Source organism: Neofelis nebulosa, chromosome 2 (assembly GCF_028018385.1).
Source record: "Neofelis nebulosa isolate mNeoNeb1 chromosome 2, mNeoNeb1.pri, whole genome shotgun sequence".
NCBI lineage: Eukaryota > Metazoa > Chordata > Mammalia > Carnivora > Felidae > Neofelis > Neofelis nebulosa.
Genome location: NC_080783.1, coordinates 81087420 through 81231598, shown reverse-complemented (window position 1 = coordinate 81231598; position 144179 = coordinate 81087420). Strand labels below are relative to the sequence as shown.

Below are 144179 nucleotides of genomic sequence, written 5' to 3'. Positions count from 1 at the left end.
AGTGCTTATGAAAGTGAAACATAAGTTAAGACCGAGCAATTTTTCTCCTGGCAACGTACCCGATAGAAATGAGTGTTTAGTTTCACCAAAAGGCACATGCAAGAGTGCCTACCCCAGCTTTATTTATAACAGCCCCAAACCGTAAATAACCCAAACATCCACCCGCAGATGAATAGTTCAACAAACTGGGGTCTAGTCGTAAAATGGAATATTAAAAGTAACAAAAAGAACAGAATACTGTTACACACAACAGCATGAATGAATCTCATAGACATGATGTTAAGTGAGAAAAAACACGTCAGAGCACCATCGTATGATTACATTTATATGAAATTTAAAATTTTGAATCTATTGTGATTACAAGTCTGTTCAGGGGTCATCCCGGGGTGGGGTTACTGACTGGCGGGAAACTTGGGGAGCCTGGTGGGGGTGCTTGAAATGTTCTATGTCTTGGTCTTGATGTTGATTACACAGAAGTATACATCCATATGTGAAGATTCCTCAGGCTATACACGTGAGATTTGTGTCCTTTCCCGTAGATATATCTCAATCAGAAAGAAAAAGCCCATGGTGGTGAACTCTAATAAGACATAATCAAAATGGGAAATTATTATTGAAATTAATGATACCTTAAGCATTATTTTACTTGAAAAAAGTTTCACTCTGAGAAGAATTCTTAAATTAATTACATAAACATTTCTGAAACCCAAACACCCAAATGAATATAGTCACTTAAAGTAGTCACCTGAGAGTGTAGTGTTCACACTGCCCTGACATTGTCCTGTAATTGTTGGAGCTCCTTTCCAGAAACTCTCTTCCTAGACTTTGGGATATTATTTTGAATATGCATAAGGGGTCCAATATTTGTCCTCTGAAAGTGCCCTAAGTTTTTACTACATATAAATAACCCAAAACCACCCTGGGCTGTCCAGAGCATTTGCAATATGCCTAGTAACATTTTTGTTGTTGTTCAATAATCAGGTATGGTTGACCAAAAATATGAGAGTAATTATGCTGTCTGGCTCCAAAAATATTTCTGGGGTTGATTCCAAAAAAGGTTCCTAAAATGTGCAGACCTTTGTTAGCATCAGAGATAAAAAGGTTTGTGACTCACCAAAGCTTGACATGTTTGCAGTGAAAAAGAACTTTTGACTTTTGGGACCCAAACAAGTCCAAATCCAGAAAACTAAGTAACTTTGTATTTATTTCAACAATTCCAACAGGGATTTATCATTGTATACCCTCATTCTCAGGAGGAATCACCACCTTAATTTACGGAAGGCAAGGAAACAACCCTGGGAGCTTCATCTCAAGTCCAACGATGGTCTCATTTCTCTTTGAAGAGACAAATAGCTCCGCTTTGCCAGAGGGCTGCAGATTTTAGCAGCAACATCGAAGTCACTTTTCCCCTAGTTTTCAAGTCATCCATTTTATTTAAGCAACTAAATACATGGTCTTTACTCTCATATCTTTCACAACTATCTAGCTATTCTCACTCTTCTATTTGAAAAAGCATTCGACAGAGCCAGCAGACAAGGCTTCCCATTTTACTACCTCCCTGCAGGGTAATATTGAAGAATGTCTGATATATCTCAGTCTCAGTTTCCTTGTTTGTGAAATGATGATGATATAATGCTACCTTGCCAGATGGTGGGGAAGTATTTAAAGAGCATTCTTGGCTAAAGATCAGGGGAGAGTCCCTTCTCTTTTCCAGGCCCTGCCTTAATTAATCTGCTCATTTTAAAAGCATTGAGGGAGCACTTAAGAGCTCCAAGATGAGCCAAAAAGGATTTTCTACAAGTTCTTTTAGTTTCTACTCTAGATAATATTAGGTATTATTTACATATCCCACACACTGGATTCTCAGCCATCTTTCTGTTGGGAGGCTTCTTTCTTTGAATTATATCAAGAGTTAAATCCATAAAGAGGCCGGCAGAGACAAGACAGGTACCTTCTGATCACATTTCTCTAGGAGCTGAATCACCCACCTCTGTCTTTTATATTTGAATGATTGATAGTGGTGACATCTAATCCCATCTCATTTCTTAAATAGGGGCCTGAGATGAGAATGTCCTCTCTTTTCTAACAGAAGTATGACAAAATACTAGCATGTAACAGCTCTTGTGACAAAGCAAGATATAAATATTTTCATGAATATCTCATGATTTCATCCCCTCTCCTTTATGTAGCTTATGTAAAATAAAGCATTTCTACTGATGAGGAATAGATGGATTCAGTACTCTTAAATGTGTGTAATACATTTTTATTTGGGGCAATTTCGGCTCAGCTAATTACAACAAAACTTGAATTGCTTAGGCATAGATTTATTTAGGTCATCAAGTCAAAGCCACCATTTATGAATGTTATTCTTGTTACTAACAGATACTTGCCTTATTGTTGAGTTTATTGACTTTCCAAATCTATGATCTCTCTTTACCTTAGCTTCTTAAACAGTGTCACATGGGATTGTCCCATTTTATTTGTTCTAAATTAATAATCACCATGAACTGAAGTATGCTGTAATTCACCTCAGGTTTTTGGAACCAAAGGTGATACTCTTCAGCCACCATAGACATCAAGCCAAAATCCAATGTACACTTCTGAGGTATGCTATCTTCCTTCCCAGGAGAGCACAATAAATTTGGGCTTCCTAGCTTTATAGGCTCTAATAGGCACTGAGAGAACATTTAGTTGGTTTAATTAAAATGGCACTCATGTAATTACTAAACCTGATGCTAAAACTGCATACTCTTATATTATTGTTTAAAGAAGTGGTTTGATAGGACAGCCAGTGTCCTTCAAAGCAATGCCAGCTGTTTGTTTCTTTGTTTGATTTTTGGTTAATGCAATAAATAGAATTCTTGGCCTTCCAGATTAAACCAGTAAAACAAACCAACTGGTTCCACTGGTATACACACAGAGATGTGCTGGCCAATTAAGGAGTACATATATAACAGAATTGATTAAAAAGAAAGTGAACTGGTACTTCTAAAGGTAGCAAACTGCAATGTGGCTTTTCTAGCAGAACTCACTCCTTGGCAGAATTGGGACCTTGTATGAAAGATTAGCCCATAAATCTGAAGGCATATTTTCTCATATATTCATTCTCTAGCCATTGCTAATTCCTCTTCCTGCATGAACCTGCAAATTGAAAGCCATGACTCAAGTTGAACAACTTTTCCACTGTTTATTTTAAGACTCATTGTTGCCATGGTTATCTGTATCCAGTTCTCACCTTCACTTCCCTGAGCAAGGAGTGCTTGTTAGATGGCCCAGTTGCCTCTTAAGTGGAGGTGGAAGACGGAGGGCACTGTGGTGTCAGGCCAATAGCCTCCTTGTGAGTTCCTTCAATTCTCTCATGCTCTGGGGTGGGGCTGATTCTTTCCACAGGAAGGAGACAAGGTTGCCCAGGTTTATTCCAATTGGACGGCCTCAGGACAATTAGGGTATGCTTTAATTACCAAAGAGCCATTTAGATTTATACAGAAACTTGAGAAGAAACGTAAACTATCTTTTTACTTCACATCCTTCATATTTCTTGGTCCCTGAAGTGCTCAAAATATTGAACCGTTCTTACTCCATTCAGTAGTCTAAATGACCCAGATCTGAAGTATATAAAAGCAATTTCTCTGAGTTCTCCACCACTCAAAATTCCAGTGAAGACTACTGAATATTCTGCTAATAAAAACGTTTGGTGGGGCGCCTGGGTGGCTCAGCGAGTTAAGTGTCTGACTCTTGATTTCAGCTCAGGTCATGATCTCATGGTTCATGAGTTCGAGCCCCACATTCGGCTTTGCACTGACAGTGCTTGATCCTCTCTCACTCTGCCCCTTGCTTGTTCTCTCTTGTTCTCTTGTTCTCTGCCCCTTGATTGTTCTCTCTCTCTCTCTCTCTCTCTCTCTCTCTCTCAAAAATAAATAAATAAACATTAAGAAAAAAGTTTGGTGTAAAATTAAGTATTGCTGAATGTACTCTTTTACCCTCTTTACATACTATTTATCTAGTGCTGGTATAAGATGTATGTAGAAAAATTATAATTAGCATTTGTTCCAGTCCACTGATTGGTGGTTAATAAAACAGTTGATCTCTTCCAAAATGAACTGTATTCCAATACAATCTAGTCTCTACTGCAGATAATGCCCAAGCATGCAATTTGTTCTATAAAAACATATATTGGAAATCCATGGTTGGTCTCCATGTGCAGCCCTATCCACAGAGGACTCTAACATGGATTCAATGTCCTCCAGACTTCTGCTGGAGGTTAAGACACACTACAAGTTGACTTGCTTCCCACCAAAGAGAAATGTTTTTTTGCATTTCAGGTTCTGAATAGTGCAGAAGGGCAAAAGGCCAGGACAATTCTAGATAAGTTGTTTTATAACTTCAGCACTGGGAATTAATAGCCTTCACTAGAAGTAAGGAGATATGGGAACCAATTAGGAAAAGACTGACTGAAGTCTTTAAGACTTGCTATTTCTCTGAGTTCTAGTTCAACTAAGTCCCCAAGAGACATCTGATAACTATGCCCAATGGATGCTATTCTACCAATCCAGCTTAGCTAGACCACTAGAGACCTTTCAAAAGCCCCATACCATGCTGCCTTGTTAAGGGTAATGCCCTGGAGAAGTTCCTCTTGATTTGGGTGACACAGCCAGGAGAATACACAATGACTAGTATTGAATCCAGACATATTTAGCTGACTGGGATGAAGACAAATTCTGAACCCTTCATGGTAATCTGATAAAAGGTCCACCCAAAAATATTTGTTTCTCCCTTGGAAGGAATTTACTTCTAAAACAAGAATTCTCAGGAAGACTCCACCCTGAATTAGTGACAGGTGTCCTTTCAAACTTGTCTGCAGCAGAAGACAGAGCTTCAAACACTTCTGTCTCTGAATTGCCTTTAATCAATATACATTTAATACTCTGAGTAATAGTGATATGTTAATCAAGTCCAAGACACCTGTTAAATCCCACCACAATGAAATAATATATGCAAAGACTAGTCCAGAACTAGGAAGTATTGTTTCCTTCCTTTTCCCCCTAGCAAGCACACAGAGAAGATATAAGTATTGCTGTCAAAATGAGCTTATCTATGTAAAAGTACTTCATTGCAGAATTTTAAGATAGTATTATTCTGCTTTTTTAACACTGAACTAAGAGAATATAAGTAATTGTTTAGGGATTTACTTGGGCTCTTTCATGCAATTACTAGTCAATTTCATTAATATTATTTAAGTAAAAATTCATTAAGATTATAATCCATCCTAATAATCTCATGTATGTAAAAAACTTAGGTATATCATTTTCATTAGTATTTTATGTACTTATAACTTTTAAAATTAGGAACAGTTTAGTTGTATAACAACAGAGGACTGGTTAAAGAGAACTATGATACTATTCTATAGTTTAAAACCATGCTGGAAAAAATATTTAGTAACCTAGGAAAATAATCCTGATTTATTTTTACATAAGAGAAAGAAGTTACAAAATAGTAGTATATGTTAAACACACCCAAACACACATGCATACAGATAGATAAGGAAATTTTTTAAAGACATCTAAGAATTAAACAAAATAATAATGTAGAAATTCTGGGCTTCAAAAAAAATTCACATCTGTACTTAATGTTTTGTGTATATTTCCCCCAATGAATGCACATTATCTTACATAACAGGAAAAAACACTTATTACAAAAGAAAAGAATAGACATAGTAAAAACAATTAGTCAAACTGGCCAAAAGAGATTGTGTAAGCAAAACGTCTGGTGGATGGAATTTTCGAGTTTTCCACCAGTTGTTTGGATTATGTGGGCATAGCCTCATTTGCCAGTTCAAAAACAGAGACTTCCAGAAAGTCAGATTTTCACAAAAAGATGTAGATAGCAAGAGTAGAGGTTAATTTGTCCATTAGACTCACCATCTGATTCCCTTGTCTCATGACCCTCTTGTCCAGGGTGAATTTGTAGCTCAGTGTATCAGTTAATTCCCAGCAAGGCTACATGAGTGTTTGTGGTGGAGATGCCCTGGTGGTCTAGAGAGTGGTGAGTGGTCTCAGGCAGCTGTCCAAGAAATCCAGATGTTAAGGAATATCACTGATTGTAAAAATATGGGGGAATTCCATATCCTTCCAATAGTGGAGTTGCAACAAAGCGACAGTCAAAGGCAAATGGCTACAGAAAACTCGTCATCTGAAGAATATGATCTGAAGATCATTTTTGCATGTTCTAGAAGATCCAGACTCTGAGCCATACATCAGGCATTTAAAAAGTTTCCTCTGTCTTAATTAAAATAAAAACCAAGCTTTTCTAAGACTTTAGCCTTAATCAGAAATAAATGTTACTTGGGCTTTTGACTCATATTTACTGACCACTGCTAAATCATGGCTAATTTACTTGTTTGGGGGTGGATTGTTTTTGTACTCTATTTACTCAGAAAGAGAATGAACACAAAAGCATCCTAGTGGGTGCTGATCTCTCTTTTTTATTTTTGTCTTTTTTTTTTTTCATTTTCACTGCCTTATTTTAACTTGAAACAACCTGTGAATATACATTTTCTAGGGCAGTCACAACATTGTTCACGTCACCCCTGTGTGCTTATTAGCAGAAAAGGAAGGGGACCACCACTTCTTTGTCGTGGGCTAGATTTTGCACATATTGTCTCATTGTGGTGGGATTTAGATAGGTGTGTTGGTATTAAAAATGCATATTGATTAGAGACTATCCAGAGACAGGAGTTTTTGAAGCTCTGTCTTCTACTGAATGTAAATCTGAAAGGAAATGTGTCATTAATTCAGAGACTCTTCCTGAGAATTCTTGTTTTAGAAGCTAACTACTTCTAAAAGAAAATGATAGGCATTATTGGGTGAACCTTTTATCAGATAACTACAAAGGAATTGGATGTGTTAATCCCAATCAACTAAAATACTTTTGGATTCTACCCTGGCAGTCCATACTTTCTAGAAATGTACAAGAGAAATTCTAGAGAGACCTTTCTTGAAATGCCACACCTTAATAAAATATTGTCATATATTTGTTCATCATATTTGCTTATCACTTTTCTTGTCTTAAAAAAACACTTATGGATGGGCACTTGGGTGGCTCACGTGGTTAAGTGTCCAACTATTGATTTCAGCTCAGGTCAAGATTTCACAGTTTGTGAGTTTGAGCCCCACATCGGGCTCTGTGCTGACAGTGTGGAACGTGCTTGGGACTCTCTCTCTCCCTCTCTCTCTGCCCTCCCCTACTCAGCCTCTCTCTCTTTATCTATCTCTCTCAAAATAAGTAAATAAGCTTTAAAAAAAATCTTATATAAAGTACATGGCCAGAGAGACTGAACTGATAATCCACAAGTGTCAATAGAGTATCAGCACCTGCCTCTCCATCATTGCTTGCTTCTTCTGCAGGCATAATTGGGTAGAGAAATATGGAAAAATCATGGATAGGCAAAGATAAAATCATAGCATATGGATTTAGGTCCGGCCCCAAGTGCTCGGTATGGAACCATACTTTTAAAGCAAGGTATTATGTATGAGTGAAGGGAGTTTCTGATCAAAATTATGCTGTTCTGTTATCTAAGGAGGCAGCAAGGTATGGATAAAAAACATATAAAGGATTTTTTAAAGCTAGGCTTCAGATCTATCTCTGCTAGCTAAGTGTCAACTATCCCTCAGGAAATTGTTTTCTTCAAGATACATGGAATGGGGACAATAATGTTTTTTGTTCTGTATTATAACATGTATGACATTTAGCTACATACCTTGCCCTCCAGTGTCACCCCGCCCCCAACATTCTTGATTTCCCTTATTGAAGGCCACTTTTCCTTTAATTCATGGTACTTGCCAACTTATGATATAGTATATAAAGTACAGTAAAACCTTGGATCATGAGTAACTTGTTCTGTGAGTGTTCTGCAGTCAAACATTTCTAATAAATTTTAACTTGATAAATGAGCGGTGTCTTGCAATTCAAGTAGTACATGATGCCGAATGTCACATGATCACCACTGAGCCAATGGTTCTTGAAATTCACTTGATAGACAAGTGCTTTGGATTACAAGCATGTTTCTGGAACGAATTATACTCACAAACCAAGGTTTTACTGTACTTATTTGTTATCTTTTTTAATGTCTTGTAATACTAGAGGATAAGCCCCGTGAAGAGAGTACTGTTCTCTAGTTTGTTCATTATTCTACCACCAGCACCTGGAACACTGCTTACCTTATAGTAGATGCCCATTATATTGTTTTTAAGTGCATGAATGCCTTATGTGTGCCACGTGCTCAAATGAGATATTATATGAGCTTGTACATGTCAATCATTATTTTTTTTAATTAGAGAACTAACTACTAAAATTGACTATGTAAGTTTGTCAATACATTTTCGGGAAAGATTTGTATGATTTCCTTCCAAAAATTCTGGAGATCCTCATTCTGGTCCTGTACATTTTTTGCCCTCCCTGAGCAGGCATTGAGCATTAAGGACCAAAGCAAACTTCCTTCTTTAAATTGTATTACACTCAACACTAGTGTCTTCCTAGTATTGCATCCTTTAAAAAAATTCAGGAAAGTGTTTCCCTTTTTTTTTGTGGCAATCAGGAGACTAGTTTTTATGTGTATTGATTGGGACAGTTTGTATTAACAGATGTATTTGAGATATTCTTTTGTATTCTGCTTCTATGGTCCTCAAAGAAACAAAATAAATGGGATCTATTTATGTTTTCTTCTCTTTTTCTCCTTCTTCCAATTTTTAAAAAAAGACACCAGGCCGTTTTTCCCTTCTTTGTTCAGGTGCTGTCTCAGAAAGCAAGATCTTCTGGTAAACAACCTTTGCCCTAAGTGTTGTGAAAGAATAAGCTTATTATGTAGCATTTACCAGGTGTTGGGGGAACTGGAGGGGAGGGTTCCCACAGGGTTGAGGAAAGATGGGGGAGGGGGGAAGTGCAAATTGTCTAGGGTCTTCCTGGCTCTAACTTGAAGTTGGATGGGAAGCTAGCAGAGGGTTTTGAACATAAGAGTGACATATTGTGACTTTCATTTTAAAAGCGTTGCTCTGTTGCTTTATTGAGAGTAATCTGAAGGAGACAAACCAGGTAGCAAGCAGGGAGGGAGGTGGGAGACTACCCAGTAGTTTTGGTGAGAGATAGTAGCTCATACCAAAGTGGGGGCTGTGAGACTGATGAGAAGTGGTCAACCCTTGGGAACGCAGGCTTTGGGGTGCTATTTTTTTAATAAGAATTAGGGATGGGAATGTCCTGATCCATTTAAACCCTCTCTAGCCTGTATCCTTCAGCATGTATTCTTGGGGCTGATGGGATTTGAGTGTAGTCCTGCAGATGTGAACAAAGCAAAGCTAGCTGGCCCACACAGGCATTGAACCCATGACCCCGATCTCATTAGCTTCTGCCCTAATCAATCTAGCTAAATGTGGGCCAAGAAACTATAGAAATCCATGCCCCCCCACTTCCATTGAGTCCCACATAGTCGAAGCACTGTCTGCCAACTTCACATAAAATCCTTGACGTTTTTTGTCTTTGTAGTTGGAACAGTGTTGTTGGAACAGTGTTGTTCTGTCTTTGTTGTTGGAACAGGCATTTTAAATGCCTATAAAATGGATTTAGAAAAGAAAGCAAAGTTTACAGAGAGGTCTGCCAGTAAAACAGGAAACCCTGTCCATCCTGCAGGCATTTAGCCATTCTCAAAAAGTCAACATTTTTATAGGTCCATTTTGATAGTATTTTTATTGAAAACAATTAAAAATTTCTAAATTTGCTTACTTTTTCACAAGGGGCCAATTCATCCTTTGGGCACATAATCGTATGTTCTCACAGGCTTATACGAGGTAAAGAAATACCATATATTACAGCTCAAAGGGTAATAAGAGAGAGAGATAACCACCTCTTGAATAATAATTTGTAAACCCTTCTTCACCCAAGGCACAATGTTCTTTCACAGGAGAATAGTCACGTGGGGAACACGCCAATTATAAGGCAATTGGTTTGTTTTTCTAGCAGATTTGCTTTATTAGGAGTCCCCTAATGTGTTACACGTTCTGTTACAAAGTGTGACAATTTATGGTGCATTCTGGGGATTTCAGAAAAGGGAAAGATCTTGCAAATTATTATCTGTGACAGAATTATAATTTTACAAATGATTAATCTCAATCATCCGTCTCCTTTTCCTCTTGGGTTAAGCAGGAAAATTATATCCTGCAAAATTAGCTGTCAAAATGTGAGCCTGTGGTTTTTGGAGTATTCGTACATCAGGAAAATGAAAAGATCTTTATTAATGAGCTGGATTAAATAAATAAAAAGGTTATTGTAGGAGACATGCTGCTCTGTTGCTACAATATGTCTCACGATTTCCCAGTAGTCAGATAATATTTACCAAATTGAATCAGGACTCGATATGACTATTACTTGTTTCCAGGGTTATCCTGTCGCCTAAGTATATTTTTAACTTATGCCTTCCTTTTGGACTGGGTACAAATGATAATGTATGTTATTGTCCTTTGTTACTCAACTATAATGACAATAGGTAAATATTTTGATGACAGAAGCATATGGGAAGTATCTCAGAGTGGGAAACATTTTATATACATCACCAGACAGTGCTGAAGTCAGAGAGCAACAGTTCAGGGAAGAAGATTTAGAGAAAATTAAAAATCGAGAACCATGTTAGCAAACCAAGAAATCTTGAAATTTCACCAGATACTAGTTTGCAGCTTCAGCTCAATTAAGGTTAAGATGCCATCATTCTCACAATGTATATCATCTATTACTTTGACTTGTAATTATGTATACATACGTGTCATCCTCTCCAAAGCTAGGTTGCAAGTTTGATTACTGGAATAAAGTAGACACTCGATAAGTTAAAAAAGAAAGGAAGAAAACAGAGGGGGATACTAAGTGCGGCAGATGGTTAGAAATAACAGTGGCTCATAAGTTGAGCTGTAGTGATACCTAATCACATGATAAACACCAAAACAGTTCACATGATGACACATCTTTCAAGTTGGAGGAAAGAGTCAGGGACTATAAGTTTTTCAAGCACACAAAATAAAGCAAAAATTTGAGCTTTTGTACAGGATAATGATGCTGAAGGCTGCCTTCATACACAAAAATGTAGTTACTATGGTCTTCTCACCTCCAGCTGGGCTTAAGGGTCACCCATGATGTCATAAAAAAGTGGGTATCTGGAATTCACTTTAGATCCGCTGATTTTAAACTTATCAGAATTTCCAGACCTCGGTGTATTTTAAAGTACAGTAAAACCTTGGTTTGTGAATATAATTCGTTCCAGAAACATGCTTGTAATCCAAAGCACTTGTATATGAAAGTGAATTTCCCCGTAAGAAATGCCGGAAACTCAGATGATCCACTCCACAATCCAAAAATATTCATATAAAAATGATTACAATACTGTTATAGAATACAAAATAATAAAGAAAATACAAAACATAAAGAAAAATAAACACATTAACCTGCACTTACCTTTGAAAACCTTTGTGGCTGGTGTGAGGGAGACAAGAGAGAGGAGGGTTATTGTGTCGGACAACTTTCACTATCACAAAAGGAATCACTGCCATCTTTTGGCTCAGTGGAACCTTTCTCTTTTCGTGCAACCTTAACAAGGAATGTACCGTACCCAATGACACTTGCTTTTGCCCCCTTTTGAGGATTTTGTGGAAATGTGACATTGCATTGTCATGAAACAGATTCATCGCTCGCACTGCTACAGCCTTATTCGGGTGGTGTTTTCTACAAAATTTTGCACTGTTGCCCATATTTTACACATCTCCCTAAACTCATTTGAAGCGAGGGATTCCTCTGCCTTTTTTCCTCCTCCTCTGCAGCAAGAGAGGACAGAAGAACCATTGGCTCAGTTGTGATCATGTGACATTCGGCATCAGGTACTACTCATATTGCAAGACATCGTTTGTTTTTCAAGTTAAAATTAATTAGAAATGTTTGCTTGTCTTGCAGAACACTCACAGAACAAGTTACTTCCAGTCTAAGGTTTTACTGTATATTTTAAGATTGCCAGACCTGAGGACTCCTGGTAAGAATTATTGCAGCCATTGTTTCTGGGAAGGGAGAGGAAGCTTCTTGACTGGTTCCCTTTGCTCTTCATCACCTGCCTTTGGTTCAGGATCTGCAGTAGGAGGAACAGAAGATCCCACACAACTTACTTTAATAAAAAAAAAAAAGAGTTGATAATAAGGGCACATAGATGCTGGAACTGGAAACCTGTCACAAGATGAGGCAACCTCATATCTCCAAGTTCCTTCACTGTTCTGAGCCACATTTTCCATCTCTCTCCCTCACCAAATTGCTCTCAAAAAATGCCAGCATCTCGTGGCATGTCTGCTTTTCTTTCCCTTCTCTATAGAAATGCTTCCTCATTCTTGATGCACTCATTTTTTTTGTCTATAACAGAGCCCCTACTTCCTCTGAATTTCTGCTCTTCGTGACCTCAATTTCTACCTGATCCGGGAAAACTGCTTAGACTCTTGCTATAATGACCTATCATCCTCAGTTCCTGCTGCTGTAGCTCCACTCCTAAGAGAGAATCTGATTGGCTCAGCCCATCTTTTCACAAAGGCCACATCTTAGTTTGCTGGCTAAATCCCTTGGGGTCAGGTGCCCCCTTTCATGCAGTCATCTGGGACTGGAGGTTGGCAGTCACACTGGCCAAAGAATATGTGTCTCAGAGCAGTCTCTTAGAGAAGCCATGCACAGGGCAGAGATTTGGTATCTTGTAGAGCATGTGTCAACATCTGCTGAGTCTTAGAGTTACTTATATATATTTACACACATCTCATCTTTAATTTTTGATCTCCAGAGGAGCTGATGCATTTTAATATTACTGATGGTATGTAGCAACATACTTGTCATACTTTGGCATTGATGTGTATGCTTGTGCTTGTGCATTGATATGTATGATTATATTCCTCTCCCCTCCTATCCTTCCTTTTTTCCCCCTCCCCTCTCTCCCTTCATCCTCCCCTCCTCCATTCCTTCCTTCTTTCCTTCCTTGCACAACCTGTAAAGATCTATGGTGTCAGATACTATGCTAGACACCATAATATCAAAATAGAAAAGACCTAGTACCATCAAGATGCTCACATTCTAACAGGGAAAATCTATCCAGAGTAAGATGTTATGTTAAAAATATCATGTGTTTGTTCTCCTGATATTTTTGTTTCCCCTGCTTCATATAACTTACTAATTCCTGGGGCATCTGGGTGGCTCAGTCGGCTGAGCGTCCAACTTTAGCTCAGGTCATGATCTCAAAGTTTGTGGCTTCGAGCCCTACATCAGGCTTGCTGCTGTCCGTGCAGACCCCACTTTGGATCCTCTGTCTCCCTCTCTCTCTGCCCCTCCCCTGCTCATTCTCTCTCTCTCCCTCTCTCTCTCTCTTTCAAAAATAAATAAACATTTTTTAAAAAGTTTCTTATTACTTCATTGCCTTGGGGATTTTTCCAGGGAAGAACACAGAAGAAGCAGATGTCAGTGTTTCTTTTTGCCTTCTGTAAATGCCTAAACTCATCGAAAGGATGTTGTATGTATCCCAGAGGGGAAATTAAGAGGGGGTGTTCCTCTGAGAAAACAAGAGAAAAGAGGAAGAGTCTCCTCCAGCTGGGAGGAAGTGTGTGCACAAGGGCAGAGGCTCCAAGGAGGGGTAGTGATCTTTCCCCTTCTTTGGCAGCATGCCGGCAAGATGGCGATCCCAGAGCAAATGGTTCAATGCCGCAGTCATGTGAGGCTCCCAGCTTCCCCGCAGCATGGAAATAACAGAGCTCTTCTCCCTGTAGCAGCCAGTTGGGCTGGAACATTGACAGGGTAGGAATAACTAGTGTCCATAGAACCTGTTTTACACCTTCTGAGGGATGTCAGACAGTTGGACTTCTGCACAGTAATGGACAGGAAGGATTTTCCACTGAGGAGTGAGGTAGAACTTTATACGGGCTGAGTGAGAGAGGCTTAGGTAAATTTAAAGGAAAGAAAAAAAAATCCTGCTTCTTACAAAAATAAGTTTGTGAAACCCATTATATATGCGAACATTTGGCTGCGATACAGTAAACCAATTTCTAGTGCTAATGATTACGACATACTCTAGAACCACAGAAGGAAGAGTGATACAATCTAATTGAGGGAAACTTTTGTGTCTAATGAACATTAGCATGAACTTGTGCAATGTGTCTCTGAATTTAGGCATAAAACTAAAACCACAGACAAGAAAAAAATAAACTACAGGCCTACATATCCTGGGGTGACGCTATGATGCCTCATCATTATCAAGTCATGTCAACCAGATGCCAGCTGCCCTATGTGGACCAGCTAAGTCTTTAACCAGAAGGCAGTGCTCAGTTCCTCACTATTCTCCCAAGGATTTTGTTGTGCTGCTAATTTGTTTAACCTTTTGAAATCTCATTTAGTTTCCTCTTTTGAGAGATGAGGGAACTTTTCAGAGAAATCCAGGGGCAGATGGAATCTGCGTGTAGAAAATTACTTATAAAACACTTTATAAAAAGTACATAAGTAGTTTTATCAATGTCAACAATTTAAAGTTTATCATCATTTCCTTCAACAAAGTATCTCAGTTCTGTTTTAACATCTCAAACCAGGAAAAGATGATCTTATTGCACCGAAAAGCATTCTTTGCTTCAGTGTTATCTATCTCCTTCACACATATATTTATCAAGAAATATATGGGGCACGTTTCTGTGTTGGGTTTTTATATACAGTGATGAATAATAGACAAGATTCCTGACCCAAAGAGATTATGGTCTAGTAATAATCTAACAAAATTGTGAGAAACGCCACCAAGGTCAAGAATAGAGTGCTTTAGGAAAGAATGAGAGGGATGACCTATTTAAAAGTGAGCACAGGAAACACTCTATGAGAAAGGAGGGAACAGTGAAGGTTGAGTTGTGTCCTGAATGATGAATAGAGACCAGGTCATGAGAAAGAGAGAGAGACAGGGACAGAGAGAGAGAGAGGGAACGAGAGAGCCCTACCCAAGTAGAGGCATAACATCGTTAAAAATCTTTGAGGCAAGAATGTTCTCGGTGCCGTAAAATAACGCGGGAATAGTGTATACATTGTTCTTAAAGGCCTCTTTTGTTGAGTCATTTTTATAAGCATTAACATTTTCAGAATCTTCCCCGTGGTGTTGAAAACACTGTTTGCATTGTACAGAATATAGTCAATGGTACGATAATGTTGTTTGGTGGCTGCACTTACCATGGTGAGCATTGCATAATGTATGGAATTGTCCTATCACCGATTGTACACCTGAAAGTAATATCACATTGTATGTCAGTTGTACTTCAACGATAAATAAATAAAATCATGGCTGCATTAAGACTTTCAAAAATAGCAAGGGACACGTGAGATAAAGGGGGGAGGTACTTACTCTATATGGATTAATTCTCGAATTGTGTACATCCAGTATGTATGAAACTTACGTTACAATGTGGTTTATATGGAAATTAGGCCAATTCTGGTAACTTTCATCTCCCTCTGGCAGCATTTAATGTAATTTTTACACCAATAAACATCCAACTGTCTACATGTCTTCCCTTTTTTTGCTCATAAAAACCAAAGCATGGATGTTGTTTACAAGGCCTGTTTCCACATCTGATTAGCTTCCTATATTTAATGGTTCAAATGTAGACCTGTAAGTTATAGTTTAGTGTCTTCTTTGTCCCAAAGATCAAAATTTTATTGGTTCTCACTATGTTATAGTGAGTGATCATCAAATCACAAGTTTCATTATGTACTGTCTGTGTTAATTTTTCGGATCCGTTTAGACACGTCCTCTCCAAAGCAGAAGAGTCTAAAACACAAACTTGTAATCAGTTGACACAAAGCCTCTTCCCAAAGTGATTAGATGCAGTCAAGCAGAATCAGCTCTCCACTGCATAAAATACCACACTCTTTATTACCTTCATTAACATATCTAACCATCACCATGAAATGCCGCTCCCCCACTGATCTCTACCGATCTGGATTTGTGCAGCCTTCCGGCTGTACCCTGACTAGGAGTTTCTTTTATAGAATTTTGCTCAAAGATTCTTTCCATTCAACTTCAATTACTGGAATTATTGAAGCCAATGTACAAAAGACACCCATAGAGTTTGTCATAAGTGTCGTACGAGTTAACACTATTTTGCTGATGGCCAAACTGAAGCAATTTGAACAAAACAACGTACTATACTGATACAAATAAATTATTGAATAAAGAAATACATAAAAGGGAGGTAGAAGGGACAAATCTTTCTTAGAATTCCAAGCATTATTTCAAAAAAAACAAAAACATAAGCCCCAGGAGAGGTAGTTTAATTCCCCTTCCCTTAAGTTTGGGCTGGACTTTGGAACTAGCTTCCTAGGACTTAAAGGAGAAAATAGTAACTTTGTGGTGGAGAAACCAAGAGACACTACCTTAAGGAAGCGATCAGTGTCAACATCACCAGCTCTGAATCAGACTGATGTCACGTACCTCCTGATGGGACATGATGATAAGGGCACTTCCCCACTGTGGTTGTCTTCCCAAAACCTATGACTCTGGTCTAATCATGAGAAAAACCTTGAGATAAAGCCAGACTTAGGGACATTCTACAAAATGAATGGTCTTCAAAAGACCAGTATTATTCAAAGTGTCTAAGTCATGAAAAAGAAAGAAAAACTGAGAAACTCACACACCAGAAGAAACTAAAGAGGCACGACCACTAAGTGTGAGGTAGGACCCGGGATGGAGTCCTGGGACAGAAAAAAAGGGCATTCATGGTAAAACTGGTCAAATCTAAATAAAGCCTGGAGCTTAGTTAATAGTAATGTCTTGGCTTTGCTTTCTTAGTTTTGACTACTGTGCTACAGCAATGTAATATGGTAACCACAGGGGAAACTGGGTAAAGTATGTACGGAAACACTGTAGTAGATTGGCAAGTTCTTTGTAGATCTTAAATTACACCCAAATCAAAAGGTTTTTAAAAACAAACAAAAACGTTAATGTTATTTTACTTCTGACAACCAGATTCTTTACTAATGAAAGATTTTACAAGAATATATTAATAACCAACATATCTTGACTGCTTACATTATGCGAGACACTGTACTGGATCTTTATATAATCCTGCTTAATGCCTACAATGTACGTATGAAGTAAACACTGTGATTATCCCTATTTTACAGATGAGGCCATACCCCAGATCCCACAGCCAATAAATGTCACAAAGCTTTCACAGACCTTAGAATCACCAGAGAGAAAGCAAAATTATCTTCAGTAGAACTGTAGTAGTAGATTTTGAGGCTCTGTAGAATTTATTTAATTCACTGAGAATTGCCAAGCCTTTGTTAGATGGGATATTCAATTGTCAAGAACAATCAATTTTCTAAATTACCGTGTGTGAGTGTGTGTATGTGTGTGTGTATGCCTGAGTGCACATACTGTAAAAAGAAAAATGGATTGTGCGTGTCATTCTCCACCATCAGACACTTGATTTCTCAGGGCAAGAATACTGGCTACTGTGTATTATCTCCAGTGAGTAATTCACCCCCGGTCCCCAGTCCTGAGGCTGTTCTTTGCACAGAGGGGGCTCATTGTGCACTAGTGCCTGACTGTATGAATGGGTTGCTCCACCAAGGTTGGTCCAAATCAATCATTCCTGATGTTGAAAATTTACATTTGAAAAAGGCTGTTCCCAAGTACCATGGACACAACTATCCAAGGAGGGAAAGCCAGTGAAATGTCTGATCCTTGTGATGGTGGTAGTGGTGGTGGGTTTTCTTGTTGGTTACATGAATCTAAATTGTCAATTGGATCCTGAACTGATCCAATTAATTAGTCACGTTCTCTTTGTATAAGAATGTCTAGAGAGGAAGCAAAATAAAATCAGAAGCACAGGAAAGAGAGAGAGAAAGAACAATGGTGAGAGATGGAACAAAATAAATAAGACTGTATTCACACCTAATATGCTCCAGCCGCAGCTTCCCTCCAGCTCACATCTTTTGTAAGTAGCTTCCACAGCCTCTGAACGCGCCCAATGAGTGTTTTCCTGGATTCAACATAAAAATAACAAGACCCTTCAAATATGACCCTGCTGTTTGCCTCACCAGTCTGTAGTAGCTGTTTACATAACATATGGATAAATAGAAAACTCATCTGCTTATTCCCAGGAACTGTATTAGCAAAAAAAAAAAAAAAAAAAAAAGTTAATGAAGGACACCGCAAAGGAGTATGGTGTGTTTAATAAAACACTTTCCCCAGGAACTGAAAGAACGCCCCTGCATGTGGCATGCAGCAGCTTATCACTAATTCAGAATCTCCCTTCAGCCTCAGACTTTTGTCTTTCTTCTTCCTGGTAGCCACACTTTCAAGCATGATGGCTTGCTTTGTAGTTGCTGTGCTCTGGAAGGGAGCTCAGAGGAAACGGAGCGAGAGAGTTCATTAGGGATATTTCATAGTCACTCAGATCCCAAGGTCTCTGTCTCATCTTTGCAGATCACACTGTTCATGGAGAGACTTTCTTTATTTTGTTACTTATCCTTGTACTGCCGGAAGTCTACAAAGACCAGGGCTCCTGCATGTTTCCATTCACATCAGTGGAATGTGAGCACAATTCAAAGCATGCCCTGCACTGGTGTGCATTCACTGATTGCAAATCAGCTTATTGTATTGTAAAAATTCTACATTTTCTCAAAAAAATGCAGCATTTTAAAATGAAAATCTTATTTTAACAGAAGCATATTACAAAAAAGAAAAAAAAAGATGAGAGAGAAAGCAGGAAGCGGAAAAAGGAACAAAGAAAACAAAGATAAATGGACACAGAGAATGATCAGGTAGGATAATGATTTCAAATCCAGACAGCTGACCTATGAATATCAAGTTTCATTTTAGGTTTTAATTTACTTTTGCATATTTATATCTTTTCAGAAACCTCTCCTAAAAGCCAATCAGCATTGCTAATGTATTGGTCTCTTTCCAGCCCTGAGAAGTCAAACTGAGCCAACATTATTAGCTTTGCAAATCAAAAGAGTCAAGACCAATTCTCCACCAAATGGACCCTTTTCTCTTTCAGCTTTCTGGATGTGGACCCTTGATTACAGCACATTCTCCTAATTATAAGGTCTACTTTGAACACATTGCTTTATTCCTAGTAAGCCAACGGCCATTAATGATATCGTTGAAATCCATGGTTACAGGTGGGTATTTCCAGTTTTAACATGAGCTATCTGTTCAAAGGGAACATGCTTAATATTGTTTAATAGAAGCTATACATTTTTATGGATCCACAAAAGAATTCATATCATTTCCTGCTGTTGAAATGAAACTTCTGAAGCTCCAAAAAACGGCTGGTATGAAAAATGGGCAGAATCCTCCTACTCAGAAATCTCTGTGTTCTCTCTCTGCCCAGATGCAGTATTTATGTCACTGAATCTCTATTAAATCTAATTCTCACTAGGTCCAAGCTGATCTTTAGGTCAGGGAGGCTAGCTTCGTCATGTAGAAAGCTAGCTACATAACACTCATGAAATTTTTTCATGAAAAAAAATTTTTTTCTAAATCTAAGCAATCCTCTTAGGCTTCTGCTTCTTGGGTAGTTGGCCACTGTACCTTCACATCTCTGGTTATTTTAAGAATGCAGGTGTGGAGACTACTTCGCACCCAGAAGTGGAAACATGTATGACTCTTCTCAATATTTTAAAATCCGAAGAGCAAAATGTATTCAAAGCAGCAACACTGTGTTCAGCTAAGTTTCAGGGATTTTCCTTTTCCCCAGACCACTGAAGCAATAGGCAAGAATTTTTCTATTGCACCACCCTTCCTTGGATTGCATCAAATAGACAAGTACTCCCTGTGTGCCTACCAGGGCTGCACCACGCGACTCCAGGAGTGCCCCCAGCACAAGTGAACAGTGCTCTTGGAGTCTGCAATGTGGTAGTACTGGGGCCCGCTATATGCAAGGAATCGGGATAGGTGCTGTGGTCGTAAGTGTGGCACAGTCCTTGGCCTCAAATCATTTAGACTCTAAATGGGAAGCCAGGCCATATGTACATACAAGATAAAACAATAATTTAAGAGCTAAATGACAACATATGAGATTTTAATACGTGTCATAAGACATTGGAAGGGGGATTCACTGCCAAATGTTTGCATAAACAATGAGTGTTATGAGTTCAGATGAATAGCATGAGCTCAAATTAAATATTGTACCTTGGAGACAGTGCCAGCAGTCTTCACTTCTGAAGCAACATAACTATTTCCTACGTGAGCAAAACATACCTTGGCCACTTGGGCACGCCAGTGGCCCACACTGGTGTTACACTTGGGTTTCAATATACTGGTCCATTTTCATTTCAGCTCTGCTGTTTGTTCTGTAATATTTTTTTTTCTTTTTTACTCACTTGTACTTTGAAAGGCTGATCTTAGACTCCGAGCTTTAATATTATGCATTTCCAATTCTGTTCGTTTTCTCTGCAGCCAAATGTGCTTACATTCTTGTTCACCCAGTATTAATAAAAAGGATGTTTGCACAGCAGGGAAGCATATTCTCATTTATCTCTGACCAGAGTTGTGAAGAATAGAATGGCCTGATGGCCATTATCTTAACCCTATGTGACTGCAAACATTTTGAAGTCGTGGAGGAGACAATTGGAACACGAAACCCACATTAAAGTTTGCTTCTCTCAGCTACAAACTGCAGATTAAATCTCCAGACACATTTCTTATATAAGACTTTTTCCTTTTTTTGTTTTTTGTTGTTTTTTTTTTGTTTTTGGTAACAAATAAATGTAAGATTATTTTGTATTCAACAAAATAGAGTCACCTAACTTGAAAGACTGAAAAACTCATGAGTTCAGAGTTCTCAGTGGGAGTTATTGGGTATATCATTCTTTGAAATTCCTCCCACCCTATTAAAGAGAAACATTAAAGGTCATGACAGTGTTCCTCTGTTGTGATGTCCTAGCCATCCTGTGGAAGGAAGTGAAAGCCATGGAAAGCTCTTTCTATTATTTCAAGAGTGACAGAATTTTCATATTCAAATTGCTGCAAACAAGTTTTAAACATAAATGAAAGGGAGAAGATAGATGTATTCCTCTATCTTTCAAAGGGAGTATAAGCAATTGTAAGACTTTACTCTGTTAAGAATAGTATAAGAAGAAACACACACACACAAACACAGAGCATGGAAGACTAGTGAATATTTCCAAGCAAGCTAAATCAACAAAGCATTTTTTTAATGTTTATTTTTGAGAGAAAGAGAGAGAGATACAGAGCCTGAGTGGAGGAGGGGCAGAGAGGAAGGGAGACAGAATCTGAAGCAGGCTCCAGGCTCTGAGCTGTCAACAAGGGGCTCCAACTCACAAACCGTGAGATCATGACCTGAGCCAAAGTCAGACGCTTAACTGACTGAGCCACAAGGGCACCCCACAAAGAATTTTTGAGTAGATGCTCTTTGATGAATAGTTCCTCATTTATGGAAGAAATTTCCTGTATTTTTTAAATTATTTTTTTAATGTTTATTACTGAGAAACAGAGAGAGACAGAGAGCAAGCAGGGGAGGGGCAGAGAGAAGGGGAGGCACAGAATCTGAAGCAGGCTCCAGGCTCTGAGCTGTCAGCACAGAGCCTGACACAGGGCTTGAACTCACAAATCGCGAGATCATGACCTGAGCCCAAGTTGGACGCTTAACCAACTGAGCCACCCAGGCGCCCCAAGCTTTCCTGTATTTTTGAACTGACCTGTGAGTTTATTCAAAAGTGGCAAGGACTCGAGGAGCCTGGGTGGCTCAGTTGGTTAAGTGTCTGACTCTTGGTTTTGGCTCAGGTCATGATCTCACAGCTTTGTGGGTTCAAGCCCCGTGTTGGGCTCTGTGCTGGCAGCGTGGAGCCTGCTTGGGATTCTCTCTTTCTCTCCCTCTCTCTGTCCGTCCTCTGCTTCTCTGTTTTCTCAAAATAAATAAATAAAAACTTTTTAAAAAAAAAAGTGGCAAGGACCAGATTCTCTCTGCACCATCCCTTCTAAATTAATGGGTCAAACACAAATTAATCTAACAACACATGTTTCTTGGCTATCTTCTGTGTACCTAACACAAAAGAAAAAAAGAAGGAGGGACAGCCCCTGTTCACTGTCTCATATCATTGAGAGACAGTGAAACAGTTCCTAAAATGTCTGCAGTGAACACTGATAGTAAAATGCTGACTGAAGGAACGGCTGAAGCACTGTGAACTGAGAGGCTCTTTGGAAAGGCACAAGTGGAGTGGGAAAAGTCAGAAAGTGGCAACATTACAAAGGCTGTTTTCACTGAGGAAATACAGCTTGAGCACAGCTTTCAAGGATGGGCCAATAAAGGATGGTACTAGAGAGGTATAATTGAGAACTGGAGTCAAGTGCCAGAACAGCTGTCTCTCTGAATCATGTTCTACTAGGAACATTGTGGAAACACCCACCCTTGGCTGTTGGAGGGGTTACCATCATGGAACAGGGGAGTGGTGGGGTCTCCTGGTCTCACCAATCCCATAAGGGATCTGGCCCCCCTGCCCTCCCACTCAGGGGACCCTAGGTTGGTGGATGTCACACTTACAGGAGGGCTACGTGTCCCCCAACCCCCTTAAAGTTTAATGCCATTGTAGCTACTCCACAGTTCTCTGCTCTGAGGACAAACCTGGAGAGAACAATTGCAATCTGTGTAGGTATAAACTGTTGAATCAGGGCAAGAAGTCAAAGTCAGTCCGAGAGAAGTGACTCACAGAATGAAAGGGGTAAAAGAAAAGAAAGTAGCAAAAATAATCATGATGGAAGTGAATGGGAGGGTTCCAGAATTCTGTCTCCCTACCCAGTCCCCCAGGATCCCGTGATTCCTTTTTGTTTTGTGGAAAAACTACTAGCCCAGGCTTAACATCCGGTCTGTTGTCTTTATCCCTGTTGCTCTGAGTAGTTGAAGCTTGTGATCCAGACAGAGAGTTTGAAGGTCCGTTGTCTAACCAGTTAGTAATATACAGTAGCCACTGCACTAGCCCCAGCCTCAAACGGCTGCATGCCAGCATTCGTGGGACATGAGGTGTTTAAAAACATTTGCTAAAAGAATGAGAGAATGCTGTGGAAGAGTTGAGTGCTTTCCGTGCATAGATAACAGGAGGAAAACAAAACAAAAACATATGCAGCCTGAGTGGTTATCCCAGGCCCAAGACAAACACCTCACTCTCGTGGTTCAGAGGTTATCTTTTTATGCTCCTTTTATGTATCAGGGCTTTGAAGGAGCCACAGAGAAGCAGCAGCAGCGGCAGATGCTATTCCCATGAGATTTCTGGAATCTACTTGGCCACTGTTCACTTCAGAAGCCAGGCATTTGGACAATGTCTTGAAACAGCGGCTTGGCATTGAAACTTCTATGGTGAACATTTTGATGTGCACCCAGGCCTGAGGTCCCCGGCCAGCTAAGAGCTATTTCTCACATTTCCTGGTCATTTCTCAGTCTCCCTCCTGGGAAGGAGGACATTTGTTAACAATTACAAAGACAGAGGCTTTGAACTGTGCCTCCCACCCTCAGTGAAAGGTGGGCTCTGAGCCCTGGCGCCCTGAAGTGCCCGGAGGAATCTGAGCTTCCTCTTTTCCTCCCTGTGTGAAAAATGTGGCAGGTTCACAGATGAGACAAAGGAAACAAACAAAATTGGCCAATTTGCTACCAGAGCCTTAGATGCTACAAAGCGAAGAGTATGGCTCTCTTCCCAAAGGTGAGAGGGGCAGACTGAGATTAGTTTAGCTGGACTGAAGTTCCTCATTCCTAATAAACTAGTCTGTGTTGTCGCTTCACTGGATGTTCTGCAGAGACCATAATTGAGAGATGTGAATTTTTTTTTCTGAAAAATTTCTGATTTGATTAAAAAATGAAATTTCAAAAACCTTTAGTTTATTAAAAATATTGTATTACTTACCATTTAAATTTTTATTAAATATATTTATTAATTACGCATCTTAGTTTTTCCAATTAAAAATAGTATGTTTAGTTGATCATCTAGGCAACAGCAAAGAAAATAGATACTTGACAGTTGTTCCACTAATCCCAGGGAGATTCTAGTGCTCAACATGCAAGTCAGGTCATGGCAACTACTAGGCATTGACAAGTGCCCCTTTTTCTTGGATCATGCAACTACTCCCAGGCTTATGAGGTAGGGCAGTAAAGGGCCTCACTCTTTGCTATTGGAACACCTATGGGATATGGTAGCTACTCAGCTTCCTTTAGCTAAGGGCTCTGTGTCCCCGGCCTGTTGTGTAGGGCACCAAAGCCTCCTGTCGTGCCCTCCAGCCTGCCAGGAGAGCTCTGTCCTGCCCTGGCCTCCTATTCCAAAAGATGAGGAAGTGAGGATTTCAACTGGGCTGTGGATCAGCACAATGGCAAGACTGGTTTTGCCTGGCTTATGTGTTCTAAGGACACATGGGGAGAAAGCTGGGGCCCCGACGATGTACAGGCTGGACCAGCCCAGGAGAAGGGGCTGATGCATGTCAGTGAAGGATGTGTGTTTACCTCCTGCCAAGGAGGAGACAAACCTTGCTAAAAGGATCCAAATAATGGCTTCAGAAAAAAACTTGAAAGTAACCATCGTGCCTACACTTCTTAAATATGGAACATTTCAAAAACTGGCAGAATCCGAGTATCTTTCAGGCCAACCTCATGGAGCTGTTGTTCTCTGAAGGTTAAGATTTGATGATGGCAGCCCTGTCTTGATTTTCTTTTTCTTTTTTTTTTTTTTAATGTTTATTTATTTTTTAGAGAGAGAGAGCATGCACGAGCAGGGTGGGGGGGTGGTGTGCAGAGAGAAAGGAAGACACAGAATCTGAAGCAGACTCCAGTCTCTGAGCTGTCAGCACGGAGCCCAATGTGGGACTCAAACTCATGAATCGTGAGGTCATGACTTTAGCCGAAGTCAGAACTTAACTGACTGAGCCACCCAGGCGCCCCATCCTGTCTTGATTTCCTGATTTGATCTAGTATAAAGAGAAGCTGCCTACTTGCTTTGAATTCAGGTTAGTAATAAACAAACAAATAGGATGTTTTAAAAATTAGTATATGTCTAAATAATAAAAGAGTGCTACTAAAATGCTCATGAACCCTCGGGATGCCTGGGTGGCTCAGTTGGTTAAGCGTCCAACTCTTGATTTCACTTCAGGTGATGATCTCACAGTTCATGAGTTTGAGCCCTTCATCGGACTCCTCTGACGGTGTGGAGCCTGCTTAGGATTCTCTCTCTCTCCGTCTGTCTCTGCCTCTCTCAAAATAAATAAATAAAATTAAAACTAAACTAAACTAAACTAAAATAAAAGCTCGTGAACCCTCAAAAATTGTCTTCAGAGGGACTCCTGAACTTCGGTGAACTGTGTCATGAGCCAGTCAGATGTCGTGGAGGGAAGGACTCCCTTAGCAATGGACACCACACACAAATGTAACTGCACTCACTATACACATTGCTGTTGCCCCTGTCATGTAGGGCACAGATGTTACTGACCTTGTGCAGATTACAGCTGTCTCCGTATGTGGTCACAAAAACATGGCGGTGACAATCCTTAGGAGAACAGGAACTCCTATAATGACCTCTAATTACAGACATCAAACAAGCTGAAACCAATTCCTTCTCTCTCGTTTATTGGGATTCTTGGGGCTTAAAAGGCCCACAAAGCATTTTCTTCCACAAATTTAACCAATACACTAGTAATGCACATCACTTCTACTAATAAACACTGTTCGTAAATGTGTCAATCAAATTATAAAATAAACTACTAACAATGCTCTAGTCATTAACTGGCATTTTATCATGAAAGCTACAAAATACAGTTGCAATCTTAAGGCCACAGCTTGAAGCTGAAAGGTGTCAGGGCCACCTCAGAAGTTTCCCCCTGGTCTGCTTCCCAAGAGCCTCTACTTCTTATTCCGGAAGCCACATGCTGTTCCTCAGTACTTCCCTCTTGCTGAGGGGTGAGCCATGACAAAGCAGCACACGTACCCTGATCTTCTGAGACAAATGAACCCGCCACCTCCACCACACCCTGTCTCTCCTCCTCAGAGACTCTGAGTGAGGATGCACTAACTACTAACAGCATCTACAATTCAGAGTTTCTGGAATATCCAACTATAGGACCTTCCAGATTTTTTTTTTCCTTCTCACTGGAATGAGAACTCTATTGAAATAATTTCTACTTCCTTTCAGACTCTCTAGGTGGAGAGTGTTGACTCTCAAACATTGATTCATGATGCAGAAAAAGAGAGAGCAGTGGAATTCTGGTTTATGTCATAGCTGGCATTGTACTTACCGTGTGAGATAAATTACCTGTAAATGTATTTGACCTATGCGGAGTACCCAGTGTTTTAAATGTGAATTAGGTGTCAAAGTTAAAAAAAAAAAATCCTTTACTATTTAAAAAAAAAAAGAGAGGGGGTGTCCCATACAAATCAATTTGTGGTTTCTCCTGAAAATGTTGACTATTTGGCCACACTGGGCCTGCATTCCTTCAGGCGCCCATCAGCTAGATCAATGTGACTCTTTACATGGGGCATACCTTCTCTGGTCATCATGCCCCCACTGTCTCCCAGTATAAGTTTGATGTAATGCCTGGTGATAGGAGATATATGTAGTGCCTTCACCAGAGCTGCCTTCCTTCAGTTACATGACCTGCCTGGCCTATATCAATTTGAACTTGTGACCCCTGCTCTAAGCCGTGTAGTCTCCTCTAACACCACTTACCACTTCCCCTGCTGTGCCTGATGGCCGGCCTGAACCTTTTAAGTACAGCCTCGGTGCACCTGCTCCACAAAACACTTCCCAGTTGGACTGCCAGACAGAGCACAATCATGAGGTTGCTTTGGGAGTCTTGTATCTCTTACTTCCTAAAACATCCATGAGAAACTTTTGAGAAGTAGTGAATTACTTCGTCGTGAAGAATTTATATTCAGATATCTAGTAAATTTGGCACTAGCTTCAAATGAATGTCTACATACCCAAAGAGAATGACAAACTGTGTGCAAACTAAGACTCTTGTGTATAATAAATACAGGCTCAATAATTCCTCCAGATAAACAATGTTGCCCAGAGTTTCATAACTAATTTAAAGGATGTGTGACAGAGTTACTCTGATAAATACAGTTTCTGAAATGCAGCGGGAGAGTAAGACATGGAATGCAAGGCTGATTTCTCTAATAAGCAGAAAGTGCATGAGAGCCCAGAGAGGGGAGAGGCCCCTGGAGAGGTATGCTTCACAGAGATGCCATTCCAGTTGGGCCTTGAAGGGTGAGCAGGATCTGAACATGTAGGAAGTGAAAAAAAGGAGTCTTCAGTATAGAAGAAACAATCTGAAAAAACAAAACAAAACAAAACAAGAAAAAAAAAACATGGAAACAGAGAAATGTGGGCAGGCTACTAAGGAAACAGTTCAGTTTGCCTGGAGAGTAACTAAAGTTCTCATACTTAAGAATCCTTTACTATTTAAGGTTGGAGATCCCTCGGTCTACCTCCATAAACCTATCTTTTAATCATTACAAGTGATTCTATTGTAGAGGGACTGGAGTCCCTACTTTGAGCAAAACTTGCGTTGTGTGTACATGGATAGATATAGGAAAGGTGGCACGTTCAGGTTACAGAAAGCTTTGATTTCGGGCGATGGAATTTATAATTATTTTGTGGTCAAGAAAGGGTTACTTTTCCTGAAAGTTTAATATTCGATATGGGATAAGGGAGAGAGTTGCCTTAAAGATGGTACCCAAGTGGGTCCTAGGAGATACCATTAATTGAAGCAGGGGACCTGAGAGAGATTGGGACTTCAGTTTTTGCTTTTAGGTTTGGTTAGGATCTGCCCCTCTGAATACTTATAACACCATGAGCAGTACAGGGGTAGATACTCATGGGCAATGGTCCAGATTCCCCTGGTCTTGAGTTGGGCATACGTATCTTCCAGGACTCAGCTCCTCATCTGTTCAATGGAGATGATAATAGTATTTTCCCTGATCTGTTGAGGATCTAAGTTGGATAAAGCATCGGAAAAGCCTTTAGAGAACTACCCATATAAAAGGAATTATTATCCTAGAGAGAAGATTTGATTTCCAAATTTCCCAGCATAGCTCAGTGAATGTTAGTATACCTATGCCACAGTTTCCATAGGTTTTCACAGTACAATGGTAGTGCTCGCTATTGAACACTAGAAGGAAAAAAATAAACTGGTTACAAATTGTATATCTAGAGTAATTATACTTTTTAAGCTACTGTATTATTTGTGGGAAATATAGCTGTATTTCAACAGTGGATTTCTAGGGATGAGATTGTACATAAATTTTTTCTTGATTTTTCCACTGTATTTTCAAAAGTCTCTTTATGAGCATGCATTACTTTTGTGATCTGAAAAAAAAAAGAAATTTTTTTTTCAGTCCAAAAACTTTAAAGCCATCCTGAGATCGGTGAAATTGGAGAGTTATATGCTCTTATGGCCTTTCCTCAAGGACCCTGTTTGCTTCTATTCTGACTTTTGCTGCTTGAACACAGACCCATTTTCTTGATTGAATGTGTGTGTGTGTGCAGTTTAAAAAAAGTCCTTAAGGAAAAGAAAAAGAAAAATACCAAAACGCGTGACTTGAGTTGTGAAGACTAAGTCAATACATCCCTATTAGGACCAAGAGTCCTTTCAATATTTACATTAGATTTGCTTCCAAAGGTTTGTCTTTTTAATGGATTGTAAATAAATTGGGAGTGAAACAACAGTGGAGCATAATAAACACAGAGGATGCTAATATCTGGACAAATAAAAATAGGGAATTTGTAAGAACAAGCCAATTTCAGTTCCAGAGGGGGTATCATCTTAGTTGAAACTTATCAGAGTTTTTTGTAAAAGACGGGACAATTGTAAAGTTGGGGTACATGAGAAGAGACTTGAGGCATGAAGTGTGTTACACACCAGGTTTCCAGAGAGACAAGAACTGGTATGTCTAGGATGTTTCACATGCTGCTCACAGCCTGAGGCTAGGGCAAGATCAAACTGCATTCAAAGCCAGCACTTACTAATATCAGTATGGCTGACTTCTAAGGCCTGGAAATTAACAAGATAAGAGAGGGGCCTATGTCTTCATTATGTGAGTTACTAGAATTATTAGAATGAAAGACAAAGACCATCAGGCCATAAAATACAGGCAATGAGTGTTTCAGAAGATGTCCCTATGTTGGGAATCATGACCCTCCAAACTGAATTTGCAGTTCACTGATTATTTTTCAGAAGATTCATTCAGGCCAATGTTAAAAGAGACAAAATGATCCCTTCTTACCTCTTTTTGTTTTGAAGAACATGAGATAGAGAAGTCAGGGTTGGATTTGCAAAGAACAAATGTAGCAATACAGGACGATGATAGCAGTCCATATTCCGTTAATAGATCTTCATTGTAAATTGCCGAAGCGTATTTTCAAGCAATTACCAAGGGAAAATGTATATAAAACAATCTGAAGATGGAAGCCTAGTGTTCCATCAGCCTTTCATGTCAGTCTCACATTTTTTCACTGGACTTTATCACAGGAAAGCAAATGAACATACATATAAATATGATCTAGAAGTGACAGGAAATACTTGTATGTTGTTGAATTGTAGCTACTAGCTTTCTTCTGGTCTTAACAAGAATTCTTTTACAAGAAGTAAAGCATTTAATTTTGTTTCCAAGGCCATTTACTTTCCTATGAAGGCAAAAAGAAGAACTAAGGTCTCTAAAATGTCTGACATCCGGCTGGAATGTTTGATGATTGAGATCTAAATTTTGGTGTCTGTGTACTTATTTTTGCTTTTGTTTTTATTTTTGGAAGTAGAAGATAGGGTGGGTTGATTCAAATTGATAACTATTTCAGCTTTCCATTTCATCTTGCTGGTATAGAACTAACATAATTACTTCCCTCTTAGGTTTTTTAGTGATTATCCCTATCTATCAGAAGAATAAATCTGTGTGTAAGACAGAAATAAATTTGTACCTATAAATCTCTTGCTGGGTTGATTATCTTTTTGTTTTCAAATAATAGCATTGCCACTTAAAAATATTTAGTTTCCACTTATTTCAGTAGCTCTCATTTATCAAACATTACATTGTTCTCCTTAGGTATAACCTCAAAATTCTATTATCAAATATTGGTACTCAGTAATACGGAATGAAAATACAATGAAGACAAAGTTTAGTGCTTTAATTTTTCTTCTATTAGGTTCACACTGACTTTTTTTGGGTTTTACAAGTATATATCCATAACTGGCTTAGTCAATAAAGAATATATAGGCTTATACTTAAAAAGTTCAATACCATACGAAATTGTAAATGTTCAAATAAAAATATTTTGAAATGGCCATTGTTTCTCTAAGAATTTATGAACTATCTAACCCTTAGAAGAAGAACTGTGTTCCTATTGAGTGTTTCCAACTTCCTCTGTTAAACAAAACTAATTGGTGACAGTGAGAAAATACTGCTTCTCCATGAAGGACTGAATCCTGCAATCAGGACCCAAAAAAGACCCAAAACTTAGAATACAATGCTATTGTTTTCTTTTACTTTTCCTTAAGTGGAGTAAGTTAAAATGAAGAGGGGTTATCTTTAAAAGAAAGACAAAAATTCAGTATAAACTAAAAAATTAGATAGCAGAGAGTTATTTTTTTACTGAGATTTTAAAGACCGCATTAGACCTTTACAGCATTAATGACAGAAATAGCCCATAGGAGCACACTTATTTGGAAATCATCCATTTCCCCCACCCTTTTTTAAACTTGCCTTTCCAAAGGAAGAAAACCACAAGATACAATAACTAAAAATGAAACAATTCTAACAACAAACCACTCACTCAGTAATTGATAAGTTCTACTTGGAATGGTTCAGAGAGGCTCTCACCCCCTCCTTTAAATCACTTGTCCATTATTTTCAGTGAAGGAGAAGTAAGAGCGAGGAAGCAAAAAGGTAGGTGAATTCAATTGAAGAGACTTCAAAGGCCCAGCAGGGCCTAGCAGGGATGACCTTGGGCCTCTCAGAGCTCCCCACCTTCCCCATGGCAACCCTGTCCACTGAGTGTCCCCTCCAAGAAGTGCCCTCCCCTCTTCCTCATCAGAGGGTGGACTCAAATCCATTCCATGCACTTTAAAAACATAAAAAGGACTATGAGAGACTTCACCAGATGGAAGAACTGTTATTGTGCTCACAGTTTACATTTTAAATATCGTTGAATTTCTGCAAAACAATGGTGTAAGTGGAGATGCACTTTTAAAAAAACGAATAAACGAATCTGTTTTTAGATGAAAATGAGCTACAAATCATTGCTCTAGATAAAGCAATATAGAATCTTTTAAAAAATTTTTTAATGTTTTATTTATTTTTGAGAGAGAGATGAGACAGAGACAGAGACAGAGACAGGGACGGGGGAGGGGCAGAGAGAGAGGGAGACACAGAATCTGAAACAGGCTCCAGGCTCTGAGCTGTCAACACAGAGTCCAACTCAGGGCTTGTACCTGTGAACCGCAAGATCATGACCTGAGCCAAAGTTAGACCCTTAACGGACTGAGCCACCCAGGCACCCCTAGAATCTTTTTTAAAATGTTTATTTATTTTTGAGATACAGAGAGAGCACACAAGCAGGGAAGGGGCAGAGAGAGGGGGGGACAGAGAATCTGAGGTGGGTTCTGTGCTGACAGCAGAAGGCCCAGTGCAGGGCTCAAACTCAAGAACCGTGAGAACATGACCTAAAATCATGACCTGAGCTGAAGTCGGACACCTAACTGACTGAGCCACCCAGCTGTCCCATAGAATCTTTATGTCTAGCAGCTGTCATATGCCTTCTATTTTGCAATGACATTAAACATAGGCCTTTGAGTTTGAAACCAAAACCATTTTCTCACCAGCAAAAATGTATGGAAAATACAATGACACAACCTTGATTTCACCCTTTGAAAGGAAGTAATGGGACTCACATCTCTTTGCTTTGAGATTCGACTATTAAATGGAGGAAGGACATCAGTGCTTATTTTTATCTGTTTTTCTACCACATCCTGTTATGACATCATTGTCTTATCTACAGCATGAAGGGTAATGAAGGTTATAAGACTAGAAATGAACCGAGGCTGAGAGCAGATCCCACACAGTCCTTCCATACTTATTGTCTTTGCAATGATTGAAAGTATGAGTCAGTGTGACTCATTTGGCTTCCTGACCGAACCAATTGTTTGACTCTCCATATTTAATAGTGTTACCTGAACTCGCTTTTCTGCTCATTTGCATGACGTCATGGATTTCGTTCACCTTTCCTTTGTCAAGCATCAGGCTGAACATTTGACTGAAACATTAAGATGCATTCAAACTCCAGGTACTGGGACCACATAGACAAAATATCTCTTTGGATATAACGTCATTGCTAAGTTTTATGTTTTCATGGCAAATGTTACCTTCTTTGGAATCCAGAAAGTATTTACCTTTGAATGAGGAAACACATATAAAAATTCTTTGGGCAACTTAGTCCCACCATGGCCAAAGGACCTGGGAAAGAAGGGGTCTTGAAATGAAACCATAACTGACACCCCATTTTTTTTTATTTTCTTGATTTACTGTCTTCTTATTCTCCAGAACTGGCCCTGTTTTGGATTAGTAAATGGTTGACCGGGCAAACTCAGAGATGATCTCTTCCAACACATTTTCTAGAAGAGGTAACTGCAGCCCAGAAAGGTGAAATTCCTTGTTCAAGATGAATTCAGGCCTGAAACCTTGTCTGGCTTAATCACAGAATTCCTGAGTTCCGTGAACTCAGTGTAACATCAGCTTCTGGGTGGGAAAAAGGTAGAGAATCTGGGCCATTAGCAAATGGGGGAAAAAAAGCTTTCTGAGGCAAAGAAAAAGCATTTCTACAGCCAATTAGACAAATCACCCTTAAGGGGAAACATATTTCTCAATTAAAGCCTGCCAGCATACAATATTTCCCAATTAGTTCAAACAGCACAGTCACAGATGTGGGCCAAAATATGCTATATCCTTTAGAAGTTCTTCTATCAATGGTTAGGATCTCTTTGATTTCATGAATGACTTTCATGTTGTGTGTATGTATAGAGGGTGTTTTTTTTTCTTTGGAAAGGAGAGACTTATAACCAGAGAAATTTAAACACAAATGGACCCACTGAAAACACATTGATAGCATAGCAGGTGTTTCACACCAGAGTATTGAAATGGGTAAAGTAGTAAATACAAATCCAAATAGTTGGTGTTCCAGTTAATACTGCCTTTGACCTAAATCCCACCCAAAAAGCTAAATAAAATATTCTTCCTTCTATGAGTATGTTTGCCACATTTAGAAAACAAAAGTCCAGGACGCCAGTTAAATTTGAATTTCAGATAAAGAACAATCTATTATGTTCTAAGTATGTTCCATGGACTTTGGGGGACATTCAAATTATTACTAGTTTATTTTAAATTCAAATTTTATTTGACATCCTGCATATTATCTGGCAACCCAGCTAGGAGAGAATCAGGTCCCGTACCTTGGAATTTATAAAGGTATTTACAAACAATAAACATATACACAGACAAAATGCACTTCACACTTCTTGGCAAACTTTCCTAGCTATGGGAATTGCTGATAGAAGATTGGTCACTGGGAACATTGTGACCAGCCAGGATGCAGACTCCATCTAGACACCCTGAGGCTTGCCCCTCGAGACAATCTGTGAGAGAAAGGACATCAGAGGAAAAGGTGCTAGAGTAGAGGTAGATAATACGTTTTCTTGCCCACCTTTTTTGCAAGGTCTTTTCTGCTGCCAAGTGGCCAGCTGGCACATTTTTCTTTTCCTTTGGCCCAAGTCCATTTACAAGACCTCCATTAGTTGTGGACTACATCATGGATCAGGCTACATCAGAGTTTGCCACAGTACATGTTGCAAATTAATTCCACGTGCTAAGAGGGTCCAGTGATTCCTCTTCTCGTAAGACTTGTAGACTCTTGGAATGTTAGAGCTGGTAAAGCTGGTATTATTGATAAAATCATCTAATTTTTTTATGTCACAGATGAGGGAGACTTATGCCCAGGGATCTTAAATAATCTGTCTGAGGACTCACCGCAGGAGCCAGGGCTAGAATCAGCGTGCTGACTCGAGGCTTGGGTCACTGTTCCACATCTCGTTACAATCAGATATTAAAATTGAGATTGATCGTGTGTGGCTGCAGATGAACTACAATCCACTTAATTAATATTTCTAACACTAAAGGCCCTCTTCTTCTCTCAATGGTTTTACTATGTACCCATGGCAAATAATAATAGTGATGCGTACGACTGATTTGCAGCAGCGATAATGCCTAGTGAGTAAGCTCATGCACTTTGGACTCTTTCTGACCTATTGAATTTCTGGCCCAACCCCTCACTAGTATGAGGACTTGGGTAGGTTAGGGCAGCTTCCAATTTCTCGGGGCATCTGTCTTCATCTGTGAAATAAGGGATTGTAGTGAGAGGGAAGAAAAATGCACAGGCCCTGGCATATAGCGAGGCCACTGTCCTAACCCGTGAATATAGAGGGAAGTCCTGTTTCCACTGAGCTTGTATTCTAACCAAAAACAACGCACATAGGCGTCTCTGATTGGAAAGAAATATTCCGTGAAATAGACAGATGATTTCGGTTCATTATCCAACAAAGCCAGCAAAATACCCCATCCTTATTACTCAGAACTCAAGTCAAACCTGTAGAGCAGGCTGTACCAGTGGTGTGGGGAGTCAGGCCACAGATTATAAATCTCTCTTTTGCTCCTGACCTTCCAAACTATTCAAATGTGGTGGGGCTGGTTTTATTTGGCCTATTTTAATAACTGCATCCAATTACATCACTGACTCATTCAAAGATGATTGAATATAGGAAGAACAAAATTACAAGGTCAGCAGCATTTTCTTGGCAGTATCTGACCTCTCATTCTCTGTCTTCTTTCACCACTTCATAGCTTAAACCTTCTTTCTGTAACATTCTCTGACTCCTAAAAGCCCCAACCCTGTCACCTTCATACACTCTGACAGAGCACTGGGGCCAAAATGACCTTTCCCTGCCCTGTCCCCCTGCATGTCCACTAAATTTCCCATTTCTTTATTTCTTTTAAGTTTATTCATTTATTTATTTAGAGAGAGAGCATGCACATGAGCGGGGGAGGAGCAGACAGAAAGGGAGAGAGAGAATCCCAAGCAGGCTCCACACTGTTAGCACAGAGTCCCATGTGGGGCTCAAACCCACAAACCGTGAGATCATGACCTGAGCCAAAACCAAGAGTCGGAGGTTTTACTGACTGAGCCACCCAGGTGCCCCCAAATTTCACATTTCTTCAGTTGAAAGATCAGATTAAGCATTTTGAGGAAAGAAAATAGAGTTAATTCAGTCCAAAATGTACCTGATTGACGGTCCAGTTGATTCAGCCAGATTTTTTACCTTTTTTTTAAACAAGAAGCTTTCAGGCCAAAATACAATTGATTTTCTTTCTTTCTTTCTTTTTTTTTTCTGAGTTGTGGTCTGCTTTGAGGTAGGAAGGTCTACGTGAGAGAATTTTAAATCATGTGACCCACAGAGAGTAACCCAAATGTCCCACAATCTCTAGGCTTCAGGGCTCACTCATCTATTTAACACCAGCTAATGTGGAATGTGCCCTGTCCTGTACAGCCGTGGGATGTCAGCTCTCTCCCCCTAGTATTTCTGCATCTCCTAAGGAATGGTGACATGTTGGGAAAATTCATCCTCTAGTTAATTGTCAGCTCCGACTCTGATCTGCTGCTCCGAACATCTTTGCCAAATACCTTTTTCTACATCACAACCATGCTCTGGGTTGCTGCCCTTCTGCCTTATAGAACTAGGCACTAAACAGTGACTCAGTATCCTCCCTGAGTTTTCCAAAGCACAACAGACACCAGGTTAAGTATTCACAAAGTTGTGTTAAGGCTTGGGACTATCAGAAGAAGTGAATTTCAATGCAAAAGAAGAAAACAAAATTCAGAATCACTACTCATAGAATCCAACCGCATACTCTTTTCCAAAATGATTTTCCTACCGTCTCTCTTGTAATCTCCTTACCCCATCCTACCCCTTGTCCTTAGCCTACCACTGTGTTCCAGGATTGGATCATCTACTGATTCTATGGAAATTACAGAAATGAACCAGCGGGATGTCTGCAAAAATCTTCCCCCAGTTGGTACCAGACCTAATGGGATAAGATGGGCTGTGGGGGTCAAAGGACAGACGAGTCAATCAGGAGAGAAACTGACTTTTGCCAGTTGAATTCTTCTCCAGGGATATCCAAGGAAGCCATACTTTTCTCAGAGTGATACTCAGCTCAGGAAAAGAGGAACTGTCCAGGAACTGTTTCTGAAACTCATTCAATTGAGGAAAAAATAATCCTTTCTTAGGTTTTCCTTCTCAGAGGGACTGTCCACACCTGCCTCTGTTTCCTCTCAATTCTTCCCTTCTGCATTGTTCTCAGAGACAAGTACACATTCATTGACTTATTCATTCATTCAACGATTACTTACTAAATACTTCTCATATGCCAGGTGCATTGTTAACTGTTAGGGAAGAGGGAATAAAATAACACTCTTGGTCCTTCCGTAATGGAGTTTCAGTTAGCAGGGAAGTTAGGTAATACATACACAACCAGAAGGAACTCTTAAATACATACATTGCAAACTGTTATAAAGGAAAAAGGCACGATTCTCTGAGACCAAATGGGAGTCATCCTTTAGATTGAGGGAAGGAAAATGCTTTATGGACAGGTTGTCCACAATCTAAGAAAGAAGCATGAGGAGGAATTGGTCATGTGAAGAGAAGAGACAGGTGCGGGTGTGGGTGTGGGCGTGGGTATGAGTGGGGTAGAAAGAGAGGAAAGAAGGAAAGCATTCACACCAATTTTCTGTATGTGCACAAGGCCCTCAGGGTATTTTCCATGAGCTGTGAGGGACAAAGATGAATATAGGGAGGCACAGGCTGGGGGTTTCAAGGGGCTACTTTTTAAGGGCATTCACTTTAAGCTTCAATAATAAGTATCCACTTGATTCTAAGTGTAAAGGGAAATTAATGAAGAAGGGGAATGTGATGTTCCCGCTTATGGCTTTTTAAAGATCACTCAGTAAAGATAAGGAATTGGCAACACTGGAAGTGGGGAGACAAGATCGAGGGAGATTGATGATCATGGAGAGAACAGTGGAGATGGAGAAAAGTGAAAAGGCTCAAGATAAATGATGGAGAAAGAATAGTCAGGGCTTGATGAAGGTTTAGACTTGAAAAAGGAGGAATCAATGACTCTCAGAGGGTCACCAGGGAACCTTCTGGCAATTTGACAACGATCACAAGTGTCTCATAAGTAGAAATCTCTTGAAATGTATGCTTCAGATGTGTGTATTTTATGCACTTTACACTCTATAGACTATACTCAAAGAAAAATACTTAGGTAAGGTTTCTGGCTTGGCAGTTGTGTGGATATCAGCATCCTTTTCTCAAGTGGGAAGGCCTAGAATAGGAAAGGTTTCACTGGGGGTTGGGAGAGGAATCAAGAGACCCATTCTGGCCTAGAAGCACTGAGATTTCTGAGTCACCCAAGTGGACACATCACACAGGCAGCTGTATTTGTGCATCTGGAACTTAGAAGAGAGACCTGGGATAAATATTATGGATCCTTCTCATTTTCAGAATTTACTGCTGCATTGTGAGGAAAATCAGAGAGGAAATAATAAACACACCTTCTGAAAAAACAAACTGTAGGAAGTTGGACATGTTCATAAAATATTAAGAAGCTTTTACACAGACTGTTCCTGGTTTCTATTGAAATTCCAAAGGCCTGATGGTAACCAGAAGCCCTATAGGGCTTTCACTTCATGTAACATCTCTGAAGTTCTGGCAGCAGAGAAAATATACATGAGGATCATTTTTTTAAAAAACCATGATCGGCCTAGATTTTATTATCGTTCAAAACCTTTCAGGAACCCACAAAACAACTGCTGGAGTGTGTGATTGTGAAGTGGATAGATACCATACAGGCTAAACATCATGGCATCTATGCCTTCCACAATTTTAGAAAAAATCATCAGAGAGAAACATTCAAATTAAGCATTTTAAGACCTAAAAGATATGGTAAGTTACCATGTTGACTTTGTTAACTTAATGCATACCAGTTACTAATCACTGGCATATGTCTACACGTATACCTCCCAAATCCACACCTTTTTTCTGGACTTGGAGTTGTAACGTCAGGAATTGCAACAGATAACTCTACAGTTAATTAAACATTTTTACATTACCATAGGAATGAATCAGATAGCCAGGAATTTCCCTTGAAATTAACAAAATCATTATCTAGTATGTTGATACTTTGATTATATATGACTCTGCATCACCGAATCTTGAAGTGAATCCATCCAGTGAATCTTGAAGGATAAAATAAAAACAAAAATAAAAGTAGATTTGTACTTTGGGGTTTACTCAGTCCCACACACACATACAACTTTTACTACTGACATGCAAATGCGACCATTATGGGATGGTGTTTACTATAAAGAGTAGTTAAGAGATATAAACCCTGCTAGGAACTTGCTCCAGGAAGAAATATGTTTAGAAACAGATCTGCCACCCACCGAACAGAGTACACTTCAGATCTGCAGGTTCTTATAATTATTCCAGAATGGGTTGACAGCAAACTGCATGAGAGGTCCAACACAACATTTAAGCTGCCTCCAACTTAATCATCGTGTGAGTCACGCAGCGATTTCTGCAGGGCTGGGAGAATGATTTTCTGGCCCATCACCATCCGGTTTACACCAAGTCACTGGAGATACAAAAACATTTCAAGACTCCCACATCCCAATAAATTATACAAATTATCTGTCAAAAGAGAGCTTGATTTAGTAGGCACAAGTGCTAGTCAAGACACCAGGGAACAACCCAAAAACCACTGATAGAAAATACAGAAAGACTGGAGGGCACGAATTCAACAGGAAAAGATACAAGGGCTGTAAGGACCCATGTTGTGAATGTGGCTGCCACACTTTGTGCACACGCATATTGTGTGCACACTTTAAAAAGCCAGTCCAGGGGTGCCTGGGTGGCTCAGTCGGTTAAGCGTCTGACTTCGGCTCAGGTCACGATCTCGCGGTCTGTGAGTTCGAGCCCCGCGTCGGGCTCTGGGCTGATGGCTCAGAGCCTGGAGCCTGCTTCCGATTCTGTGTCTCCCTCTCTCTCTGCCCCTCCCCCATTCATGCTCTGTCTCTCTCTGTCTCAAAAATAAATAAAACGTTAAATTTTTTTTTTTAAATAAAAAGCCAGTCCAGATTCTTCTAGAGAACAAGGGCAAAATAATGTATATACTCAGTGCCTAAAGTAGATGAAGGCTTGCACATGCCACACTGTGATAAAGAGGTAAGTCAGAATCTACATTCTGAATAACTACTGGATTCCAAGAGATAGGGCTAAACTGAAAATAGTGAAAAGAGCCAGATTCAACCTAGTCAGGGGAGAGAGATGAACAAGTCATTTAGCAGCCACATGGAAGCCAGTACAGAGTAGGAAGAGCTGAGCAAAGGAGCCAGGCTGCTGGGGGTTGAATCCAGGCTTGATCTCTTCCTGCGTGGCTGTGGGCAAACCAAGCACCTGTCTATGCCTTAGCCTCCAGGTCTGTAAAATGAGAATAATGAGGAAATCTTTCTAATGATAATGAAGTTCTCTCAACATTAAATGAGTAGATTCTATAAATCACTTGAAGCAAAATTTGTTAAAGAGGTAGACACTTAGTAAATGTTAGTGTTATCCAAAAATGGTTAAAACAAATAACCGCTTACCAGTTTTGCCTCTAACCTTCATTCTCATGGACCTACTTCACGTTTTACAAGAAGGCAAGAAGAAGCAAATTATAAAAGCTTGTGTCATCACTTACTTCAATTTCTACTGAAAAGCAAGGGTGAATGTGCTGAGGGAGCATAAGACAAGCTGAGGGCAAAGTACAGACTAACAGCACCCCCCCACACCTCCACCCCCTGACACACACACCAGGTGGGATATGTGTGATATTCCTCAGGCACTCCTGGTTGCCTAAGAACAAAGGAAAGGACAGAAAACAAATGGTTAAACTGACAGGAATCTCCTTGCATTTATGGATAACTTCGTAAACTGCAAGAAAAAAGCAATTTTATCTATAGCCTAATCTCCAGAAACCTATAGACTCTGTTTCCTGGAGCCCTAATATCACCCTCATCAAGATGTAAAGGGGTTTAAGTGCTTGCCATTGTGATATGGGAAACAAAGGCAAATGCAAAATTAAGTTTCCTTACTGCCTACAGCCCATTGATGAGTTCTTGAAACAGGCAGAGTGGCCTTCCTCTAGGAGCTCAGCTGCCTCGATGATGACACTTTCCTAGGGCAAAAGGGAATCTTGGTTTATTATTATCCTGACCCCTCAGGATCCTATGAGTCTCCTTAAACACATAAAAATTCCTTTGCAAACCTCCTTTATCTTTAACCTCCAAGTATATGTTGGGAATTATACTCCAACCATATGGCCCCTGATATACATCTGAAGGGTCTCATGACTGAGGTTTTACTAAACAATAATAAACGATGTTTTACTAACAACAGCTAGCCCCTCAAGGTCCTGGAAACCTTGCTTCAAAAATTCCTTAGAGACTTATGCTATCCCTAACCCCTCCCAACCTGAAGGTATATAATCAGTCACTCTTCATAATCCCAGTGCAGCTCTTTCTGCCCATGGTCCTGTCCCCATGCTTTAATAAAAATCACCTTTTTGCACCAAAGACGTCTTTAAGAATTCTTTCTTGGCTATCAGCTCTGAACCCCACCATCACCCCAAACCCCATCATGGACCACCTGAGCTGGTCTTATTCCTTCTATTAATTGAACTTGAAGGAAATATGTGGCCATGTCTTCGCTATCTTGATTTAGAACTAAGATTCTAGATATGCATGGATATTTAGTACACAAGTATTTTTACAAATCATGTGCTAGGTTATGTATGGGGGCACAAAGTGCATTAAAGTCTTATCTCCACAACATTTAAAAGCTCTCTGGGGGCTTCCTGCATAGCTCAGTCGATTGAGCATCCAACTACATTTCAGCTCAGGTCATGATCCCAGGGTCATGGGATCGAGCCTTGCTTTGGGCTCTGAGCTCAGCATGAACTCTGCTTAGGATTCTCTGTCTACCTCTGTCCCTCTCCCCTGCTCCTGTTCTCTCTCTTTCTCTAAAATAAAACAACAACAACAACAATAATAATAATAATAATAAAATCTTTCTGAGATACGCCTTGAATTCTTCAGCACTTCATGGTTGGAACATAGAAAAAGTGAACTAGGATTTTCCAGTATTCATTCTAATGTTCAAACCCCATTATTTACTGTTTTCATGCATTGAAAAAAAAAAGTGCTATTTTCCATTGTATCAAAGACTTCCTTTGGTGGATCCCCACATGGGAGGAAATGAGATGCATCTATGACCTATTATATGGTTTTATGGCTCCTTTTTGCTTATATAAGACTGTTCCCCATAGAACAATTGCCGATATAACTACAACTGACTCATGCCATGATGTTTCCTCCACTAGCTTTTAAAATTTAAACTATGTCAGATAGATTTTGTGATTTAAAAAATTTACTAATATAGATAATGAACCTAATTCATCATAGAAAATGATAATTTTTAGTCCTGGAATACTCACTTCTACAAGGCAGAAAACAAAATTTAGAAATATAAGTAGAAATCAAATTGCAAAATGTATCTTTGCTGTCTCAGTCTGGAACTGACATCCCAGATTATCAGAACAGTGAAAAGCTTCTGTTCACAATCATTTGTGCATTTTAGGATATCAGAGATGTTTCCTACTATGTAGATCCAAACCAAAACCACACACTTAGAATTTTCTCAAGAAAGAACATTACAAAGCATGATTCCAAAGGAAGTGAGTGAATATTGATTACCAGAAGAAAACACTTTCTCTATCTTAACATGGTACACATTGTGTACATTTAGTACTTTAAAGTATAAAAAGCATTAGACTAAATTAATGCTCTGTTGTATAAAGTTCTCCAAAAGGGTGAATTTATTTTTGGAACAGAGTTTGTTTGTCACCTGTGGTAAAACCATTCCTGAGTTTCTATTATCTTATGTATACTGTCACAGTCCATTCATATTTTTGACCTTCTATAATTTATTTATTTATTCATTCTTTCAACAGATGTACTTATTGAGTGTTTACCCTATGCCAGACAGTGCAGCAGGATCAGTGTTGCAGAGGAGAATAAGACAGATGAAATCTCTGTCCCTCTGGACCTGGTATCACCTAGTTTCCAAAACACTGCTCTAAATTTCATGGAAAACACAATTATTCCTCTTAACTCAAGTCCGGTAACAGATAATTAAGGGAAAGTCGTTGGCAAACATTTTATGCACTGCTCTCACAATATCAGAAAAAGAAAACTGATTTATAACATAAGTATTTTCATTTACCAAATACCTGTTATGTATTAGTCCGTGAGCTAAACATTTTATATAGGTTTCCTTGTTTTTTTAATAGAGGTATCCTTATTTAGCATCCTCAAAATCTGAGGAGCTATACAGTAATTATTTCCATTTAATGTATAAGGAAAATATGTTTTACCCTTTGCCCGAAGCCACCCAGTTCGTAAATAACACTATGTGGATTTCAACATGAATTTGAGGCCCAATCTCTGTTCTTAGACGCTACACTCAATAAATTCTGATTGATACAAGAGATCATTGTAGCACAATAAATTGCCAGGAAATAAAGAAGGCCATCTAGATGAAGGGCTGATGAGGTATTGAAAAAAACAGTTAAGTGTTCAGAAGTTTTCCATGAGGAAGTCTAGCTGTAGAATTAGCACTGACACAAAGAAGTAAGGGCAGAGCAAGGCAATCTTACCAACATGTGTGACTGTCATGCTTAACACATGGAAAAGTCAGATGGCCCAAGGAGAAAGCATTGTTCAGGACAATGAGAAGAGAGGCAATGTTCCTAAACTGTTGCATCTTGGTTTTCCCCATTCTGTTACATTTTATGGCCTATTCTGAGTCACTCAAGGATCATGTGATTAGAGAATTGTTTTCTAGTCTTTTTCCAGGCACCTCCCACCATGTGTATATAGATGATCCCCTGCTCCCTGTCTAGGCAATGACGTATGAAATAATCTCATCCTTTTCAAGTCTTGTAGAAGAATGCCAAATAAGGAGGTCAATAACACAAAGGGCACGGGACAGCTGTGGAATAAGCAGCAGGTGCTTCGTGAGTCAGTAATAGCTAGATTCCATCTCAGGGACTGCATTCTTCAAGGTGTCTGAATACTTACGTCATGATGGATTGTACTTTATACAGTGGACTTCTATTCTGTTTATTTCGAGTACGTTTGATATGTTTCCTGATAAAGTCAACTAAAATTCTGGATAGTTTGAAAACAAAACAAAACAAGAAACTTTCTGAGCCATCATGAAGGTATTAAGCTACAGGCATCCAAAACAAAAGAAAAAACCAGGAATCCTGGGGGTTACAGAAGCACAAAGTTGGCTTTTACTCTGAGGGTTGAAACTGGAAGGTAAGGAGTTTCTGTTCTGAGAGCTGCATAGTGCCCAAAGACTAAGAGATAAGACTTAGGGCCGACAATTTTCCTCCTGTCTCCCAGACTATTGCTAATGGGTGAATAAGTCAGGATTCAGACACTGCTCCATCTGATGTCACAGGCTGCACTCTCGGCTACTGCACGGCATCCGCCAGACTGGCTGCCCCACTGCCAGCTGCTCTGCTCAGGAACTGGCCGTGGTGCCTCCTGTAAGCTCTGAATAGTGGCCGCTCTTGGTGTCAATACCTCCAATAACCAAAACCCCTCACCATCCAGTTATGGCAGAGCAACGCTCTAAGGGTCTCAATCTAGGACTTCTATTCTGGCAGGCTTAAGGCATTTGGAACACTTTCAAGCAATGAGATTCTTAAAATTCTGAAGTTATGTTGTTTCCATTTTATCATTTGTTTAACAGCTTAGCTACCTTATACAAACAGCCCAGTTACAATGATCACAGGACAATTTTTTTTTTTTTTAATTGAAGAAGCATGACATATGGTGAGGTGAGTAATCTCCAGGGCCTCATGCTCTCCCAGACAAATTTCTCATGATTCATAGGGACTGTAACTGAGTGTCCTTGGGGCCTTACAGATAAATCACTCTTTTTCTGGTCGTGTTAACATTCAACTGTTATTGAGCAGGTCAGTCTTGTGGCATCTTGAGGCCATGGCGTACGTTTTTGGAAACCCATTCATTTTCACCAATTGCCTTTTTTTTCAAAAAAACATGACACTGGCTTAAATAAAATATATTGAATTATGTTTGGGAAGAGTGCTGAGAAAGCCAAACCGATAATACTCCAAAATCTGCTTGTCTCCTGCTGTGAGTTTCCAAATCATGCCATGGAGAATAAAGTACTGCCAGGAGTGTCTCAGATAAAGTGTCAAATGTGTCTGATTTAATTGTTAGCGAAAGGATTTAAGATGCTGTTTCTCCCTGCTGCTAACACCTCTCATTGATTCTGGAGCATTTCCATTTGTTGTTTAACAGAAACAGCCTCGGTATTTATAGCCCTATCACTCTAGAAGGGAAGCATTTGCAATTTGCACTTTCAATTTTGACTCCTAGGTTTCTTTCTCTTTAAACACCCTTCAAATGGGTGTCAGACGGCAATTCAATGCGTGCTTTGTGAGCTGTGGCACACAGCAGTTCTCATCCCGATGGGCAAACAGTTCAGAAGGACCCCCATAACCCTTGGCTAATTGACGATGGGCCCTGGTGAGGCCCAACCTCACTATATCAGGACTTGCGGGTTCTTGTGCACATGCCTGTGTGCTGCAACTGGGGTCACCACTCCTGGCAGATTGTATTGTCCGAAAGTGGTTACGGCGTTATATGTTTATATCCCATTCTGCAAGCTTTTCTTACGATGAAATGTTAGCATTCCTGCATCAAGATGCAGGTTCTTTGTTTCCTCCTCTTGAAATTAAGGAGAATCTTTGTAAATTCTTTGACCAATAAAATGTGACAGAAATGGTGTTGCATGACTTCAAAGGTTAAGTCATAAAAGGCAACACGTGTTCTGTCTCTCTCTGTCTCTGTCTCTCTGTCTCTCTCCGTCTCTCTCTCTCCTCTCTCTCCTTCTCTCTCCTCTCTCTCTCTTAAGGCTGCCTTTGGAACTCAGCCACCACGTGTCCAGGCCAAGGCCACAAGTGGATGGATGTTCTGGCCAAGAGCCCCAGTTTAACACTAGCTGATACCTAACTGCAGCCTCTGTAAGACTATGAGCCACAACCAACTAACCAGACCCTAACCCTAACCCACAGAGACTGTGTGAGAAAATAAATGATTGTTATTTGAAGCCACTGCATCTGGGGAGATTTGTTACAATGCAACAGGTAACCACAACTCACCTATTTCTCATTTTCCCTAATTTGGAGATCCATCGGTTGTTCAAGAATACATTTTTTCCATTTGGTATTACAAGTGCTAGAGCAATAATGCATCAGTAGGCTTGTTAAAAATAATAGTTATGAACACCAAGAGCAAACCATAAGGTAAAGTATGGACTTTAGGTGATGATGATGTGACAGTGTAGGTTTATCCGTTGTAACAAATGTACGTTCCGCTGTGGGGGGCTGTTGGTAATGGGAGAGATTGTGTGTGTGTTGGGGTTAGGAGCATATGGGAGATCTCTGTATTTTCTCTCGATTTTACTGTGAACCTTACAGTAAGGAAAGTAACCCTACAGCTCTGGAAGAAGGGGGTCTTAATAAAAGATAATCACTGAATTACTACTGCTAGTACTACTTTTAAAATTAACATTTACTGTGGATCAGGTATCATTCTAAGCACAGTACATGTATTAATGTAAGCATCCTCAAAATAAATCCATGAGGTGGGCCCTATGAACTACTAGGCTACATTGTCATGGAAGGACTTACAGAACATCCAGGGGACCCAGCAGCTCTCCAGGTTCCATGATGAGAAGAATAGGACAGGGGTTGAGTGAAGTTGGGGAATAGGGAGGCCTGGCTGTTTACAAAACAGGCAAGCAAGAACAGAACCATCATTCATTCACTCATCAGTATCTGTGAGCCACCTGCACGTGCCAAGCCTCATTCTGGGTGCCAGGGACAGAGCAGTGAATGATGTGGAAAACCCCTGCTCTCAAGGAGCTGCCCTTCCGGTGTGCTAGGCCATGTTTCTTCTAGTTTCACAGGGTGGCCACTGCAGACCCCGCTGCGCACTGCTCCTTCTTGTTCTGCTGACTCATCATAGACATTGAAAAGGAGCCAATTCCGCAACATGCTTAAGGCCACAAGTACATTCTTTACTCTTCCATAGCTAATTAGCACAGCTAATGGAATGCAAAGCCAGAGGAGAAAGAGGAAGATTTCAATACCAAATCAGCAACAATTCAATTAAAAAAAAGAAAAGAAAAGAGAGACTTTGGTAATAAATTCTGATGGGAAAAAGGGAGGTGATTTGGAACATATGAAACTTAGCATGGAAAGCAACACATTTAGGTAGGGACTTAGTGCAGTCAAGCCTGGGGACAGCAAAGCCACAGGGGTTAAGTTAGAAGAGGAGATGGGAAGGATCCAAGGGCATATTTTGCTAACTTGGAAATTATGCTTTGAGTCAGTCCTGATGGAGGCTACAAATATCACAACAATTTCTAAGTCACCCTAAAGCTCATATGAAAAATTGCCTACAGTTTCTATTCTACTGAGCTTTGAGGCTTTTTTTTTTTTTTTTTTTTTTAATTTTTTTTTTTTTTTAATGTTTTTTTATTTATTTTTGGGACAGACAGAGACAGAGCATGAACGGGGGAGGGGCAGAGAGAGAGGGAGACACAGAATCGGAAACAGGCTCCAGGCTCCGAGCCATCAGCCCAGAGCCCGACGCGGGGCTCGAACTCACGGACCGCGAGATCGTGACCTGGCTGAAGTCGGACGCTTAACCGACTGCGCCACCCAGGCGCCCCGCTTTGAGGCTTTGTAAGAGGAAGCGTGAAGCTACAAATTTCTTTCCAGAAGGGTTCAATTGACTGCATGCCTTAAGCTAATTGTACATTTTGCAGACCTCCAGAAATTGTAATTGCAGATCGGCTCTTCTAGCTAAGGAGGACTTTTGTGTAAAGCCTTTCCTAAGGTTCCAAGCTGGGTAGAGAGCCTGGCCAAACAACTGTTGGAGCCTCATGATACAGGAGTTCAAGCCAGCAAGACAGCTTGTGAAAAAAAGACTAAAAGCACTGCCAGGACCCTAAGGAGTTCCCAACATGCCTGTCATGCAAATGCATGGCCAAGAGTTGGCCAGCTGGGAAGCAACCTTGGGACTCAGTGGATTTCTCTGTTGTCTCGTGAGAAACAATGATCTTCCCTTCATGTAATCACCTGGTCAAAAAAAATCTTACTCCATTAGTTTTGAAAGTTGTATTACATTCTCAAAAATTTCTGGCAATCTTTCATCACAATTGGGGCTAGGAGGAAGCAAAGAAAGACTGGGAATCTTGTTCTCTACCAAAGAGTTCCTAAGATAAACCTGCCGTCTGCAATTTCTCCAAAGCTCTTGAAATGGCAAAGGTAAAAGTGTCATTTAAATAAAAATGTCCCAAACTGAAGCTGCTTTAAATGGAGAAAAATCATACAGAATGTGACCTGTGTTTTGAACACATGCACCCAAAATAAAAAGTGTTAAAAGTTTAGAATTGAGAATCTTAATGTGTATTTAGGATAATACATAGAACAAGTTTTAAATACATAGAATATGAGCCTGGGTGGCTCAGTCGGTTAAGTGTCTGACTTCGGCTCAGGTCATGATCTCCCAGTCAGTGAGTTCGAGCCCTCCCTGTCCCCCCCCACCTTGGGGCTCTGTGCTGACAGCTCAGAGCCAGGAGCCTGCCTGGGATTCTGTGTCTCCCTCTCTCTCTCTGCCCCTCCCCGACTCGGGCTCTGTCTCTCTCTCGCTCCCTAAAAAATAAATAAACATTAAACATTTTTTTTTTAAAGAATAAGTTTTAAATGTGAACACAAAGCAAAAATACCCTTTCTCTTAGTGGGTATTTCAGACCTCCTCTGCCCGAAATTAATTGAGAAAGGGAAGAAAGTAAACAGCGCTCTATCCAACCACGAAGAGGTAACGGGGCACTCTGGGCTCAGCTCTCCACCTGGGCAGCTGGATCCTGGCTGAAGCCACTCTCTCTTCTCTCTTCTCTGATAAAAGAATCAGCCATCTTTGAATGGGAGCAGGATCATTATCTAGCGAGCTATAACTTTAAGGGAAAAAATGAAGATACCCCTTGGAAGGCATTTGGTTATACAATTATGTAAATTTTTTTCTAAAGTGATACATAACAAGAAAATTAAAAACCTCTGTACCAAAACACAAACAACCTCAAAAGAGCAAGGGAAAAACCTATTGCCATATTTATGAGCAACCAAAGGCTATATTTTTCTATTTATAAATAGCTTATTCAAATCAACCCAACAGGGACATGATTTACACCTCGGTAGAAAAAGGATGTAAAGAGTCCATTTTCAGAAAGCAATTCACCTAGCCAGTTAGCATACGGAAAATGCTTGTCTCATTCGTTAATGAAAATGTAAATTAAACATTAGTAAGATACCATGTTTCATTTTGCAGAAATATGGAAAATGAAGTTTGAGGTTATCTCATACTGTCAAAGAGACAGTATGACAATGCGGGCTCCCGCATATTGTAGGTGAGACAACAACTTGCTACAACTTTATGGTAAGAAAATTTGCTAGTATCTATCAAAATCTAAGACACACATGCTTTTTTAAACTAGTAATTTTACTACATACACACACACGCAAATAAAAAATTAGCCACTAAGAAATTCCCTGGATATCCATGAAAAAAATTTATATAAATGTGTGTATTTGGGATGCCTGGGTGGCTCAGTCAGAAAAGCATGCGACTCTTAATATTAGGGGCTATGAGTTCAAGCCCCATGTTGGGTGTAGAGATCACTTACAAAATAATAAATAAATAAATAAATAAATAAATAAATAAATGTGTAATTTTGTGTAGGGATATGTGTGGTGTGATTGTACCTTTATACAAATGGGCATTTACTGTAGCAATGTTTGTAAAAGACTAAAACTGGATACAACCAGCATCCATCAACAGGGTTAAACAAATTATAGGATGTGATACCATTAATCCCTGTAAAGTCATTGAAAATGAGTTTAATTGTCATGGAATGATATGGAAATATTTGATAATGTAAGTAAAGAAAGCAAAGTGTGGCGTAGTATGTGTAATATGATTGTTTTGCTCTAAAGTAAAGATGAAAATGTACAGGGGAGAGAGATGCAAGTATATGCCATGCCTTCCTGACTGTAGATACATCACAAACCATCGATCAGTTGCATTTTGGAGAAAACCTGGGAGTTGGGGTGAGGGCAAAAAAAAAGAATTTTATTTTTCATTTTGTCCTTTTTTGTCCCTTTGTACATTTTCTAGCCTGACACTGTATTAATTTTATTTTACTTGTATTTAGTTTTAAAATGCTTACGTATTTATTTATTTTGAGAAAGAAAGAGAGAGCAGAGAAGAGGCAGAGAGAGAGAGGGAAAAAGAGAATCCCAAGCCAGGCTCCCCGCTGTCAATGCAGAGCCTGAATTAGGGCTCGATCTCAGGATGCTGAGATCATGACCTAAGCCAAGATCAAGAGTCAGACACTTAACCGACTGAGTCACCCAAGTGCCCCTATTAATTTTATTTTATAAAAATACCAATAGGGTTATCTAAGCAGGAAAATTGTACTCCAGCTCTTATTTTCTTTTTTGTACTTCTCTCTATATAAAAGGAAAAAACATACTATTAGCTGTACATTAAAATATGAACTCCTGATTAGCTTACTACAGATGCAGATAGTTACATATAGAAATATTTATAGATAATACACCGTGACACTGAAGAGATACAGATACCTGTATGAAAAAAAAGATCATCATCTCTTACATCACAGTTTATATAAAAGAGTTAATTTGAAATAGATAGCAGCCTTAAAGGTAAAACTTAGGGGCGCCTGGGTGGCTCAGTTCGTTAAGTGGCTGACTTTGGCTCAGGTCATGATCTCGCGGTCCGTGAGTTTGAGCCCCATGTTGGGCTCTGTGCTGACAGCTCAGAGCCTGGAGCCTGTTTCAGATTCTGTGTCTCCCTCTCTCTGACCCTCCCCCGTTCATGCTCTGTCTCTCTCTGTCTCAAAAATAAACAAACATTTAAAAAAAAATTTTTTTTTTAAAAAAGGTAAAACTTAACTATAAAACTTAAAAAAAAACACATCAGAATAAAAATCTTTGAAGTCTTTGTACCCTGAGATAGGCAAATGTTTTTAGACAGAACACAGAAAGCACAAACCATAAATTTTAAAAATTCATAAATTTTATTTTATCAAATTAAAAACGTTCGCTCTTTGGGGCGCCTGGGTGGCTCAGTCTGTTAAACGTCCGACTTCGACTCAGGTCATGATCTCACGGTCTGTGACTTCGAGCCCCGTGTCAGGCTCTGTGCTAACAGCTCAGAGCCTGGAGCCTGCTTCAGATTCTGTGTCTCCCTCTCTCTGCCCCTCCCCCACTCACACCTCTGTCTGTCTCTCTCTTTCTTTAAAAAGTAAATAAACATTAAAACAAAATTAAAAATAAAAGTTTGCTCTTTGAAAGACATCACTATGAAAACAAAAAGCAAGCCACAAAATGGAAGAACGTATTTCTAATATGTAGATTTAAAACACATAAAGACGTAACAAGTCAATAACAAGACAAGCAACCTGCTTAATAATTGACCAAAAGATTTGAAGAAAAACTTCAGAAAAGAACATATGACAGCCGGTAAAGTATATGAAAAACGTTCAACATCTTAAGTCATTAGGGAAACAAAAATTAAAATCATAATGAGATACATACTACATATCCACTGAAATAGCCAAAATTAAAAGGACTAGAAAAATCAAATGTAGCATGTAGAATATGAAGCAACTGGAATTTTCATGCTTTTTTATTGGGAATATAAAATGATAAAATCAACTTGGAAAGATGTTTAGCAACTTCTTATAAAATTAAATATATACCTACTCTAAAATCCAGCCATTCTACTCCAAAAGAAACATATGTTCACCCAAAACTTGTACACAAATGTTCATAGCAGCATTTTACATGATAGCAAAACACTGCGTGGGAGGGGGGATGGGGTGGGGGTCCAAAATGTCCATCAAATAGATACAGTGATATGCCCATACAGAGAAATATGGCTCAGCAATAGAAAAGATTGAACTACTGATTTATGCAACAAAATAGATGAATCCCAGAATTATTATGTCGATTGAAAGAAACAAAAGAGTACCTCATTTTTTATTTGTATAAAATTGAGAAAACATGGGGCACCTGGGTGGCGCAGTCAGTTAAGCGTCCGACTTCAGCCAGGTCACGATCTCGCGGTCCGTGAGTTCGAGCCCCGCGTCAGGCTCTGGGCTGATGGCTCGGAGCCTGGAGCCTGTTTCCGATTCTGTGTCTCCTTCTCTCTCTGCCCCTCCCCCGTTCATGCTCTGTCTCTCTCTGTCCCAAAAATAAATAAAAAACGTTGAAAAAAAAATTTAAAATTGAGAAAATGCAAACTAATTTATAATGATAGAAATTGGACCAGTGGTTGCCTGGTGACAAAGTAGGGGGTAGAATGGATTTTTAAAGGGTTGAAATGAAATTTAGGGGCAGAGGGGTGACAGAAATGTTCCATGTCTCAACAGTAGTGATACTTCTTGGATGTCTATGGATACCCAAACACAAGTAATTGTAATTATTAAATGTATGTAGTTTATTGTCCACAGATTATACTGCAACACAATTTTGTTGTTTTTCATTTACCTGTTGTTCGGGAGAGAGTCACCGAGGATTTAGAGAAAAAGACACTAGAGTTGGAATAAGGGATGGGAGCCAAGATTTAGAGCTAGCTAGTGAATATCAGGAAGAAAGGCACAGGAAAGAATGATACCCTAGGATCTAATTGTAAGAGATGGCAACTTACCAGCTCTGACTCTGATGTCTTCAAAGGTTCTGGTGTCCCTAATGAAAAATGTTATCTGATCAAGTTGTATCCTTTGATCCAATTCTTTCTTAACTCCTCCCTATGCTCCCTATCCCCAATAAAGTGATGGGGTCTGAGGTTAATACCTTAGAACACTGCCAAGTAAATTTTAGATATTATCTGCTAACCTAATGTTTCAAGGAGTGATGTCTGAAAATTGTTTAATGCCTTCTTCACTCCCTGCATTTGAGACTTTTGAATTTCTTTTTTTTTTCTGATTTTTTAATGTTAATTTATTTTTGAGGCAGGGGAGGAGCAGAGATAGGGAGACACAGAATCCAAAGCAGGCTCCAGGCTCTGAGCTGTCAGCGCAGAGCCCGACACGGGGCTCGAACCCACAAACCATGAGATCATGACCTGAGCTGAAGTTGGATGCTTAACCAACTGAGCCACCCAGGCTTCCCTACACCTTTGAATTTCAACAGGGTGCTCTCATGCTCATTAGTGGAACCCACAGTTGAGAACTCTTTACTGTGATGTAATAATATTGCATTGTGACTGCAGAAGGGCACAGTTGGGTTCAAGGCCACGGTTGGCTTTGGTGAGTGGAGGTTTTGGCTCAGCTCTTAAAACCATGAGATTCCCTTTTCTCTGACAGTAAGATTAGCCCTGCCAAATCATAAATGATTGCAGACCAAGACTTTTAGTGAAAGGAAAATCTTATGTAGATAAGATGAGTTTTGAATTCCTAAAAACTAGGAATTCAACTCATACAAAATCAGTGTCTTTTGGGAAAATGGCTCCTTTCTCGACCACTTCTGAATTCTCCCTCTGTTGTCTGGATCATGAGGTTCAATAAAGACTCAGGTGCAAAGATGGGGCTCACGTGTCATAGGTAGGGCTCCGCAGGACCCAGACCTGTTTCCCTCAACTATTTGCTTGTCTGTTAAGAAACCTAATAGGATCAAAGGATGATTTGTTTTAAAGCAGGTATGTTGTTTTGAGTGGGCAATCTTTAACCATTCTCCTGTGGGAAATGTTAACATCTTAAGCCATCAAAAATTATATAGTATGTATGGTAATTGTTTCATAAACTGATAATTTCTCCCTCCTCTTCTTCCCCTCCCTCAGTACGGGCCATAGTGGTTTGAACTGTGTCCTCCAAAAAGATATGTTGAAGTCCTTATCCCCGGTATCTGGGAATGTGACTTTATGTGGGAATTGGGTTTTTGCAGATGTAATTAGTTAAGGATCTTGAGACAAAATCATCCTAGATTTAGAGTGAGCCTTGTATACAATGACTGGTATCTTTATTTATTTTTTATAAGATAGAATTTTTTAAAGTTTTTTTTATCTATTTACTTATTTTGAGAGAGAAAGAAAGAGAAAGAGAGACCTAGTGTGTGAGCAAGGAGGAGCAGAGAGAGAGAGAATCCTGAGCAGGGTCTGCAACTTACAGTGCAGAGTCTGATGAAGGGCTCAAACTCATGAACAGTGAGATTGTCATCTGAGCCTAAATCAAGAGTCGGATGTTTAACTGACTGAGCCACCCAGGTGCCCCAATGACTGGTACCTTTATAAAAGGAGAGGAAACAGAAAAGGAGCCATGTGAAGAGAAGGGCAGAGACTGGAATGGTGGCACTACAAGCCATGGCCACCTGAGGACTGCCAGGAGACAGCAGCAGACTAGGAGGAAGCAAGGAAAAAATCAGCCCCTAGAGTCTTCAGAGCATGGCCCTGCTGACACATTTGTTTGGGACTTATAACCTCCAGGACCATGAGAGAATAAATTACTGATGTTCTCAGCCACCCAGTCTGTAGTAATGTGTTATGGTGGCCCTAGGAAAGTAAGGCATTGACCAATCCCATAAACCCATCCAGATCACCAACAATATTTAATTTAGACCATACCCCAAAGCCAGGTCAGAGAAACAAGGCACTGATATCATAGTCAGGAATGGTTTCTAAGTCTAGACTAAGGTAAAAGCAAAAGTCCAGGGGTGCCTGGTGGTTCAGTCAGTTAAGCATCTAATTCTTGATTTCAGCTCAGGTCACGATTTCAGGGTTTGTGAGTTCAAGACCCACATCACGCTCTGTGCTGGCAGTGCGGGCCTGCTTGGGACTCTTTCTCTCTCTTCCTCTCTCTCTCTCTTTCTCAAAATAATTAAATAAGCATTAAAAAAAAAAAAAAGCAAAAGTCCAAGTAATCGTATGTAGAGAAAAGACAAAAGTTGGTAAGATTGCCAATTAGTACTATTATTTTGGAAGATAGTATGACTTTATCTTGTAAAGCTGAAGATGTGCACAACATTTCACTGAGCATGGCCACTGCAAAGGAGACAGACTGTTGCACATGAAGACAAGTGCAGGAACTTCTAGAAACATCATTGTTCCTAGTAGGCACAAACTGGAAAGAATCCAAATGTCCATCAACAGCATATCGATACGTGAAATGTACAGTATACTTAGAAGTGGAATGTTATTCAACAGCGGATGTTCATTGATAAACCACAGTTACCTACAACTAACCGAATGACTTTTTTTTTTGAGTAAAAATATCACTGTATTTATTTTCATACACATAATGTTTCTACAGTGTCAACATCTTCCTCTCAAAAGCAGAACAGAAGAATCCCAAAGCTTAGAACTGGATCACTTGACCCTTTTTCTTCTTATAACCTCCCAGTTCAAAATGCTTACATCTCTTAACAGCCGGCATCCTCTTGGGCCCGAAGGTAGGTTCAACACACTCAAGCCTCAGCACAATCTTCTTTGTGGTTTCAGCCTTCTTCAGGAAAATTGGCTCCTCCTGGCCACACTGCTTCTGATCACAGCGCCTCTTTCCCTGGGCATACAGTGAATCCTTGCCCTTCCCATACTAGGTCACTTTGTGAGGCTGATGTTTTCCTCACTTCTTACAGAAAGTCCTTTGGGTTTTAGGAACATTGATGATCTTTGCAGTAGCACTGTCAGCACAAAGAAAACGTGAAATGTGGCATCCACACTCCTCGCCTTGCCTCCCCTTGCTCATACCTAACAGGAAAGGGAGGAATAAATCTGAATGACTTTTTAAAACATAATGTTGAATCAAAAAAAAAAAAAAAAAGACAAGAGGAATGTATACATGCTATGATTCCCTTTATAGAAAATCCTGAAAAGAATTGTCAGCACTAAATTATTTAATTTGGACATGCATAGTTGGGTAGTAAAACTATAAAGCAGACCAAGATAGCAATTACCAGAACATTTAGGATAGTGGTTAACCCTAAGAGGGAAAGCAAGTAGCCATGATTAGGAAGAAGCATTCTGGGAGGGATGGGGGGCGGGGGGGGGGGGGGGGGTTGTGGCTCTTCTAATACACCAGTGACAGTACACTGGTGACATTCTTCTTATTAAGCTGGATGGTGGTTTCATGGATGTTTATATTTTTATTTTCTATATGTTTATTCATTATAATTTCTTATATAGAGAATATTTTAAATATTTTAAAGACTTTTTTTTTTGAAAAAAGATAAAGGATAATAAAGGAAAGAAAAGAACCCATAGAAGCTTTGGAAGCATAAATTGTTCTAATTCACCTTGAAGAAATGTGTATGTTTTCATTAGGTTTTTTCACATAATCTTTCCTGCTCAGATTTCCAGCCTGTCAGCTAAAGTCTTAGTGAAGGCATTTTCTGCTGAAATCCAAGATTCTGGAAAAGAAGAAGAATATGATGAAAAAGCTCAACAAATCTTAACTGTTGCCTGGATGTCAGGCCACGTGGAGAATGTGGTATTTAGCTTTGCCACAGACAAGCTCCCCCAAGGCTGCTGAGTGGCTGGAGACCGGTGGAGGTATAAGAGGGTGGTGAGCAAACAGACAGCACTTTGCATTTCCAAAGGGCTTTTCACATGGTCTCCTTGGAACCTCACCTTGCGAGAAGACTCTATTCCTTATATGTTCCTGGTGAGACTGTTAAACTACAGAGAAGTTAAGGTACTTGTCCAAAGTGTCAAGTTAAGGAAAAGACAGGGCCAGAACTGGAAACTACGTTTTCTCCACCCGAACGCAGTGACTTTTAATGGAGTTCAATGGTAAATGTGGTGACACCGGGGCGCCTGGGTGGCGCAGTCGGTTAAGCGTCCGACTTCAGCCAGGTCACGATCTCGCGGTCCGTGAGTTCGAGCCCCGCGTCAGGCTCTGGGCTGATGGCTCAGAGCCTGGAGCCTGTTTCCGATTCTGTGTCTCCCTCTCTCTCTGCCCCTTCCCCGTTCATGCTCTGTCTCTCTCTGTCCCAAAAATAAATAAAAAACGTTGAAAAAATTAAAAAAAAAAACAATGTGGTGACACCAACACACAGTAGCAGAAGACTCAGTAGTACTCAGTTGGTGTGATGGAAAAGTCTCAGACTCGGGATGTCAAGCCGTGGGCTGAGAGCCAGCAGACTCCAAGGGGCTGTGCAGAAGAGAGACATGGTAAGCTAATCGGAGGACGTTTGTATTTTGTAAGGCTTGAACCCATGGTGCAATCGAAACAAAATTCATATTGCTTGTGATGGTTTGTAGTGCTTAGCAAAATTCTCTGCTTTTCTTCCATGTGGTTGATATTCCATCCCCCCTAAATACTTACACCCTCCACGCCAAACCCCAGTTCTTTACAAACTCAAAGCAATGAATCACTTAGGAAAACATTTCGGATAAACAGACATAGTCAGATCTCTGTTTGGACTTCATGCCGGAGAAAGTGAGCAGACCTTGACTGTTTCATATCGCTGCCCTCGATGCCAATAAGTCGACCGTTCGCAATACTGCTTCTGGGCCCTCGTGTGGTTGCAACAGAGGATATAGGAAAAGATTGAACAAATATCATCGTTCTATCTCAGTCCTGTCCTCAAAGCTTTTGCAAACTTAAGCAAACTATTTTTCATGATACCCTCCACAAACTGTGGAAGTCTACTGAAACCGTTCCTGGTACTGATACTTTGAGTTTGGAAGGTAAAAGGTAAAAGTCTGCATTCCTTAAAAGTTTTGGTAATGTAACTAAAATAAAACATAAGCCAAAATGAAACCAAAACTAAGGGCCCGGTCAGCATCAAAATGAATATATTTCTCTTGCTTTTCACAGTTGATTCTCTCATACATTGCACCTGAGAAGCAGGCCAGTGGGTTGCTAATTTTGTAGAATGGTAAAGCATCACTAAGATCATTAGAATCTGGGGGACAGAGACAAGGCAAAGATGGCCTTGTAAAGGGAAGAGCACATGGTGGCAAAGGTGTTTGCTTATCTATTGAGCTGGGTACGATGCAGGGTCTGGACAAAATGCACTCTCTACTCTAACATGGGTCTGGGCGCCTGGTGGATACGTCAGAACAGCAATTCAGATCACCTCCTCCTTCCCCCCTCTGCCCTTCCCCTGAGAGTTTCCTCCATAGTACAAATGCACACAACTCCAACATCTAACGTAAACCTTTTCCACATCATCATACTTCCACCAAAAATGAAATACAAGAAGAAAATGAGTTGAAACCCTTTGGAGAATTAGGAAGCTTTACATCTAGAGTTTATCTTTTAAATTGAAATGACACGTGTATCACATAATCGACATATAAAAAGAAGGCATTTAATTCATTTTTAAGAGTCTGGTGGAGTTTAAGGAAAGGCCGTGGACAGAATGATTTTCACCTTGAGCTAGAAGCCAGCACGCCTGATGCGTATCACTCTGGTAGACAAAGGAAGTTTCATATTCCTTCTCTCAGTGTTTTGACTGCACATCTACATGTAAATGGAATTGGCATCTGATATCAAACTATCCGAGAAAATAAAGAGAAGCAAATCAACATGGATTCTTAGACCAGTCTCTGCAGAAAGAATTTAAGTATTTGCAGATTTGAAGGAAACCTTCACTTGAAATTGCAGGAGGCTTGGAACTGATAAACCTCAGTTTCCAAACCTGAAAACTGGAGACAATAACGGTACTCTCCTCACCGGGTTGCAGTGATGGTTTAATGAGATCATATAAAGCACTAAATAAGAAGTTGAGTACTTAGTAATTGCTTAATAAAAGCTATAACTCATGATCCTGTTTATATCATGTCCTATAATATTTATTTGCATATGCAATTTCAGGTTAATAGAGTGAATAATAAGAAAACTACAACAGACTGGAATGTTGTGCTGCAATCTACAAATCAGTTTTTCTTCCATCATGCTATTTACTGCTCATAATCAAGCATGTGGTTCTATATTTTCATGTGTCAGGTGAGGAAACTAAGGCCAATCTTTAGGAGTCCATAAGCAAACAAAAAGTAGGAATGCTGCTTTGAACTTTTTTAATACATCTATTGTGCCAAAGGTAGTTTTAGACATATATAAAAATTGGTTTCAACTGTTTTTAAAGTAATATCTCTTTGAACTATATTTTTATAATTTTGATCATGACAAAATGTTCTTTGATCATATTCTGACCACTCTGAGAAATGCCCTATTCAAAGAAACACCCTATTCCTTTTGTACCCCTTTCATTAAAAAATATGTATTAAAGTAAAAGTGCAGGAACATGTCATATAGCTATAGGCATCTCATGATTCCAATCTGTATTATCTCAAGGGCTTTTCCCAAGTAGGATGAAATAGAGACCCAAAGAATTTAGTGGCTTTTTCTTCTTTTTTGGTTTGCTTGTTTTCAACACAAGATTTATCCAATTAACCATGGAATAAATAGGTTAATGATAATTTATTACCGAAAAGCTGCACTGTATGTAGGAATTGTTCCCTGTTTTCATGGGAACTGTGTAGTGATTAAAATGATTTAGTAGCTTATTAAATAGAAAATGACACCTGTTCTACGTAAGACAATAAGCTAGTATTTGCTATCTCTCCATCCTGCCTGCATGTTAGAATCACCTGAGCTTTCAGAACTGACTCCTGTCCACACCTCACCCCAGAGATGCTGACTTAATGGGTCTGCGGTGGAGCCTGAACACTGATGATCAAAGGTTCTCAATATATTTCTAGTCTGCAGCCAAGATGGAGCATTACTGCGATATTACTGTGATAGAGGAATATGAAACAAACAACGTTTAACCTCCCTCAAGGAGCTTTAGATTCTACTTAAGAAAAATATACTTTTAAAGTTCATTGACATACTTTAAAAACATCTTAAATGACCCACCACTGATAAATTACACATTCCTTTATCTTCCTATTCTCTTATATCTCTCTCTCTCTCTTTCCCTCTAGTAATAAAATGGTTACAGTTCGCAGAAATAGAGAAATCACACCTTGAAATAAAAAGTATAAAAATCAAGAGCACTTAATAATATGCTTACACATCTTAATACATATCTTAATAATATGCGTCCCAGATATCTTTAGTCATACAGAAAGGGAATTTCTTCTTGAGAAATGAAATGTGCCCTCCAAGTGTCTAATAATAATTATAGATCTTAGGGAGTGTGTTAATCGTGAAAACGACATTCAGAACTGATCGTGGGTTTTGTTAAGGCCCTGTGAATGCCTGTTGGTGATAAAAGCAAAATCCAAGGTTTTCCCATTAGCTAGATCATCACCTCTGCTTCCTGGTTCAAATACTTGCAGCTCTGTCTCCAGTCCAGTGTTGTCATTGCACCACCAAGAACCAAGTTCTCCTTGTTAATAGGCTACGCTAAAAGCTGGAGAAGCCCCACTGGAGGAAGTATGATTCCAATTTGAGGATGAAAGTACAATACCCCCTGCCAGGTTTAAATTGAGAGCATATTATGCATTTTTAGTTAATTTCTCAGCCTGCAGAATAATTCGTCACATGTGTGCAGTATATATATATATATATATATATATGCGCTCCCTCAACTGTTTCCTTAGAGACCCTCCCCTTGATGGGGTAGTTGTAATTGGGGCAAAAAGTTAATAAATGACAATCACAGTTAAATACCCGATTTATGAAAGAAAATGCATGTATTAAAATTAAAAGGGGAATAATCAAAAGCAAGAGGAGCGGATTAATACATTTTTCTTGTCTCTGACAATTTTTTGTTAACATCAAGGCCCAGAGCACCATAGGAGTGAGGAAGTGAAATGAAATGTTTCTCAAAACACATGTACGGAGAAAAAACATGATTATAGCAAGTTAGTGTGGGAGAATCCACCCTCTGCATGGGAAAACCATACCTTCCTATGGATTTTAAATCAAGTTCTTCTGGATCGATTTTTTGTAGGTGTATTAGAAACCCTGAAGGAGATTTTGCAGGCCTTCCCTTTCGTCCCTTTCAAGTGTTTTACTTTTTAATATTAATAACTGTTGCCATCTCCTACATAATTGTGGTGTCCATGATTCAGAAAAAGTACTTAATGATCAAACTCCTATGCATTCAGTAATGTTATATATTTATCACATTTTTATATATACATAACATTTTACATGTATGTTTTCATATGTGTGTATATATGTAATTAAGCACAATTGTACTTGCATACATTTGAAAAATAGGATACACACAGGTCACCTGAATGTGTCTCCATATTTTGTAGTCCCTGGTCATCCTTTCCTTTGTTGGCCAGAAAATTCCCCAGGTCCTCATCTTAGGTGTCTGCAGAATGTCCAGCCCCTCCCACCACGTTTCTGAAGTTTCCTGAGAAGGATGCTTTTCCTTCCGACTCTATTCTCCTTTTTCCACTTCTCACTTTGCCTTCACGGCCACTGTCCATCCATCTAAGTCCATCACCACATGCACGGACGCGCCCTCCTCTTCACTTGCTAAAATATCACCAGTACACTACATACAGCTTTCATTCAAGATCTGCGGGGTATAGAAGGGTGAAATCACACCACAGCAAAGGAAGCAGTTTAAAACTGAATAGCAAACATCTCTGTTCTGTCCTTTGTCCAGCACTCCTTAGCAGGTATTATTTCTTCTCTCTCTCTCTCCAGAACCAGCCTGAATCTATTTTGCTTGAATCTGTTCTCTTTTAACCAAGAATTTCTCCCCTTTCCACTACCTCTCCTTCAACCACCTTCCTCCCTCCTCGGGAAGGTCCTCCACCATAGCGAGCAGGATTTCCCTCTACCTATTTTTGGCATCAGGGTAAAATGAAAATCTCTATTTCAAGACGTAGAGGCTTTAATCCCTTCTTTTTACTAGTCTGGGTGTTACGGTTAATCTAAAAAGTCCCATTAAGTCTCTTTATTCCTGCTCTCCCAGAGTAATCTGCCCAAACTTTAGTCTACTTGTAACATCCCATTTTTTCCCCTCCCTGCCACACATAGGGCTGAAAATTATTTATCAGGCCTACAGAAATGCTTGATGCACCCCTTGACATGCCCCAGGGCATGCCCCAGGCAGTGGGCCACAGCTACACCAGCTTGGAAATAGCTGATCTGTACTTTCATAAAACTATCCAGTGAGTACAACTGGCCTTTGACACAGCTCAGTTTTGGTGAAAGCATTCCTTCCTCTCTATCATGGATTTTCCTTCTTTTCCTTTACCTCACTTGCTTTCTGTAGTGAAGCTAACGAAAACCTACAGAGAAAAGAGTAAAAGAAAGCTAGCAGTAAAGTGTTAACGCTCCCAGAGGCATGACATTTTAATGTGCAGCACAATCTTCAGCCGAGAGAGCTTAAAGCAAGAGTGTCTCTGACTGTGGGCTATTAATCATCCACAAGTCAGTAAAGAATCTATCTTTGGAGGACAGGACGCTTCCCCAACCTTTGGAATCATGCAATATAACATGCCTCCCTATGCTGTCTTCCTATTCATTCCCCCCTTTCCTAGACTAGCTTACCTGAATAGAAGAATTAAAATGGATGAGATCCAAGTAAAATCATTTCTTCCTCTTCCAATCCAGAGTACTGGTTTAATACTGCTTTATGCTTCTTTAATTGTCCTCCAAATGGATCACAGCACAGCCCTGACTCCCTAATAGGTGATAAATAGGTTCTTATAAGAAACCCCAGTGCCCAGGTCCTATAGAGCATTGGTTGATATCTGAAAGTCAGAGTTGTACATCTGTCTCCTCCTGGAAAAAAAAAAAATCTGTTAAATTATAAACTCACCAGTCAGGATGTACACTTGCATTTTGGATCAATGCCAAGTAAATATTCAGTGACCAGCATTATGTTGCAAGTTGTTAGGATTTTGAATCAGAATCAGATTCTCTGGGTCTGCAACTCAACTCTGATATGAACCAGGTGACCCAAGGCAGGTTATTTAATATGTCTGGCTTAGTTTCATCATATGTGAAGTGGGACTAATAAAGTACCTTCCCTGTGGGTTTGTTGCAGGAATGAAATGGGACAATTACTCTTTAGTGCTTAAAACAGTGTTTAGAAAAAAATCCAAATGTGACTCCTCATGGCTGTTTTCACTGAGGTATCTGAGCAATAGATACAGATATCAAAATGATTATGAAACTGATGTTTAGAAATTGCAAATAAAAGTGCAATGAATTGGCTACACAACTGTAGAACTCCCAGCCTCTTTGAAACTATCAAATGTAAGGAGAGGAGAAAAAGGGTAACCATTTATTAAGAGGTTTCTTTGGAGATAACCATGGCTGTTTTGAGTTCTCACAACTCCTTTCGAATGATTGATGGTATGGTCTCATTATGATTTAATCTACTGTTTTTTAACTTCGAAGTGAGAAACGTCTTCAATGGGACTGCTTTGAGACCTTGATGTTGCTTGCCCTGGCCTGGAGAGCATTGTGTAACAGGACCTGACTCCCGCTCCAATACTCATGAGAGCTGACTAGTCAGAGAAGCGCTCAGTGCTTGGGTAGCAGAGGAAGGACCTCCTGCTTCCTGGTTAGGGGCAGCTGCAGAGACAGCATTCGTGAAGGCAAAGGATGTAGCAGCATTCCCCATGGATCAGATGGTGACTACCAAAGAGAAGATCACCTGGTTACCAGTACTGACAGAGTTGCCTGGGAGGGGCGGAGGGCCCCAGCAGCTAAAGCTGGAAAGGAATGTCAAAGGGTCAGAAGTTGTTTAAGGACTCACATGTGGCCACTCCATACAGAAATGCATGTGTTGGTTCAAGGTTACTGCAAGATGGCAGGCCCATCCAGCCTCCACACTGAGTTCTACACAGAATCAAAAAAGTGTTCCCAAGAGAAATGCCAGCTTTTCCACCATTTGCTAGGCATAGAGGGCTGTTCAAGGAAGATATTTCCTGGTCGTCTCTTTCCCCTCTCCTCACCACAATTCTGACCTCAAAGGATCAGAAATTGGCTAGCAAGTGGTGGGTTGCATTAGTCAGGGATCTTCAGAGAAACAGAACCAATAGGATGTGTGTGTGTGGAAAGAGATAGAGATAGAGATAGATAGGGATGTCTGAATGTGTCTCCATATTTTGCAGCCCAGGGTCATAAGGATATGGCCATAGATAGGGATATCCATCCATCTATCTATCTATCTATCTAATCATCTATTTATATATTTTGAGAAATTCTCTTACACAGTTGTGGGGCTTGGCAAGTCCACAATCTGCAGGGTTGGTGGCAGACTGCAGACCCAGAGCAGAGTTGTAGTTCAAGGAGTCGGAAGGCAGTCGGCTGATAGAAGTCCTTCTTGCTGGTGGGGGGTGGGGGGTGGTCAGTCTGTTCTATTATGGCCTTCAACTGATTGGAAGAGGCCCACTCATACTATAAGGGGCAATCTACTTAAAATGTGCCAATTTAAGTGTTAATCTCATCCAAAAAATAATTTCACAGAAACATCTAGAATAAGGTTTGAGCAAATATCTCAGTTCCCTGGCCTAGCCAAGTGGACACATAAAATGAACCATCATAGGTGGGGTGCAGGGGAGAGGACAGGAGCAAGGATATGAGTCAGAAGCTGGCCACAGCACTTCCCCACTTTGAGTTGGCAGGCATATGGGGAATATTTCATGTTAAATCACCCAGTGAATTTGATTATCATTAGGCACTGGCTATTCTAATTTTTGACATGCAAATCTCTGTATTACCTAAAGTAGTCTTAGGACACCAGGAGAGAAATTCATGGTCTTACCTGAGTACTCATTTAGGAGCAGGGGAAGATACTAAACATTTTTAAAAAATGGAATACCAAAAAGAAAAAAACGAAACAAGTCTTTTGATTGCTCCATGATTATTCATGTATAATAAACCAGTTACAAGTACCAGGTACATAGTATATATTCAATAAATATTCACTTATCATTATAATACATACATATAAGATAATTTACTATAAACAACACAGAAAATCGATGTCCTTTTTTTATACATCTACTTTCTTTCTTAAAGGTTTTTATTTTATTTTTTAGAGAGAGTATTTTTGAGAGAGAGAGAGAGAGGGAGAGTAAGAGACAGAGTGGGGGAGGAGCAGAGAGGAGAACAGAAGAAATGCAGCAGGCTCTGCACTGACAGCAGCGAGCCTGATGGGGCTCAAATTCGCATACCACCAGGTCAGGACCTGAACTGAAGTCAGACGCTCAACCAGCTGAGCCACCCAGATGCCCCTATAATCTAGTTTCTTGATAATGACATATACATGTAGTCTGACAACCTAAAACAGATGAATACTTTTCACTAAATTGCTTGATAGGTGGGAAAGAACAAAATTTTTTGGTATGTGTTTGCTTCTTTTATAAGGTTATATTGCAAAGACTGTGCCTTATGTTTTGGTGTTTCACATAAACATATTGTCTGAACTTTCCTCTGTGGGAGGATAGATATAAACTTTGAAATTTAAATACGCTCACACTATGGCAAACATATTTGCCTTTGTTGGTGTTTATTATTGTCTATAGCCTGAAGGCACTATTGACTCTCAGGTAAACAAACAATTAGCTTGCTATTTGAAGTAGGAAGGTGTTATTAACAAATTTGCTTACCCATCTACCCCACTACCAACAGCCAGCACTTTGGGTCTTTTGCCGTCACCCTTACTCTTCCTCCCTTTCTCAGTCTTCCTCTACCTCTACCTCCATTTCTATTCACAAATACCTTTCTACTCTGCTACTCTGGATTCCAGAAAATACAGTTGCATATTATACTCAAAGGTGACGAGTCTGGGGCATCAGTCAACCCAATGCAATACTGATGTTCAAGGGTACTTTTTGAGATGCTATCTTCTTGGCTGTAGAAGCAGCCTATTAAGAGATGCTTTTCAGATTGAAGATGAAGAGCAATAAGAATAAATCTTATATCCAGATGCAGCAAGCTTGCATTAGGGCAGAAATTGATTCTATTCCACAAATAAATTTTTTCAGTGATAGTCTTAGTGGGTCTAATATGGCCATGGCCTTCTTGATCATCCTTTCTTTTCTGTTTTTTTTTTTTTTAAATTGTGTATTATCAAGCAATTTAGCACTAGATAATGCAATACTTTATCCAAGATGGTTTCACCTTTTTAAAATTCTTGCCAAAGCCCTAAATTTTGTTCTTTTTTTTTTTTTTAATGTTTATTTATTTTGAGAGAGAGAGAGAGACAGAGTGTGAGCAAGGGAGAAGCAGAGAGAGAGGGAAACACAGAATCTGAAGCAGGCTCCAGGGTCTGAGCTGTCAGTACAGAACCTGATGTGGGGCTCAAACTCACGAACTGTGAGATCATGACGTGAGCAAAGTCTGGCGCCCAACTGACTGAGCCACCCAGGAGCCCTGCCCTAAATTTTGTTCTTACATCAAAATGAGACATGTGTGAACTCACAGAAACTGTAACCCAAAATAAATTACTTTAGTGGGCCACTACAGAAGACCAGAGGTGGACTGGGGATGACATTATGTTGAGAGTCTTACTTTCCCAAACAATAGTGGGAAAGGCTTGGCTGCATCCTTCAGTGACATACATGTTATCTAATTTGTGGTTAAGATTTAAACAGGATCCCTGCTGGAAAGTCAGGTGGTTTCCACAGGCTTATTTTCATTCCATCAGACCACTTTGAAAATAAGATCTGCCAAGATTTTGAAAGTGGGCTAGAAAGAATGTAAGTCTCACCATTGACTTTTCAATGCTATATAAATCAAAAAGGTTGCCAGCAAGGAGACAGAATGAACAGGATTCCACAATGATGCAGGCAATTACTCTGGTAAATGTCGAGCCTTGGAAACTGAAATTGTGACTCTGTTTTCATATTGAGCAGGAAGAAGGAGATCATCCTCAGCTTTTTCTATTGATTAAGTAGCTGATACTTTTTCAACAATTTGTGGCTTTTTGTTAAAGCTTAGAAAAGCACTTTGTTAAAAAAAATAGTGTTTCATTCATCAGATCTCTAGGTAGTAAATTATAGTCAATTGGAAGTTTTTGAACACCTCCTAGGAGTTGTGATATACATTAACAAAATTGGGTAACAGATTTATCCAAATCGGAAATATGAAAATGAGACCAACTTACATGAAAAACAAAAGGAAAAAAACTGGATTTGGAAATCAAAATGTGCAGCAGTAGGAAGAAAGCAGTCATTTCCACCCCAGAATCCACTGTGAGGGCATCACATTGCCAAGCTTTGTTGCCAGCGTGGTCTATATTCTTTTCAGATCCTGTGATTATTTTCATCATACTTTCTAAGAGGCTCTCCTCTCCCCTTTTCCAGACTTTATCCCTACAAAAGTTGCTGAAACACAAGTCTTAACTGATGTTCCTAGAGCTGAACATATGAGAAGGCAGTGAAACTGACCGGCGTACTCCTTACCAGTGGGGCACAGGGCTTTCCAAGTAGGTAACCATGAAAGTGACCATGCCAAGGGACAGAACAGGAGGTCCTCTTTGGGTAAACAGGACATGCTTCCCCTTTTGACCTCTGGCTGACCTCCTGAGGGAAAGAGCCAAAGTAGTCAGCGTCTCTGGCCAGTGAAATCAGTATCAGTGACAACTGACATTCAGAGAACTCCCTGAAGCTTTGAGAAGGAACAAAGCAATGACACAGCAGTATTTCTAGGCAGAGTTAAATGATAACAATACTGTATATGCTCATTTATACTCAGTCTGGTATCCACTACCTGTCACATTGCCCTGTGGTAAATATCCTGTAGATTTATGGTGATTTGTTATAAAACCAGTTATCCTGTTGTCCTCAAATGGCAAGAGAGTATTTACACCTCATAATATGTGAAATATGAAGATGCAAGGCCCTTTTAATTTTAATTGGGTTCCTGATTAGGACAGAGAATGTTGAGCTGCTATTGTTGTTTTGTGGGCTTCTTTTCAGCACACAGAACTAGCAATAATCACCATGAACACCTTTCTTATAAATACGATAAATAAATGTGGAATGAAGACTTTGGGGCCAAATTGGCATTGGTATCATTTAATTTCTTCTGTGTTTCCAGCCAATTAAATGAATGGGTGCCTGTGGTAATTAAACTCACTTTGATAATTAGACACTGAGGATTCTTAAATTACTGAATGTTAATGAATATTTCCCAAGTACGATCCTAAGTGCTGCCAAATGGAATTTTACTGTTTATTATTATAGAGTTCTTTAAAAAAAATTCCACATATAAAAATTGAAGCTAGAAATAGAGGATTTTATTTTGTTGCCTTTCTTTACGAGTCTGGGCAGGTTGATGAGATTTGAATCGAAAACAAATTTTGTTATAAACGAGACATAGTTGAACTAATTCCTTGGAACTTGGAAGGCCACACATAATAGTGCACAAATGAAAGCCACAGACAGGAGAAAATTGCTGCCTCACTGCAGTTGCCTACAAATAGACAACCCATAAATGCCAACTCTCTTTGCTAATAATTTGAAGCTAAAGCAGACAAAAGGTCTGAGCATCTTGGAGGTGTGCTCCAAGAAATATACAATGGTACTGCTCCGGGTTTTCCATCAGCAGATGAACCATATTGAGCATTCTGATCTGAACACTGTGGTTACAGTGATTCTTGAGGTTGTTTTATAACCCTTGATAACTTGTTCCTCAGGCCTACCGTGCAAACCAGCAGATACTTGGATCAAACATTAAGCAGTAAGTACTCTAGGAACCATTTCTAGGCCATGCCTTACATATAATTATTTATTTCACATATTTTAAGTATTCAAATATTTATTTCAAATAGATCACAAAGCCTTTCTATCATCTCACTGAGAGGGAGAAGGAAGGGATGAGCCAGAGAATTAGTGTTTCTTATGCATCCTTTATGTTCCAGGCCATGTCCTAGCTCTCCACATATCGTGATGCCGTCACTAAAAAGTGATGGCATATTGATGGTTTCCTTATTTCTATGGGACAAGACAACATAAAACTTTAGCACTAGCCCAACATATTCTACACTATACTATACCATTTAAATCAGCAAATTCATACTCGGTCACTGAGGTCAAACCTAGCCCCACCATTTCAGCACCATGTTGAGGGAGCCTCTCTGGGGCTTGAATATCTCACCCATTAAAGGGGGTAATAACCCTGCCAAGCAGGGTTGTTGTGAAGGCTCAGCTTGATAACATGATAAAAGACCAGAGTACAGTTCCTAGTATTTTAAATGCCACTTTCTCCCTTTCCTTTCTCCCTTCTTGACAGAATAGGGGATAGTCACCTTTTTAACATACTCCAATTTGGCCTTAAATCAGTTTTAATTATGCTATCTAATACAGATAAAAGGAATGAATAAAATGAGTCCTAAAGATACAAATCACAGAGAAAGGTTCTGGGGGTCTTCTTATACACCTCCCTAATAAGTGGATGGAATGAAAGAACGTCATTCAGTAAGGACACCTATAAGCTCCCCTTATAAAATTCCAATCCTCCCCGGTTGGTTCTGGGGATTGTTTTATTTCAGCCATTCTGTCCACATTCCAGATGGCAAGAAGCAGAACTTGGGGCATTCGAGCTGGAGGAAAGAGCAGAACAGAAGCATGCTTCCTCACTTTAGGTGTGTTTCTTCAAAGCTCACATAACACATGTGCTAACATCCCATTGGCCAGAACTTAGACATGTGCCTTGCTGAGATGCAAGGAAGCCTGACTAGTATAGTTTTTATTCAGAGAAGTCACGTGCCAGCTAAAAGGCAGGTTCTCTTAACAATAAAGGATACATTGTGTGTCGGATGACACTCTTTGCCACAAGAAGTGATTATAAAATTCAAGGTAGGAAGGCATTGTAGCTCTGATATATTCTGGATATATTTTGAACTTAAACCCAGATGAATTTGTTGGCTAATGAAATGGAGAGTGCTGGAAGAATCAGGGATGACTACGTGGTTTTGGGGTCTGAGCACTGAGCACTTGTCCTTTAAAGAGTTGGAGAAGAAGCAGGGAAGTAGGTTTTTGTGGTGAGTGCAATTGGGTTTCAGTTTGGGGCTTGTTGTTTGAAATGCCTACATACAAGGAAAGACACCAAAGAGACAGGCCATATACAGAAGTTCTGAGGGAAGGCCTGGACTAGAAATGGATGTGGAATCATCAAGTTTCAAGATGTGAGCATGAGGACCTCATGTTTGGAGATCTGAAGAGTGCAGGAAACAATAAAAGACACTAAGAAGCAACCAGTGAAATTAAAAAAAAAAGTATGGAGGATTGGTGGCAAGCATGTGGAGGTTCTCTTGTGAGTACTTTCCTCTTTCTGGTGGGCAATGCATCAGGGGCACCTAGGTGGCTCGGTCGGTTGAGCGTCTGACTTTGGCTCAGGTGATAATCTCACGGTTCGTGAGTTTGAGCCCTGCGTCGGGCTCTGTGCTGACAGCTCAGAGCCGGGAGCCTGCTTGGGATTCTGTGTCTCCCTCTCTCTCTGCCCCTCCCCTGCTCATGCTCTGTCTCTCTTTGTCTCAAAAAAAAAAAAAAAAAAAAAATTTTAAAAAATTTTTAAAAAATTAAAAAAAAAAAAGAAGCAATGCATCAGCTGAAATGACGTTGAGAGAAGATGTGTTGGTGGTTTGAAGATAGAGAGGAAAGCGTTAAATGGTAGTATGGTAGTTTAGCCTTGGGATCAAGACAGCTCAGAGAGGAAGAGGAAAATAGCACTTTGGGGAGAGCTCTTATCTTTGGAGCAAGGAGAAGAACTGATGAGTGGAACAGAGAAAGATTAGCCCAAAAAAACAAATATCAAGGATAGAAAATATTCAAGGCAGGACAACATATTACATGCGAGTTTGAATTAAGAAGTCATATTCAGATCCCATGTGCATTTCTTCTTAGTTTTGTGACCTTAAGCAAGCAACTAGGCTCCACTGGACTTTACCTTCCCCGTTTGTAAAATGGGAATAATAACAGGAACTGCCTCAGAGCATCATTTGTGAGCATTACATGAACTATTGCTTGTAAAGTACTTAGAATAATCCTGGCTCATCACATGCCACTGTTATCAAAGTCAGAATTGCAGAAAGGAAGTTGACAAATGGCCACAGACCATCTGAATGATGTATGTGGAAGCTGGAAAGTACTATCTCCACTTTGTCGGTTCTGGGATGCGTGCAGGGCCTGGGCTGATATTTCTGAGGGACACATTCACACGTGCCAGTGCCTGGGCTCCATGTCTGCTCTGGCTTGGCTTCCATGACTCACTGGAAATGATTCTCTTTACGTTATTTCAGTCTAGAGATGAGTCTTGGTTGAGGCTCTAAATTCACCAAACTTAGAACCACCATCTCCAGACATCTTTCAAGATATCAAGTTTTCCATTGTTTAAATGATTTAAGTCATAACTTTCTGCTACATGCAGCCAAAATTATCCAATCTGATATGCTAAGGAAATAAGGGCCTCCTCGATCAGAGTAAGAATTCATTAAATCACACTTTTTTTGATAGGTGTAATATAACAATAGACGGCTCCTTATTTATTCTAGTCTTATTGAGAAATAACTTACATACATCACTGTATAAGTTTAAGGTATATAGCATGATGTTTTGATTTATATACATTAAAAAATTATTACCACAATAGATTTAGGTAGCATCCACCGTCTCATATAGATACAATAAAAAGGGGAAAAAAATTCTTGTGTTGAGAACTCTTAGAGTCTTCTATCTTAACAACTTCCCTATATATCATACAGCACTGTTAGCTATAGTCACCATGTTGTACATTATATCCATGATACTTATTTATCTTATAACTGGAATTTTGTACTTTTTGACCCCCTTCCTGCAATTTCCCTTCCCTCTCCTACTTCAGGTAACCATAAATCTGACCTTTTTTTTGTATAAGTTTGACTGGTCTTTTTTATCATTATTATTAGATTCTACATTTAAATGAGATTTATCTTTCTTTCTCTGGTTTATTTCACTTAGCATAATGTCCTCATGGTTCATCTATGTTCTCACAAAAGGATTTCATAATTTCTTCAGCTATGGTATACATAACTTAATAGAATATATTAATATTAGTGTTGTATGTAATATTAATATAATCTATATGGTACAAAATATAATTTATTTATAATTATATAACTAATTTATTATATATATGTGTGTATATCACAATTTCCTTATCCATTCAACCATCAGTGGACACTTAGATTGTTTCCATGTCTTGGCTATGACAAATAATGCTGCTGTAAACACAGGTGGGTAGATATCTTTTGAGTTTAGTGTTTTCATTTCCTTTGGGTATATTCCTAGAAGTGAAATGGCTATATCATATGGTAGTTCCATTTTTAACTTTTTGAGGAATTTTCCTTCTATGCTTAATTTATGAAGCATTTTTAATGTGAATTGATATTCAGTGTTGTCAAATGCCTTTTCTGCATCTATTGAGATGACTATATGATTCTTTTCTTTCATTCTATTAATGTGGTAATTGATTGACTTTAATTGATTTGTGTATCACTTTAATTTTACTTTTTCACAATTCTATACAAAATTCTCAAAGGCAATAAATTCCAATTATACTTTCTGATGCAACTGAAAAAAATTCCCAAAATATGTCTTGATATTTCTTCGTTGTTCCTATAATTACTTACTCATTTAACATATTCAAATGAATTCCATTTTAATATAAGTATAATAGTAGCAACAATAATAATAATACCTGTTGCATAGAATAAACTTTCATTAATTTAATTCTCCATTGTTATTGAATTGAAGATTAAAATACTTCTGGTGTCAGGTTGGAGATGTAGAGACTTATAAAGAATATCATTCTTGTATCCAATGGAAAAAAGGCAGTCTGTTTAACAATTGGTGCTGGGATAACTGGACAGCAACATGCAGAAGAATGAAACTAGACCGCTTTCTTACACATACACAAAAATAAACTCAAAATGGATGGAAGACCTGAATGTGAGACAGGAAGTCATCAAAACTCTAGAAGAGAAAGCTGGCAACAATCTCTTTGACCACAGCTGCAGCAATTTCTTGCTCGACACATCTCCAAAGGCAAGGGAATTAAAAGCAAAAATGAACTATTGGGGCCTCATCAAAATAAAAAGCTTCTGCACTGCAAAGGAAACAATCAACAAAAGTAAAAGGCAACCGATGAATGGGAGAAGATATTTGCAAATGACATATCGGGTAAAGGGCTAATATCCAAAATCTATAAAGAGCTCACCAAACTCCTTACCTGAAAAACAAATAACCCAGTGAAAAAATGGGCAGAAAACATGAATAGACACTTCTCTAAAGAAGACATGTGGATGGCCAACAGGCACATGAAAAGATGCTCAACGTCGCTCCTTATCAGGGAAATACAAATCAAAACCACACTCAGATATCACCTCACTCCAGTCAGAGTGGCCAAAATGAACAAATCAGGAGACTATAGATGCTGGAGAGGATGTGGAGAAACAGGAACCCTCTTGCACTGTTGGTGGGAATGCAAATTGGTGCAGCCACTCTGGAAAACAGTGTGGAGGTTCCTCAGAAAATTAAAAATAGACCTACCCTATGACCCAGCAATAGCACTGCTAGGAATTTACCCAAGGGATACTGGAGTGCTGATTGATAAGGGCACATGTACCCCAATGTATAAAGCAGTGCTTTCAACAATAGCCAAATTATGGAAAGAGCCTAAATGTCCGCCAACAGATGAATGGATAAAGAAGATGTGGTTTATATATACAATGGGGGCACCTGGGTGGCTCAGTCGGTTAAGCTCAGGTCTTGATCTTGGTGGTTCATGAGTTCAGGCCCCACGTTGGGCTCTGTGTTGACAGCTCAGAGCCTGGAGTCTGCTTCAGATTCTGTCTCCCTCTCTCTGCCCCTCTCCCGTTTGTGCTCTGTCTCTCTCTGTTTCAAAAATAAATAAACACTAAAAAATATATATATATATACAATGCAATACTACTTGGCAACAGGAAAGAATGAAATCCTGCCATTTGCATCAACATGGATGAACTGGAGGGTATTATGTTAAGTGAAATGAGTCAGTCAGAGAAAAACAGATACCATACGTTTTCACTCATCTGTGGATCTTGAGAAACTTAAAAGAAGACCATGGGGGAAAGGAAGGGGGGAAAAAGTTACAGACAGAGAGGGAGGGAAGCAAACCATAAAAGACTCTTAAATACAGAGAACAAACTGAGGGTTGATGGTGGGTGGGGGAGAGGGGAAAGTGAGTGATGGGGATTGAGGAGGGCAGCTATTGGGATGAGCACTGGGTGTTGTATGGATGCCAATTTGACAATAAATCATAGTTTTTAAAAAAGGATATCATTCTCGCCTTTGCAACTGGAAAAACTCGGACCCATGAAAGAATTGAGGTCTCAAGGCAAACAAGAAACTTCAAATATGGAGAGACAGATGCCTACAAAGATAAATAGCACTTTGCTAGACTCTACATAAAATGAATAGAAGATATAGCTAAAATGTTTTCAGAAATTGCTAGAGACTGAGAGTGAGCTTAGTGTGAGAGTGTAAAGCCCCCAGATGCTGAAGATACAGAGGTGTTTGCACATTCTTGCTGGCAGCACTCATAGAAAAGATTTAGAAGAATTCTTGAGAAAGCTTGTTTTCATGGTGCTGACTTGAGAAAGGGAATAGCAGTCACTGCCCAAACTTTCCAAACCCACCTCCTCTATCTCCACTACGGGATGAAAGGCTTAATCTCCAGGGGGAAGAGTAACAAAACCCATCACCTTAGGGTAAGGTAGAAATCCACTGCATCTGGGGGAAGGGAGCAGGGAAGGAAAAAAAAAAAAGAAGTTGCATCCCTCCCATGGGAGGGATACCACCTGATACCCATATATCTGCTATGGGAGAAACACCCAAAGGGTCCAGTTTTATAGCTGGAGGGGCAGAGCACTTGCGAAGGCCATTGGCCAGATCCAAGAAAAGAGCCTTGAGACTGAGACATAATCAAACATGAGGGAATGCTCTCTTTCTCTGGCATCCCCAACCAGCCTTACGTGCTTAGAGAAAAATAGCAGTGGAATATAGCTGGGAGAGCTGCAAGACACCAATGTCTGTTGGGCAACAGTGCAAATGGAGTTCTGAGCAAAGAAAGAACAGGTAATGATAGAAACTCCAACAAACCAGCCCACACTGTAAACACAGGGCATCACTAGGAGGATTTGAAGATTGAGGTACACTCAGGGTAACCATAAGAACAATAAACCCCAAGTTTGGCCTAACTCTTCAAAAGATTAGCACAAATCCTTTGCTTAAGATCAGGCTGAAGAAAAGGGATGCTCATCTCCAACTTTAAATAACATTTACCCCAGTCTCTATACCCCTACACAAGATATCTAGCTTTCAACAAAAAAAAAATTCTAAGGCATATGAAAAGTAAAATACATACACACACACACACACACACTCACAAAAAAGGCAAAGCAATTATCAGGATCAGACTGGCTGTGTATGACACAGATGTTGGACCTATCAGACAGAAAGTTTTCAGTAATTATGATTAATATGTTACTGGCTCTAATAGAACAAAGTAGACTGCATGCAAGATCAGATAAGTAATTCAACAGAGAGATGAAACTATAAAAAAGAATCAAATGCAAATACTAGAAGGGAAAAAAAAAAATCAGTAGCAGATATGAAGGCCTCCAACAGGCTCCTCAGTAGATTCAACAGAGCCAAGGAAAGGTTCTGTGAAATTGATGATAGGTGAGTGGAAACTACCCCAAATGAAACACAAAGAAAAAAGAACAAACAACAACAACAAACAGAGCGCCCAACAGTGTGGGACAATTTCAAACAGAGTAGCATATACACAAGAGGGAAAAAATGGAACCAAATAAATAGTTGAAGAAATAATGTCAGAGAATTTTACAAAATTAGTGACAACATGAAACCGTGGATCCAAGAAGTTCACAGAACACTAAGCAGGATGTAGTAAAAAGGAGTGAAATAGAATTTGTTTTTTAATTTTCAAACAAAAACTAAGAGAATTCATTTCTAAAAGAAATGCTAAAGGAAATTCTTCAGATAGAAGTATGAGATAGAAACTTGGACCTACACATAAAAAAATGAAGTGAATAGGAACCGAAATGAATGAAAATAGATAAAATTTATTTTCTAGTTGTAAATGTGATAAGAGATAACTGACTAATACCTATAGTATATGTAAAGGTAAAACTTATGAGCATAATAGAACAAAGGATGAGTGGGAAGAATTAGAAATATACTGTTGTAATGATCTTGCGCTACATGTAAAGTAGTGTACCATTATTTGAAGGTAAACTCAGATTAATTTGAAACACATATTGTAAATCCCAGAGTAATCACTAAAAACATTTTTTAGAGAGGTATAATTAATGAGTCACTAAAGATCAAATGTAATAAAAAATGCTTAGCCCAAGAAAAGACAAAGAGAAGAAAGAAATACAGTACAAATGGAACAAAGAGACATAGCTAACAAGAAGTTAGATATTAATCCAATCATATAAATAATCACTTTAACTGTGAATGGTCTAAATACATCAGTTAAAAGTCAAAGATTGTCAGATCGAACAAAAACCAAGACTCAAATATGTGCTGCCTACAATAAACCCATGTTAAATATAAAGACAAATTATGTCTTCAAGTGTTTAAAGCTTAATCATATAAAATATGTAAAATATGTTTTATATATTAACAATATAAAAGCTTAAATTATAATAGAGTGAATCATTAACTTCTATAGAAGATACTATGTACCATATGGATATGCTTTACATATACATGTGGATTTTACATCATTACAGTATACTATGAGGCAGCGATTACTATCCCTAACTTTAGAAATGATAAAACAATAGCTTAAAAGTTAAATAATGTGTTCAGTGTTTCTTACCTAATAAATGACAGAGAGGGGATCACAACCCAGGTTGTTTGATTACAAAACTTACATAAAGATTCACTATTTGGAACTGCTACTACAGATAGTTTTTGGTTATGAGTTTAATAATGCCTATTAATCTATTCATTAGGAATGATTTCACAATATTTCTGATTGTTCTGAGTGCATGCCTTGAGTAATTATAAAAACAGGTCCATTTTACTATGGAAAAGAGGGGAAAATAACATGACCTCGATTTGAAATAGTTACAATTTCACATGCCACTATTTTATAGGTCTATAATAGCATAGATATAACTTTTTAACTCTCCAATTTTACTTTGCCCCTGTGATCTTAACTTCTCATACTCTCAAATTTTCTAAACACTAATTCACATTATTATATTTATCTTACTCTTTTCTTAATACTCGTCTGTTTTGAACATAAATATTGGCTAGACACCACATACTTTGGCAATATCCAAGTTTCTATAAACTTAGCATAAGTATCAATTTTATAACACCTTATCTATTACTTGTATACATTTAGAATCCATTAAGCTATATAAAAATTCATGGAAAGATAAAGCTGGGAACTGGAAGTAATTTTATGAAAAGCTTTGAATACTGCCAACAAATGTTTATATAAGAAAAAAAAGCCAATAGATTAATAGGATGTTTTTGTTTAAATGTTAAAGTTATAAACTTTATATTTTAAAGTTTTACTTTTGGTTTAATTGCCTAACTAGTCAGCTTAGCACAAAATCCTGTATTCCTTACTTGATAGTCACTAGGGTGTATTTGAAATGGAAAACTTCAAATTCATTTTAGCTACAGATGGTTATTGTAAAGAATACTAAAAATGGTCATAAAGCAATCGGCCAATAAACACACTTAAAACAATAAAGTGTATCTGGAACAAACTGGGTTAAAATAGTACATAACACCCATTGTAAGCAGCAATATCAGTTTCAGCAGTAAATAAATGGGCATGAACTATGGCAGTTGTTAAATTTTAATCATAAATACTTGACATTAACTGGGAGTGAGAGAAGAAAAGTTGGAGAAAATGTATCATTCAACTGACAGTGAGGCCTATCTTGCACAGCAGACTGGATACTACTCCACTCCAGAATTAAGTCAATCTTCCAGATTTTCTGATCGATCTCAGTGTCCAAGTGGTAAAAGGTATACTTGACTGTGCTCTTTAGCCCCTAAAACTACCATCATGCTCCATTTCATCTATTAGAGAGAATAACAAATCGGAGTAAAAGAGCAATAGACATCAACCTAATTTCTCTACAGCTCAGAAGGATGACCAATGAGCTGTTTCCTCTTGTTGTCCCATGACATAAACAAATGCCACATGTCTACAGGTCTTTGCTTACAACCTAGGGTATGTGATTCCTACCAACAATATTTTCTTCTGCTGATAGTTGAATAAAATCCCTTTGCATAGGTCTGCACGGAATATTATAAAAATATATTTATTAGTGCTTATTATCTGTCAGGCACTATTAAAACTATTTTAGAGATATTACCTCCTTTAATAATTACAACAATGATCTGAAGTAGGTTTTATATTATGACTGTCTTATAGATGAGGATAGGAAGAATTGGAAAAGTTAAATATCTCTCCCAAGAGCACCCAGGTGGTATGTGGTAAGCTCGGACTAAAATCTAGGTGCCCACATGACATCTGAACTGAGATCTGGAACCCAAAGGCGAGTGGTGCGAGACCACACAGTATGTTTAGTCAAGTACTTTTGTATGACTGCAAATTAGAGCATGAGTGAGACGAGGAAGACCTTGGGAGAGACAGACTGTCAAGGGCCAAGTAATGAATTAGATTGTTGACCACACAAAGTCATAGGGTTTTTGAGACTTTGGCAATGACAAGCTGCTTAAAAAATGTTTAAGGAGGGATAGGATGTGCTTAGTGATGCAATCAAAATTTAAAAACAATTAGTACTTCTTCTATGATTCAGATGAGGGATTACAGGTGCCTAAGCTCTGCTGTGTTAGTGAAGATGAAGAGAAAAGCTATAATTTGTAGTGCTTATACTTGAAATGGAATTTGATGGAGAGAGGGATAAATTCAAGATAATGGCTTTAGGGGGCCAGCTAGAAAGCAGGGCTATTCAACGCGATAAAGAATTAACAGAGGAGGAAACGACTGCATATACTGAGAGCCCATGCCGTGGTTATATCCTGGTGGACACATCCACTAGACATTTAATAATATTTAATAATAGTTTAGTTCACTGGAGAAAGTGAGAAGAGAAAGACACAACAATGAGGGACCACCTGTGTAGGAGTGATTAGAATATAAAGCATCAGTGAATGAAACGGAGAAAGGGTGAGCAAAGAGAAAGAAAGCCAAAGAGAATGCTATGTTAAAAGCCAAGGATTGCAGAGTTGGAAGAAAGAGAGTCCCAACAACATCTAAGGAAAGAGAAAGATCATGTAAGATTAAGCATTGAAAAGTAGGAACAGGATTTTGCAGCAAGATCATTGATGATCTCAGAGATGACAAATTTGGTCAAGGATTAAGGGTGGACTTTTGGTCACAGTTAACTGAAGAGTAAATAGGAAATGAAGTGGACATATCAACTAAAGATTACTGGGGGTTTTGTTTGTTTTGTTTTTGGGGCGTTTCTTTGTTTTTTTGTTTTTGTTCTCTTTTGAGAGGTTGGTGGTTAACAGAAACTGAGACTATATCTGGCAGGGAAGACAACTGTGAGAAATTTTTTCCCCTTTTTTTCTTTATTTATTGGCATACTTCATTGTCTCAATTTTCTGTCGTGAGACAGTCAGGCTAATAAATTACAGGAAAGTTTTCTATAGAAAGTTGAGTAGTAGGGATGAAACTATGTATCATACACTGAAAAGTAAATGATGGAGAGGAAGAGAAGGCAGTGGGAAGCTTGACTGTAGCTAGATGGGCATGCAGCTTAGAAGAACCCCCTGTTAACACTGGATAAATAGCAAATGAGTGAATTTTTCTTGGCACACATCAGGTTCAAAACCTTGTATGGCAGACTGGTTTGTCTTCTAGAAACAACGTTCTAGAGCTAGAAAAACTACCTACAACTTACCTCCTCAAACTAGTCTGAGGCAAGGGGCACAGTTAAAGTCTTTTTAAGAAAATCTGGTGATACTTTTTGACCACCCATGTGGTTCTAGCCCTTGCTTATGTCTCCTTTAAAAAGCAAAAGCAAAGTAGGTCTCTGGTGAGATTGCCCTGTTTACCCCTGGTGGTAAACAGTCTCCAAAGATGGCGTCTATCAGTTCTTTTTTTCCATAGCAACATGCCATACCACCCATTAAGAGAGAGGGAGAGAGCCTATTTCCGCTCACTTTGCAGCCGGGCTGGTCTTGTGACTGGCTTGGCCAGGAATTCTGTCTCCAGTCATGTCCCATTCTGGTCCAATTTTGAAAAAGCAGCTTCTTACTCACATTTCATTTAGTTGGAATTTTTAGCCCCTTGAAATGTGCGGCTTTTGTTCGGGTTGGGGAAATGTATATTACAACTCTCTTCTGGAGCTACTTTAGCATCATTCTCTGTAGGTAGGTTGTTTCTGGTGCACTCTGGTTGGAAAGTGCAGATGGTTTGTGTTCCGGGGCCATTCAGTGGCCACAAAAGACTTAGAGAGACTTTTCTATAAATGATGTTTTCAGATGCTGCTTCTGAATGTCAGGGGTTGAATTCTGGTGTCACACGTTCAAAGGCCCTCATCACACGCATACCACGTGGGCTTTTTGTTTGGGAAATTGATGTGGTCTAACCCGGATTGCTTACGAATAATTTCCAGCTTAGAAAAGGCTGTAGAAGAAGTTGTTGAGCTCAATATCTGTTGAAAAAATTGGTTTCTTTAAAAGAAAAAAATAAACCACTGAAGCTATTTGCAGATTTCAATTTATGTATGAAAATGGAAAACGCAGTATTTAATTTCTTAATGGAAACCTGTTTCCAGCCTGAAGAGATCTGTGGAATAGACCTGATTGCACTGGAACAAAGAAGGTCTTCGTGCGAGCAAGTGCAAAGGAGGGCTCTGCCCGAGAAAACAATCTGGCAATTAAATCAGCTACCTATAAAAACAACACGCTTGGCTTTAGGGTAAAATCTAAATTTCTTTTTGATTCTGTATTATTTTTGGTCATCCTTTTCCCATTTATTTCAGATAATTAAAGCTTCATTATAATTCTGCTTTATACAAGATATTTAACGCGATGCATTTTTAGTTCAGAAATTTTTCAACAAGGCTTGGGTTTTTTGTTGTTGTTGTTTTGTTTTTTCCACATTCGCATTTTTTCCCAGTATGTCTGGCTTATCTTCTGAATCAGGAAAACAAATGCCATCTCTTACCAGGGACACAGCAAAAATAGAATGATTGATATTACTTGGCACCAACTGTGCTCAGTGCCTGAAGTAGAAGGCTGTGGATCAAACGCAGACCCGGGATGGCTGATAATTTGTATACCGAGTTCATAACCGGACAGCCATTGTTCTGATGCAAACAGATAGGCTGTGTGCGTACTGAAATCGAAATACAGAACACAATCTGCGCAAGGACTAAACCCCATTTTATTCTTTCTTCTTTTGTGATTTCTGAACATCACAGTGCCTTCCTAACAAAGGTACATGTAAGCATGTACTTCAATCATGAGCGCTCGGGATTTCACATTTGGTTCTGCAGATAAAATTAGGAGCTGTAGTTAATAGGCAGATGCATACTGTTGCAGTGATATGGTGCATATGTAGCTTGTATCTCTATTAAATCCATCACATACACTTATCAGCTGGAATACATTCAAATAGAGAGGGACAGAATAGAAAATAAGTGTTTTCATTGCCGATTTCAGCAAAAAAATGGCATTTTCCTTCAAAGTACACAAGTCATTTCTCTAACATTACATAAGCCAACATATGATAAGGATAGGCAGCTGCTATTAAGACCCAGTAAACTCGCTGGAAAATCTCACGATAATGGATACTAAACAAAAGGGACAAAATGAGCAGGTATAGGGCAGTGGTCCAGACAATTCACACTTGATTTAAAGTGATTTTGATCGGTTTATAAAGAACATCAATTCATGCTGCAAGGCATTTCTTATCAATATTATAAACCACTACATTATACCTCAAAAGAAGGTTAGGTAGCAGGGATGGGAAGGGAGGTCCAGAGTGTACTTGCGGAGGTGTGTGTGTGTGTGTGTGTGTGTGTGCATGTGTGTGTAACAAAGAAAGGAAGAGAGAAAGAAGGAAAAACACATTCTTTGGTGTTTTTGAACATACATTTGTTAAGGCAAAGGAGGCTTGGTTGAAGCATTAATAACTTTCAGGACTTTGTTGAAAACTTGCCCTGAAGGACAAAGGTGTATTTGAAGATGAATACTTGTCAAGCAGTGGCAGAAGAAAAGAGAAACAATCCAAGAATGTTGACCTGCATATAAATTCTACAGAGGGAGGCAGATGATCGATTATTTTCTGATGTTGTTTGAACAGGAAAAAAATTTCTGAACTCAAAGGGACTGCATAAAAATATATTCCAAGAACATGTAGCCAATTTTCCTAAGCCAGTATTGATAGATATACTCATAGATTATTAAATCTTTAATCACTAGGAGTAATTTTCTCTGAAAGTCCATTAGCATTACTGAGATATATATATATATATATGGCTTCTCTTTCCACAGTAAACTCCAGCTCCCCTACCCTTCCCCCATTTCTCCTCCCCAACATACCCACCCACATTCACAGGGCATGCTGGAAGTCACCCTTGGTTTACACAGGATTTCCAGTTAAGGAACATCAAAACAATGGAATTACAGTCTCATAGGAAGGCCTAGTAACAAGCTCTGTCTGGTTTTAAACTTCATGGCCAACTACATAAGGCAGGAAAATGCTTTCATTGATTTTCTAAATCTTTGAACCAGAAAGGATCCCACAAATGATCTACTCTACCCTTCTCCAGTCAAATTTTACAAATAAGAAAACTGAGGCTTCAAATAGTTAATGACTTGCCTAATAAAACCTGAAAATGCAAATCCACCAATGACCCTTTCTGGATGAAAACATTTTTATAGTTCCTTACCCTGTACAGAATAAAGCACAAGCTCTCCCTTTATTTTCACTCTCCTCACCTCCCCCTGCCCCCCACTTCCCCTCCATGGTTTTGTTAAGCAGCTCAGAACTGTTCAGAGATCCCCACAGGACCCACTGAATCTGGCCTCAGGGACTTATTCACGGTGCCCTTTTTCCCTAGAGCACCCTGTCCACCTCCAAATCTTTGTCTCCCTGTTTAGACAGTGTTCAGGGGCATCTGGGGAGCTCAGTCAGTTGAGTGTCTGAGTCTTGATTTTGGCTCAGGTCATGATACCAGGGTTGTGGGATCGAGCCCTGTGTCAGGCTCTACACTGAGTGTGCAGCCTTCTTACGATTCTCTAGCTGTCTTCCTATACCCTTCTCCCCTGCTCACTCTCTCTCTCTCTAAAATAAAAAATAAAGAAAAATAAAAAAGAAGCGTTCAAAATTCAGGATGAGGCATCATGCTTTTATAGAAATCTCCAAGATTCCTTGTTTGGTTTAGGGGTCTCTCTGTTACCTCACAAAACCGTGAACACCTTGATCACCGTTCCTAAGCCATTGCAATTATCTGTTGACCCTTTCTAAGCATTTTGTTTTTTTTTTTTTTTTTTTTTCTCATTTTCTTTTTTTTTTTTTTATTTTTTAATATATGAAATTTACTGTCAAATTGGTTTCCATACAACACCCAGTGCTCATCCCAAAAGGTGCCCTCCTCAATACCCATCACCCACCCTCCCCTCCCTCCCACCCCCCATCAACCCTCAGTTTGTTCTCAGTTTTTAAGAGTCTCTTATGCTTTGGCTCTCTTCCACTCTAACCTCCTTTTTTTTCCTTCCCCTCCCCCATGGGTTTCTGTTACGTTTCTCAGGATCCACATAAGAGTGAAACCATATGGTATCTGTCTTTCTCTGTATGGCTTATTTCACTTAGCATCACACTCTCCAGTTCCATCCACGTTGCTACAAAAGGCCATATTTCATTCTTTCTCATTGCCACGTAGTATTCCATTGTGTATATAAACCACAATTTCTTTATCCATTCATCAGTTGATGGACATTTAGGCTCTTTCCATAATCTGGCTATTGTTGAGAGTGCTGCTATAAACATTGGGGTACAAGTGCCCCTATGCATCAGTACTCCTGTATCCCTTGGATAAATTCCTAGCAGTGCTATTGCTGGGTCATAGGGTAGGTCTATTTTTAATTTTTTGAGGAACCTCCACACTGCTTTCCAGAGCGGCTGCACCAATTTGCATTCCCACCAACAGTGCAAGAGGGTTCCCGTCTCTCCACATCCTCTCCAGCATCTATAGTCTCCTGATTTCTTCATTTTGGCCACTCTGACTGGCGTGAGGTGGTATCTGAGTGTGGTTTTGATTTGTATTTCCCTGATGAGGAGCGACGTTGAACATCTTTTCATGTGCCTGTTGGCCATCCGGATGTCTTCTTTAGAGAAGTGTCTATTCATGTTTTCTGCCCATTTCTTCACTGGGTTATTTGTTTTTCGGGTGTGGAGTTTGATGAGCTCTTTATAGATTTTGGATACTAGCCCTTTGTCCGATGTGTCATTTGCAAATATCTTTTCCCATTCCGTTGGTTGCCTTTTAGTTTTGTTGGTTGTTTCCTTTGCTGTGCAGAAGCTTTTTATCTTCATAAGGTCCCAGTAATTCACTTTTGCTTTTAATTCCCTTGCCTTTGGGGATGTGCCGAGTAAGAGATTGCTACGGCTGAGGTCAGAGAGGTCTTTTCCTGCTTTCTCCTCTAAGGTTTTGATGGTTTCCTGTCTCACATTCAGGTCCTTTATCCATTTTGAGTTTATTTTTGTGAATGGTGTGAGAAAGTGGTCTAGTTTCAACCTTCTGCATGTTGCTGTCCAGTTCTCCCAGCACCATTTGTTAAAGAGACTGTCTTTTTTCCATTGGATGTTCTTTCCTGCTTTGTCAAAAATGAGTTGGCCATATGTTTGTGGGTCTAGTTCTGGGGTTTCTATTCGATTCCATTGGTCTATGTGTCTGTTTTTATGCCAATACCATGCTGTCTTGATGATGACAGCTTTGTAGTAGAGGCTAAAGTCTGGGATTGTGATGCCTCCTGCTTTGGTCTTCTTCTTCAAAATTACTTTGGCTATTCGGGGCCTTTTGTGGTTCCATATGAATTTTAGGATTGCTTGTTCTAGTTTCGTGAAGAATGCTGGTGCAATTTTGATTGGGATTGCATTGAATGTGTAGATAGCTTTGGGTAGTATTGACATTTTGACAATATTTATTCTTCCAATCCATGAGCAGGGAATGTCTTTCCATTTCTTTATATCTTCTTCAATTACCTGCATAAGCTTTCTATAGTTTTCAGCATACAGATCTTTTACATCTTTGGTTAGATTTATTCCTAGGTATTTTATGCTTCTTCGTGCAATTGTGAATGGGATCAGTTTCTTTATTTGTCTTTCTGTTGCTTCATTGTTAGTGTATAAGAATGCAACTGATTTCTGTACATTGATTTTGTATCCGGCAACTTTGCTGAATTCATGTATCAGTTCTAGCAGACTTTTGGTGGAGTCTATCGGATTTTCCATGTATAATATCATGTCATCTGCAAAAAGCGAAAGCTTGACTTCATCTTTGCCAATTTGGATGCCTTTGATTTCCTTTTGTTGTCTGATTGCTGATGCTAGAACTTCCAGCACTATATTAAACAGCAGCGGTGAGAGTGGGCATCCCTGTCGTGTTCCTGATCTCAGGGAAAAAGCTCTCAGTTTTTCCCCATTGAGGATGATGTTAGCTGTGGGCTTTTCATAAATGGCTTTTATGATCTTTAAGTATGTTCCTTCTATCCCGACTTTCTCAAGGGTTTTTATTAAGAAAGGGTGCTGGATTTTGTCAAAGGCCTTTTCTGCATCGATTGACAGGATCATATGGTTCTTTTCTTTTTTTTTGTTAATGTGATGTATCACGTTGATCGATTTGCGAATGTTGACCAGCCCTGCATCCCAGGAATGAATCCCACTTGATCATGGTGAATAATTCTTTTTATATGCTGTTGAATTCGATTTGCTAGTATCTTATTGAGAATTTTTGCATCCATATTCATCAGGGATATTGGCCTGTAGTTCTCTTTTTTTACTGGGTCTCTGTCTGGTTTAGGAATCAAAGTAATACTGGCTTCATAGAATGAGTCTGGAAGTTTTCCTTCCCTCTCTATTTCTTGGAATAGCTTGAGAAGGATAGGTATTATCTCTGCTTTAAACGTCTGGTAGAACTCCCCTGGGAAGCCATCTGGTCCTGGACTCTTATTTGTTGGGAGATTTTTGATAACCGATTCAATTTCTTCGCTGGTTATGGGTCTGTTCAAGCTTTCTATTTCCTCCTGATTGAGTTTTGGAAGAGTGTGGGTGTTTAGGAATTTGTCCATTTCTTCCAGGTTGTCCAATTTGTTGGCATATAATTTTTCATAGTATTCCCTGATAATTGTTTGTATCTCTGAGGGATTGGTTGTAATCATTCCATTTTCATTCATGATTTTATCTATTTGGGTCATCTCCCTTTTCTTTTTGAGAAGCCTGGCTAGAGGTTTGTCAATTTTGTTTATTTTTTCAAAAAACCAACTCTTGGTTTCGTTGATCTGCTCTACAGTTTTTTTAGATTCTATATTGTTTATTTCTGCTCTGATCTTTATGATTTCTCTTCTTCTGCTGGGTTTAGGCTGCCTTTGCTGTTCTGCTTCTATTTCCTTTAGGTGTGCTGTTAGATTTTGTATTTGGGATTTTTCTTGTTTCTTGAGATAGGCCTGGATTGCAATGTATTTTCCTCTCAGGACTGCCTTCGCTGCGTCCCAAAGCGTTTGGATTGTTGTATTTTCATTTTCGTTTGTTTCCATATATTTTTTAATTTCTTCTCTAATTGCCTGGTTGACCCACTCATTCGTTAGTAGGGTGTTCTTTAACCTCCACGCTTTTGGAGGTTTTCCAGACTTTTTCCTGTGGTTGATTTCAAGCTTCATAGCATTGTGGTCTGAAAGTATGCATGGTATAATTTCAATTCTTGTAAACTTATGAAGGGCTGTTTTGTGACCCAGTATATGATCTATCTTGGAGAATGTTCCATGTGCACTCGAGAAGAAAGTATATTCTGTTGCTTTGGGATGCAGAGTTCTAAATATATCTGTCAAGTCCATCTGATCCAATGTATCATTCAGGGCCCTTGTTTCTTTATTGACTGTGTGTCTAGATGATCTATCCATTTCTGTAAGTGGTGTGTTAAAGTCCCCTGCAATGACCACATTCTTATCAATAAGGTTGCTTATGTTTATGAGTAACTGTTTTATATATCTGGGGGCTCCGGTATTTGGCGCATAGACATTTATAATTGTTAGCTCTTCCTGATGGATAGACCCTGTAATTATTATATAATGCCCTTCTTCATCTCTTGTTACAGCCTTTAATTTAAAGTCTAGTTTGTCTGATATAAGTATGGCTACTCCAGCTTTCTTTTGGCTTCCACTAGCATGATAAATAGTTCTCCATCCCCTCACTCTCAATCTAAAGGTGTCCTCAGACCTAAAATGAGTCTCTTGTAGACAGCAAATAGATGGGTCTTGTTTTTTTATCCATTCTGATACCCTATGTCTTTTGGTTGGCGCATTTAATCCATTTACATTCAGTGTTATTATAGAAAGATACGGGTTTAGAGTCATTGTGATGTCTGTATGTTTTATGCTTGTAGTGATGTCTCTGGTACTTTGTCTCACAGGATCCCCCTTAGGATCTCTTGTAGGGCTGGTTTTGTGGTGACAAATTCCTTCAGTTTTTGTTTGTTTGGGAAGACCTTTATCTCTCCTTCTATTCTAAATGACAGACTTGCTGGATAAAGGATTCTCGGCTGCATATTTTTTCTGTTTAGCACACTGAAGATATCGTGCCAAGCCTTTCTGGCCTGCCAAGTTTCAAAGGAGAGATCAGTCACGAGTCTTATAGGTCTCCCTTTATATGTGAGGGCATGTTTATCCCTTGCTGCTTTCAGAATTTTCTCTTTATCCTTGTATTTTGCCAGTTTCACTATGATATGTCATGCAGAAGATCGATTCAAGTTACGTCTGAAGGGAGTTCTCTGTGCCTCTTGGATTTCAATGCCTTTTTCCTTCCCCAGTTCAGGGAAGTTCTCAGCTATAATTTCTTCAAGTACCCCTTCAGCACCTTTCCCTCTCTCTTCCTCCTCTGGGATACCAATTATGCGTATATTATTTCTTTTTAGTGTATCACTTAGTTCTCTAATTTTCCCCTCATACTCCTGGATTTTTTTATCTCTCTTTCTTTCAGCTTCCTCTTTCTCCATAACTTTATCTTCTAGTTCACCTATTCTCTCCTCTGCCTCTTCAATCCGAGCCGTCGTGGTTTCCATTTTGTTTTGCATTTCATTTAAAGCGTTTTTCAGCTCCTCGTGACTGTTCCTTAGTCCCTTGATCTCTGTGGCAAGAGATTCTCTGCTGTCCTGTATACTGTTTTCAAGCCCAGCGATTAATTTTATGACTATTATTCTAAATTCACTTTCTGTTATATTATTTAAATCCTTTTTGATCAGTTCATTAGCTGTTGTTATTTCCTGGAGATTCTTCTGAGGGGAATTCTTCCGTTTGGTCATTTTGGATAGTCCCTGGAGCGGTGAGGACCTGCAGGGCACTTCCCCCGTGCTGTGGTGGATAACTGGAGTTGGTGGGCGGGGCCGCAGTCCGACCTGATGTCTGCCCCCAGCCCACTGCTGGGACCACAGTCGGACTGGTGTATGCCTTCTCTTCCCCTCTCCTAGGGGCGGGATTCACTGTGGGGTGGCGTGGCCCATCTGGGCTACTTGCACACTGCCAGGCTTGTGGTGCTGGGGATCTGGCGTATTAGCTGGGGTGGGTAGGCAAGGTGCACGGGGGCAGGAGGGGCAGGCTTAGCTCGCTTCTCCTTAGGTGATCCACTTCAGGAGGGGCCCTGTGGCAGCGGGAGGGAGTCAGATCCGCTGCTGGAGGTTTGGCTCCGCAGAAGCACAGAGTTGGGTGTTTGCTCGGAGCGAGCAAGTTCCCTGGCAGGAACTGGTTCTCTTTGGGATTTTGGCTGGGGGATGGGCGGGGGAGATGGCGCTGGCAAGCGCCTTTGTTCCCCGCCAAGCTGAGCTCTGCCGTCCGTCCGGGGGCTCAGCAGCTCTCCCTCTCTTTGTCCTCCAGCCTTCCCGCTTTCTGAGCAGAGCTGTTAACTTATGACCTCCCAGACGCTAAGTCGCGCTTGCTGTCGGAACACAGTCCGTCCGGCCCCTCCGCTTTTGCCAGCCCGACTCGGGGGCTCTCCTTGGCCGGCGAGCCGCCCCTCCGCCCCGGCTCCCTCCCGCCAGTCCGTGGAGCGCGCACCGCCTCGCCGCCCTTCCTACCCTCTTCCGTGGGCCTCTCGTCTGCGCTTGGCTCCGGAGACTCCGTTCTGCTAATCCTCTGGCGGTTTTCTGGGTTCTTTAGGCAGGTGTAGGTGGAATCTAAGTGATCAGCAGGACGCGCGGTGAGCCCAGCGTCCTCCTACGCCGCCATCTTCCGAAACTCCTCTAAGCATTTTGAAGACAGAGATGGTGTCTTTCCATCTGTCCATTTCCAACGAGTGTCTGCAGCAAAGTATTTTCTCAACAAATTAATGGATTATGCATTTTTATCACTAAAATAACCTTGTTTTCTCTATTTCTACCTATATGGTAAGCATGGGCATATTATACTTATTGAGTGATTGAAATTTAATAAAAAATATATATCACTTATGTAGAGACTGAAGTTGAGAGCATTTTCACATATGTCCTTTCAGTCAGATATTCTTTGAAGCAGACATTCCTCCCCCGCACAGCAAAGCCACCACTATCCCCTATCCATGGTGTAGTGAGATAAATATACAAAATAATCCTTGTTTAACATTTGCAAAGTCTCTGACAAATCACAGTGTTAAATTATTGTTATTACAAGTATTTTTACAGATTCATAATATATTTCTCCCATATATTTCTGCCATAATATTTGAACCTGATTTAAAGTTTCAATCTTAACATTGTTTCTCATTTCTTCTAGAAAAAAAAAAAATGTTCTCAGGATCCAGGGATAAGATATGCCTAAAACTGAGAAGTAGAACTGCGTCAAGATTTTTAAAAATAGAGGAATGTTTAGGTGCTGTAGATATTTAGACTAAGAAAGAAAATGTCAAGGAGGGATATCACGATCAATGTTTTAAAATATCTGAGATCCTTAATGTGAAAATACGGCTCATACTGTAGAGTAAATACATGAGTAGATGTTATGGAAATAACAGAAGCAAAGCTGGATGATCACCAGTTAAGATTGGTTTATAGAGAATTCCTCTAAATATAGACCTTTAATCTATGAAATACTAAAGAATAATTTTAAAGAGATTCAGCTTTATCTGTAAAAATAGTTTTTGTAATGAAATGTTAAATGATTTTAACTTAAAAAAGTCTTCACTATTTTCTACATAAATCGTAAAAGGAAAACTTTAGTGTAATAAAACCTAAACTATTTCACTGGAATTTATAGGGGGGAAAAGGCATAGGTCAAGGACTGATCATATTTAGTGATATCCCATAATACCAAAATCACTAGTTGCATTGATAAATATATCATGCATTGTATTTTATTACCAAAAGGTGGGTAAAGTTCCATGGGGGAAAAAAAGGTAGAAATTAGAGAAAGAACAATTATTTGTTCTCTGAAAACATACATCATTCTGAACTTTCCTTCTGGTTTCCTGGCAACCTCCAATTTTAAATTCCATCAATAGGCGTAGCCTACGTAACATAAAGCTCAGATGGCAGTCTAGGCGTCTTTCTGTTTGCTTTGGCAGACCTCTCATGTCTCCTAACAAGACTTGGGTAACAGATGAAAATCAATAAAATTATAGTTGGTTATGAAAGACGGCAGTCCTAGGTCATTTAGCGTTTTGTACTCCACCTCCTGGGGAACGAGAATTCCACAGATTTTATGCCTCTTGGGGTGGGCCAGCTCAGTTACTTGGACAAATGAAGGAAGAGGATTTGCACATTGTTCTTGGTAGTTTTCCCAGGTGTTTATTTTCTTTAAAAGAAAATTCATAGTTACTTTAGATTACAGGAAAATCCAAGTATTCTCATGGTGGTGTTTTGGTTTATCCTCTAATATCCTTATATTATTTAGTTTCAGTGCCTTTGCAAATCCTTCTTTTAGGTTGTTTTCCAACCATCAGTATTTAAACTAATGGTTTACACATATTCCCATGGGTGCATACAGATTTATTTGTGATTCTCTGAAGAGAAATGATATTTAAATATCTTTCATTGAAGCTCAATAAGGCATATCAAAATACAAGTTAGAAGAATGTTATATAGGTAGCCTTGAACCCATTCTGGTTTTTATTCAGTAAATCATTCTCAAACATCTACACTTTAACTATTATTGCTAACAAATTGCAACACACTCAACATCTGATTGCATCATCCAGATGCCTTCACCGAGGTAGAGAACTGCTCTTAAACTGACATGGAGTTTGACCTGCCCATCATGATTTACCAGCTTGAAAATAGACACACTGAGCTTTTAAATATTTCTCATAATCAGTCAACCTGCTTCATTCTTTAGAAGTGTGTTTTATTTTAATGAATCTACCCACTCTAGTCTGTTGAGACATTAGAGCTGATGTATCCATTTGAACTCAGTGACATTCATTTTTATACTCATGGTACATGTTTGTTACTCTTTGAACCTAACTGCAAATCTCATAGCTTATAACATGCAGCCTGTAGCCTCATCATGATTTATGTAGCTTTGTAGTGCCAGCAATTGGTTCATTACGTAGCACATTGCCGTTGAATTAATTCGCAAGAATTCTTCTGATACTGATGTGACAGGGTTTCCCAACTGCCCAATTTTAAAAACAAAGTCTTTATGTTTTTGAATAAGAGGGTCAGCTGATAGCTATGGCTTGATGTGCCTGGAGATTTTCCTTTGAAGGTGTGAAGAAAGGGGTAGACATTTTTGTATGGCACCAGAAGAAGATAGGGAAAGTCAAAGCAATGGAGAAGGATGGCATAACATCTCTAAACCAGCTTGAAATGGAGCCTTGATTATCAACAGAAAGGGTTAGAGCCTTAAGCTGAAGAAAATGATTATATGAAAGATTTTTTGAGATTTTAAGTTTAAGAAATGCTGCTTTGGAGAATAAATGAAAAGGTACAGTTGAAAACACAATGGAAGGGGTATTTCCCCTCCCCCCACTTACCCCTGGACAGCACCTCATTAGCACCTTGAGTACAAGAGGCTTTCCTCCATTCAGAGAGTCTCTGTTTTTAAATTATTGAGTTCATCTTATTTATATTTATTGACATAACAGGTACATTTGTTCTTAGTTGTTGTTTTGATTTCTTGTTACCGCTTTCTAAATGATTATTTTTTATATACAATGCCTGTGTTTTATTTTGGGTATGTTTTCCAACCGATGGCTTGGAGGGCACACACATTATTTTTAGGTCTTGTAAACCTGGTGTTTATAAATTTTAACAATAATCTTAAAAACAAAAATCTTCTCATTTTTTTTTCAGTTATACAGAGTGCATATTGACTATTCTTTTTAAACAGTGAATAAACTGGAACATTCATATTTTCTCCCACTTTTCTTTCTCACTCTATCTCCTGCTTTTAGTTGTTGTGTTATTAATGAAAATTTTTCTTATGAATAGCTTTATATCATGAACTAATGCATTTACACCTCTATTGCTTGATTTGCCTGCTTTAATATGAAAGATTAAAAATTAAGCCTAATTATATTAGTTTCCACCATTCTCCACTTTCAAGAGTTTATTAATTATATTGCTATTTCTACATTTTCAAAATTTTAAACATTTATATTCTGCTCTCAAGCCATAATCCATACATTTGCGTATGGTTAATGCTAGCTCTGAATAGATGGACCATTTATATTCAGCATTTTCCCACAATGTCTTCCTATGATGCAGCAGAGTTGAGGGATGCTTCCCCATAACGTCTTGAACCCCAGAGTTTGTCATTATAATACAGGAGTAGTGGGTCCCTTATACCCTACTTTTAAGGACCAAGCTATATCAGTTAGGATTATGTTAGCTGCAAGTAAGAGGATTTAAATCCCCCAAGGACATATATTATCTTACATAAGAGGAATCAGCAGGTAGGCACTGGCAGGGTGGTTTATTCAGTGGAACAGAGACATTTCTAAAGGTTCAGATCTTTTGCATCTTTTCTGACTGCCAAATTCTGTGTGCTCACTTTCCCCTCAGGCTGGCTGCCTTCATAGTCCCATGGTGGTTGGGACTATATTTCCAAGATACTAATATTCAGAGTCAGTAAAAGGGTTCACCTATCTACTTATCTGTGTTCCTTTTTAAAGTGAACAAAAATTTCCCAGAAGCCCACTCTTATGTCCAATTTCTAGAATTGTGCCACTTCTCTATCTCAAACCAGACACTGACAAATTATGATGATGGGCCAAGACTAATCACAATCAATCTCTGAAGTTCATGGCCACCCCATAGTTACACAAAACTCAAGGTCTTTTGGCAATGAATAAAGTCAGGGGTAGGGGTATGTGTAGGGAGGAAGCAGGTTGAAGGAATGGCTATTCAGTAGGAATGGCTATGTCTGCCATAGTCTAGACATTGCCAGAACTCTGCAGAGTATGTGTCTGCCCTCAGTTTTGTCCTATAGAATTTGGTAGCTATTCTTATAATTCTCTGATAAATGGTTATACCCATTTCCTAGCTTCATTCCTTTATTTTTGTCCCTTCTTCATTTTGGTGGGTTTTGAGACAATAGTAAAAGAAACAACTTTATTCTGTGGTCTGTCAAGCCAGAGATCAATGGAATGGATGTTGTTGTAGCAATAAGTATTTGATAAAGCAGTAGAGAGTAAGGCTAGCAATGCACTAGAGGCAAAAATATAACGACTTTTTCTTGGACAATTAGGAAAGCTTTCTTTCCCCTGCCCCACCCCCACAGGTGAATTCTACAACATTTCTTTCTTTTTTTTTTTTCAGTTTTTAAAAAATTTTTCTGATTTTATTTAAATCCAAGTTAGTTAACATATAGTGTAATAATGATTTCAGGAGTAAAATTTAGTGATTCATCACTTACGTATAAGACTCAGTGCTCATTAATGTCCTCCTATATGCCCATCACCCATTTATCCCATCCCCCCATCCAGAAAAAAAGCCCATTTATCCCATCCCCCCACCCAAAACATGGATGATTGACTATTTCTCTTCTTTACATCTACTAGGGACAAACATTTCACTACACTAAGAAGATATAGAACTGGGTCAAGTGATTTCATACACCTTTTCTTTCCTTTCAAATGCAACACTCAGAAAACATAAGTTTTTTGTTTATTTGGTTGGTTGGTTTCGTTTGTTTGTTTGTTTTAATTTACTGCAGTGCTTTCTTTCAGTCTTTTTCAGAAAGTAGAAATCCTAGTTCAAGCAGTCCTGGGACTCAGACCTCAAATAACTTCTTCGGTGATGGGAGGAGACAAAATCAGATTGGGTTCACAACCCATAGCTGGTCTTCTGTAGGGACATGCAGGTGAGTGTTTTAACAAAACGACATACCTTTATTCTTTGTATAACCTTTTCTGGGGCAGAGATTGAAGGCTGATGATGAAATCTCACAATCTTTCCAAGGCTTAATCCCATTAAACTTCACACAGGGGAAATCCCATTGGACATGAAACAAAGGAACAAGTCCCTCCCTAAATAGATTAGAGAGCATATATCAAGCAAGCAGGCTTTCCAAACAAAGGAGCTTCAAGCAGGGTTATTATTTGTTTGTTTTTCAGTGCAAACAAAGCAGGTATTTTAAAGGAAAGGATGCAGTGACCCTTGGCCAACTTGCTTCACAGCAATGGCTACAGTTTCAGTGCACTGGTTTTCTTTAATAAGAATAAATCATTACAGGACTAGAGCCATGTATACAGAAGGGCTGGGAATGAGACATAGAATCCATCATGATTTGGACACTGTTGCTACAACCTCTCTCTCTCTCTCCCTCTGACTTTCTATATATATGTACAAGTATATGCAATAACAAGGCCAGTGCCCTCAAAATAGATTGATCTCTATTACTTCTCAACTGACTTCTGCCAGGACAAATGTAAACCTATGGCATATAGAACCTATTCCTGAAGTTGAAGCGGCAGCTGTGGTGGAGGAGAATGAGTCCAAGAGCTCTTTGGGTGGTAACCTTCTGACCCCTCAGGCTAAACCCCTCCATGATGGCATAGTCAGCAGAGGCCCAGAAACACCAGGCACCTGACTACTATGGTATAGATGAACCCATTGATTAATCTGATCAAAAAGTAGAATCAGAAGGAAACTCAGAACTATTCTGAAATTATGATTGTGGTTCTAGGAGTAAAATACAAAAACTGGTCAAATGGGACTCTGGGAAAATACAAAACAACTTCTCTTTGTGGCAAATGCTTACGGAATCAGCTATATTAGCTGGTTTGGTTCCACAAAGTGCCTTGAGTTCCACCACAAATCTGGCCGTGGGCTGTGGATTACCACTTTTCAAGGAACTAAATTTAGCACTTCACATTATGGAAAGATATTAAATTTTCTTTTATCTCTTTCTGATTATTCAGGAGGCACTTTTGATCTTGGGTTTGTTTTGTTTTGTTTTTTTCTGTGTTCAGTACTCACCATCTTAAATGTCCATAGGAGAGAAGTATGGGTTTTTGAATGTTTTAAGGGTACTTTCTACAATTAGATAAGGCTTGAAACAGGGAACAGGACATAACTTGTGATTTACTTATTTTGAGCCTCTTTTATCATTCTACTCCCTAAAGACTAATAATCAACAGAAAGTACCTGATTTTAACATCTGCCAACACACTTTTATAGTCTTTTTTTTTTTTTTGAGGAACTGAGACAATTACCCTTAAGTTGAATAAAACTCATACTCTTTCTAAATAGAAAATGAAGTGTGACTTTAAATTTTTGAATTATCTAGATAGTTTATAATTTTCCTACAGATCTATATGTAAAAAGAAAGCTAAAGCAATTGCATAATAAGTTTAATGTCTTCAAAAAGTAAAATATAAGATTTACCTGTTTCTATGGTACCTGTCTCCATGGCACCTGGTTAAAAGGACACGTGCATGACCCAGCAGGTCTTATACCTGTAATTTATGTCAGTGGTGCTAATTATGCTTTATATAATTTAAATCAGCCACCTTACTTGAATCTTACATTTCAAAACAATTATTTCCTCATCCTGTTCTCCTTGGGAAACGGGACATTATTTTATCCATGACATGTGATTATTTCCAAACCACCAATTTTGAATGGCCCATCTCATTTCTTCTTCTGTCACCAAAATATGTATATATAACATCAGTCCAGAGTAGTGATTGAAGATAGCATGCAATAGTGATAGAAATACCTCTCCCTTTAAACAGTAGAACCCATTAAAGGCTTTTCACTTTATCACTGGTTACTTTCATTTCTCTTACGACTCAACTCAAAGCTCATCTTTCGCTTTTATGGTGCTCATCCTTTTTGAGCTATTGTTAGTGTGAAAGTAAACACTGAAAGATGAAATTCAATGAGACAACACATCAACATAAAAAAAATTCAGTAGGATGAAACAAAAGAAAAGGAGAGTAATAACAATACTGTGAGGTGGATCTGTTATTTGACTTAAAACTCGAGTATCAGGATGAATCCTAGACCTTCTCATTATAACAGACCTGAAGGAAGACAAAAATTAGCACAAAAGCACTTACTGAGCACCAGGCACTGTTCTAGGAGTTTTACACATATTACCTCATCTAATCTTGATATCAGTCCCATGAGGTAGGCTAGTCGTCCCACTTTACCACAGGAAGAAATGAGGCCCAGAGAAGTTAAGTAACTTGCCCAAAGTTATACAGCTTGTATGCGTTGCTGTCTGAAGGTGAATGGAGGCTATTAAATTCGGATTCTATGTTTTTTACCACCATGCCTGTTCAATGTATAATAATCATAATACCATTAACTGAGAGAAGGGGAAATAGAAGGTAAAAATTAAAGGCAATGCTGGAACATGGATCACCAGCAGTGTATTTCCCTTCCCATATTTTTAGCCCCACCTCTCCCCTTGTAGCACTGATTCTGGTCCCTTCCATGTTGTCTACCTTGGGTTCTCTCCGTCAGATCTCAATTCTTCTCATGTTTAATTCTTCATAGCTCAATGATCTTCACCTTTGGGAAATCAAATGATCTCACATAAATGTCTTGGGGATAGTGGTAGAAAAGATACACTGAGACTTGTTACAAGAAAAATATATTTTTGGAATTTCAATTCTATTTTCTAGGAAATTTGGGACTTGTAATACTTGAAAAAAATGCTCATATTTTTTATCATCTGAAAGCGTGTCTTAATAAGGCCCAAGGCCAACTTAGACAGTACCTTCAGGTGAGTGACAGTGACATTTATTTTCCTAACTGGTATGCTTTTGGAAGAAAAAGACTGTGTTATTAGCAACTGTGCTAGGGTAAAATGGGACAATGTTGGGCAAGCTGGTACATCCCATCACCCTACTTTTAGAGATTGAAAAGAGGCAGAAAGATGATTGAAGTACCTTGAAGGAGGGGAAAATATATGACTTTTTCTTAAGATGCTATGGATTTTTCTACTGATATTAAATGTGCTTGCACTGCCTTTCAGATTTGTTTATTCCCTAGGCTCATGATCCCCAATGTATTTATTATTGTTGCTATTATGATTTCATTGATTAGAAAATTATTAAAAGACTGTCGTTGTCCTGAAGACTTAATTTATATTGTGTGCCTTACACCTCACAACAGTCCTATAAGGTGGGTTTATGATTGTAGTTGTTTTGGAAATTAAAATGAAGTGACTCTGCCAAGGTCACCCAGCTTGTAAATGGCAGAACTGAGACTTGTATATGGTGCAAGTGCAAAGCCCATACTCTTTACCACTATGTTATGTGCCTCTCAAGTTATTTGGTGTTAAGAAACTTTAAACATATATTGATTTTCTCCACCACGAGCTTGTGAGATACAATTTGCTTAGATTAGAGTACGCTTAAACTACTGGCTCATAGATATACTTATTATTATAAGAAAAATAAAAATTTGGCTTATAATACTAAAATATTGAGTACAATTATAAACTCACATTCAAATTTTTTTTCTTTTTAACGTTTACTTATTTTTGAGACAGAGAGAGACAGAGCATGAATGGGGGAGGGTCAGAGAGAGGGAGACACAGAATCTGAAACAGGCTCCAGGCTCTGAGCGGTCAGCACAGAGCCCGACGTGGAGCTCGAACTCACGGACCGTGAGATCATGACCTGAGCCGAAGTCGGACGCTTAACCGACCGAGCCACCCAGACGCCCCTATAAACTCACATTCAAACAAACAAACAAAAAACAACAGGATCCATGGCATGTAATTATTCAAAGATAATATATACTGGAGTAGTTGAGTGCCCTCCAAAATGCTGATTTTCATAAACACAGCTCACAAAGTATATACTCACTTCTTACAGTCAAACAATTCCTTAACATAAAGAATTATATAAGTGTGTTATATAATACCTTCTGCTCATATGGTGTTTCCTGCATATGAAGAGCTATTTGAATCCCTTGACAAAAACTATCATAAGCCTCAATTTGCAGATGAGGAAACTGATGTACAGAAATGTTAGACGGCCGGCCCCAGGCTAACGTGTGCTGGAACCAGGATTCAGATATACCCATCTGGCTCCAGATCAGTGCTGGAAATAATAGGGCCACACTTACCTTCACAGCATTTTTCACATGCTTGTTACTGAAGTGTGCAGAGATAGGAGATCAATGTTAAAAATCTTCTTTTTTTAATTTTTTAATGTTTATTCATGTTTAAGAGAGAGAGAGCGTGCACAAGCAGGGGAGGGGAAGATAGAGAGGGAGACACAGAATCTGAAGAAGCTGTCAGCACAGAGCCTGATGCAGGGCTCTAACTCAAGAGCCGTGAGATCATGGCCTGAGCCGCAGTCAGATGCTTAACCGGCTGAGCCACCTAGGTGCTCCAGTGTTAAAAATCTTCTACGGGGCGCCTGGGTGGCTCAGGTCATGATCTCGCGGTCCGTGGGTTCGAGCCCCGCATGAGGGTCTGTGCTGACAGCTCAGAGCCTGGAGCCTGTTTCAGATTTTGTGTCTCCCTCTCTCTCTGCCCCTCCCCCACTTGCACTCTGTCTCTCTCTGTCTCAAAAATAAAAATAAACATTAAAAAAAGTTTTTTTAAAAATCTTCTAAAACACATTCTTGCTCCATTTTGTTAGTTTTCTAGGATATGTATAAATATTTCTCAAAGTTTGTAGCAAGTTAGAGTAGGTGTATGTGTTTATGAGGGGTATAAAGGAGAGTAGAGCTTTTACCAATGATAAACAGGATGAGATCAAGAATGAGAATATGAACTAGTACTTAAGCAAAAAGAAGGTGAAAATAAAGCAACAGCAGCAGCAACCACAACAAAAAACTCGAATGTGTAAATAAGCACATGCATTCTCTCTATTCCCATAATGCACCCGTGGCAGTGGCAACTGAGTTTTGAGAATGAGTTTTTAGTTGTTTTCCTCCTTGTGTTTGATACGACTAGCTTCCACTGCCTTGATGCAGTCATATAGATGTTGGCTTCTCAAATTTTGGTTTCTGGATCAGCAGCATCTCTTAGGCTTTGGGAGAAATGCAGGCTCTCTGGCCCCACCCACTCCTACTGATTTGGAATCTGCACTTACAAGACCCCTCATGATTCTCATGCATATTAAAGTTTTAGAAGCGATGGGCTACAAAATCATGATGAAGTCCTTCACTGATCACAAATAGTCCTTTTTACATTTTTAGAAATAATCAAAAGGAGGAAAGGTCAAAGCCAGTCATCTCTCTGTAGGGGAAGGGGGAGGGCAGGAGTAGGAAGGATGCCTAGGTAAGGAGATACAAACAATGCTCTGTTTCTTGTTTCTTTCTCTGTTTCTCTATTCTTCCACCACCTTTATCTCAACCCCCAATCACCACTCACGCACAAGTTCAGCTCACAGTATGAATACACAGCTACAGAGAACAATGAAGTCCATAATATTTGTATCCAGGATAACACGATAAGGGAAATTAAATCTCAGAATTGGGGCTTACCCGGCCGGCAGTATCGGTAAAAGGAAGTTTTCCTTAACTCCTGTGGGCTAATTAACTAGGCCAAATGTCCCAAAGGATACAAAATGGCAAAGTGAAGTGGGACTGAAAGTTACTATTATGGGTGTTCTCTACAAAATATTGCAAAGTTCTCACAATTAGTTGACAAGGTTTTTATCCCCATTTGACAGGTTAGGAAGTTGAGGCACAGAGAGGTAAATAAAATAGCCTAGTTAGTAAGCTAAAACTGCCAGATTCCAAATCTGATTCTCTGATTACTAACCAGTGCTCAGAGCGGGAGGTATAAAAGAAAGCAAGCAACGGGTCGCATAAAACCGAGTACCTCCTGCCTCATCTTTCTCCTTCTGTTTTGCTTTGACTTGATGAGAATTGTTTCTAGGGTGTACTTTTGGTGAATTATTTACTATAGATGGGATCTTCTACTTAAATGAAAAACACAAAAGATAGGTTTCTGCCATAGGCAGTTTACAGCTTAACTGAGCAGAAAAACTAACCTCCATGTAAAAAACAAAGACGTGGTTGGTTTAGACTGTGTTAGTGGCTGGCTGTTAGTACAGAGGACATTAGAGAGATCAACAGGGTCACTGCAGTTATCTGAGAGATCTTTGAAATGACATGGGCCTTGGGATAAGACCCAGAAAGATGCCTCACTCAGGTTTAAGTGTCTGTGACTTTACATTGAGTTAATTTGATTCTAGACCTTTAGTCCCATACCCTAGGGCGAAGATTAGGCTTGTTTCTTATATTTGTGCTTCCAACTAAGATTGCATTTGGACAAGGATTCCATGGCTAAAATAATGAAGGTAAAAATGTTTATTTTTAACAAAGGTGAGCGGGTAAGATAATGGGCTGGGGTGGAGGTGTCGCTTGGAGCAGGTGGAGAGGGAACAGGGTGCTGGAAGGGTGTAGAGATGGTGCCACAGGAAGTGTATTCTCTTCAAAATGTTGCCTAGCACTGGCCACGATCAGCATTCATAGTGTGGACCACAATCTGCCAGACGCCGAAAAGTCAAAATCACAGGCTATTCTAAGTCGAATGTTCATTCAGTAAGAAAATTGTTTGGGCAGGAGTCTAGCAGCCCTGGTTGAATGCAAACTGTGTCCAGCCAACTCGACTTGCTTGGCCGTTGGGTTTTTGCAGTGTGGGCAGCGTCACGCTGAGCCGTGTTTGAAACATCACCAGAGCCGGTCCCTCAGCAGAGCCTGACGACGATTAACCAGTATCCTTATCTGCAGGCATCATGTTGCCTGAACTCCTGAAGAATTTGTACCTAGAGGAATTCCTGATGTGATTGTGTTTAGCCTTGTCTGGGGACTATTAGAATTTGGAAACTTTAAACATCGCTGAAAGGAAAAAGAAAAAAAAAAACATAAATAAGGGATCTAAGAGAACAGCTACTGAACGCCACCATTGGGGTTTAAATGCTGGGCTTTAATGACGTGAAGCAGGTTACTTCTCTCTTCATGCAACAAATCTTGATCCTGTACCTACTCCGCGCAAGGCATGGAAACAGCTCTATCTGCTAGGGCTGTTGGTGAAGACTAAACTGCATAATATTTGTAAACTGCTTAGTGTCTGAAGCATAGCAATTGTTCAGTAAATGGTAGCTGTTATGGTAACAGAAATAATCAAGGGTACATTTCCACATCTTTGTTAAAAAGCACAATCCAGTTTTAAATGGGAATAATTGCAGAATACCTATATGCAGAGACAAACCCGCACAATTCCAATCTCTAAAAGTAAAGTACAGGTCAAATCCTCTTTCAGAGACCTGCAAGAGTCAATTTAAATTTTCCTGTGCCCTGGAATTTTGCTGATTTAAATATTGTTCCAATAATAATATTATTATTATATTTTTATGTAGCTTTAAAAAACATTTTTCACATTCATTAACTCTAAATAAATTATTGCCAGGAGGCTTGGAAACCAACTTGTTTTATAGAGATTTTGGTAGGTTAAATTTGTTTTAAATGAATTTGGCCTGGATCAGCAACTGAGGTAAAACAATTAAAATGTCCAATTTGGGGGAATTCTTGGTAGCTTTCCAACATGCCGTTAGTTTTCATAATCAAGCTGTTATATGATTTTTTTTCATTATGCATGAGCAAATAGACTTCACTACACTCAATTTGAAGCAATTATTATCTGTGGCACAATATAATCAAAAGGCTACTGCTATTTGTTGAAGGATTCTTTGTTTGCCAAGATTATTAATAAAGTTATGCCAGAAGCACATACAGCACTGGTTGGCACTCAGCAGCTGGCTCTGGAAGTGGGAAAATAAATCAGAATTCTTGATGCTTGTATTTTTCACTATTTCTGCCAGTGTGTGTATTGGAGAACATTTCACATTAAATAGAACTAATTGCCTTAATTGGCTTATGGCTATCAAGTTCACTGTACTGTGGGTGTGTAGTCAGAGCATGACTGGGGGAACTTCGATTCTTATGGATTTAGTGGTCCAGGTGTAACACACAGAGCAAGGCAGTTGAAAAACATGCACTGCCTCTTGTTGTGTTGTGGAATTGTGGGGTCTGGAGTAGGTAAGAAGCCTCTTCTCATCAGCCTGGGGTGGTGACTCTTCCCACAACCAGCAAAGGCAAATAATTCCCTTTAGAGGGCACATGAAGGAATATCCATGTGTCATGATGGCCTCCCAGAGCAATCCATGAGCAAACAGGAGTTCTCATTTCCCCACGTTACACCTGCGTTTTCAATAGGCAGAACCCAGCTTTGCTTTCTGGTGGCTGATAACAAATTTAATAACACTTGCAAAATTAAATTGCCTTCCTATTTTATCATGACCCCAACACATAAATCTTGAGGCTTTCTTCATTGCCACTGAATCTTTCATTTTGGGTGTCATTTCAAAGGACAGCCTGGTGGCTGGGTCATTCAACAGAGCCTAGAGGGCACTGGCACCGCCTTCCTCCATTAGCTCCTTGCAGATGCCAGAAGTTCCAGAGGAAAAAGCTTCATCCTCTGTTAAAATGCAAATGCCCAGCCCCTACATACACGCACATGCACACACACTCACACACACACACACACACACACACACACACACACACGGAGCCCCTGTATACTTCCAGACAGTTACATTCCGATATGCTTCAGTTTAAAATGGTAAGATGGAACATGAAGAAAATTTAGGGAGGCCTAAATAGGGAAGAAAGGCCAAGATGGGGAGGAGTCATTGTCTCCCCAAAACATCATGCTCCATAGTTCTCAAGTGGTGATGGTTTGCCACTTTAACTGATTAGTCTAATGAAAGACAAACAAACAAAAAACAACTGATTATTATGCTTAATGCATTTAAGGAGTAATCTTGCTACATCACGGCATTAAAATGGTGTGTGATTCAGGAAGAGTGAAAGTACTGGAATAATAACATTTGCCATTTATAGCTAGAAATAACATTGAAATACTCAGAAAGAATCAGAATTATCTTTGAATAAGTGAGGGAAACTCGCCTCCTTGGGCACATTTAGTGGGTGGGCAAAATTTTGTGCCTAAAGTCACCACTGGGATATATCAAGTACTGGGTATACACTTTCTGGAGTAATCAATTTCACATTGGGGTGCTAAAGGTGTGGGCTGGTTCTCATGAGATGGGGCAGTGGGTCTCAACCTTAGTTCTACCCATGCATGAGCTTTCACTGGTCTCTGTAGGGAGGGCTCAAGTCTCTTGTTTTCCTTCTGCCCCTGGGAGAAGGCTCTGGCACACAAGACCACATAGGTAGAGATCACTTTTATTTGGCACTTTTACAAACGTGGGAAAAGGAAATGCAAAATGAAACCAGAACACCCCTATAATTGATGGAGCAGTTTGATCTGTCTCTCCTCTTTTTTGATGTTCTTATTAAATCTGAAGTTTATAATCACTTCCCACTCATGCTTGTGAGCAATTAAGAGCATCTGCCATCACAAGAAAGAAAAACATGTACGTGAGTAATGGAATCAATGACAGAGAGGGACTCATTTGTGCATTTTAAGCTGTAGATTTAAAGACATGTTCTTGATCATTAAAAGTAGCAGTTATTTTCATGTTCAAGAAAAGTTTTAAAATACTAAAAATAAAGCATAGGTAGAGATACTTCCTTTCTATCCAGATAAAAGGATTCCTGACTACATTTTCCAACATCAATCAGTTTGAAAAATAGTACAACATGACTGCCTTCTGAATAAAACTATTTTTGAGGTACTCACATTGCATATCTATCTCTTTGGATGCTGTAGTGGGTGGAATATACTTGTAAAATGTAAATGCATTCAGATTTTCATTCATTCAACAAAATCTGTTAAGCAGTCACTATCTACCAGGCATTGGACTGGGCCCCCAAGATCTAAAGATGATTAAAGCCATGGCCTCTGCTTCAGGGTAGCTCATGGTTTACTGGGCATCCTGTATAAGTTAGGGTGCTTTTGATTACAGGTACCATTTTTAACTTACTAAAGAGTCAGGAAGGGTGTTGAGGTGGGCTGATCCAGTGGCCCAGCAATGTCTCCCAGAACTCAAGTTCTGACTCTCCGTTTTGCACACCCCATGATAAACTCACTCCACCTCTCGCTGCTTCCCCTAATGCTCATGGATGCCTGCTGGTAGCATGTACATTCACATGCAGTGCAAGAAAGAAATAGAATAATTGCCTCTTAAGAATAATGAAATTCATTGCCCAAAAGCCTGAACAATGTTTTATGTATCTCATTGGCTCACACTGGTTCAGACCTGCAATATCCCCAAACATATCTCTGGTAAGGGTTTTGGTATTGCCATCATTGGCTCAGCCTAATCGGGGTCCACCTCTGAAGCAGGGGTCGGTTAGATTTCCCGAGACATATTAGCTCTCTGGGAAAGGGTTCTACTAGACAGGAGGAAAGGAGTAGGTACTGGGCTCTATCTTTTGCCACATTACCCTTCGTAACACTAAAAGCTATTTTAGTAATAATGTAGGACTTGACTGGCTGATGATGTGATTTTTGAAGTTTACTGTTTCTCCTGGATCAGAGGTTCTCAAACTTGAGAACCCAGAGGGCTTATTAACGCACAGTTTCCAGGGCCCACCCCAGAGTTTCTGATTCAAAAAGCCCGAGGTGTGGTCTGAGCATTTGCATTTCTAACAATGCAGGTGATGCTGATACGCTGACAACTTTGTGGAGGTGACACATCTAATAGCAATTCGGCAGCCTTTGATGTGCTAAGCTCACCTCGGGGTTGGACAAAACTTACTTCAGGATTTGAACACATTTTCTGTCCATGAGGCAGACAGTTTCTCATGGACTCTATTGCTCATTTGCCTGGTTAGCCTTGAAAGTATCCTTTCCTCCACTGGACGTGGCTTTGCCCATTACATAAAGAACCTCAAGAATCTTTTGAAAGCTATTGTTGCTGTTCCTAATAAAATAGTCTCCAAAATTATTTTTAAAAGCCAGTTATGAACATGCAAAAGGTAACCTTGTTTTACAACTGAGCTATAAGAAAGCTCCAATTCATATTTCTGCAATTCAGAAGATATCTAGTATTGTATAAATTGAGCTCTCCTATATTGATACCGACAAGAGGAAATATATTACTGAAAATACTGAAAAACTAAATTGCTTAGGAAGTAAAAAGATCGTAATGTATTGACTCTCCACACATTGTACACAGACTGTATTTTGACATTGAATAGAGCAATTTAAAACCACTTCTTCAATGCCCAATTTTTATAATAGACCTTTGCTGAACTTACGTAGAAACGTCAGTGATCGTTGTCACTGAAAAGTTACTACATTTTCCAAAACAATTTGACTTGGTATTTGAACCGCTTAAGGAGGTAATTCTGGGGTGCCTGGGTGGCTCAGTCGGTTAAACATCCGACTTCAGCTGAGGTCATGATCTCACGGTCTGTGAGTTCAAGCCCTGCGTCGGGCTCTGTGCTGACCGCTCAGAGCCTGGAACCTGCTTCACGTTCTGTGTCTCTCTCTTTCTCTGCCCCTCCCCTGCTCATGCTACATCTCTCTGTCTCTCAAAAATAAATAAGTGTTTAAAAAAAGAAGGTAATTCTGAGGAGCTCAGATGAATATGAGTTTTCAGAAAAAATATACCTGCAATGGGCCACATATTGTGCTGAGGACTATATTTATGAAATTACATTTAATGAATTTAAAACTTAAAAAAGAACAAATTAGGGGCATCTGGTTGTCTCAGTCAGTCAAATGTCCAACTTCAGCACAGGTCATGATCTCAAGGTTTGTGAGTTCAAGCCCCGAGTCAGGCTCTGTGTTGACAGCTCAGAGCCTGGAACCTGCTTCAGATTCTGTCTCCCTCTCTCTCTGCTCCTCCCCCACTCACACTCAGTGTCTGTCTCTCAAAAATGAATAAATGTTATTTTTTTTTTTAAAAAAAAGGACCAATCAACAACAAATAAGAGCTCTCCTCATTTGCTTTTATGAGTTTGAGTTTCTCTCTCAGTGACTTAGGAAAGGTCATGACTCTAAGCAAAGATGTCTTAAAATGCCTTTCCTCAGTTTAAAACCCTTCTATAGTTTCTGATTTCTCACTGCATAAAGACTGAATTCCTTAATGGCACCATGGCCCCATCTTTGCCCTCTTGATAGAGCCTCACCTGAGGCCCTCTGGCCAGAACAACCTGCATGGGCCACACTGACCTTCCTTTTGAGTCTGGGCAGAGCCATGCTCCTCCCACCATAGGCTCTCTGCACCTGCACATCCCTCTGTTGGAAACACTGCCTCACACTCCCCTTGCTTGATAATCCTCCTCACCCTCCACGTCTCTGCTCAAATCTCACTTTCTCAAGAAAGACCTGCTGGGCCATTAAGATTTGTGAATTGAATGTTTAAGAGCCTATCATAGGACAGGCATGTGCAATATGATATTTAATCCTTCTGTCAACTGATCAGCCAGTTAGGCGTAGCTGCTCTTTCACATACGAGGACTGCAATTTGTCCAATATTAGACTAAGACAGTGCTGACTGTGGGAACTTGTGTACTTCTAGTAAACAAAGAAGAATGCTTTATATTTCTGCAGAGCAAACAGGATTACCACACACTGTCTACCTTGATTATATATGGTTTAGAATTATCTAGATGAAGGTATGTTTTATTTCCCCACACATAAATGCTAACAGGAAAAGACATTAGTTTTTGTCCTTCTTTCTTTCTCAACACTTGGCTTTAAACTGAACTTAATAAAATATAATATATATGAAAATGTGTTAATATAAAAAGCACAGAAAAAATGTGGCATGCTATGAATAAATGCTTGATGCAAGATTTAGAGATGATGCTCAAAGACCATCTTGCAATTTTTCTAAGCTGTGTGTATAGCAGAAAATGTGAATTTTGACAGAAAAAAATGACCTTGACTTATTAAGAAAAATGAACATTTTTTCTAAAGGGAAAAAAATAATTTTAAATTCATGATCTAAATTACATTTCATGAAAATGCCTCCAAATTTAATTTAGAATTAAAAAAAACCACACAAAACGTCTACAGCATTCAGGAGAAGCCTGCATTTAAGACATGTTCCTTCCTTCAAGTGAAGGCATGGCATTCAGTCACACTATTTTAATTGAGTTGTAAGTATGTCCCAGCTGCAATTCAGTGGTACTTTGTCAAATAGAATTTTCTACCCAGAAGAGATATAGAAGCTAAACATTGTGGCTTAAACTTAAAGAAATCCTGAATTATAGATATTCTCAGGATTCCAAGTCATTCCTGAGTTCTATTTGCAGAATGCAGTCCTGTGCAAGTAGGTTTTGATCTTCGTCTTCTGTTTTAATTTTTTGTTACTGTTTATTTACTTTTGAGAGACAGAAAGCACACAAGGGGGAGGGGCAGAGAAAGGGGGACAGAGGTTCCAAAGCAGGCTCTGCGCTGAGAGCAGCGACCTCGCGAACTGTGAGATCATGTCCTGAGCTGAAGTTGGATGCTCAACCAACTGAGCCACCCAGGCGCCCCTAAGGTCTTCATCTTCTAATGAATAACCACTAAGATATGGTTTAAAGAAACATCATACAAAGCTAAAAGAAAAAAGAAAAAAAACTTAAAATAAAATTGCACCATAGTTCTTTAAAATTTTTTGGGACATAGTAAACACTCAGCAAGGCTAGAAATTAAAAGGTGTTTACAGATTCAGATGAATCAGAAACTGAAGATTTTCTGGAAGATTGCCTATGAACTATGATGTATATTACATTATACATCTCTTATGCAATTACATATTTTTTTCTATAATCAAAGCAAGTGAGACTTGAATTACAAATCCATATGAAGTTTCCAGAATTTTCTTTTTAAGACAGCCTTGCTTTTTGTTATTATTTTTTTAGCCTGTTGTATTACCACTGCCTAACATACGATATTCTAGGAAACATTTCATTTTAAAGGGTTCCATTACAGTTAATGAAGATAAGTCCATATGGTGTAATATTATAATGAATTTTCCGGTGGAAATTAATTAGATGTGTGAATGTGTGAATGTTAACATTTATTTACATCCCAGGCTAAATGTTCAAAGGAGTGTATGTTAAGCACACAATTAGAAGCAACGATGCATTAAATTGGCCTCACCAAGATTTAGTATTAATTTTAATAGTGCAATGGAACCCCTTGGAAAATCCATGTTGCTTGCTGCCCAATTGCTTGCTTTTGAGACTCCTTGTCTACCTAAGCAACTTCTTTACATAAAACTTGATAGAAAACTGAGGATGGAGAAGGAAAGCACATTTTCCACCTCCTATCATGAGGCTGTCTAATGTTCTCATTAACCTATGGACTTTCTCCCAACTCCTTTTGATTTGCACTGTGCAAACAGTATCTAACAACTCCTTTTGCAAACACTCAGTGACCTTTTAACCAGAAAGGGAATTCCTCACAGCTGCAAACCTGGAGTTACTATGTTCTTTTTAAAAGTGTTACTTTACTTAAAGTATAAAGAAACAGCAACAGTCTTTCACCAGGGTTTTCTTATTCCAAGACAAGCTCTTAGTAGGGAGGAATCATAGAACTCCAGAACCAGCTGGAGGTATTTCCTTCCCAGGTCAAGCATCATTCTGATTAACATTCTGAGATTATATTTAATTTGTGCTCAGAATTTATTGGGCTATTTTTAGTCATATATTTAGATTAGAAATATTTTATTGTTCTAGCGTTTCCTTAAAACACTATATAAACTAGTAATAATGAAGTCTAACCAGGTGTGAGCACTGGGATAGTAAATTGCATGGATTGTCTAATTTAGTTCTCTTACACATGCTACGCATGCATATATCCTATTTATATCTCTATTTTATAGAAGTGAAAAGTGGGGTATGGAAGTTACATAACTTTATCTCAATAGCTGGCAAGTAAGTGGTTGAAGTAATCTTTGAACCAATGACTGTCTGACTGACACCCAGTGTGTCAATCAGCCAATACTAAATGTTTTGAGGCGATTTTCATTATAGTCTTTAAAAAAAGCACCAACTGATTAGATCATAGTTATTTTGTGATTTTGTGTAACAAATATCTTGTTAAACCCCCAAAACAAATTTCACATACACTCAGTACAAAAAACAAGAAAGCTTGAATAATGAAAATATTATTTGCTGTGCTATACAGAGGAAATACATGATTGGATGAATACTTTGCAGCATTGTAAGTTTGCAAACTCTCTCTGAAGCATTCCGTATGAAGCTACTTCTTATAGGGGGAGCCTGGGTGGCTCAGTCAGTTAAGGGTCCGACTTCAGCTCAGGGCATGACCTCACGGTTCGTGGGTTTGAGCCCCACGTCTCACTCTGTGCTGACAGCTCAGAGCCTGGCACCTGCTTCGGATTCTGTGTCTCCCTCTCTCTCTGCCCCTCCCCTGTTGCACTTTCTCTCTCTCTCTCTTTCTCCCTGTCTCTCTCAAATAAACAAACATTTACAAAAATTTTAAAGTTACTTCTTATGTAATGAGACCTCTTCCTGAAACCCAAATGCCTCTATTTCCCTAATAGTCTTGATAACTGGGAAAGGAAAAGAAAACAGCAGTTGGTGAACACAATAACAAGACTGAGTTAGAGTATGTGTTAGTCTAAAAGACATTTGCAAGTCAAGTAACATATTTTAGTAAATAAAAGATGGTTTCAGGCAGCTCAGAATTCTGGATAAATGTCGTTTGCCTTATGAAGAAATTTCAGCAAGAAAAGTAGCAAATTTCATGATTTTTGAAAATGTGAACTTGATCTACCCTCGTAGCCTATATGCCCACCTGGACTTTAGTTCTTGCAAAGGCACTGGAAATTTCACGGTGATGAGCAAATCTTCACTGCCACTGACTATGCAACTTTAATTTAAATGTATAAGACTTACAACCCCATCACTACCCCTTCTCTCCTTATAAATTCTAGACCTGTCATCTATGGGACTGATGAATGTGATGAGTATTAGCTGTACTCTCCAAGCGATTTGTTGTATAGGAAAAAGACAAAGAAGGATGTAGGAAACATGTAGACTTTTATCCTGAAAGCAGAATAGAAAGGAAAAGTAAAATTTTATTTCTTATTTTGACTCTGGCAAGAACTGAAGGTTTGAGGTCACAAGTTTCCTTGTTTACACATGTAATTGTACGGCAAAACCATTGCAAACTGACTTAGGTTTTCAATCTCATACAGACTAATTTTATATCAACAGATATAAAATTTAAAGTGAAAAGGGAGGGGCGCCTGGGTGGCTCAGTTGGTTGGGCGGCCGACTTCGGCTCGGGTCATGATCTCACGGTCCGCGGGTTCGATTCCCCGCGTCGGGCTCTGTGCTGACAGCTCAGAGCCTGGAGCCTGTTTCGGATTCTGTGTCTCTCTCTGACCCTCCCCCGTTCATGCTCTGTCTTTCTCTGTCTCAAAAATAAATAAACGTTAAAAAATTTTAAAAAATAAATAAATAAAGTGAAAGGGGAATTACCAAATAATTTCAGGGTCTAACTTTATGTGTTCAGTAAATATTGTGCAGATCCCACAGCTAAGAATTGCCATGGAATTGGAGCTGGGGAAGTAAGTAAAATCTTCTCTTGCTTTATTTTTCACATGAGATTTAAAAATTGTAACATATTCTCAGATCCATTTCTTGAATGACACATACTATTATAAACTTATAAAAACAAAAGAGTGGTTAGTCATCTCTAAAAGCAAATCAGACAACGTATAGAATGAGGGGGACCTCATAGGTCATCAAGTCATCCCTTGCCTCTAGACATAATTACAAGTACATATGCTACTGTCATGAGTCTTCTTAAAAATTCTTGCCTTCCTTTTGTCTCCCAAACTTGAAATGAGTTTGTTTTCACTCCCATTTGCCTCTAGTTGACTTGGTAAAGAGGTGACTGTAATATTCCCTACCTGGAAAACATTTGAAAAGAAGCTGAAGAAAAGCTATCAGAGATAATTCAGGCAAATCAGAATTCCATAATAACTGTGGGTGTTGCAAACAGTTCAGGTTTGGATATCAGATCTAGGATGGATCACTTGTTTCTTAACTCATGTGGTCAGAGTTTTTCAAACTTGATAGCTAGAGAGCGGGTTAAAACTCATCTCTGGGTTTCATCTCCAGAGTTGGATTTAGTAGGTCTGAGTGGGGCCTCAGAATTTGCAGTTGTACCAAATTTCTAGGTTCTGCCAAGGATGTTGACGTGTGTGTGGGTGGGGGGCACTTTTGGAAGTTCTGCCCCTGATCACCAGGTAACTTGTTTTAAGTAGCTGATCTTCAATTTGCTTGTCTCTGAAAGGGAATATCATTATCTGTGAAGACAGATACACTTAGCCCAATCCCTGGCACAGAGTGTATAAATTTGCAACCCTGAAATATTTAAAACCACCCACACTCCATATATGACAAAAATGCAGGCGGGGATAAATATGAAGGTTTTATGTTTGTTTGCATTTTGTTTGATCATTGTGTTTTGATTATTCCCAAGGTCTCCATGCTTCTAAAAAATAATTTTGATTATTCCCTTTATTATGTTATTTTAATCCCTCACCATAAAAATAAAAATACATGATATAAAACTCATGTAAAAAAAATCTCTAATATAAGATCCAGACAAACACTGTTTACAAATAGAATAGAATTTTTTGACTTGATGGTATCTTAGAGACTATCCGGTCAACTTGTTCATTGTAAAGACAGAGAAACTTCTCCAAAGTCACAAATTATTTAGTGACTAAATCCCAAGTCATTCAGATCAAGCCAGCCTAGTGCTGTGCCACCACCTCCAGAAAACAACTTCACATATATGTTTAAAACTTATTATTATTTAACAATATATTTATTAAATCATAAGTTGGCAGGAGGGAGAGACGGCCTGACCTCAATGTGCCAAAGTCTAAAATGACTGTATTTGGCTTCCGTAGGGTCCTCTCATGGGACAGGCATGGCAGGAACAAGTTCGTGGTTCTAATCACTGGAGGTGTTGGATTGGAAGTGGGGGGCAGGGGGCTCATCTGTGGTAGGTCTGGAAGACAAACCTGAGAGAGTGTTTGAGGACCTGGGTGGGCAGCAGCATTCACTCCCATTAGGGCAGGGAGGGTGGGTCAGCCTTAGGGTAAGGCTCTTTCTTTGGACTACAACCATCACCAACCTTCTCTAGGGTCCCATTTGGCCTCTTATTGCCAAACAATGATTTGGCCTCCCCTCCAGACTGTGGGAAAAAGTTTTGGTAACTACTGCCTGTGATCCTCAGGCCCCAGTAGTGAGTCAGTGGGTTAGGATAGCAGGGTCATCTCAACTGGCTCCAATCCACAACCTGTTCTTAGCCACTACAAAAAGAATAACACTCTACCATCGTTTCATTTATCATCATTAGGAAAATTGTATCTATTACTTGGGAGGAAAGCGTAGGGTGTCTAGGAGCAATGCTGAGCTACACTGTGAATTTCTCTTCAAACACGTCTGTGTGAAGCTGTCTTTGAAATAAAGTTTTCTCTAAGGGCTAGAGTTTTTCAAGAATTCCCAGTAATACTCCTATGCCAGACTTCCTTTCCTATGCCAGATTTCCTTTTTTCCCCTTTGTTTTTCTTTTTTATAGATTTTCCTTTCTTACAGTACACTCTCTTTGTGGTGGAGTTATTTGTCTCTCTTCTTGTACCACTGGCTATTATGGTTGTTATGGCACAGAAAGGAAATGAGAGATAGGAATCCCAGACATTGGTAGATGAGAAAGATCCTCCAAAGTTTCTACTTTCCCCTTTTGCTGGGGTCTTATTTAAACTATTACTAAAACCATCCAAGAATAGAGCAAGGTCCCATCTGGAAATGTTAACCCCTACTGCCATCAAGGGAAAAGATAAAGGAACTATTATGGACTGAATATTTATGTATCTCCAAAATTCACTTTTTGAAATCCTAACTCTCAATGGGATGGTCTTTGGAGATAAGGCTTTGGGAGATAATTAGTTAGATAGGGTCCTGAGGTTGAGGCCCTCTTGATGGGACAGATGTAATGCCCTTATAAAAAGGAGACATGGGATCTCCCTCTCTTCTCTCTACCATGTAAGGATACAACAGTTAGAAGGCCCTAGGCAAACAAAGAAGAAGGCCACCTGACACCTAATCTACCGTCATCAGGATCTTGAATTTCTCAGCTTACAGAAGCATAAGAGATAAATGTTGGTTGTTTAAGCCATCCAGACTGTGGTGATCATTATGGCAGCCCAAGCTGACTGAGATAGGAATTGAAGTTGAGAAACTTCAAGAAAACAAGTCTAAGAATCAACATTTTATTTCCATTAATGACAGGTGAAATTCAGGACATGAAATGATTTAGAATACAGGATGAGAAAGTATAGTTCACCATACAGAAAAGCTTTATAGAAGCAAGGAAATTATTATCATAAAATTCATGAGAGAGTGACTCTTGAGAAGAAGAAGGGGCTCATGGAAGGGATACATACAAGAGATGCTGGCCTCTTAGGTGCCATCACCCTCCATATCTTATCCTGGATGGGGTTGCATGAGTATTTGTCTTTCAACTACTAGTGAACGATACATATGTTTTTATAAACATTTTTGCAACTATGTTTTATTTCATATTTTTAGAGCCTTGTAAGAAATTAAATGGCTATTTAATATTTGGAATTTCTGTATAAAATTTTAAAGAATTTGACTGGATTATATGAATAATAATAAAGACAGAGGCGCCTGGGTGGCTCAGTCAGTTAAGCATCCAACTTCGGCTCAAGTCATGATCTTGCAGTCCACGGGATGGAGCTCTCCATTGGGCTCTGTGCTGACAGCTCAGAGCCTGGAGCCTGCTGCAGATTCTGTGTCTCCCTCTCTCTCTGCCCCTCCCCCACTCACGCTCTGTCTCTCTCAAAAATAAAACATTAAAAAAAATTTTTAATAATAATAAAGACAAAAATAACATGTCTTTTATTAGCATATTTCTGTAAATTCTATGACCTTTGCTGTCTCACTGCACCTTTCCTAACAGGCTGAATTTCTTGAGTGCTTTTTTTGGTATCTTGCAGTAATCATTTATTAGATTTTAGTTGTTTATTATGTGCCTAGGTTTTCAGGAGCAACTATAAGAAGCAAAGAGAAAATGTGTAACTATTTTACTCTAAAAATGAGATATTGAAAAGCAGCAGTTGTATAACTCGGATTTATATCAGCCCAAAAGGATGAAGAAAGAAAAAAGGAAGAAAGAGATGGAAGAGAAGGTAGAGAAAGGTTTAAGGGAATAAAACTATGTACAGAGTGCTCAATGCATGCTAGATGGTTTCATTCAAGTATTAGATTTATTTCCCCAAACCATGGGAGCTCTTTTTTTACCAAGGGGAAAAGAGACTCCAGGAGAGTTTCTTGTAGCCCTTCAATTTGATTGCTCCCAGATTACAGCTCTGATGTTACCATATATTAGTAGCAAGAAAAAAAATAATGGCATCCAGTTCTGGTGACATCGACAACTTTCCGAGTAAAATGACTTTAGGTATCATTTGCCTCAAGAAATTCCAGTGGATTGGAAAAACTGTAGTTCCTTCCCTGTCAGTTCATTAGAGACAGGGACTGGGGGCTCTATAAGAGTTTCCACACTTGCACTTTTCAGAGCAATCGGGCTGGCATTAATAGAAATATAAGTGAATGGATCTTGTCTTCAAAATCTGATCTGTCACCTGGTTCCAGAGAGAAGACAAAGTCATACCTTATTGGGGGATGGTAAAATAGACCTCTGAAATTACAAGAAATTGTATGATGTGTCATTAAATGCAATTTCTTTTTAAGAATTCTCTCATTGGTAATTATTCTTATTATGTAGGTGGACAGTCTCTTAATATAGATAAAGACCTTTGCAGCTGCTCTCATCATAGGCCTCATGTTTAATATGCACTTTGTAATTAGCGTGGATGTAAAGCCCCACATTTGCAGTCAGCTTCCCTTTCTGTCAGATCGGTTTTTAATCTGGGCTGTGTTCAGCTGCGAAGGGCTGATAAGCATTTCTGAAATCTCTGTACACGACAAACAGCACTTTAATCTCGTCTTTCAATTTCCAGTGCACTCATTACACAAATTCAGCTCAAAGAACCTTGATGCATGAAAATTAGCCTTCCTGGATGTGGTACAATTTCTTTTAACCTTTTAAAAAATACTCTGACCCTCCAGGCCATTCGTCCCAGCAAAATGTACGCAGTGGCTTACTTGCAAAATGGAGGAGATTCATCTCGAAGGCCAGGGAGACTAAAATTGAGCTAAATGTTAGCTATTTGTTTTAATTGAAGATGAGGGAAATAATTTCTTCAATTTTAACCTAATTTTTAGAGAATAAACATCATTACATAGAGATCAATTATATTTCTGTGTAGTTCTTTCATATACAGAACCTCCACTAGCCCGGCTGTCTGACAGAGCTTGCTCATTTAAACCTCAAGCCAATTAGCACCAATTTTCAATCAGTTATGTAAGTATTAACCTGTTCCTCTCTGTATGTAATCTGTGTGTGAGCTGGCTTGAAGGAGATGAAATTCTTAAAGTGTCAAATTGCTTTCCCTAATACGTGCTTAGGTCTTTATTTGCATTACACCCTAGGCTCTGATTTCAAGCTTTCAAAGATAAAAATGTGTGAAATAGCTGCTGTTCCTTCCTAGTCTCTAGAGATGGGTCACAGGCTGGGGAGGGGCGTGTACTACTTGAGGAAAGATCCCTCGGTATAAAGACTGAGCCTATCTTAAAGGGAAGCAAGAATGAATGTTATCTGTCATTTGGCCCCACATAATAGTCCTCAAACACAAATCAAGGCAAGTTGAGGAAAAAAAGATGCCCAATGTATTTAACCTTGTTTGGATTATCCAAAGTGAATCAAGCTTCTGAGATTCTCCAGTAAAAAAGACAGGTTATTGCATGTACATAAATTGCTTAAAAAACAAAAGTTTGTTTATTCATTTTGACAGGCAGGAGGAGGGGCAGAGAGAGAGGGAGAGAGAATCTCAAGCAGGCTCTGAGTTGTCAGCACAGAGCCTGATGCGGGACTTCAACTCATAAACTGAGTTGACCTGAGCCAAAATAAGAGTCAGATCATGACCTGAGCCAAAATAAGAGTCAGACACTAAACCAACGGAGCTATCCGGGCACAGCACACCTGCACATAAATTGCTTTCATGAAAGCTACAAACATTTTTGGTGCGAAAATATTCAGGAATGACTTGAGGACTTTTCTCTAAGTTTACAGAAGAGTATTTTCACCCCCAGCCTCCCAAACACAAAAGCCCTGGGTTTTTCCTAATTCTCCCAGCTCTGCTTTAGAGTTTCACTGTTCCACACCTCAGCCATCCCTTCATCAGCTATCCACAGGCCACCTGAAAAGATGGGTGGGCTTTGGGGAAGTGACCTTGTTTTGTATTTAGGCAAAGGATTATGCCAATCAGATAATAGGTGTCTCATGAAGACAAAAGAATAATATTTACAAAGATTGTTCTCCAGAGTGATCTGTGACGAAAGCTCACAGTGGATATACTCAGGGGCTTTGCTAAACGTATAATAAAGAAGATAGTTTATTTAAGAGGAAGAAATATCAGTTCTCCTGAAGACAACACAGAGATTTAAGAATGAAAAATGGATGAGGTGTGCATATTTTCTTTAGTTCCACAGGTAAAAAATTTGGAACATCACTATTCCTTATGTACAGATAAACCCAGGATTCTGACTTTGCTGACACAGGATTCTGAGCCTGGGACAACAGAGAAGGGCAGGAGGGGAAGTTTGGAGAAGACTGGTTTGATAAGACCACTATAATTTTCTGTTTTCAAATCTTGTTGGGCTTTGTTCTCTTAGAGAATTGTCTTGAGAACTCTACCCAAAGGCAAGTTGCAAGAGACAGGTTTCCAAAGGGGTTGCTAAGTGAACAATTGTATTTAAATTACAATATCTGTCACTTTTGTCTAGCCATGTATGCAGATCTCTAAGCAGGGAGGGGGAGTGGATTTCATTTCTATAATGTCACTGGAGGCAAACAATAGAGTTTTTCACATGGTAGAATTTACTTTTTGTAATTGTAAAATTCTCTTTTAGAAATTAGAATGCTGGAATCAACTGTAAAACAAAAGGTGTGAGCTGCCTCCTAGAGCACAGTATGCCTCTCAGGACTCTACCCCTTAAAACCAGAGAAGAGGATAAATTCCTGGGCATCCAGTTCTCCTCACCAAATAACACCCAATGATTTGGCATTGGTGTTGTGTCTCTTATGTGGACACACTGGGACACTTGTGTTCACCCCACAGTCCGGCCCAGGGCCCATCTGCTCAAGGCTGCCATATTGACCCATGTGGTCCACTCAGGAGGATTCCAAAATGACTCAGAGCTCAGTCCATGGGTGTGTGCTCCATGGGTTCTGCTCTCAGGTGCTGGGTGCCAATCCCATGTGGTTAACAACTTACTGATTGGATTATCACCTACTTCATTTTACATTTACTTATTTATTCAAGAAACATCACCAAGTTTCTTTAGGTGTTAGGAAGTGCTTTTTTTTTTTTTTTAAATGTTTATGTATTTTGAGAGAGAGAGAAAAAGAGAGAGAGAGAGCACTAGTGGGGGAAGAGCAGAGAAAGAAGGAGACACAGAATCTGAAGCAGGCTCCAGGCTTTGGGCTGTCAACACAGAACCCAATGCGGGGCTCGAACTCACAAACCACGAGATCATGACCTGAGCTGAAGCCAGATGCTCAACCGACTAAGCCACCCAGGCATCCCAGGAACTACTCTTAAGAAAGTGGGACACAGGCTGAGGAGAGATTGGGAGCATATTTCTCACCCTGTTACTTCCCGGGGAGAAGATCCACTCAAGGCTCAAATAGTCAAAAAGCCTTTGGTGTTAGTGTCTCTGAAAAGACTACACCTCTCTGCCCTAGAACAACCTTCTTGTTTCATGGACTTCAGGTCACTGACCCTTGATTGTTTGTGTTCTGTTTACTTCTTACCTCTTAACTGCTTTTTGATCTGCTAGGAAGGAGGTAATAAATATTTTCTAAGGAAATCTAGAGGAGCCCTCTCAGGCCTGCTAGACAACTTTATTTATTCATTCATTCATTCATTCATTTATTTTAATGTTTGTTTATGTTTGAAAGAGAGAGAGAGAGCAAGCAGGCAAGGGGCAGAGAGAGAGGCAGACAGAGGATCCTAGGAGGCCAGCTCTGCACTGACAGCAGTGAGCCCCGTGCAGGGCTTGAACTCAGGAACTGTGAGAGCGTAACCTGAGCCGAAGTCAGACGCTCAACCGACTGAGCCACCCAGATGCCTCTAAATGACTTTATTAATTCAACAATGCTGAACTGGGCTCTGAACTTAGGTGCAAAGAAACCAGAATGCCTGTCACTCAGGGACCTAAGAATTTAGAGGGACAAGTAGAAAAGTAAATATTTAATTGTGGTACAATCAAGGTGTGTATAAAATAACACAGCATTTCTCAGAGTGGGTCCCACAGTCCTTCAGACCTATTCTCTGAGGTCTGGGAATCTCGGCGTTGGAGAGAGCACATAATACTTGCATCTCAGTTCTGCCACCCCCTCGTCATATGATCACAAGCAAGATGTTTTAGCTCCCGATCCTTAGTGTCCCCTCTGTAAAATGGGGGTGTTAGCAGCCAATTTTGTTGTGGAAATTAAATAGAAAAAGACATGCAATTAAGTGACTACTGTCCTATTGTGCAAGGGGTCGTATGTGCCCGATTTCAGTTGTACATCATTAGAATCACAGCTCACTATAGCACAAAACAGCACAGTATAGAAGGGCAAACACGATGATTTATTTATGACTGAGGGGAAGTAGAGAGTTAGCTACCGTGCACCACTGGAAGAATACACCTAACATTAATTTATTCTCCTCTTTCCTTAGGAAATTTGCCTGCCTTAGGAAAAAATGCCAAATTTTTACTTAGGAATTCCTCCCAGGCTAATCCAAATTAAACACATTCCGCTCTAAACTTAAAAACATAGTCTAGCTCAAAATCATTTCCCAAACACTTTAAGGAATGACCCAATACCCTGTTTTTAACAGAAGGCTCACTATATATATATTTTTATTAACCATTCAATTGAGACTATCTATTACTACATTTATGATAAAGATGTACAGTGGTTTGTTTTCAGATACTTGCATCAGCTTTGGAAGCAAAGATTTGAATATGGCAAATAAAATGTCACCTCTTTTCAAATGATAGCTTAAGCAACGAATTGGTTGTTGGAAATAATGTGAAAAACACAGCCACCCAAGTAAAATATGGCTCCCTTTGACAAACAAGCAAAGGAAATGGGAAGTAAAGCTGATGCTGAGTTGAACCTGACTCTCTGGGCCACTTTGGAGGCATCCTTTTTTTTTTTTTTAATTTTTTTAACGTATATTAATTTTTGAGACAGAGAGAGACAGAGCATGAACAGGGGAGGGGCAGAGAGAGAGGGAGACACAGAATCTGATACAGGCTCCAGGCTCTGAGCTGTCAGCACAGAGCCCGACGCGGGGCTTGAACTCACAGACCGTGAGATCATGACCTGAGCCGAAGTCAGCTGCTTAACCGACTGGCCACGCAGGCGCCCCCCTGGAGGCATCCTTAAGTTCAGATATACCCCTCAGGTAACCAGAGTATGTGTGGCTTCTCTACCAAGAAGGGTCATACTGCTGCCAATTCACCTCCAGAAAAATTATATGGGAACTGCTTTTCAAGAACAATAAACAGTGCATCGGAAAGGCCAAACATATCATTCAGTGTCTGGTGGGTACTCCCGAGTGCAGAACTGAAAAAGAAGGGGGTTAGATTAAATTAGTTATCATGAATTAAAAAAAACAGTCCATATTTCCTCAATTCTAAGATGTCCTCTATTTCAAGACATAACAAACATTTGATAGCAATCTTTCTGAGAAACAAATAAACAAAAACCATCCCTTCCCGCACATATACAAGAACACAAGCACAGAGTTTTTTCAGTAAGAGAACCAGCATAGATTCATCTATACAATTACATGCCACTTTACTCTTCCCTATCACAGTTAACCTTGATCCCAAGTTTTCTACAGCTGCAGAGCCGAGAGATCCTTCTGAGTCACTTTCCACCAGTGGCAGTCCTGCTTCTCATCGTGTGACATCTAAGTATTACTCTGAACCTGCCTTGGACCACCCATACCCTTCTCTCAGCTCTAAATGCATAGGCAGAGTTTCCTGCTTACAATGCTTAAGTCTCATAAACTCTAACTAGTTCCTTTCCCACTTATTGTCAACCTCAGTTCATTCTCTCTCTGACCATTTACAAAAGTACTACAGGGGCACCTGGGGGGCTCAGTCGGTTAATGATCCAACTCTTGATTTTGGCTCAGGTCGTGATCTCGTGGTTTGTGAGATTGAGCTTCATGTCAGGCTTTGTGCTGCTTGGGATTCTCTCTCTCTCTCTCTCTCTCTCTCTCTCTCTCTCTCTCTCTCTGTTTTCCTCTCTCTCTACACCTCCCCTGTTCTTTCTTTCTCTCTTTCTCAAAATAAATAAATAAACTTAAGAGAAATAAAAATGTACTACAGGGTTTAGTTTTTAATTGGATGATGTCTTGTGTTAATGTTTTTATGAAATAACATATGTAGAAATGTTTTCAAATCTCTTAAATGCTCTATAAATATTTATTCTTAGTGTTTAAGTAGGTACTTCTCCATCCTCCTCCCACCTTCCAAACTGAAGTCCTAATGAGAGCCCACTTTGTCTTCTGTCACCTGAAGGTCCCACATGGCATTCGGCAGACATCTAGCCCATACAGCATGTGCTTGGTATTTAGCATATACACCATACTTGATGTATTTTTCACTTACAGCAAAGGGCTTAACAGGAAGGTGATTAACAGGTTGGCATTGTGATTTAAAAAGTAGATAATGGTGGCTCACCCAGGAACTAATTCTGGCATACTTAGTAGCCTGTTCTCACGCCTGATCTGCCTTGGTTTATCCATACAAAGGGAGAAGAGAACAACAAAATAAGTATCATGGCATGATTGTTAGGATTTACTTATATCATCAGGCATAATGGGTCCTAGCTGGGCTCTGCAGTCTGTGTGTGAGCTTTGCTGTTGCACTCACATAAGAAAATCATATGAATTTAAATACTCCGCAGAATCCTTCTAAGATTTCCCCTCTCCCACATTTCCTGTGAACATTTCTGTTCTCTACCTTTTGATACAATTAAAAACTAATTCTCAGAAAATTACAGGATTAGTCAGCAGTATTGACAGAAGAAGAAGGAGAAAGGAGGAGGAAGAGGAGGAGGAGGGAGGAGAAATAGACAAGAAAGAGGTGTCTCAACATAATGTGGATAAATGGGTCCAATTTTATTCCTGAAAACTGGTTCAAGAAACATTGAAAATCCATATTTCACCTTCTAAAATTATTTGCTCCTCCTGGAAACAGTAAACATTTTGTAAAATTTGTCCCCAATTCACCACTGCCTAGAAGAAACTGTCCTGGTTTATATATATATATATATATATATACATATATATATATATATATGTATATATATATATATATATATACACGTATATATACGTATATATATATACACGTATATATATACGTATATATATATATACGTGTATATATATATATATATATACGTATGTATATACACACACACACATATATATATATTTGTATATATATACATATATATATTTGTATATATATACATATATATATGTATATATATACATATATGTGTATGTACATATACATATATGTTTATATATATAATATCCCATCTTCCCATAATATGGACACAGTTAATTTCATGATTGTGTTTGCTGCCACTATTTTTCTATGCTCATTCTTAGTCAGTGGTAGCTATTTTTCTCTGAATCCTCTCAGAATACTGCATTTTTTCCCCTATATCTTAAACAATAACAGTGTTGCCTGCCACCATCTTTATCCATTGGCTTCTCTAATTGTAGGTGATAGAATGTAAGCAGAAGTATCATATATACTTTGAGAAGAGTGGGAGTGGAAGAAGTAAAGGCAGTGTATCAACAGCAGCATTGTTGTCACCTACCAGTCACTTAGGTATCCATTCAACGTCTGCCACATGACTCGTGTTGTCATGATATAAACCGCACATTGCTGAATTGCGTTATCTACTGCATCCAACATCTCTCAAATTTACTAACAGCTGTTTTACTTTATTTGTTCATCTACTTAGTGTACCTTCATTTATTATGCAGATAAACATCATCTAAAGATCTCACTTACATATGTTAGGGCATTTTAATATTGGCTCCTAAAGATTGCTGTAAGCTAAAACTACTTATTTTTATCTGAAATCACACACACACACACACACACACACACACACAAAGAGAGGGAGAGAAAGAATTTAACACAATCCAATTACTATCTTTGGTTTAGTGAGCCTTACTCAGGTACAAAAGACACAACCAGAGAGGTGAAATTCCAGTGTGAATGATTAAGTCTGTCAATATCCATTACCAAATATTCATTGATCACATGCCATATGCTAGGTACTCGCCCAGATTGCAGGAAACAAAGCAAAATCTCTGCTCCCAAAAAGTTTGTATTCATATATGAGGAAGTAGATAAGGGAAAAATAAAATTAAATGAAATATTTAAAAAATGTACTCCGTGGTAATGTTTAAGTGCTACAAATAAAATAAAACAATGTAAGAAAGAGAAACGGTTAAGCAGGGGTGGGTATTCAGTGATTCTTTTTTAGACAGGTTGGTCTGGGAAAGTTTCTCTGAGGAGGTGGCATTTAAATTGGTACTTGAATTTGGAGAAGCAGCCATCATGTGCTGGGGAATAAATGCTCTAAGCTACTGTGGCTGAGCAGACAGATATGGGAGATAGTACAGGGGGATGGGCTTGAGAGGTCGACAAGTGCCAGACCATGTATCTAGCAGATCATGGTTTAAAACAGTTTTTTTTTTTTAATTATTCTGATTATGATGAGGTGGAAAAGACTGTGGTCAGGAAAACTGTTATCCAAGGCCAGATTATGTATGATATTCTTGACTCTGGTTGTAACAGTAGTGTTCAGATAAAAAAAAAAATAGATACTATGGGTAGAGCAATAAGTTATACTAGTGAATTAGATGTGGAAGGAAAAGTGACAAATTAAAGATAAGATATTGACCCTAGAGCTAGATGAATAGTATTGCCATTTACTTAAATGTTGAAGACTTGGTAGGCTAAGGATTCTGGAGTTTGTGTTGGGGTGAGGGGATAGGGAACCAATGGCTCTTTGTTGGCTACATTAAGTTTTTGGTGACTACTGGACTTCCAACTGATGATGTCAAGTCAGCAGTTAAATGTGAGTCTGGTATTCATCAAGGAAGTCAGAATTGGAAATATTCAATTGATGATTTGCAAAGCCATGAGACTAGATAGCTCAGAGGGTGAGTGTAGTAATAGAAGAGGAGATGTCTGGGGACATCCATGGTTAGACAGCTGGGAAAGACCTTGAAGGTGAAGGAAAACGTGGCTTTCTTTAAGCCCAAAGAAGAACACATCAAAGCAGAGAATGCCAAGAAACCAGTGCCAAGAGCTGCCAAGAGACCACGTAAAAGGAAGACAAAAACCAATAGTTTGGGCAGGATGTGGATCATTGGAGACCTCAACAAACTGAGCCACATTGCTGGATGCTTGATTTGGATGGGAGTAAGAGAACAGGAGGTAAAGAAGTGGAAACAGCAAGTATATATAGAGAATCTTTCTAGGAGTCTTGCTAGAGAGGGTAGAGAAACATAATGGTTCAGAGTGAAGTTAGTGTATTGTGTGTTTAGGTGATATTAGACTCATAGTTGTGGGAATGATCCAAAAATTAAGGAGAAAAGAAAGATACTAAAGAAAAAAGGGAATCCTGGCAAAGCAAAGACCAAGTTACGAGGCAAAAGAATCCAGGGCCTAAATGGAGGGTTTCTTGTAGGTAAGAACAGTGTCACCTCATCAGTTGTTACAGTAGGAAAGGCAGAGTTGATAACTACTAGCATGAAAATGGACCGACTTAGTGGCAGCTCAGTAGCAAATTGTAATGGTGTGCTCTCTCAAAGACAACGATTGATTCTTTTGTAAATACTGGCTGGCTGTAGATGTTCTTTATAAAGTTCCAATAAAGCAAGAGAATAGGAAACTAGTAAAGAAAATCATCTATTCTCTGTAGATACAGATGTAGATGATATAGATTATAGATATAGATATCTATATAGATATATTTTATTTTATATATTTTATCTTATTTTCTATATAGATATCTATATCTATAACCTATATCTATATCTATATATAATGTAAATTTTCCCACTGAAACCATCTTTATCAAATACACTGGTGGGGAAAAAACTCAAAACAGAAAGTAAAGCAAGAAGAATTCATCTGTTTGAAAAATATATGAAAATGATACCAAATAATGTTGATCTTAACAAGAACTTCCTTTGTTGTCAGCAGACACATTATCGAGGCTTTCACATTTTAATTTTTTTTAAAAATAGGGCAACTGTCAATTTGAATTACTCCATCCTGCTTTGCATAATAATTTACATATTTATCCACCAAGCATGCTCTGATAAAGGACAATATCCCATGAGAGATGAAAAGGCTTGATTCTTGAATCACACTTTTGCATTCTTGAATAGCAAATCCTCTTTTTCAGCAGCAAAATTGTAGTATTGAGAAAGACAATGGGCCAGGTCAGTGATTTGTAGTTAATTTTTTACTCTGAAATTCTATTATACAAAATTGCTTGGAGCAATGCTTGTCAACACTGCTCCAGTTAAAACAGTTTTTTTTTGTTGTTGTTTTTTAACCATGAAAAATAATTTTTGCCTACAACAGGATGATCACAAGAAGGCTTTTATCAGCTTCCAACAAGAAAAGCCAAACCAATGTTGAAAGAGAGAAAAAATGATTTGTTCACTGTTTTCATTTACTGGTAATTTGTAAGTGTTGACTGATACCTTTCACTTAACAAATGAAGATTTTGGTCTGTAGACTTCAGGCCTATGCTGTGAGTTGCTCGGGGCTTTGAGAACCCTTCCTGAGGTTTTATTCCCACCTCAACAGAAAGTCGTCTACGTATGGCCTAATGTCTCATACCTCTCTTGCTTTTCTGCCTCTCTGTGAGCAAGGTGTATCCTGACACTGGCATAGCTCACATTCAAACTGCTCTATGATATACTCCCTGGTGTGTAGGCTTTTTGTGTTGTTGTCTCAATTTCCCCAAGCATGGGTCATCAAAAAGGGTCACCCGGAACCCTGAGAAGATGATCACATGTACACCGGAGATCTTTGACATCCAAAACTTGGACATGACACTAAGAGTTGGAAACACTGAAGGGCTGCTAGGACACTAAGTGAAATTCCACTGCTTACATCTGCATTGATGCTTGAATGCCAGCTCCAGCTGCCCCATGGTAGCTCCCACTGAGAACTGCCCCATTGCCATCAGCTTCCACTCCTCATCCTTCTTTCTTCCCTACCTGACTCTGACCCTACCACAAGATAACCAATCAGTTTGCATTCCCACAGGGCTCAGGTGTCCTTTTCAAATCAATCATTAATTGCTTTCTAAAGAATGTTCATTCCATAGGGCTGTAAAGTTCACGGACAGGTCTCAGGGTCATTGCTGGGAAGTATTTCTTCAGTGTAACGAGGAACACTTCAGTCTTATTTTTCCTTTTCAAACACAGCATCCCTACTTCTGTATTTTATAATACTAGAGTTCTACTGTAAGCTTTCTTTTGAGCAAATGTTCTGCTTTAGAAAAAAGAAAAGCTGGAAAGTCACAAAAGTTATCCATATTAATGGAAATGTAGGCATTAGTCTGCGAGTCCTTCCAGGTAGAATTTTCACAATGACATTCTAGAGGCAATGCCTTAACCTTGTGGATCTAAGACAGTGGAAGTGAAGGATGGACATTTACGGTCAGTTAGTTTTTATGTGAACTTAAATCACATGGACAGCCAGCCTGCCCAGTGTAGAGGTAGGAAGACAAACGTTGCTGAGACAGTAGCAACAAGGAAAGCATTCTCTCTGTTATCATAGAAAATATCTAACATTTTCCTCCCTTCCCACTTCTTTGTGTCCCTGTTTGTTTTGCACAGTCTTTGCTTTAATACAGTGATCTCGGTACAAATGGAAATTTGTGTTTTCCTTAAAAAAAATAAAACACAACTAAATAAGAGCTCATTTACAATGTCACCCACTTCATCTAGTGAATCACAAACAAAACAAAACAAAACAAAAAAAAACCAAAACTATATGTGGTGCTTCAGTCCCTGAACATCCACGGCATTAATCAGAAAAGAAAACCATAATGTATGAGGTCTTTGAGGTCTTTTTATTTTCTTGTAATGTAGTAGAATCACATGATGGATGCTGCCTTATGGCAAGGGGGAGCTTCTGCTCCAGGCCCACCTTTCCCAGCCCTTTCTGTGACCAGGCAGTAATGCTATGGATGAGCTGAACACACACATAGAACTTTCTTCACCTTTAGTGTAGTTTTTTGCATAATTATTTTTTTGTTTCAGAAATTCCTTTCATATTTAATCCAACCAGATATTTGCCTCATAACATTTTGCTAGATGATCAGGGAGTTACGTCTCTGGTCAAGAGAGGAGAGAGTGATATGATTTTCCAGTTTCCTTCCTGCCCTACTTTCAGGGACAGTTGGTTGTTATGCAAATCATCTTAAAGCAACATTCTGGGTCAATATTTTGGCTTTTATATAGAAAAAGAAGTTTCTGTCCTTTGTGATCTCACAGTCAGCAAGCTGCACAGACCCTCCCTTTCCAGTAGGGTGAGAGGAATAGATGCATCTCCTCTGACTTGGCTATTCACCATGCCCACAGGAAGAGTGGACCTTGCTGGGGTGTGAAGGTTGGTTTTCTCTGATGTGGCACTCACACAGTCGGGAACGTGTGGAAAGCGAAGGAAATTATCCAATGGCTGTAATTATACTGACTCATTGACACAAATGCTGAGAGGCAGATGTGGCATAAATAATGAAAGAACACAAAGGAGACTCTTTATTATCAAATCCAGCTTTCACTCTTCATCACACAGGAAGCAGCCAAGACCACAGAGGCCAATGGTAAGAATCCCTGTTTCTCCCACGGCCCCTTGATTATTCCCCCACTGGGAGAACTAAGTGGTGGATATCAGAACGCTGACCTATTCGAGTGAAGCAAAAAAGCAAACATGAACCAACCTCTAACATGGCAAACTGTGTGACATCAAATGAAAACTGCCATATGGATGAAATAAACAGGACATGTTGAGGGAATGTACCAAAGCCACAGGGCAAAAAGGAAACCAAATCAAAGAATGGCTCCCACCAAAGTTGGGTTGAGCCATGAAGAGACAGTAACAAAACAGTCAAGTCAAGTCCCTCAGCAGCATAAGTGGCAGCCATTATGGCTCCCACAATCTCAACTATCTCCTTTATAAAATGAGACAACTAGTAGCCCTTGCCTTGAAGAGAGAATTTTCTTAATTTTGTTTTCAGAACGTTATTACTGGTGTATAGAAATATAATTGATTTTTGTATATTGATCTTGTGTTCTGCAACTTTGCTGAACTCATTTATTAATTAGTTCTTACAGTTTTGTGTTTTTTGGGGGGGATGGGAAGGGGTGTGGATTCTTTAGGATTTCTTGGCATCTGCAAATAGGAATTGATTTACTTTTTTCCAATCTGGATACTATATATATATAACTTATTTATTTTTACCTAATTGCCCTGAATAGAACCTCTAATACAATACAATATTAAACAGAAGTGCCAGAAGTGGATATCCTTGTCTTGTTCCTGGTCTGAAGAGGAAAGGCATTTAGTTTTTCATAATTTGGTATAATGTTAGCTGTGGGTTTTTCATAGATGTCCTTTATCAGGTCGTGATAATATTTTTAAGCTCACATTCTAGGAGTCGCTTCTGGGTGAGAGTAGCTTATTGTTCAGTCAGGGTTTCATCATATGTTGTGTTTAAGCCTCTTGTGTCAGTGAAGCTTCTGTTTCGTATTTGTGGGTCTATGTGTGGCTTGGAGGATGCTTTCAAGTCGGTCTCACATCCTGCTCTCACTGACCCTGAGTAGGTGCAGCCTGCTGCCAGGGCACAAACTACAAGTTGTATCTGATCCTAGGAAGGTTGTTCGTGACTGTCTCATCACCTGCTTCCCTCTGTTAAACTTTTGGATGCCCTGACATTTTGCATTTATCAGATCAACTAACCTTTACATTTTTCTCCACAAAAATCTCCATTATTTTAGACAATGACCTTAAGAATGGAGTTCTGCTTTTATTCCAAATAAAGTCATTCCCTACAGGCAGAAGCTTGTTGCCCTTATGGCCTGACTTCTTCCTCTTGTACAGAAATCCTGCATCACTTTCCTGGGGCTGGGAATGGAGACTGGTTTTTCAAGAGTGGCATCCGACTGGTGAATGGGCATGGAAGGGAGTGGCAGCCCTTGGTTATATTGGTTTATCCTTAAGCATGGGACCTAAGGAGTTGAAGCAGGAGCAATCAGGAGCCCTGTACTCAGCCTGCCGTGCCTGGGATAGATCAACAAGTCAGGGCTGGGTGGGGCAAGAGAAACCCGGTCCAGTTGGCTGTGCCTGACAAGAATAGGGTTCCTGCGATGGGGGTGAAGGGCTCTGGGGGGAGATGAGAAATATTAGCAGTTTGCCCCTCCCATGATGGAACTATAGCCCTAGACTAGGAGCTGAAGGGAGAAGCAGCCTCTGTCTTCTTGACCACACTTATCCTGAGCAAGACCCCTGTCCTACTCTGTCCATATCACAGAGCTGGGGTGTTGGAGAGTAACAGAGTGAATTACAGCTGGATTCTTGCCATGGATTCTTGCTGTTCTCACTAAGGTTCAGCAGATTTTTTTGAATGAATATTTCTCCATATGCCGTATACCCTTGGGAAAATTTCTTGAGACTTTTAATGATTTCTCTTTTAAACTTTTATCAGTTAAATTGTTATTTTGCTGGGGAGGATTCACAGGGAGTTCTACCCCTGATTTGCATTTGGCTATGTTTTCTTGAGTGGGGAAGAGAGAGGAGGGATGTATAGTACTCTCCCTGTAACAGTACATGGACATGTATCACTGGAGTGAACCTGTAATATCAATGTGTGGCATTTGGTAACATTTTTAGGACTTCTAAGATAAACAACAAGACGTTATTAAGGGTTTCAAACAAAGAAAGGACATTATTTTAACCACCATGAATGTGGCAGTTCTTGTAACTACCACAAGAATATGAATTTGATAGTGATCAGATTGGGAACAAGGTAACAGATTAAGAGGCTACCAAAATTGAATCAAATATCTTATCAGCTCTCTCACTGCAGCTTGTCCAAGAGGCACAGCTATTACAAATGTTTCCATAAAGGCTTATATTAGAATGATGACATTTGAATGGGAAAAAGGAAGTGAGGAGAAAATACTATGAAAGAAAATTCTATAGGCCTGATAGTGGATTGAATGAGGAAAGGGACGAAAAATAAAGAATTAAAGGTTACATTTAGTTCCTAAGCCACCGTTCTGATTGCCATTTAAATGGTAAGAAATACAGACCTGAAATAAAGGCTCCAGGTTGAGGAAAGCTAGTATATTTGGATATTCGTTTTTATGAGGATAAAATAGTAATGCTTCATAAGGAAGGTCTAGATCCATCAGGCAATTGCCCATTCCTAGATAGATTTTTGGAAAACAGCTATTGATAATGAAGCTGTGAGTGTGGATTAGATTACTGAAATAGAATGGACAGTCGTAAGCGGGTTAGGAACTTCCTGGAAGGCTTGCACATAAAGAAATAGTGGAAAGGAAGTAGTGAAGGAAACTACAAAGGTGTGGTCAGCAGGAAGGAATGAAGAGAGGAGCACAGTCTCCATTACCTTTGCAACTGAATTAACTGTATGTTAGTTAATACACTCTTTAGTTTTTCAGTGCTTCTATTATTCTTTTAAAACCCTTACCCTGAGGCGCCTGGATAGCTCAGCCGGTTAAGCCTTTGACTTTGGCTCAGGTCGCGATCTCACGGCTTGTCTCATGAGTTCAAGCCCCCGCAACAAGTTCAGTGCTGACAGCTCAGAGCGTGGCTCCTGCTTCAGATCCTTTCTCTCTCCCACTCTCTCTCAAAAATAAACATTAAAAATAAATAAATGTAAAAATTTTTTTAAATGTTTATCTTTATTTTTGAGAGAGAGAGAGAGTGAAACAGAGCACAAGAGGGGGATGGGCAGACAGAGAGGGAGACACAGAATGTGGAGCAGGCTCCAGGCTCTAAGCCGTCAGCACAAGAGCCAGATGCGGGGCTTGAACCCTCAAACTGTGAGATCATGACCTGAGCCAAAGTCAAACGCTCAACCGACTGAGCCACCCAGGCGCCCCTGCAAAAAAAAAAAAAAAAAAATTAATGAATAAACATTAAAAAACAAAATTAAAACCCTTAGCCAAAGTCAGTTTGGTACAGGATAGACAGAACCAATGACTTCCTCATTGAAGTATTTCACAGGAAAATATTTTATTGTTTCTATAAGATCCTTCTGGGGATCTACTGCTATGCCTCTAAACATGAAATAAAATACAGCATTGATGCACTGGGAGACTCCCAGTCTATCTCCCTCCTGTATGTATCTATTTGTGTGTTCCTTTGACTGTATTTATTTATTTCTTAAAAAAAATTTTTTTTACATTTATTTATTTTTGAGAAACAGAGGGAGACAAAGCGTGAGCAGGGAAGGGGCAGAAAGAGAAGGAGACACTGAATCTGACACAGGTTCCAGGCTCTGAGCAAGCAGTCAGCACAGAGCCTGATGCAGGACTCAAACCCACGAACTGCGAGATCATGACCTGAGCCTAAGTTGTCATGACCTGAGCCGAAGTTGGATACTCAACCGACTGAGCCACCCAGGCGCCCCCCTGTGACTGTATTTAAAGCGGGAATGCCTACATCTTTGCTGAAAGTTCAATGAATTTTCAGTTTTCGCGAAAGGGCACATTGAGCATAATTATCAGGATATTTGCCTAAAGGAGTTATTTTACTTTGGCACACAAGATGCACTCTCAACTCCTTTCTAGCACTTTGTGTTTTAGCTACCCTTTTTTTTTTTTTTCTGTCACCTTCCTTCCTACAGGTCCAACCAGTTCAGCATAGCTTACTCTAAAAGTGAGAGAATGATCACATTTCATAACTTGAGATAACGATAGCAATAACTGATACTTAGTAAGCCCTTAGTATTATACCAAAACTAAGGGTTTTAATATCTGAACTCTTTTGATCTTGAAATACATACTCTGTGGTAGATACAGTTATTCTTTCCATGTCACATGTAAGAGAACTGAAGCAGAGGGACATGGAGGGACTTGCTCAGTCTTACATACCCATTCCATGTGGCATAAGCAGGATTCAGGACACAGAGTGTGCCTCCAGAGCTAGACTCATCCTTTTCATCAAGCATCAAAATCTATAATTATCCGAGTCAACATTTTTCTTATCTATTTCACTAGATCTGTATTTTAAAAAAATCAAAGAATGTATCCTAACTTTCTCGGGTCTTAAGTTGTTGGACATTAAAATACAAACAGATCCTGTTTCACTCAAAAGTTACTTCTAGCAATTTACAGATGGTTGAGACCTGCAGGTTCAACAAATATGAACCTAATAGACAGTAGAACCTGAAAACTATTAAGGGTGGTTTACAAATGGGTTTCAAAAATAGTGTCATCTTAAAAGCAACCTTGTCTTTAATTAATGCCCTTCTCCCTCCCTTTCTCTCACTCTCTCTTTCCCTCTCTCTTTTAAAATAGTTTTGATTCTTTGTATTCCCTTTCCTTTTTTCTGAAATTTCTCACTGGTTATTTAATCCCAATAGAACTGGTCTACAAGCCTCAATTACTCAGCCAGTCCAACACTTGAATAAATATTGTTGGGCTCAAAAGGCAAAGCTATTGGATGTAAGAGATACCAGTATATTACTCAGAGTATTATTCGATGCAGAATGATGGACAGGGTGCCATTCAAGTATCTCTTCCCATTGACGTTTCAGACAGCAGTTCCACAGGCACAAATGGGGCCAAAGGCCTCAGGACTTTTCATAAGAAAGGAACATGTGCACTCTGAAGTTCAAGTTTGATAGATATCCTAATTTCAATTAAACATTGGGCTCAATCTCCAGTTAAAGATCCAGCTGGTAATTGTAAGACTGGAAGTGGTATTAGAAAAACTTGTTAGAGTTTTAAATGGCATTACAGCTCAGCTGCCAGTTGAAAAGAAACAGTCATGCCCATTCACATGTTTAATCCAGGAAAGCATATATTGGAATAAGTGTTAATTCTTAGTGAGGAAAAAAATATGTCTAAAGCACTTATAATTAGCACTAAAGGCTGGTGGTTCTTTGGCCCACATTATTTAGTCAGTTGCTACAATAAACCTTTATGTATTTTTGTAGTGGAGACTTGGCCAAAATGCTGTTTTACCTCTTATGTGCTTCTGGCTTTGTGAACAAGAAATGCACCAAGATAAACCTTGAATGTATTTAAACTCAGTCCTTCAACTCACAGCAAACAAGTTATAAGCAGCAAGCCTGGTAAAATGAAATATTCTTTATGGGAAAATGGATTTACATACATTAATCCATTCCATGGCAGGATGGAGACCGTTCCTAGACTGTGACCCAGAAATTGATTACTCAAGCAAGTTAAATGTGAGAACAGCCTACCTTTCTATGGGTTAAGCTGGGAGGGTGCATATACATTTCTCTTCTCCTTGTACATTACTATAAGATCTGTTAGACGGGAAGGAGGAATCGAGAGGAATTTGGTGTCAGTGATTCTTACTGCATTTTTAAGCCAATTTCCATATTGGGAGCAGAGAGCTACTAGGTGGCCCTAAATTCCAGGAATATGATACAGACTTTGTATTTTTCCCAATCTTTTCTCTCTGTGTAGCAAGAAAGCCCAATATAGCAAGTAAAACAAGGGTAATTCATTTTAATCTATAAGCAGTCCCTTCAAGAGCCTTTCCCAAGAAATCTGAGGAAGAATTAGAGCCATTCATGAAGTCAAGTATTTAATTAGGTTGGAAAGATAACATTTACTAGTGTGCTCCTAGAAAGAGTCTCTGAACATTTGGGACTCTAACTAAAAGTATGATATTAAAGTTTTGCCTTTTGGGAGCTATCTACATTTGTAGCAATTTTCTAGGTATTTCCATCCACAGAAATTTGCCTTTAATTTTTGAGCTGGAGGAGAGGGTGGGGTGGACAACAGAACAAAAACAGAGCACTGAAGCCAGGAATTCAATCACAGCTGGATACATTTTGCATAGACATCTTATACAAGTTACTGCAGAGCTGAAAGACAAAAGCAAAACTGAAGGAGAAACCAGTTATTACCACTTAATGGGACATGGAGGGGCAGGACTAAGTACTCTAAAAGTACACGATAACTATTAGCTGATTGATTCATTAGCTGATTGAATTCTTAGAGAGTCAGGGAATTTAAAAATGATGCTTAAATCCTCCTTCAGAAACTCCCTTGTTTTGCTTGTCTGGGCACAATTTATATTAAACATAGTGAACATAATTCTGAAATATCATAGAATACTCCAAATCAAGTAGATAGACTTAAGGAAAATACATTGTTCTAAAATATATTACATATCTTCCCTACTCTTTTCTGCTTCCTGTCCTCAATTCGTTTTTTACAACCTCCACTATGGTGTTTCCAGTTTATATGTATCAGGGCTAAGAAATTCTTTGTTTTAAACATAGGCACACAAGTTGATTTCCTCAGCCAGTGGCAAATATTTAAGGTGGCATTGAGATCAGAGGGTCTGATTAGAAGTAGCTCAAATATAAAAACATAACCTGTCTTTTCTCAGTGTTCACTATCCTACAGGAATTAATGAAATCACAAAGTAATGATTCAATTAGCACTACCTTAGCTGTCATGAGAACTCTAGACCTCTGTAAAGTCCCTTGTATATATTTTTTGGTGTCCTTAAGGGAGTCTTATGAATGCTCACAGATATGAATACGTGCCAAAGTGCATCCAATTCTCCATTTCTTAATGTGCTCAAAAAAAGTCTGAAACTGAATAACAGTGTTTTGTGATGATGTAGTATGGCTTTTTTCCCTATTCTGTGTCATATTCTATTAAATACTCAAATCAGTACTTCTTGTACTCCAAGGTATTATGGTATTTGGTGAAACAGCTCCCTCGATTTTGAGTTGTTTTGTTTTACCAGGTCTATTCCTAGGATCCACACATGTAACCATTGCATCAAGCAATGCACAGGTTTACAAAGGAGCCATCAAATTGAGCTCAGAACCCCAAAAATATGATTTCGTAGCTGACTCAGTGCCTCAGTGCCTAACTCCTTCTTCCCTCAATATACTGTTATTCTCTGGGAAGATCTTCCAGCTTCTGAGCTCACAGCTTCTGTTTGGTCCATGCTAGTGGTTAATCAGACATGCAAAGACCTGTCCCCAAACCAAACTGGAAGTTCTGACAAATAAACCATGGAATTGTCATTTTATATAAAATTTGTTACCAAATGCTCACTTTTGTTTAAAGAGGAAGACATTAATACGATATAAAAGATTTGCTTCTCTTTCTGAATCAATGGCCACTAAGCTAATAACTTTCTGAGTTTGCATGTTGCAGAGAGGTCCAGTTTGGTGAGCCCTGGAGGACAAATGACTACAGGAAACCTTGAATGATGCTGCTTCTTGCTAAAGCATCATAATGCCTGGCAGAATTAGCTGAAGACCCCATTTAATAGAATCTTCTCTACCTTCATCTAGATAACATTTATCAGTGGTTCCTTAGGGAGGAGAAGAAATAAATGGCATTCTGCTCTGCTGAGACACATGAAGCAGGCACATCTTGAAGGTCAACTCTACAGTCTGTCAAGTTGTAGCAAGCTTGTGAGGAGGGGCATTTGTTCTATTCGCCTCTCCTATCAAAGAAAGTATCTAATCATGTCCCTTTTAGAAAAAAAAAAAAAAACTTGGAAAGCATCAGTGTATTTCAGATCACTTGACAGTGCATGAATTATCAACATATATGAAATTATTCATTTATGCAAAACTATAATTTGTATAGCTTCTTATTCAGCATGACTATAACCCATGTGTGCCAAACATACACAGTCATAACTTCATTAGAATAAGTATTCAAGGCAGGGATTTCTAACCTCTAATTTCTTTCCCTGTCATACACACACGCACACATAAATTGCACACAGAAACACACACACATAAATCCACATTTGCTCATTAAGGATACTTTTGTTAAAAGTAGTAACCAATATGTGGAAAATAAGCCCTGTGCACTGCATAAGATATTTGTAACAGTGTGAGCAGAGTGGAGACCCCCCAAAAACATCTGAAGGCTATTTGATCCCTTGAAAATGTCAGGAATTGCATATTCCTAAAAGAATGTTAACAGTATAACAAAAGAGCAAAGTGAAGAGAAAGAAATAGATACATTCATTTAAAATTTCTTTCACATTTTAGGCAATACCAGAAAATATCTTGATAGAATTATCCTGTTGGTTATCCCACGCATTAGATATTAATTAGCTTGATGTTTTGAAAGTTTCACAGGGAAAAAAAAAAGTGAAATAACTGAATAAATTCAATCTCTAATAAAGGAGTGACTTCCTGATTTTCTGGACTATCCTAGTATTTATTGAAGAATTAAGAGGAGGAGGAAAAAATAAAAGTAAAAAAACAAATAAAACTCTCCATCTCATTGGACTAAATAAAACCCAAAGAACTAATAAATGGTGTGCTTTTTAAAAAGCCAATTCTTATGTGTCAAAAAATATATTTATTTTTATTATTATTATTTTTCCAGAGATTGTGGAATGGGGGATTACAGGTGATGGTTACAGTAGCCAATGCTGCTATTCACAGAAGAAATGTCATATTTGGAGTGGTGGTGGTGGCCATGAGAGAGCTTTCCAACAGTCTTTCTGGACAGACACAAAGGAAAGGGTAAAAACAGCCAAAGCTATTCAATTGCAGAGACTCATTAGTGTCTGAATGTGGAGCTCCAGCAACACAGCCTTTTGAGGCGTGGATAAATGCCAGAATACTCTCTACTTCTCCTTCCATCCCACTCGACCCCTACTCCAGCTCTGAAGTGAGAAAGCATTTATCGGTTTGATATTTTGCAGCAAAGGAGAGAAAGGGGGAGTCCCAAGCAAGCTGAGCAAGAAGCTTAATCCCATATTTATTCTTAAGAAGAAGGAAATCTTTCAGAGACAGTCTGCCTCTTCAGCTCCACCTTGTACGACTCTGGTGTCTGTGGGGTCCTCAGTGGATCTTTGAGGAGCTAACTGCTAGGTCTGGGCAGGTCTAATATAACTGGCTTGGTGGAGGTGTCATTCAGAAGAGTACTGACAAGTCATTTAGTTTAGATTTGTCATCACCATCATCATCATTATAACTCACACAGAGGCAGGAAGTAAGAAACCAGTAGTCAAAAATACAGCATGAAACTTCTTCACCTCAATATACATATTTATAAATATATAAATATATAAATAAATATATATACAATATAAATATATATATTTATCAAGGTGTTTTGGTTTACATCAACCAACTGCTAAGTATATTGAAATGACATCTAAGTATTGAAAAAAGGATGCCAAATATTATTTGGAGATAAAAAACTATAATTCAAGTTTTACTTGCTTTTCTAAGAAGGTAGCTGTGAATATAATTTTTAGAAATGGTTACTAGAGACTTCTGGTTTCATCTCTGAAATGTAAATGGCATGGAAGTGGTTGCTCCCATCCTGACAACAAGAAAAAACTGGAAAAATTAAAAATCAATAATTTTTTCTTGAACCCATCAGAAAACTGAGGTTCTAGGGCAAATGAACACCCTGAAATTGGGAGAAATAGTTACAAAGAGAGAAAAAGAGCTGAGATCAGCTGACCAGGAACAGGAAAAGCTAGAGTTCATAAACTGAGAAGACACTTAAATGGTAATTTTGATGAATTGCTGGAGGCTGAGAAGAAGTACTCTGAGAGTGAGAAGCTTCTTGGGGCTGTTGTATTAGGGAGCTGTATACGTTTGAGGACTTTAACTCCTGGAACCTGCTAGGTTCTCATGGTGAAGAGCTAAGATCTCATGGCTCTGACAAACAGAGAGGAAGAATAATTATTGCAAAATACAACCAGAGCTTTCTTCATAACAAAGGCATACTCTCCAAGGAAAAGACTTTTTCAGAACCTTATCCCCCATGGAAAGGGGATTCCTCCCACTCCATCCCCTACCAGCCCTCCTGTCTCACCAAAGGAGGAATGCAACGTAGTCAAGAAATAGTTAATGGAACATTGTCATGAACTCTACTTCCTCAAGGAAATAGATCGGGAATGCTGCAGCTAAGGAAGTGGCAAAGTGAATACAGGCGGTAGGGTTCTGCTACAACAATAGCAACAACTTGTGAAGGTCAGAGTCCAGAGACACAGTCCACTAACAGACTGAGATTTAATTGGAAGCTTAGAGAACATTCCCCTTTCCCATACTTTACCACCATATCAATGTAAAATTACATTGGGTTACAGTTGAAGAGTTGTAAAATAGACTCTCTTTGAATGGAAATACTTAGAGAAGTCAATGGAGGAGACCAATACAAAGATTCTAGAAGAATGTGAAGCTTCTGCCACCCATCAGATGTATTCCAACTCTTCATCGGATTAACAGAAAACCTCACATTAAAGGCTTATTTAATAATTTCCTACTACCTGGAACAGCATGTTTGACTTTCAACAAATAATTACAAGCCATGCCAAAAAGCAAGAAAAAAAAAACATTCTAAAGACAGAAAGTAACTATTAGAACCAGACTGACCTATAAAACAAAGATTTGAATTATTAGACAGGTAATTTAAAATAATTATGATTAATATGTTAAAGACTCTAATAGAAAAGGTAGACAACATGTAAGAACAGATAGGCAATATAAACAGGATGGAGGATCAAAGTACAAAAAGAAAATGCTAGGAATAAAAAAACCTGTAACAAAAATAGAAAATGCCTTTGACAGGCTTACCAGCAGACTTGACATGGCTAATGAAAGGGTCAGTAAGCTTCAAGATGGAACAAATATGTTTCTTTGCTCTGTCAGCTGAGGTGGCGTCCAAGCAATAACACCCCAGTAGCAACAGGCATACCAGCACCTGCATTTTGGTTTCTAACACCATGTCCCAGTAAAAGGAACTGGACTCCTTGAAAAAATGTCTGATTATAGAACTGGGGCAAGAAACATGAAAAATAAACCTAGAACATCCTGCTGTGTCAGGAAGTAAGGAAGTGCTCACACACACACACACACACACACAGAGTATGTCACAGAGATAAAACGGCCAGCTGAAAGACCTCACAAAGGCCAAAACTGAAATAATTTGAGCAAAAAAACAAAAGTAGTTTTGGATTATAACCCAAAGTATAGAATAAATATCTGTGAGTTAATACTGATATAAATAAGTGACTAAATAGATAAACAAAAAAAAGAAAAGAAAAGACAAGGGGCACCTAGGTGGCTCAGTTGGTTGAGCACTGACTGTCAGTTTCAGCTCAGGTCATGATTATGGGTTGGAGCCCCCCATCTGCACTGGCAGCACAGAGCCTGCTTGGGATTCTCTCGCGCGTGTGCTTTCTCTCTGCCCTACTCCTGCTTGCACTGTCTCTGTCTTGTCTCTATCAAAATAAGTAAAAAAAACTAAAAACAACAACAACAACACACAAATCTCCCATTCAGGAGAATTCCAAATTATTTATGTAGATATTCCACTCTCATAGAGGTGGAGCACAACTCCCCCCTTCCTTCCAAAGGCTACAGAAAGTGGGGAGTAGAGGGTAAGTTTAGAGTGGTAAAATCCAACACTACAATAGACAGGAGGTCAAGGTGAATGTTGACAGTGAAGTCATGTTGATAGTATGCATCATCAACACCATGGGATGTGAATGGGACTTAACCTCTGTGCTCTTACTCCCCAGAATCCAAAGTCCCAGTCTAATCATGAGAAAAACATCAGACAAACTCCAAAGAAGGGATGTTCTAGAAAATACCTGATCAGTACTCCTCAAAACTGTCAACATCGTTAAAAACAAGGCAAATCTGAGACCCACAGCCAAGAGGAGCCTAAGGAGACATGAAGAATGACTGTAATGTGACATACTAGAAAGATCCTGGAACAGGAAAAGGACCCTAGGTATAAACTAAGGAAATCTGAATAAAGTATGGGTTTTGGTAATATTATTTCAATGGCCATTCATTAATGGTAACAAATGTACCATAGTAATATAATATTTTTAACAACAAGGAAAACTGAGTGTGAAGTATATGGGGAGCTTTGTACAGATTACTGTTATAATTTTTCTGTAAATCTAAAACTTCTCTAAAATAAAGTTTATTTTTTTAAAATTACTATTGGAGTTAAAATTTGTCAGCCTTTAATGTTTTAAAAGGACATAAGTAGCGCCTTGTCATTGAACAAAAATCATAAAATAATTATAGGCAAAAGGAAAATAACCATTAAAATTCCAATACTCAAACTAACCACTTAATATTTGGGGGTATGGCCTTTTACGTTTATATGCGTATGTTCCCCAAATTAGGACCATACTGTATGTACCACTTTGAATCTACTTCTTTCATATAAAAACATACTATGAATATCAATCCATTATAAAAATAGACATCTTTATTATAATATTTAAATGTGATAAAGTCTTCCATTGTACTTTTGTAATAGAATTCATGTAACCGATCCCCCTATTGAAGAATATTTAAATTTTATATTTTCTCCTCCAAACTCTTTGTAGGCATATTAATGAATTTTCATAGTTTAAAATCTTGCAAGTAGATTTGTTCAGTTAAAGGGTATGTTCTTTCTAAAGGCTTTAATATGTATTGATAAATTTCCCTACAGAATGGCTATGCAATTTTATACACTTTCCAGCATTATAAGAGCATGGTCTTTTTTTATACTTTCCTCAAAATTTAGGATTATGTTCTTAAAATTAAAAAAAATCTTTGCCATTGTAAAAGGAAAAAAACTAGTTACCTCCTTGTTGTTTTAATTTGCATTTCTTTCCCACTGGTCATTTGTTAATAATCTCTTTATACCCTTTGTCCATTTCTATTATTATTTATGTCTTTCATTTGATTTGAAAGAATTCTCTTTATATTAATAAGAGTAACACTTTGTTGTAATTGTGTTATAACACAAAATATCCAATGCTTTTTCAGTTTGATTTAAAACTTGTTTCTTTTTTGCTTTGATTTGTTTCTTTGTTTTCTTTTTTGTTTTCCTTCCTTCCTTCCTTCCTTCCTTCCTTCCTTCCTTCCTTCCTTCTTTTCTGTATTAAAGTCAATTATATCAAGCAGTTGCTTTACGGTTATATTTTAGAATTCATGCTTACAAAGCCTCCCTGATACAAAGAATATAAATACTTACTTAAATATTGTTTTTACATTTAATTTTTTTTAATGTTTACTTACTTTTGAGAGAAAGAGAGAGAGAGACAGAGGCATGAGCAGGGGAGGGGCAGAGAGAGGAAGACAGATTCCGAAGCAGGATCCAGGCTCTGAGCTGTCAGCACACAGGCCGACATGGGGCTGGAAGTCACAACCGTGAGATCATGACCTGAGCTGAAGTCAGAAGCTTAACGGACTGAGCCACCCAGGTGCCACTGTTTTTACATTTAAACCTCCAGCCAATTTATATTTTGTGTTGTGATGTAACTTATTGGATAGAATTTATTTTTTTCCAAGAAACTATTAACCAACAGCCCTGACACTCCTTATTCAATAATAGATCCCTTTCCTACTGATTTAAAGTTCCACTGTTATCATACTTTAAATGCTTTTATGTATTTGCTTCTGTGTCTTGCTCTTTTAATGTATTCCTTTAATTTCAATGCCTGTTACAGTACATGGAACAATTTTAATTTGTTGTTTTTATTTTGATGACTAAATTGATAACATCCTGGATGTTTTTTGTTTCTTAGCAAAGCCCAATAATCTTGAGAATGTACAGACTGCAGGAAGTCTTTTCTTCTTCGACCACCTCCTGAGAAGAAGCAGGGGTGGGGGGGGGTTGGGGGGGGTTGGGGGGGGTTGGGGGGGTTGGAATTCACTAATCTGAGTAGAGGCTTCAGTGTCAAATGCTCTGGCTTTGCCTTTGTGTAAGAGAAGACCATTTCATGACTAAAGATTGCCTCTATGTTAATTCCACTTAAAAAGCCAAGAAATTTGGTGACCTGTGTTAGGTTGTAGGCTTAACACTGGAAAGGTCAAGAAAGATTAGTCTCCCACCAATCTGTCCCCATCCCATTGCAGTAGCACAGGATAACCCCACAAAACTGGTCAAAAGCTTTCACACTCCTTCAAATGAATACCACTCTTCCTTGAAGTATCTTTCTTCTCTGCTGTTAAAGCAAAGTTCTCTGGGTAGGAAAATACTTTTTATGAGAAACCTCTGCTACCTTTGAACATTTCTGAGAACTCTGTTGCTACCATCAAAGAGAAAACTTGAATGTTAATAGAATTTCTTTCTTTGGGGTTGAATCACGAGTTAGTGTTCTATTAGTGGGTTTACTTAATAAGATTTTTTTCAATGCCAGAGATTTCAAAAATTAAGCAGTCCAAAGTGACTCATTGGCTCCATGATAAGGAGCCAATTTCACCCATGGGCGAAATTTGTTCTGTTTTTTTAAACTTACCTTTCTGTTTGCCATGTTTTCTAGGAAAGCAGCATTTTATATTTGAGTTTGATGATTCTACTCACTGATATTTATATGTTTCCTCTACATGTAACATGACTTAGTGGCTAAGAGCATGGAGTCCAAAGCCAGATTGCCTGGATTCAAATTCTGGATCCACTACCAATAAGAATAACTATGTAATTATTATATATAATAATTATGAGAGATAGGGGAAAAGGATCACAATGATTTTTCAGCCTCATATTATTGTCTAAAAGACAATAAACCAAGGATTATTTAATTAACTAAGGAATGTACTTTCATTTATAACGTAGATCGGCTGCTCTCAAACTTTGGGTCTCGGGACACTTTACATTTTAATAAATTATGGCAGAAACAAAAAACTTTTGTTTGTGTAGATATATTTGTGGATATTTATCATATTATAAATTTAAAGTGTGAAAAATTTAAAATATCTATTAGTTCATGCAAAATAATAATAATAAGAGGAAACAAGAACAAAGAGCTGGTTACATGTTAATAAAATAACATTAAAAAACCTATATTTTTCCAAACAAAAAAGTAAGTGAGAAGAATGGCATTGCTTACGTTTTCGGACTTTAATTTTGGGCCAAATAGAAGAATGATATCCATACCATCTTCTGTATTTAACCTGTTCCTATGTATTGTTTGTTTCAAGTATGTAAAGAAAATTTGTCATCATACACATATATAACTGGGAAAGGGAAGTCTTTAACAGCATTTTCTGACAATTGTGGATATTCTCCTTTGTTTATACACCAAAACTCTGCAGGAGCTTGTTTTGTCTTTTTAATTTTTTAAATATTTATTTATTTTTGAGAGAGAGACAGAGACACAGAGAGAGACAAAGCACAAGTGGGGGGAGGGGCAGAGAGAGAGGGAGACACAGAATCCAAAGCAGGCTCCAGGCTCTGAGCCGTCAGTACAGAGTCCAATGCTGGGCTCAAACTCACAAACCCGCAAGATCATGACCTGAGCCAAAGTCAGACGCCCAACTGACTGAGCCACCCAGGTGCCTCTGCCAGGGGTTGTTTTTAAAGGTTAGTTGCAATGTGAACTTTGAAACTATATCAGTGAACTTTTTGTACTCCATTTAGTTAAAGTGCACTGGTATATTTGCAGCTTACGTGGATTATTCACCTATGCATAGTTTGTAACAAGATGAACTGTCATTTGGAAAGTATTGGGTCATTGAATTATGTACATATCCCAAATGCTAACACATTTTTATATGATATCAAAAAATTACATCTGTTAATATCACCATTGATCTTATCAGGAAAGCCTTTAAATATCAGGAAGCTACCAAGTTCACAGGTGCAGATGCAATTTTTCAAAAATTCTAATCTTAGCTTGAAAGCTCTAAATTTTTTCTTTAAGTTTTTATTTAAATTCCAGTTAGTTAACATACAGTGTAATATTAGTTTCAGGTGTGCAATATAGTTATTCAACACTTCCATACAACACCCAGTGCTCATCACAACAAGTGTGCTCCTTAATTCCCATCATCTGTTTAACCCCTCCCCCACCCACCTTCCCTCTGGTAAACCAACAGTTTGTTCTCTATACTTAAGAGTGTGTTTCTTCGTTTGCCTTTCTCTCTCTCTCTCTTTTTTCCTTTTGCTCATTTGTTTTTGTTTCCTAAATTCCACATGCATGAAGTAATATAGTATTTGTCTTTCCCTGACTTATACTGCTGAGCATAATACTCTCTAGCTTCATCCATTTCGTTGCAAATGGCAATATTTTATTATTTTTTATGGTGGAGCAATATTCCATTGTATATATATATACACCAGATCTTCTTTATCCATTCATCAATCAAGGAAATATGGGCTGTTTCCATAATTTGGCTATTGCAGATAGTGCTACTATAAACATTAGGGTGTACATATCCGTTTGAATTAGTATTTTTGTATTCTTTGGGTAAATACCTAGTAATGCAGTTGCTGGATCATAGGGTAGTTTTATTTTTAACTTTCTGAGGAACTTCCGTACTGTTTTGCACAGTGGCTGTACCAGTTTGCATTCCTACCAACAGTGCAAGAGGGTTCCTTTTTCTCCACATCCTTGCCAAACCTGTTGTTTCTTGTTGACTTTAGCCATTCTGACATTTTTGAGGTGATACCTCATTGTAGTTTTGATTTACATTTCCCTGATGATCAGTGATGTTGAGCATCTTTTCATGTGGCTGCTGGCCCTCTGTATATGTTCTTTGGAAAAATGTCTATTCATGTCTTCTGCCCCTTTTTAAATTGGATTATTCATTTTTGGGTGTCAAGTTTTATAATTTCTCTACAGATTTTGGATACCAGCCCTTTATCAGATATGTCATTTGCAAATATCTTCTCCCATTCTCTAGATAGCCTTTTAGTTTTATTGACTGTTTCCTTCACTGTGCAGAAACTTTTTGTTTTGATGAAGTTC

At 39.0% G+C, this 144179-nt stretch overlaps 1 long non-coding RNA gene and 1 pseudogene across 1 annotated transcript; one reads left to right on the top strand and one right to left on the bottom strand.

Annotated features, from left to right (window-relative positions):
* The first annotated feature begins 52457 nt into the window (after positions 1-52457).
* On the top strand, positions 52458-139255 carry LOC131503703 (uncharacterized). The gene is made up of 6 exons (XR_009257538.1): positions 52458-53100; positions 58217-58348; positions 66640-66761; positions 67974-68017; positions 93746-93879; positions 138999-139255. It is a non-coding gene; the product is annotated as an uncharacterized LOC131503703 (long non-coding RNA).
* On the bottom strand, positions 54257-62087 carry LOC131503702 (large ribosomal subunit protein eL42-like; annotated as a pseudogene).
* Positions 139256-144179: the final 4924 nt, after the last annotated feature.